We start from the raw sequence: 136072 nt of genomic DNA, 5'->3' as shown, positions 1-136072 counted from the left end.
TTATTAATTCTTAAAGCTAGATTCCATTGGACATTTAAGGGATCTTATACTTCTCTTTTAGTACTATTATAATATTCCCATTAATCTAACCACTAATTTAATTTTAATAAGTATTTAAACCCCTTAAGGGCTTTTATATACTAGTATTATACCTTCTTTCTAATAAATAACAAGGTAGGTTCTGTGTTCTCCTTTAATTAAGATAGCCATTCTTTAACTATTAAGGAAGGGTTAAGCAGTAGCTTCTTCTAAATTAATTCTATAGATATAATCTAGGTGTGGATCTATTAAAGGTGCTCTTCTTATTTTAGGATATACTTTATATCTTAGTTATAGTATTATCTACTGTTCTTATACGCTCTCTGTTAATTCGTCGAGAGCTATATATAAGGTTACAGTGCCTGGACATTAGTTTCCCGACATTTGCAAATTTACACCAAAACTCACCCTTTTTACCTTTAATTTTCTCTACCACTACCTTACAATAAATTATAAAATTTGATTTATATATAAATAAATACTGCCTTTATAATAAATTAAAATAATTTATAAAAAAACTTAAGAAATTAAAAAGTTATACAAGCTAAAAGTTGAAAGATTTTGATTTTCTCCAGTTCCGCTAAGAAATTTCTTAGCGAGAGGGTAAATTTTATTAAAACTTAAACTTCTAGCTTAAATAACTTTTTAATTTCTTAAGTTTTTTTAAAACTAATTAAAAATAATTTTAAAGATAGTGTTTATTTATATATAAATTAAATTTTATAATTTATTGTAAGGTAGTAGTAGAGAAAATTAAAGGTAAAAAGGGTGAGTTTTGGTGTAAATTTGCAAATGTCGGGAAACTAATGTCCAGGCACTGTACATTCTTATTAAAGTCTATAACTTCTGGATAGGCTGGTTCTTATAGTAGACCTTATTAAGGTACTGCATTGTCTGGGTTAATATAGGCCTAAATTCGCTGATCCACGAGGGCTCGGAGTTGCCATAGCCATTGTTCCCAGTCTTCTGGCTTATTAAGGATAATTATAGTCAACGAACTCGTCGGTAGGGTCATCTAACTAATAGGCAGATGGGAATTGAGATGGAATTCGTCGTCAGGATCGTCCTTGTCATCAGGATCGTCCTATGACAATTGAGGTGGAATCTCGTGGAATCTCGTGTCAGAATCGTCCTGTGACTATTGAGGTAGGAGTTCTGTCAGAGTCTGCGTCCTTTGACGATGAGGTGTCAGAGTCTAACGATGAGGTAGAATTTCTTTAAATGATTGAGTAATAGCTGAATAGCTTCTTGAGTCGGTGGACCGGGCTTATAACTGTCAGATAGTTTATATAGAGCTGTTCATTGATGAAATGGGTTGATTGATTGATTGATCTTTACTTAATCGTTGATCGTTTTTGGACCTGGGGCCCTCGGGCTCTAAGCTAAGATGGAGAGATTTACAGTGCACGTGACTCGTGCACGTGACCCACGCCTTAGAGAATACAGATTATCTGATAATAAGGCCGTAGCTAAGCTAAAATATAAGGCCGCAATCTCTAAGATAAAGGGAGTTTAATTACGCGTATAGACGATCTTAGAACAACTTAGCGAGATAAAAAGGTTATTAGTATTATTTATATCTATATAGATCTAGTAAGGGAAGACAGGTATCTGGATAGGGCCTATAGAGTCCATATATCTGCCTTTAAACGGCCCCGTACTTATACTTATATCTATATATATACCTAGGTCCGTTTTTAAATCCGCTAACGGCTAAGTTCCGTCTTTAGATAAACCCTCTCCTGTATATCTAACCCCTAAAAAGATACTAAGGGGTCCTCTAAAGAGGCCCGTATCTACTATAGATAATTAACTATCTACTACTATAGAGCTTACTTAGCTATCTCCTATAATGTCCACTATAACCCTACCGCTGTTATTAGCGACTTAGTTAATTAAGGTATGAGCATAGTAAGAAGGACGCATGCAAGCCTATATAATTGGATTATCTATAAATAAGAATCTAAAGCTAGAGAAAGAAAAGGAGAAGAAGAGCAGCGTTAGTTAAAGTAGGGTTTTTTTTATACAGTCCTCTAGTTACGTAATTATAAAGTTCTACTAAGTTCTACCGTTTTCTGCTAGTGCCGTAATATTACCCCCCTCCCCCCCTAGTAAAGCCTGCCCTTAGGCTTTATATATCCATATTATACCTATAGGGCGTTTTTATCTTTATATTCTTCTAGTAGCTTTTGTCTTCGCTATACTAGCACTTTATCTACTTATTTAGGTACTTTAAAGGTCCTAGTTTATTAAGGTAACAGCTATAGAATTCTTAAAGCTTATAGGGACTGCTAATAAAGTTCTATATAGGGTGTTAAGTAGGATCTAAATTATAGCCTTTCTAACTAACGCGGTACTTTAGCGTTCTCTTTACTAGTTTATAGGCTAGTATTTCTTTAATTTTCTATTTATTGTTGCTATTGACTTAAATCGATAGGGGAGGTTTGTTCTTTTATCTAGGTAATAGGTCGTTTGCGGCTTTCTATAGCTTATCTAGTAAGAAAATAGGGTAAACCTTAATTAAATCTAGGAGCTTTACTTTATATAAGTTACCTATTTTCTTAAGAACTTTATACGGTCCTGCTATCTAATAGTCTAGTTTACGGCTAGGCCGTTCCGTCTTCTAGTTCTTTATTATAACCTAGACTATATTACCTATAGTAAAGTTAGGCTCTCGCCTATACTTATTCACCTACTATTATATTAATTTTTAGGCTCTTTCTAGATTTATATAGGCTACTATTTAGGCTTCTTCTAAGCGCTTTGCGTACTACTAGGCTTTTTTATAAGATAGTTTTTCGCGTACAGTCTGGGTTTATTTTTGCCTTTTTTAGTTAAAGCTTATATGGGGTAAGTAGCCTATTTTTAGTTAGATAAGGGCAAATCTAGTAGAGTTATAGGGTAGGGTTTTTTGGATATAGTTTATTAGGGGTAGTAGTTTAGCCTAGTTATTCTAGAAGTAGTTAATAAAGGGCCGGAGTCTCTAGTCTAAGTATTAATTTATAATCTCCGTCTAACTGTCTATCTAGGGGTAATATACCGTAGAAAGCCTTAGTCTAATGCCTAAGATTTAGGTAAACTTATTTTAGAAGGCCGATATAAACTACAGCCCACGATAAGATATAATAGTATTTAGTAGTCCGTAAATTTAGTAGACGTAGTAGATATATAGTTAGGCTGCCTCTTTAGCATTAATATTTTTATAATAGGGAATTAAAAACGGGCGCTTACTAAAGTGGTTAACTAAAATTATAACTATATTATATCCGTTACGGTCTATAGATAGCTTATAGAAGTCTATAGAGATATACTGCTATAAGCAGTCAGGTATTAGGAGGGGTTTTAATAATCCTAGGATCTTATTTTATAGAATTATAAACCTTTAATAGTCGTTACAGTTTTATATATAATGGTTAATATCTATAACTATTCTGGGCTAGTAGTATTTGTAACAAAGCCTTATAGTAGAAACTACGGTGGACTTGTTAATAGGCTAGGTATATAGGTAAAGAACAAATAGTCAACAACGTAAACATAACTGGTGGAGTAGTTGCCCAACAAATTAACTCCAATTATATTCTGAGAATTACTATAAGGAAGGAACTATCTAGGTAGGGACTATAGTCTTTTAAATACACATCCGTACTCCTAAGAAATCCTTCTTATACGTAAGGTACGTGTTATACGTATTATACGTATATTCCGTTCGTATACCGCGTACTCTACGTACAATATTATATAACTCGCTTACTATTCCTTATTATATAGTTCTACGGGTTTTATTCTAGACTATACCTATATTAACTAACTAGCTTCTTCCAACTCCTCTCCTAGTAGTTATAATATTATACTTAAAGCGTCCGTAACACTATCTCCCTCCTTTTTATCTTCGTCCTTAAAGATACCTAGCATCTCTAGGTTGTTTACTAGAGGTATAATATCCGTCTAATTAATCTAGTTAATATCTTTACTTATTATACCTAAAGCATCTTCTTTCTTATAAGCACAACGTCGCGCCCAGACTATTACTGCGATACTATCTCTTAGTAAAATAATGCCATCTCTATATTCTTGTTATGCGAAAGAGGGGTTAGTCTATATTACGCTAGCGAGTCCTTTGTCCTAGTAACCCTCTTTATATTTAAAGTGCACTAAGTCTAACGTTTAATTATCCTGCGATATTCGTTCTGTTTCTAACGCTAAGTATACGCGTCCTATTACTTTTAATAGTCTTTAAGTTCCCTAAGTAATTTATTATAGGGTCTTATATTTAATCTACTGCTATAAAACTTAATAATAATAATTTATTGCTTAATGTCCGATTCGGATCCCTATTAGGCCCACGCGGACTACTCCTTATTTACATATAGGGAGAAAACTCTATTTAAGAAAAATAAGAAAACCCCGTAATCCATCTCCCCGCCTTTTGGGACTCGCCTACTTAGTGCCTATAAGTTGCCTATAGTGCTCTACTACCTTACTATTTAACCTCCTTAGGAACTACTACTGCCGTAATAAGCCTACGGACGCGCTAGTATTATAAACTTTTACTCTACTACTATAGAGTTACTAGGGGGCACCTGCTGCTTGCCCCCTTACCTTTTATTACCATTTCCCTTATAACCCGGAACTAATTTAGTATATTTTAACTAATAAGCCACTAGGTAACCGCCTTAAGGCCTTTTTATATTAAGAGTAGTATATTATAGTTCTCTATACTAGCTATTAAGAGCATTATTTCTTAATTAGTGCGTAGGGGGCATAGCAGTATTACGTGTTTTAGTATTTGTCTTAGCTAGCCATATTTACATCTTAGGCTACCTACTAGAATACCTACCCAGTAAAGCCAATCTTTTAGTCCTATTATTCCTATTCTTAAGAGTATTGCTATTATATTTTCTGCCTTTATTAGGCCTTCTTAGAGCCCTTAGGTATTTACCCCCTATGGCGTTAACTATACTATAGCTTAGGTTCGTCTTGCCTAAGTCAGCCTCTATACCTTTAACTCCTATTTACCTCTCTAGCGTTAGTCTAACCAGTATTATATTACGGTAGATGGTTTCCTAGCATTCTTATATATTCTACTTTAGCTTCTTTCTCTATCTTACTATTGTCTTTACTAACCTCTTATACATTTCCCTTCCTCCTCTATATAGGCCTAGGCCCTAAAGCAACACTATTTTTCTTCTACTTTCTTTACCTATTTCTCTAATATCTCTTCCCTACTTTAGGGTTGTTGGTTTATTCTCCTATAGGGCACCCTAGGGTCCCTCTATAGTTTACTTAGGCGTGTCTTAATATACTTTATAACATTAGAGTTGCGTTTATTTTACGTTTTTTATATTGCAGCGGCTTTAATATATAACTATAGGGGGGGAATATTAAATTCCTTCTTAAGCAGTGCTATGGCCGTTTGCTTATNCCCGCCTATAATACTCTAGAGGTAGGCTATTTAGACCTTTTAAAGTAGTTTAAGGAGTAATTTTAGGGGGCCTTTTTTAGTTTCTCTAATGGCCCAAATACTAGATTTATATGTTATAGTTAGCTAGACGACTACTATATATAGTAGGCGTAACCTCTAGAAGTATGGACCCCATATAGAATTAACAATCCTAGATAAAGCGATAAACTGTGCTTAGCCTTTATAGGCCGCTTACACCACATATACGCTCCACTAGAGCTTACTATCTACCTATACTCCTAGTACCCTTAGGCCCTAAACTAGTTAACCCCTAAAGCCTTAAATGCGAATTATATACTAAAGATCTGCAGATTAGTTGCGTTTTCTTATAAAATAGATTAGCTAGTATTTCTCTAGTAAGAATTAGACTCTATAACGTCTTACCTATTCTATATAAGTGTTATAGGCTTTCTCTAGTATTCTACAATTCTCTACGGCTGTTGGCCCGTATATAATTAGGTTTATATTATCAATAAAGCCTATCCCCTAGGTCGCCCCTTCCTTAAAGGAGTTAAGTAGGTTACTTATAAAGAAGAGGAAGAGTATAGGCAAGAGGGGTAATTCTTATAGTATTCCTGTTACAACTGTAATAGGGGGGCTCTAGTATCCGCTAAAGACTAGTAATATTTCTTTCTGGCCTATAAACCCTTAGATAAATTATATAATCCATTTTAGGAAGCCCTTTGCCCTAAGGATATATAGAAGATACTCGTGGGGTATATTATTATAGGCACCACTAATATCTAGGCTAAGTATTAATACTATAAAGTCCTTTCGCATCGCCTATATAGATTTAATAGTAGTAGCGAGTAGCGTAAGTACTAATAGTGTTAAGCGGTTCTTTCTTGCCCCTATTTAGCTTTATAGTAGTAGGGTATATTCCTCTGCCGTATCTACTATACGTTCTACTATTACCCTTTCTAAGATCTTACTAAGGGTGTTTTCTAAGGCAATAGGGCGGTAGCTTCCTAGAATTAAGTAATCTACTTTACCTTCTTTTTATAGGACAACCGTTATTATAGATCTTCTAAGTTACGGGTAGTAGCCTATAGTAAAGTATGCTTTAGCTATATCTACAAGCTAAGGTGCTATAAGTGGCCTATAGGTTTTTAGGGCCTTATTTAGAATCCTATCTAGTCCTAATACTATATTATTTAAAAGGCAGCTAATAGTTCTAGCCATTTCCTCTATTGTTATGTCGCTGTTAACCTATAGGCGAGTCACTAGTATTTCACCCGTAATATTACTAAGGTCTGCTAGAGCTAGTTAGGGGAAAAACCTTTCTATAAAGATCTTTGCCTTCTTATTATTATTATTTATAGCCTATAATTCTCCTGCTCTTTATAGGGGTAGTAGGTATAAATCTTCTACTAGGCGCCCTACCTTTTTCTTTACCTATTTTACTATAACCTAAAGGCCCTTATTATAGGGGAGGCTCGGGTTAAAAGTATACTCGTTTATAAACCGTCTCCAGTTATTCCTTACTTCTTTTTTTAGGGTATTCTTTAGCTAGTTTCTTATATCTTTATATCATCTCTTATCTTTAGGGTTATGGCTACTTATATATTTCCTTCTTACTTATTATTAGCTGGTAACTAGAACTGCGTATTATATAGACCATGTGTATTACGCGTAGGGGCCCAGTTTTAAAATTGGGTAGTACTCTTTTAGCCTATTTTTAATTACTGCCTAAATCCTTTCTAGTCTTTAGTTAATTTCCTTAGGGGTAGCTAATAAGCCTCGCTTGTTTAGTATTAGGTAGATTTCTTTTAGGTCTTAAAGTTATTATTTAACTACATTAAGGAAACTATCTATCTTAAGCTTCCTTATTGCGTATCTTTTTCTATTTAGTTACGCTTTAGTATCTAGGTTTAGCTATATCTAGATAAGGATATAGTCTAGGGTAAGTGCCTATTCTTTTTTAGGGTTATACCTTTTAAGTCTCTAATATAGGCCTTCATCTATAAATATAAGGTTAATTATACTTCTAGCAATGCCTTATTGCTATATAATTACTCCTAGGGGGGTAGCTAGCTTAAGGCCCCAGATATCTATAGCTCTTAGTAGGCACTCTAACTATTAATCTGCAGTAATATAGATACCCCCTTACCGCGGGTAGTAGAGGTTTATATCTCCTAATAGGATAAACTCTATACCTTTAGTTTCTAGTAAGCTTATTACCAATATAATATTCTCTATTTATAGGACCCCTTTAACCCTAGGGTTATACATATTAATAATTTATACCAGTCCCCTATATATTTAGATTATTATAACTATAATATCTAGGTTAACTGCCTACTATAACTATAAGGATAGGCTAATAGCCTTNCTAATTATAAAGNANANNNNTNTNGCTGCTTTTNGTTTATATAGGAGCTNNAATCCTTAGGGGCAGTATATTAATTATATAAAGGTATTATAATACGGCTCTTATATAGTAAGGATATAGTATTTCTCTAGGTCTAGACTATCTAGTAGGGGCCTTATAAGGTAGTGGTTTATATTGCCGCAGTTATACTATATAATAAATAGATAGCGGACCCCCAGCAAGGGTCCTTTAACTCTCCTTTATTCCTTACTTCTTCTATTTCTACTTTCTCTAGAATATTTAGAGCTTTTATCTCTTATATCTATACCCTAGTTACTACTTATTTTATATAGAGCTTTCTATTCCCGTGTTTTATGTTCCTATTAGCGCTTTTATATTTAAATCTATTATTATTACTAGTTCTTTCCCTATTCTTACTAGTTGGCTATATACCCTTTATAGGTTAGCTATAAATATTATATTTGCCGCATTAAGTCTAATTCTTAATTATCCTAGTCTTAAGCCTACTATTACTGTCTATAGGGGTCTTCCTACGGGGCGTTCTCTTCCTTATATCCCTAATTAGTCTAGTAATATTACGCGGCGTCGCTTCTAGCCTATTAAGGCTTAGGATAGCTAGCCTAGCCCTCTAGTATTAAAGGTAGGAAACGCTAAAAAGGCACCTATATCCCCCTAGCTTATCGCCTATTATTTCCATTTATATAACCTAGTGTATAGTTATTCCCGTAGCTATTAAGCCCTTACCTTCCGTCTTCTATATTTAATACAGTCTTCTCTCTCCCACGCCTTATATATACTTTAGTAGCAATTCATATATTTTATTTAGTCTTAATTTAAATAATATCTTATATCGTAGGGGCCTACATAGTGGCCGCAGCACACCTGTGCTATATATATAGATTAGGTATATCCCTATTATATATAGCAATAGTATTATTTTAGGCGTAGTCTATAGTTATAGAGCCTTATATTATATATAAGGCTATTTATAATTATTCCTTTTTAGATAAGGAGTTTTTGCATTCCTAGTGTATATATACTAACAATAAGGGAGCTATGCGTTTGTCTAGCGTCTCCCTAGCAAGTCTCCAGCGACCCTTATATTCTCTTATTATTTTCGTTATATACTTAGTTTACATTTTTCTATTAAAGCTATTAGATTTAGGTGATTTCAAGTCCTAGTATAAGGCGTTCCGTTTATCTTACTATTTCCTATATAATTGCTATATTATCCGCCTAATATCCCTTTTCTACCCTAAGGCTTATAGGAACTACTAGGACTTTAACTAAATAATCCTTACGGAGTACTTTTATGCCAATACGTTCTCCTAGCCTATCCCCTACCCTTATAGCTCGTTCCTTTACCTATTAGTCCTTTAAGGTAACTTTAATATCTCCGCTCTTAAGGTGTTAGACTATAATAGCATTATAAACCTCTTTGCGTATCTTTATAAGGACTTCTATTTCTAATTATCCCCTAAGCCCCTCTACTTATTCTATATTTAGTTATATTATAATTATATACCCAGTTATTAACTTAAGGGGGGTAAGTTCCCTATACTATAAAAGCGCAGTTATGGCGGCCTAGGTACGGTTCGCCGGTAAGGGAGAGTTATACTTATTTTTAATTTTGCTTAGCCGTTGGAGGATTTAATTAAGGGTTTACTAGAGGGGCGCCTAAGGTTCACTAGACTAGCGGAGCCATTCTACTAGCTGTATTAGTTCGTTATAGCTAATAGTTACTTCCCTATAATTCTAGATACTAGACGCGTCTAATAGGCTTTATATTTTATTAGATGCCTTCTTAATAGAGGTATTTCCGCTTTATAGTGTGGTATTCGCCCGTCTTTGTTATAGAGGGCCATTACTAGGCGTAGTTCTAGCGGTCGCGCGCGAGTGCGAGCCACCGTCGTTTGATGTATGCCTCCTCTGCGATGCATATATCTTAGGGGGATTCTCTAGGTGTTTTTCAGGGTTCTTTTGGTTAGTTTTGGTCTTTTTGGGCCGGGTGCAGCAAGAGCTCCTTTTCTAAGTAGTTTATTAAACTAGAAGATTATAAAACTTAATAGTAAACTATCTTAGGCTTTAGCTAAGCTAGAATATTCTCGTAACGCTAAGCAGAGGGCTTTTAAAGCCCGTATTACTGCGTCCGCTCGTTTACTTCGTCTTAAAAAAGTTTATAAAAAGGTGCGTTCTAAGGAGTAGAAACTAGTAGAATAAAATTTATAAGAACTTAGCGATAAAAGGACGGATTCTCTTCTAATAGAAAAGGAAATAACTCTAAGTAGTTCGGCAATCGTTCTTCCTAGGTCCCCTTTAGGTGGTTCGTTTTTTGGTAATCCTTCTTTATTAATACTACCTAACCTTTTTTCTTCTAATACTCCTATACCTTTCCTATAGCGTTCTTTAAATTTCCTAGTAGCTCCTAGGTAGTCTTATTATAGCCTATCTACTTTACTTTATACTATATTTTGTTGTCTATGTCCTTATAACTAACGATCTTTAAAACTTACTATTTATCTTCTTCTTATCCTCTATACATGTCTACTTTATAGACTAGTAGCTTAACATTTCTATATACTGGCTCTAGTATTGCGATATACTATATAGGGTAGATCTTTATTTTAGCTGGTAAGTTCAACTTAAATATAACTAGTAAAATCCTCTTTATAATTTTAAAAGGTCCTAGTCTAACATAATCTAACTTCTTACTTAGTCGTTAGCTTTTAAAATTTTTGTATAGTAGCTATACTTTATCTCCCTCCTTAAGATCTAGTTCCTTAGATCTCTTAGCGTTATAGTACTTTTTTATTCTCTATTATACCACCTTTACTATTTCCATAAGGTTTGTATAAAGATTTATTAATATCTCCATTCTTTACTTAGCTGTGCTACTTATCTTCTTTAATTAACGTAGTAATAATAATATTCTTAGCTCGTACCTATAATTTACCTTAAATAGTAATATTCCCATTCTTTTTTAGGGTGTTATATTATATATAAACTATATAACTGGTAACAATAATACCCAATTATTCTGTGCATAATTAATATAGTGTTTTAGATACTGTTTTAGTGTCTAATTTAATCTTTCTGTTTAACTATCTGTCTGTAGGTAATATACGCCAGAAGTTACTACTTAAACTCCTTATTCTACTAAGAATACCTCCTAAAATACTGCTATAAATCTTAGATCTCTATCCGATATAATCTTTATTAGTGCTCTATATCTTATAAACACTTCTTTAACATAAATTTTAGCGACATCTTCCGCTAATATTTCCTTTATACATGGTATAAAGTATCCCTACTTTATTAGCTTGTCCACTATTACTAAAATTACATTATAATCTTATCTGGTAATAGGATCTCTTAATTTTAGCAACTTTATAATAAAGTCCTATAATATAACCTCCTATAGTCTTCCTAGTATTTTAACTAGTTATAGCCCTCTATATAGCTTATATCTTACTAGTTTATTTTTTTAGTAATCTAGATATTTCTTTATAACTTACCTTATTAGTCCTTAGATTCTATTAATAATATACTCTTCTTAAAGTCTTAATACTAAGCCCGTAGCTCTATTATATCCTTAAGTTAGTCCCTTATAAAATAACTTAACAAATTCTTTTACAATATTTCTTAGCACGTACATTACTTCTCGGTTTTCGTACTACTCTAAGTCTAGATCCTCTGCCTATATATCTTAGATCTTCTATAACTATATACTCTCTAGTATCTTATAGGTCTGGCTAATTTCTCTTATTACTACAATTTTTGGATAATTGTATTTGATTAATCTGTCTATATCTTTTTATAGTAAAGCCCCTAATGGCTTCTTATCGTTTTGTAGTTCAGCCTTCCTACTTAGAGCATCTACTCGTGCATTATCTATACCCTTAATATACTAAATCTCGAAATAGTATTCTATAAGCATTTCTGCCTATTTAACCTGTCTTTAATTAAGTTCTTTTATTATTAGGAACCCTATTAGGTTCTTATAATCCATTTTAACTATAAATAGTTTCTCTATACTTTGTAAGAATGCTCTTTATTTCTAAAGTGCTGCGACTATACCTAACAACTCTTTATTATAGATGTTATAGTTTAGTTCTAGTAGTGTCATCTTTTAACTATAGTATGCCACTAGGTGCCATCCATCTTTATATTTCTATAGGAAGCATACCCCTAGTATAAAGTCTAATACATCCGTTTCAACTACTATTTCTAGCTTTAGTTAGTAGATTTTAAGGACTGGGTCTTAAGTAAACAACTCCTTAACCTCCTTAAACAGTTTCTTATATTTTTCTCCCCATATCTAAGGTTCTTCTTTCTTTATTAACCTTATAAATGGCTTAATGTCCTTTAACCATTAAGCTATAAACCTTCTACAGTAATTGCAGAACCCTAAAAATAATCTTAATTACGTAACGTTCTCTAGTTCTTACTAATTCACTATAGCCTCGATCTTTTTTAGATCTATACTAAGTTAGCCTAGTTCGATAATAAATCTAACGAAATCTGTCTTTTTAGTAAAGAATTTGTATTTCTTAATTGCTACTAGCATCTATTCTTCTTATAGTCTCTTTAAGACCTATTTAATATATTCTCCGTGTTCTTCCTTATTTATTAAGTAGATAATAATATTATTAAGGTATACTATAACAAATTTATCTAAGTGTTCTCTTAATATATTGTTAATACGTTTCTAAAATATTGCTAGTGCGTTTATAAGCCTAAACTATATTACTAATAGCTTGTACAGTCCTTCCTTTAACCTAAAGGCTGCCTTCTATTTATCGCCTTCCTTAATTTTAATTTAATGGTACGCCTATCTTAGATCTATCTTCGTAAAGATTTACGCATTGCCTATCCTATCCTGGATTTCGCTAATTAAGGGTAAAGAATACCCATCCTTCCTAGTAATACTATTTAACTATCTATAGTCGATATATAACCTAAGTTTTCTGTTTTTCTTTGGTATAAATAGTACTAGATATCCTACTAATAATTATGATAGTCGGATATATCCCTTTTGTAGATTTTCCTGGATAAACTCTTTTAAAGCTCTTAATTCTTCTTTAGTCAGTTTATAGATTAGAAAGAACTTTAGACTTATTCCTAGTTCTAATTCTATCTTATAGTCCTATACTATATACTCTAACAGTTTTTCACTTTCTAGTAACCATAACTTTTTACTATACTTGTGGTATCTCTTTGGTACATAACTTAAGCCTTACTTAGTCTTTTTATATATCGCTCCGACTTAGTACTATACTATTTTAGTAGCTATACGTTTCTTATATTATTAAGTATCTCTAATATTAACTTAACCTGTAATCCAATTAATCTTTAGATTATATTTCTATAACTAAGGCATTCCTAATACTGCCTTATTATTCCCTAACGGTAATATATCGAAAGATATCTCGATTTATCTCCCTTTAATAGTTATTTAAATAGGTCCTATTTTAAGATTAATAATGCCTCCTCTATAGGCTATTGGATCTCCTAAAATTGTAACTAATAAATAAGAGTGCTCTTTTTGTCTGTGCGGTAGCCCTATCCTTTTTACTGCTACTAGTAAGATATGGTTCCTCATTACTCTACTATCTATTAATACTTTAAACTGTTAATCTTGCTATTTAACTTATAAATTTAGGTATTATCCTTAAATTCCTTTAAGGGTCTAAGGCTTTACTACTAGCTCCCTCTGGTTCTATAGGCCTCTACTTTTCCTAACTATTAGCTGCTAGATCCTTATATACTTAACTTATTCTTTAGCTAATGCTTTATTCGCTTTTTGTCCTCTATATACTATAGACACGTATTTTCTAGGCATTCCTACTACTATTGTCCGTCTAAGTATTTTTCCGTAAGGAATCTTCCTAGTTAAAGTATTAGGTTCCCTTAACTCTATACTTTTACTAGATACTAGCCGTGTATATACTTAGCATTCCTATACTATCGCTTATTTAGCGCCTAATATATCCTTATAGGGTATTTCCGGTTTTTCTCTTTTGGATTTTTGTGCATCTTATATATATTGTCTATATATACAATCCATAATAGCGTATAGTGTACTAGGTGCTTTAGGTTAACTCTTAGCTCGTCTTTGTCCTTAAGTTTAAACCTTTATCGTGTTAATCTAAACGTTGCGACTTTATTTACAGGTACTAAAATACGTCTTTCGCTTCTCTAGTCCTCTAATTGTTGCTCTAGATCTTTCGCTGTTATAATTAAGGCTCCCTTAATATAATTTATTACTTTTTCCGTAATTAGGTAGTCTTGGATAACTCTCTCGTTTAACTACATATAGAAATCTTCCTATTTATTATTATGTCGCTATCTATACTACTTTTAGTATAGCTATTAGAGTATATACAGCTTATCCGTAAGGAAGTATCTTTTTATTACTGCGTTATAACAGCCCTTTATATGCCGTTCCTTAAACCTAGTTAAAATCCCTAGATTCTCTTCGTTTTCTAGTTTAGTAAGCTACTTAGCTCTTAGCGTGCCTACTTTCGGTTTATTAGTGATTCTTTATACTAGTACTCTGTCTCGTGTACAACCTTATATACTAAATCTTATATCTAGTTTTTATTCTTACTATACGAGGATTCTTACTCTAAACTCATCTATAGTTTCTCGTTGTTTACGTCTAGTAATTAAATCCTTAAAGTCTTCTTACTTCTTAATTATAGTATCGACTTTTTAATCTTTAGTTTAAATACTATGTTTTACTAGTAAGTCTTTTAAGTTTATATGTCTGTCTCTTAGTCTAACCGTTATTTTTATTATAGATTCTCTAATCTATAGCAAAGCCTCTTACTTCCTATTTATGGGTGTCCCTATTTATACTCCAAATTCTTAGTTCCTTAGATTCTTTAATCCTAAGCTTACTTCTTTCTTAAGCTATACTCTAGCCTTAGTTTAACTAGGCTTTACTAGTATTTTTATCTCATTTTAAGAGTTTTAAATCTTACTTATCTTGTTTTAAGAATCTTGTGCCTTTAGGAAACTTCGTCCTAAGCTTATTTATATATTACTAAACTAAGCTATTGCTCTGCTTTATCGGTTATTATCTATTGTAGGTCCTTAAGCGTACCTTATCTTGTTTTAAAAATCTTAGTTATCTCTTATCTCGTCTTAAGAATCTTAAGCCTTTAGCCTTTTACCTTTATTAAGTAGTAAGCTAGCACTAGCAGTCGTCTACTTACTTAATCGCTTTTAGATATTACTCCTTCCGTCTTATAAAGCGATAGATACCGTATCCAACGGTGTTATAATGCCCGTTACTAAACCTTACTCTATAGCGGTTTTAGTCTCTGCTTCTATTACGTTATTAAGGTTTAGATACCCCTAGTTAGTTCCTTTTTTTCCTTATTACTGTTAATTAATAAGTACTCTAACTTTATTATTATTGTTGCTAATCTTTGTCCGTATATTGCTATAATATCTTAATCTAGCTTATAGAGTTAATCTTATTCTTTATCTAACTCTTTAGTTCCCTTAAATCCTCTTAACTCTAGCTCTTATAGCTAATAGCTTACACTATACTTAACGTCTTTATAAATTTAGTATACGTTGTTGTAACAAAACGCAAAACTTCTAATTAAATACTCTTTTGTTCCTTATAGTACACTATCGTCCCTCTATACGTATGTGTTTTCTACTAGTCTAGTTCCCTTAACCGTATAGTATCTCTAACTATCTTTGCAGTTTCTAGCGAAATAACCCTATTTTCCGTAATTTATATAAGCTCCGTTTTTAAACCATTTGTTCTACTATAGAGTCCGCTTAAATATCTTTTTCTACTAAGATCCTTAGTTTAGCCTATGCTCCTTAGTCCTATAATTACTTAATCCTTAACTTCTAGGTTTCTATAGTTGCTTCTATCTTTTAGATTCTTTAGTACCGCTTAGGTCTATTAGCTCTAATCCACCATTCTATAGTTTTTAACTCTATATTGGTTGTTGCGTGCTCTACTCCTTATACAACTATAGGACTCTATCTTAGCCTTTCTTAGCTAGTTCCCTCTGGTAGATTCTATTATCGATCTTAATTACTTAGTTAATTAGATCTCTTAGGGTTTCCGTATCTTTTATTAGGATAATTGCGTCTTAGACTTTCGCTTTAAGTTCTTATTTATACTATACTATCAGCGCCTTATCGTTCCATTTAACCTATATAGTAAGTATTTAAAACTATATCGTGTACTTAATTGCTAAACTCCTCTATATTAAGTTCTATAACTTTCTTTCCGCTATAGTTGTTGCTTCTAAATCTCCAAATATCTGTGTTAATCGTTCTGTAAATCCTCCCTAACTAGAGAATATAAATCGCACTTCCTAATTAGTGGTAGCCATGCCGTTTACTTATATCTCCGTAAGATATGGCTCGAACTACTTAAGTGCTCGTCCTATTAGGAACAATTCTGCGTACGCTACTTAATCCATTAATATTAGTAGCTTTGCTACTTCCTGCGTAACCTTAAAATACATCTATGTTAGGAATTCTTTTAGTTTTAACTTCTTACCTAAGAATTTTTTAATTAATAGTAGCTTAATCTTTACTGCTCTAACCGCATTAAGTCTATCCTTAAGTATCTTATTATTGTTATTTAATTAATTAACTATTTCCTGTAACTGTCTAACCGTAACTGGCTGTAAATTAGTGTCTTGTATACTTGTATCTCCACTTACTCCTAAAGTAGTTACTGCCGTTAACGGCATTATAGTCGCTGCTTTTAGTAGCATGTTATTTAACTCTCTTTTATTAATACCGTAACTAGGTAGTGATTGTGTAACGAAACCTTATAGTAGAAACTACGGTGGACTTATTAATAGGCTAGGTATATAGGTAAAGAATAAATAGTTAATAACGTAAATATAACTGGTGGAGTGGTTGCCTAATATATTAACTCTAATTGTATTCTAAGAATTACTATAAGGAAGAAACTATCTAGGTAGGGACTGTAGTCCTTTAAATACACATCCGTACTCCTAAGAAATCCTTCTTATATGTAAGGTATGTGTTATATGTGTTATACGTATGTTCCGTTTGTACACCGCGTACTCTGCGTACAACATTATATGACTTGCTTACTATTCCTCGTTATATAGTTCTATGGGTTCCATCCTAGACCGTGCCTGTATTAACTAACTAGCTTCTTCTGACTCCTCTCCTAGTAGTCGTAACATCGTACTTAAAGCGTCCGTAACAGTATTGGTTACTAATAATCTTATAGGTTTTATTCTTTTTAGGGTAAGTTATAGAGACCTACATCGGGAAAATATTCGCAGGCTGGGTTTTAAGCAGTGTGGCCAACAGGCAGCGTCGCTGGCAGCGTCGCTGGCAGCTAGCTGCTTATATAAGCAGTCAGTCAGCGTATATAGTTATAACAGTCAGTCAGCGGTAAGACTGCAGCGAGCTGACAGCTCGCTGCATAGGTGGTAAGAAAGGATGGTGTTTTAAAGCTTTTAGTAGAGGTTAAAGATCTAAGGGTCTTCGGCTAAAATTCGGGCGGGAAACCCCTGGGATATTTATATAAAATAGTATAGTTTTCTCCAAATTCCCTGTCGCGTATATACACGCGTTTATATTAACCTTTTTATTATTCTTTCTCATTAAGTTCACAATCTACGCGTTAATTAAGCTCTTTAGTATCCCATAGGCGTCGCGGATCTACTACTTCTACTCCCCTTATAATTAAAAACACGCCCAAATTAAATAAGCAGAATAACTCTACATCACAAGATCCTCCATTAATTGGCTAGAACTATAGCTATATCTTTCCTATTAACTGGGATAATCTTTACCTAGGTAAGTACGGCAAGCTTACTAGTAAATACGGATACTAAATTATTAATAAGCGGTCCCTTTTAAAGAACTCCATTATATTAATAATATAGAAGTATAGAGCAGATCTGTTCTGGGACGGGCTAAAGGGTAGAAAGAGACTCTGGTTATATAAAATCTGCTATTTAGCTTAAAGACCAGCTATATTACTTACAATTAACGGTATAGATTATATTGTTAGCCATTTAAAATCGAAATATAGTCTTATTCTTAATTATAATAGCTATAGTAGTACTCTATAAGCACTATCCAAACTAAACGCTTAAGTCTCTCCTATATCCGGCAGTAGCAAACGCCAGCCGTTTTGGGCAGCTGGCTATATATAAGCCTATATTAATTGGACAATCCTATAGGATATTATATTTCAGTAAGCTATAAGTACTTATACCCACGCATTGCTTATATTTGACCGTCCTTAGATATAAGAGTGTCTTATACGTTTATATATATCACTAAGTAACTAGATAAAATCTGCTTTTAAGCGCCAACGCCTTAATATTAAAGACCTCCTCCTTACCTTATAAAGTAAAATCTATATTAGCTGTAATATCTGGACGTTAATAAATGAAATATTACTACTTAGTGTAGTAGCTTACTTAGTTAATAAAGATAGTAAGTTACAATTAATTCTTATAGGACTTCTATAGATATAAGGATCGCATATAGCTAAGAATGTGGTAATAGCTTTAGCAACAGTTATTTAGAAGTATTAATTTAAATATAAGCTTGGCTGTCTAATAGCTAATAACGCCACTAATAATAATAAGCTCTACGAATATCTCTTATAAAGCCTTATAGTGGCAAAAAGGGAACAACTCTAGTATGTTGGCTATATTATAAACCTTATTATTAAGGCCTTACTATATAGTAAAGGTATTGGCAAGCTTAAACGCTTGCTAATTAGTGCTAGCGATTAAGCTAAATTTAACCTTATGCGGTAGAAAGGTGTCGTTGGAAAAGTTTATAATATTATTAAATATATTATACAATTTATGGCTCACCGCTAAAACTTTACTAAGAATTAAGCTAAGGCTTATATGGAGGATAAGCTCTTTAATTAAGCCGAACTTATACTTATTAAAGACGGTGGCGTTTAGTGGAATTTTACCTACTTTATACTTTAATAGGCGCTACTTCTTAAGAAAGTGATTAATAAATATCTACTAACTTAGAGGAAGCCTACTAATAATAGCTACAACCTTACGCAAGACTTTCTTACTAAAGAAGATTAGGCGGAAGTTAAGCAGCTTATTAAAATCCTAAAGCCTTTTATATTAGCTACTAAACGCATAAAAGGTAATGCTAATAGCTATGGCGTTAAGGGCTTATATGGAGCTTTATAGGAGTTAATTATAAACATAAAGCTTCTTTACTAGATCCTTATATAAACTTAGCAGAATCTTAAGAATATAGATAACTGCTTCTTTAAATCTAGCGTTAATATAGCTCTGCAGAAGCTTAATAAGTATTTCGATAAAATAAAAGCTGAGAGCCCGTACTACTTTATTGCAGTTATCCTTTATCCCTCTCTTAAACGCGCCTACTTTCGCGATAAGTAGAAACGGTGGCTATAGTAGTAGAAGCACGCTAAGAGGTGTATAAAAATAGTATTTGATGACTATATTAATAAGTAAGTAGGTAAGGAAGATAAGGAGGTAGTTAAACTATAACGTAGGAAGGTTCCTTATATATCTAGCGACGATTTAGGCGATAAATATTTATAATCTCTACTAGTTAATAAGAACCTTACTTTCTTACGCTCGCAAAAGTAAATTAAGCTTACTACTAAACTTAATCGCTACTATAACGCAGGCCTTAAGCTAATTAAGATCCGTAATAAAAACGGTAGTAAGGTAAGCAATATTATTCCAGATCCTCTTAACTGGTAGCTTACTACTAGTTAAATCCTTTATCTAACTCTTACTAAGATTACTTTAGATCTATTTTCTATACTAGTAATAAGCTCTATATATAAGCGAGCTTTTAGCTAAGCTAAGAAGATTATTTCTAATAAGCGCAATAGGCTCTTAGCCGATATAGTTAAAGTAAACTAATATTAAAAATAGTGGCTACTTAAAGGCCTTTTACCAAGCAGCTTAATTAACTGTATTAACTCTAACAGAGCCTTAGCTACGCCCTAGTTAACAAGTTTAAAAACCAATCTTACTAGCTATAGGTTAGATATAGTGGTAGAAACACTAGATAAGAGAGGTACGTTTACTAGAGCTCTCTACCTAATAGAATCTAACTTTAAAATAGAGCTTATAGAGCCTACTTAACCACCTAACCCAAGTCCCTACTATGTCACGGAGTGAGTATAAGCGGCGATAATATGTAGCAAAGTAGATACTATTAAGCTATATACATGAACTGTGTGATAAGGTCAAGACGTTGCGTAAGGAGAGAAGGCAGGGAAACGGGAAGAAAGGGTATATATCGTTAGCTTGGTTGCTTGGTCAACACGTGCACGGAGCAGAATAGGATTCAGGTGGTGGTCCTGGCAGAACTTGGCAGGATTCGGTGGAACTTGGCGGAATATGGCAGAATATGGCAGATTGCCGTCAGATTGCCGCAAATTGCCGTCTCGTGGTCAGTCTCTAGTTGCTGAGTCGGTGGAAACAGGTGGACGTGTATAAGGTGTCACGGGGGTGTCCCGTGACATACTACTAACGTCACTACGAACTTCTTTAAAGCCTACGCGGCGTGGCGATATCTAAATACTATACAAGGTTAATTAAGGTAGATTTAATATTAGGCAATATCAATATTTATACATACAGAAGTGCTGTTAAAAATCTAAATTTTAGCTCTATAACTCCATTAAATCTATACAAATTACCCGATTTGGATAAGCGCGCTATCAGCGGTGCAGTCAGCGTACACATTTACCCAGCGAGCGGACAGCGAGCGGTTCAATTGGTACAGTCAGTCAGCGAAGCTCGCTGGACGCTGACTGTTGGCCACACTGGTTTCAAGTCGACTTTGTTAAGCGCGTTTCGCGTAATTGACATGCAGTTGACCAACTTGACACATTCAAAAGTCAAATGACACGCAGTTGACCAACTTGACATATTTAAAAGTCAAATAACACGCAATTGACCTGCAATTGACCTGCAATTAACCAACTTGACATATTTAAAAGTTAAATAACACGCAGTTAACCAACTTATATATTCCTTATATACAATTAAGGTAATATAATAGATTATTTTTAAGTTATATGCTCAAGAGGCTCTACACGAAGCTCTACACGAAGCTCTGCGACAGAGGCTCTGCACGAGGCTCTGCACGAGGCTCTGCACGAGGCTCTGCACGAAGCTCTGCACGAAGCTCTGCGACAGAGGCTCTGCACGAAGCTCTGCGACAGAGGCTCTGCACGAAGCTCTGCGTACAGATGCTCTGCACGAGGCTCTGCACGAAGCTCTACACGAAGCTCTACACGAAGCTCTACGTACAGAGGCTCTGCACGAGGCTCTGCACGAAGCTCTGCGTACAGAGGCTCTGCACGAGGCTCTGCACGAAGCTCTACACGAAGCTCTACACGAAGCTCTACGTACAGAGGCTCTGCACGAGGCTCTGCGCGAAGCTCTGCGTACGGAGGCTCTACACGAAGCTCTACATCGGGTCCCGCACGTGCCTCTGCCAAGTTACCCCCTTTGCAGCACCCTTATTTTTACCCTTCCTTACATCCTCCCTACCTTAGGAGGCACTGGAACGGCAGCCAGCAGAGGACCGTCGCCAGAACCAGACAACCGTCGCCAGACCAGATGACCGTCGCCAGAACCACGACCGTCGCCAGAACTAGACGACCGTCGCCAGAACCAGACGACCGTCGCCAGAAACTAGACGACCGTCGCCAGAACCACGACCGTCGCCAGAACTAGACGAACGTCGCCAGACCAGATGACCGTCGCAGAACCAGATGACCGTCGCCAGAACCAGACGACCGTTGCCAGAACTAGACGACCGTCGCCAGAACCAGATGACCGTCGCCAGAACCAGATGACCGTCGCTAGAACCAGATGACCGTCGCCAGAACTAGATGACCGTCGCCAGAACCAGACGACCGTCGCCAGAACTAGCAGACGACCGTTACTAGAACCAGACGACGACCGTTTGAACAACCAGCCAGCGAACACCACGAACGATTCAATCGATTAATTGAATTATCAGAGCCTATTACCGAATCGAATCGAATTAAGCCTCCTAGGGAGGCACCCTAGATGACCACTGTTCAAATGTACAGCAGGCGAACGGCTATGGAGAACGATTCGAATCAATCAGAGCCTTTGATCGGGCCGACTCTCCCCAAATTGAATTAGACACTATAAGGCAGATGCAGACAGGTAGGCGATGTAGACAGGTAGACAATGCAGATAGGTAGACGATGCAGATAGGTAGGCGATGCAGACAGGTAGGCGATGCAGACAGGGTGGTGATGCAGACAGGTAGGGTGATGTAGATAGGTAGACGATGCAGACCGGTAGACGATGCAGACAGGTAGGCGATGCAGACAGGTAGATGATGCAGATAGGTAGGCGATGCAGACAGGTAGGTGATGCAGACAGGTAGGTGATGTAGACAGGTAGACGATGCAGACAGGTAGACAATGCAGACAGGTAGGCGATGCAGACAGGTAGGTAATGCAGACAGGTAGGTGATGCAGATAGGTAGGTGATGTAGACAGGTAGACGATGCAGACAGGTAGCAGATGTGGGCGTAGTAGATTATATAAAGAAGTGTATACAATTTATCTTGATAGCTTTATAAACGGCTTTAAAGTAGCCTTTATTATCTAAAATTATAAGTTATATAGGTTGCGCAGGTTGCGCAGGTTACGCAGGCTATGCGCAGGCTGCGCGCAGGCTGCGTGTCAAATGAACTCGACATAGGCTGGTTTGTCAAGTTGGTCAATGCCCTCAATGGCCCGCCAACGACGCCAACTTCTAGCAGCTGAGGTCATTTACAAGGGACAATATTTTGCCGATGTAGGTATATACTTCGGCAATAAGCTAAGTCCGTAAGTTCTATTCCTTTACTACTACTAGCCGTTCCTAGTGCTTAAGTAGTCCGTTTTTAAGGGACTATAGGCTAGTATTATCCTTTGCCTTTTTACAATACTCCTATAGAGAAGGGGCCGTACAGTTTACCTATAGCAGTTTATTAATAAGGTTAAGTTCTATAGAATTAATAGGATATATCTTAGCGCTTAAAGGGTCCGTATTTAGTTCTGCCTATATTTAAAGGTTAAGGTATTTTAGTTATAATAGCGTCTAAGTCTATAATAATATCTTTATAGCTGCCTAGTTATCTAGGTCCTATTTACGCCTTATAAGAGCATCCGCATAGTTAGTAGTACTTAATCTATATATAATTAGGAAGTTAAATTGGGATAAGACTTTCGCCTAGTATACCTACTAGGCTATAAGGGCCTTTGTTATTATAAAATATTCTAAGGCCTTATAATCGAAAACTACTTAAATAGGCTTAAGGGCTCCTTCTAACTGTGTTTGTGTTACGGAAGTAGGCATAAGCTGGAATATAATATACTAAACGGGGTAGTAATTAAAGAAGGCTACGTACACGTAACTATGCGTGGTTAATATAAAGACATTTAGATAAGGAAACAGAACAGGTTAGGTTAACGTGGTTAAGGGAATAGGGGTAGTCGTAAGACGTGCGTAGGTGTTACGGGACGAACGTGCGTGGGTGACTCCTGTGATAGTACCTCCCTCTTACTTCCGAGCTCCTGCGAGGCGTTATTATATCATATATACAAAAAAACCCATTACGGGAAAAAAAATTATTAGCCCTTCTTCGCCCTTCTACGTCCTCCGCTATATAGGCTCCTCTAGTTCGGTCCTTTTATGTTTAATTATTAGGCTACTAACTTATTAGGCCTAAAGCATAGCCTAGCTTTTATTACCAGCTATACTCCTATTCTTGCCGCTTAGAGATGCATTGTTAAAGCTTATATAGTCCCTTTCTCGCTTCTAGTAGCTCTACGGTCTTCCTTTATATATCTATATATGGTCCCTCCTTACTAGGTCTTATCCTAAGGCTAATAGGGCCCTCCCTTCCCCCCCCTCTTTCCCCCCCTCTATAGGGAGTGTGTCGTATAGTGTGTATAGGGGTAGGTAGGTGGGTAAATAGATTCTAGTAATACGGTATAGTCGGTACGGTATAGTGTAGTATCTTAGTAGGTTCTTGTTGGTGCGGTGTAGTATTTATAGTACGGTATGGTGTTATGGTCGTGGTAGGTTCTTATTAGTGATAGTATAGTGCTAGCGCAGGTTCTGTAGGCATATCGGCACGGGATCTTATTAGATTTAGGTAGTAGCATAATACTAGTAACGTGTTTAGGTTCCGTAGGCGAATCGATATAGAGCTTATTAGTTTGGGTTCGTATGCATATTGGCGCGAGGTCTTGTTAATAGGTTTAGGTGGCAGTATAATATAAGCGATAGGGTCGGTCTAGAGAGCTATGCTCTATCTAGTAGGGATACCTAGGGAGCGAGGCTCTACCTAGTCGTATTTAGGTTAGGTCGTAGGCTTATCGACGTAATAGGTTATTGGGTTCGTTTTATAGGCGTAGCGGCGCGAGGTCTTGTTAGTTTGTAGGCGTATTAATATAAGGCTTATTAGTTTGGTAGTAGTACGGTGCTAGTAATAGGGTTAAACGGCTTAGGATAATCTAGGTATTAGATGCGGATGGCTTTAGCGGTAGTAGTATAATGCTAGTAATAGGTTTAGGCGGCTTAGGATAATCCGAGTATTAGGTATAGAAAGCTTTAGCTATAGGTCTGGATAGTAGCAGTATAGTACTAGCGCAGGGGTTGTTTTATAGGCCGAATGAAGCAGGTCTGGAGATCCCGTTGGAGATCATGTCAGCTTTAGGTGGCATTCTGAATGCAACGGAATTTGGGGGAGGATATATCCTAAAAGGGCGATCTACAATGTTTGTACCTATCGAGCGGCTAGGAGACTCCGTGCAATGGCATTTCCTGAAGAAAGATCAAGGGAGGATTAGCTATAAAGATGTTCGAACACTTTGTCCAGCCCGCCTCATGCTGGCAGAATTTGGAGAAACAGCCTTACATTCAACTAGAGCATTTCTCGGGTGGTATAGCGCAACCATTAACCATCTCGGTATGTTACTACTCCTGTTGGTACCTCTGGAGAGATATCCACCTCATTATATCGTCTCAAGGAGGAATTTTCTGTCAAATAGGCTAATGGCATGCAGCGACAGAGTCATTCGACTTCACAACATTATTACCCCCATCCAAAATCACACCACTTTCAAAAAAGGTACTAAAGCTAACAGGAGGTTCTGTTGGTTTCACGAAAATCGTCACTGCAAGTGCCCGCTTCTCCATAGGCCGCAAGGATGGCACCTACCATGCTCAGCATTCCGATTTCTATGAAGATCTGCTTGACGATGCTCGTCAGACCCATGTTATTCTTCAAGATATGACACAACGCCGCGCGTGGCATACTGATGGCCAAAGGTTCATTCTCCACGCAATCCTCAACCGTCACTCATTGAAACCGTATCGTGTGGATTGCAAACTTGTCAAATTTGATAGTGCAGTCTGCGATCAACCGGATTCTGTCTTTGACAGCATGGTCCAAAATCACGATCTCATTTTGCGTCGAGACCAGCACCTCGATAAGGAGGATGTTCAAGTAAAGCTATTTCGGGATGAAGTCCGGGAGCTTTATCAGATGCTTGAAGGTTTACAGGCCGAAACAGAAAACGTCTCCGAGGCGGGCATTGAGCTTAAGCTGAGCTGGGAGCAACAGGTTCAAGGTTGGAATTATATGGAATTCCTACAACGTAAGCCTCGAATGAAAGTTCACGAAACTGGGCTTAAGAAAACCTGTGGACAGTGGCCGGCTTTTGCGCGCGACAATGGTGCGGTCGTATTCTTTGCAGACAACTTCAACGACGTCATCCAACCAGCAACGTCCGCTTCGTTATGCAACAAATTCAAGAATGTTCCGCGGGATAAGGATTACCTCACTATCCAGACGTCCACCTTGTGCGAACTCCTTCACGAGAGCCACTCCCTACCAGGCCAGGCTTTGGTCACTGCCACAGGACTTCAGTGGCACAGCTCAGCCCACCTTTTCGAACCATGTCCGAAATCGGGCATTCGCCCCACGAGGCAAGTTTCCTGTAGATGTGATCGAATACAACAGTTCTCGTCCCGACGCAGAAACGCCAAGATCGAGCTTCCTAATCCACTTCCAAAATATGGCGCAGCGATATTTGGGCGAGGGTCTGCACATACGGCCAGTGAATCCGGTCAGTTTCAATCGCCCTCAAAACGCCCGGTATCGGCAAGTGGACCAGGTATGCAAGACTTGAGTGTCCCTGTCTTGGAAACATCCTATCTTGGAAACATCCTATCTTGGAAACATCCTATCTTGGGACGGAGGTAGAAGCCTCTTCCTACCCAGAGCATTTGGATCCTGTGGACCTTGCGCCATCTCCTAGCGACACGTATGCGTGTACAGCCTTTTGTCATGATGTAGACATGGCAGATGCAGGATACAATATCTCTCTATCGGCTGGACAAGGTTATTTCCAGGAATCGCAAATTGAAACGGAAGCTTCCAGCCTTTTTACTCGAGGAACTTCACAATCTTCTCGAACTAACGTCACAGGATTTACCGACGAGAAGTTTAATCCCTTTTCGAGCGAGAGTAGCTACTCAAATCACGCCGACAGGAATCAGGGTAGAATAGCAGTGGATTCATCATACGACCATTTAGGAGATCTACCAAACCGCAACGAGGACTTCGTTTTTCAACCCAATGGCCTAAGGAATGATTATATCAACCCTGATTCCCACCCTCCCGGTCTCGTCACGTTCAACCAAGCTTGGAACCCAGCTGTTACTGAGGCAATGATTGGCTCAGGTCCTCAGATCCAGCACCAGGAGTTTCTCCAAATGCCTGCCGCGCGACAGGCTTTTAATTCCTTTGGAGGGAAATATGAGGCGCTTAACCAGAACCCAATCCCAGCCGAGACTCTTGCAGACGCTTCTTCGAAAAAGACCCTCCGGCGAAAAAGAGCCTTTTTAAGGATATCGTCGTAAGCGTTTGTAAATGTCATGGAAAGCGATGAGAACCCCCGTGTACGCGTTTAATCCCAGCTTCGACTCCCATTTTCGAATCCGACTCCGAGAACTGAGCACCGAGGTTTGTCTCGTTAGGCCGATTCTTCTCGACATCTGAGGTGGGCCACGAGAGCGGTGGTGACATGGGTGTGTAAAGGGCGAGTCGCTGGATCATAATTAGCAAGGCGCTGGTGCTTAAAAGAGAAGAAATCACAGAAGAAGCTGGTATGGCTTTCCGTAGAGTGTAAAAATGTGTTCACAGGATCCTTTGTTATTGAAGTGTCGTTGGGAGGTTATTCAGTTAACTATAGATGTAGAACGGCTGGGTCTCAGTTGTTGGGTTGTGTCGAACGGACTCGTGTATTTTTATTAATCTATGAAATAAAAGAGACTATATATACAAGTTGCAGGTGCAGGCAACAGGAACAGGTACTAGTCAACTGAGACAATCCGTCTCAGGTCGACAGGTTGCGCTTTCACTGCTACAGAGGACGAGATTACCAAAACAGAATTGCGTGCCTGAGCCCCCAATTTGACAACTTGACACGGTTTTTCTTGTCCTACTGTTGATTTAAACCCCTGAATCGCATATTCGTATTCCACTGCTAAGGCTGGCCAAGTGTATTATTAGATGGAATGTGTCTACGGAGGACGGTGCAAAAATGGGTTTCTCTTTCCTTTTTGGGACCAGCCGATACCCCCCATAAGGTCGCTAAGTTGTGGGGCTCTACCGCCTGAGCAACAAGATTTAGGCGGTCTATGTCCCTAAGACCTGCCAAAGGCCCCAAAGAGGCCTAAAACTTCAGCAACCTTATGAGCACCTTATAGGGGGAAAATCGCTAGTCCCAAAAAGGAAGGAGAAATACATTTTTGGCTCCGTCCTTCGTACTCGGTTATGTTGCCATTGACCAAAATCCTAGGAGTGAAGTTTGTTCGACCACTGTCTCTGCGATAACGCCTCGTTGGCGGTGGTTTCGCTTAAAAAACGAGGGGAAATAGACTAGTGACTCCTCCACCGCACGGAATTCATGCCGAGTCGGCTCTGTAAGATTTCGGTGGAAGACGGGAGCACTAGGGGGCGAGTCCGGGCTCTGGAGAGAGTATGAGGAGGTTCTTCAACTAAATGATGATGTTCTGTCTTCATGATTCAGCGTCTCTCTAGATGTGTGAATGGACCATACATAAGAGCGGAATGAAAGACGGCATAGAATGGCTGACAGCACCGGTGTGCTTTTGTTGGGATGAGTAGAGTCCTATTATCTGCTAAGCACACATATTGTATGCATGGCTTTAGACACAATCTCTTAGGGCCCTTGTAGAGAGAAAAAGTAAGGGTGCATCTCGCTAAATTTGTGGAGACGTATGTACATGTAGTGTTACTGTTGCTTTTGCACGAGTGAGACGCGAGACTCGGAAATTGAGGACCTACGTAAGGAATACTACAATAGTCAAAGGAAATAGCTTTGAAGATCTTTAGGAGTCTCTTTAGGGGTCAGGTTTGAAAATGGTATGAATGTTAAAGTTGCTAGTGAAGTTGTGAGAACCTCAAAATATGTGGTCATCGGGCATATTGCCGTATTGGGGCTTAAGGTCTTTATGGTCTTCCGGAGCTGCGGCAGCAGCCGAGTGGACCCAGGCGGGGATTCCCACATACTGCATGAGAAACCAGTTCAGAGTAGGTCGATTCCGGGCGGGAGAAAGTGAAATTGGAGTATGTGCCATGATATCGCTGACTGCCAACCCAGAAATGACTCGGTAGGTGGGCTGTTTCTAAAAGCGAGCTAACCGAGAAAAAAAATATTGACGGGTTGTCGGTTTCCCAGCATCCAGCGTGTTGGGATGGGCGCTGCCTAATGGAAATCAGCAGCACACCGGTTAGGTTCGTAGAAAGGCAATGGAGCATCTAATGTAGTAGGTTACGCAAAAAGACTAGCGTTCAACCTTGATTCGCTGTTAGCTGGAGGTCGGAAGCACGAAGACTTCCTGCACGCCTGGCCCTTGGGATAATAGCCTTAACGGCCAAGTAATATTACAACGCAGACCTAACGCAAGGATACACTCTAAAACATGAGTCGCGTGCGGTGAAGTGATAGTCTAACGTAGCGTAAGGCGTATAACGTGCCTATGAGGTTGCATCGGTAGATGAATGCTAAGCAATGATTTGCATTTGGCCTGCTTCACTGTCGGGCTGAGGCTGTCTTGTTAAGCCCTGAGTGGAGCACGGCAGTGGGCCATGGTGGTGGATAGTGTAGGCAGTAGAGGTGTTAGCGATGCTGCCGGGCTAGTCGTGTTGGAGGCATGGTGGTGGATAGTGTAGGCAGTAGAGGTGTTAGCGATGCTGCCGGGCTAGTCGTGTTGGAGGCATGGTGGTGGATAGTGTAGGCAGTAGAGGTGTTAGCGATGCTGCCGGGCTAGTCGTGTTGGAGGTGTAAACAAGACGGCAGTAAGCGCGGCGGGATCGTGGGGAGGCCGAGACGGGAGAGAAGCTGCAAGGCGATGAGTGGGTGAAATTAAGTTTGGATGTGCTTTAGCTGCGGGCTCTTAGAGGAACAAAATCGACGATGAGGGGGGAGAGTGGGACTCTCGCGGCGAGATAAGCGTCCGACGCACGGGCAGCTTCGATGTGTTGTTTGCTGATTGAAGCGGAAGAGAGAGTCCAAACTGAGACTGAGACTTGCGCCGGCGAGAGGACGCGGGCAATATTAGAAATCAGAAGCATGCTGTTATTGCAGGGCCATTCACTGTTGATCATCGTTCGATGTTAACCAATTCCCACAACAAGTGGACGAATTGGGGGGAGGGGAGTAGGTGCAGTAGGAGAGAAAGGAGTGAGATCCCGACAAGAAGGTTAGCCACGACGACCAACTCCAAGGGTATGGGCCACGGGTTCTACACACGAAGCTGTCGCACGAACGAAGACTGTCACTGCAAAGCTTAACCAGGCGGTTGGCGTGGCCGAAGCCAAAAGTTTAGAGTGACCCACCACCCATCGTATCGGGACGGCCCTTCAACCCCAGCCCGCGCCAATGGTTCGCGCTAAAACAAAGTGGTTTTCTAGCATTTGCTGCATTGGTCGCTTGGCCGCGTTGGCCGCGTTGGCCGCATCGGCCGCATCCCCACTGCACCCCCATGGCACCACCACCCTCTAAGCCTTCACAAAAGTAAAACAATTTCGGGGAAAGACCCAGAAACCGCAGCTGGCGGCCCGAGTTGCCGCGCTTTGGCCAATTGGGGCGCCGCTGCTAGGAACTTCTAGGGGCCGCAAAAAAGCAATCCAGCAGCTGGCTTTCAGCCCTGGTAGGAGATAAATTGCGCCTTCGGTAGCCGGAGCGCCAGACTCCCCCCCAGAATTACTAAGACAGGCCAGAGGAAATGGTAGCGCCCCTTCCACATGGCATGCCGGCACCACTTTCAGCCTCGCAGTAGGGCCACACACCGGTCCCGCAACGCCTGCCCAATCCGCACAACCGCGCTCTGCTCTACCGGCTGGGGATTGTGGTAGTCTTGCCTAGCGACCAGTGCTCCGTTACGGCTTCAAAACCCCACTGAATGATGCTCGTGGTTGCAGCCGACGTCGCAGCATCCTCCGTGTGTATCTGGGTGATCGTTCCACGGAATCCGCCCCCTAAGAGCGTCCTTGATCCTTGATCCCTCCCTTTTCCCACAGCCAAGCCAAGGGAATTGATAGGGTTGCCGTCGAGGATATCCACAAAACACGATGCGGGATGTCCCTAGTTTGATCGGTGTGCCATGAATCAGGTGTACAAGCTAGTTGGAATGGATCGTCCGCTCAATCGGGTAGAAAGAAGCCAAACCTGGGTGTAGTCATCCTGCTTCATTCTACCTCTCCCGCATTAGAACGGGGCGTTGATGTGGGTGTTCGGCTTGAATAAATTCGATAGCCCCAAACTTTGTCCCCAATATTCATGTCTGGAGATGCGGTGAACGTATGGATTAGCAACGTTTTAACTGGTATATGCCGCTCATTAAATGGTGATCGCAGTCTTCTGGGGACGAACTATGTAAGACATCCCTGTAACCCACGTGGCAGCACCAAGATGGCGTTATTAAACACTCGTGATAGGAGAAGCACGGTTGGTATCCGTAGTTGCATGTGTGCGCAGCAAATGAGTGCTGCACCGCAGAGGGGGAGAGTGGAAGGCTGAATCTGAATGGTGCGACAACCGACAAGAGCTTCTCCATATGCGCATCCATGCAGCCATGCAGCCACACAGCCTGGTTCGTCTGTAGACAGTTCATCGGTGCGGTCTTATGTTGGGAGGTGAGGAGCGATGAGTAGCCCAGGCTGTCAATATAAGAATGACCACTACGGATAGCGCCCCCAGAGCGAGAAGCAAGACTCTGTCCTTAGAAACTCACCATATTGTTAGACGCTGCATAAGCCTATACCATACACCCTCTTGTGTCTCACGTCGCCCTTCCACATCTCGCCCTCGCTTACCCGTTTTGGCTCGCCGCCTTCAATATCCATCTCGCCCTTCATACGTGTACAGGTAATCTCGCCCTCTTCATCTAGAGGGTGAACAGATCTAGCACACCGTTGGTTCATTCATTTGAATCAAGTTAAGCTCGTAAATATAACAAGGTTCTGATCGCCCTAAAAATCCTTCTGATGGCCTCCACAGCTATACCTCCAAGAGGCCACCCACCACTACTTAAGAGAACCCAGAGTCGCTATAATACAGGGGTAACTCCATTCAGACCCGCGCAGGACACAACTCCGAAAGGCAAGCCCATGAGTGTATTTCTCCTGCACTTAGCTGTTGCTGCTATAATTCTAGTCCTACCTATAACATACTCAGTCCGAATACTTGCCTATTGGAGGACTTAGAAAGAGCTCTCCTGTGTGTGTATGTGATAGGTTCCACTGTAAGAGCAATTGCATATGGCCTGTGAGTATATATATTTTTTCTGCTGAGGTTATATCTACACCGGCATGGACAGTAAAGGCAATCGTATTTGTGCTATTTCGCTGACGGTTATGCGTGGCTAGTTGCCCTCCAAGGAATAGTCTGGCCTACATCATTTGTTCGACGACACGGCACATACAAAATCTTATCGCTACTAGGACACGTATCTCCAGGTAACCTTGGGGAACTGCGTTGAACAACTACAGACTTGTGGAAATGTTTCTCACGGAACAAACCCCAGACCAGTCAACGTCCGATCAATCCGAAGAGGCGTGGATAGTGGACACGGTTCTGATGAAATATAATAGACCTGTGATTGGAGAAGGCTCCGCTGGAGCATCTTCACTGTTGTCGGAAGAGAACCTAGGATGGCATAATGCGACGCACAGGAAGGTAAGGAAAATGGTCCAAATCCAGTGTGTTCGATTTGGACTGACGTAGTGCCCACCAGACGGATGAGTTTTACGCTCAAACACTGATCTGCGAAGAAAGTGCTCGAGCTCACGAGGTACAAATGTATGAGGATCGCTACGGCAAAGAAACAGACGCTCTCGCGAGAACTGCGCCAATGCCGGTTCCAGACAACAATGTGGCGACAAGCTCGAAAAATGACCTGAAGTTGTATCGTGGCCCACGGCCATCCTCGGAAACTCCGATGAGACGTTTTGTCACACTGGGTCCAACGCAAGACACTCATCCATGGCTAGCAAAAGATACGATGGAGCACCTCGGCATCGGCCAAGGAGATTTGGAGACTGTTAGTATAAGAAGATTCGCAGCAGAATTTATTGCTGCTGACGATGTGTCGGGGGAGGGTGTGGACGAGGGAAGCCTGTTCTCTTCATCACCAACGCTTTCAGCACCGATAACACACTGCAATAAGAGACGGACAGAGTCGCAGGAGCCGCAAGAGTCCAGAGGATAACGAGGATTATAAAACGGCAGTCGGAGGGTCGAGTAGCGAAGGGCGCGAAAAGACGGCATGGGTAATTCGACCTTGCGGGGATCTAAAAGTTCGGGCTTTGGGAGGACGGGTTAGGTTTCGGGAGGGCGGGCGCAATAAGTTATTGGAAGCGGAAATGAATTGAATATAAAGGGGAAATTCCAATAGACTCACAATCGTCAACTATTTATTGTTTCACACACGCACGCGCTCACGCCACACCAGGTGCTGACCAAAGCTGAGCTCCAGAGACGGCGTGGGGCGCCACAAAACACACGGCGAATCCGTGGGGATATGCATTAAGCATGATGACCAACATGTGAGCTGACTGTGCGGCGCAAGTAGCTGTGGCTGTCTGAGAAGCAATAGCTGACTTTTGGATGCCATCATCTATCGTGATGGACACTGCAAGACTACGTTGGATATATGGTGAAGAGTGCTGCCTTGCTGCTCTTCAAGCGGCGACTCTGACTGCAGAACTGTAGAGCTTGGGGGGAGATTTAGCGTGGGAGGAGAGGCGGCAATGCCTCACGGGGGGTTTTGACGGGCGTGATCCAGTCGACGCCTTGCGCGCATCGAGTCTTCTCATGGAGGTGAGTGGAGGTGAGGCTGACCTGGAAAGGGATAGCAATATCTGCACGTTGACGCCATTTTGCGTGGGTCAGCGGATGGGCAAGTTCGCCAATCCGAGCAACTGCCGTCCGAGAAAGCGAAAAAAAAAGCTGGGGACTGCAAAAACTCCATGGCGGACTGCGACCGCAGATTCTGCAGCAATAGCAAAGAGTTTTTTTCGTTGGAAGCTGCAATCGCAACTCGGCTTGAGCAATTGGAGGCCGCAGCTGCAGAGATTTCCATCGTGCTGCTGGCAAATAAGTCCGGGAAGCCCGGTGTCCGGGGGAGGGATTGTCGCTCTAACAGCGCGGACAGGCCCGCTGGCGGAAGGGCAAGACAATGGAGGGAGGGCCAACTGGTCCCTGAGCGAGACCGATCGACCACCGGAGCTCGGCGTCGATAGTACCCAAGGCAAGGCCATTCCCAATTTCACCACTTCTCCCTTCTAGAAGAGTCATTGCAGGTGACCACCGCGACCACAGCAACCAAGGTGGCTTCGCCCTCGTTGGTAGTTGGTAGTCTCAGCTTACCACTGCCGGTGGGTCGACGTTGCTTCACCGCCTACTACAAGCACTTTGACGCTGTGTTCGGGGCGAGGTGACACTTCCAGTCACAGCTGCTCTTCTAGTATTCGCTTGACTCGTCTGCTCCATTACTTCTCCATCCACCTGGCATCGTGAACCAGCATTGTTGATTACCCTATCGTTTGACAGACTTCCGCTCCCTAAAAGCAGCTTTCTGGATATCTCGTCGTGTGACCTCACAATCCTTTCAACATCCCATCACATCCCGCTTTGTCACCCCCACATAACTCCGATAAATCCTCAAATCTGCAGACTCTCCATTCCTCCACGATTTCTCCACATCCCATTACTTCTTGCATTCTCTACGGAGTTGAAAACAACCCTGCATAGCATCGACGCTATAGGATGACCTCGCAAGCCTTCAAGCCACGCCGTACCGCGACAATCGATCTCGATCCCTTATCCGCGCCGCACATCTACTATGGCGAGTCCCACAAGAAGAATGCTCGTGTCCGCACATACTCTACTGTCAGTCTTTGCATCTACATACCAATTAGCCTTGAAATACTAATGTGGGCGCATGTATAGATTATAGAATCCCAAGGTCGTAATGCTACCACAGATGGGCTCAAGCAACCAGCACGGAGAATCAGCCATGGTCAGCAACTCAATCGGCCCGTTTTAGTGTAGTTACGCTGACATTGGATGGAAAATAGATGAGCAGTCCATTCAGCCCCGTAAATTCCTAGTTCACGTCGAATCTACCCTAAAGACCCTGCTCTCTCGGGAGGATACGGACAATAACATGCAGATTACTATTGAGGATGAAGGACCAAAGGTACGTCTGCGCATGTGATAGTGCATGGATATTCCGCTGAAAGTATCTCAGGTTCTCTCTATCGGCACCGAGAAATCGGGTGGATTCAACAAGTTCGATGTTCGCGGCACTTATATGCTTTCCAACCTGCTGCAAGAACTTACCTTGGCTAAAGACTTCGGCCGTAAAACCATTATTCTTGATGAAGCACGTCTAAACGAGAATCCGGTCAACCGCCTTTCCCGCCTGATTAAGGATTCCTTCTGGAACGGGCTTACTCGCCGTATCGATGGCTCAAACATTGCAAAAGTGGGCAGAGACCCAAAGGACTGGACCGATGACCCACGCCCTCGCATATATGTTCCAAGGGGAGCTCCAGAACAACATGCATACTACACCCGGATTGCAAAGGAGCACCCTGATATGCGTTTGGATGTGCAGTGGCTTCAAGAGGATTGCTCGGATGACGCATATGTAAGGGACTTGAACGCGGCACCTGGCCTTCTTGCCATCGCCATGGAAGAATATGAGGACCTTGAGACTGGTGAAAAGGACTTGCGAGGTCTACCATTCGTCGTGCCTGGTGGAAGATTCAATGAGCTCTACGGCTGGGATAGCTATATGGAGTCACTTGGCTTGCTTATTAATGATCGTGTTGACCTTGTTAAATCGATGGTTCAGCATTTCTGCTTCTGCATTAAGCATTACGGAAAGATTCTGAACGCTAATCGATCGTATTACTTGTGCCGCTCTCAGCCTCCGTTCCTTACGGATATGGCACTTCGAGTGTATGAACGCATCAAGCATGAACCCGGTGCACTGGACTTCCTCCGCGAGGCCATCCTCGCTGCGATTAAGGAGTACTACAGCGTCTGGATGCACGTCCCTCGACTTGATCCTGTCACCGGACTTTCACGCTACCGCCCCGGTGGCCTCGGAGTTCCTCCTGAGACTGAGGCCTCCCACTTCGAGCATTTATTGGAACCGTACGCAAAGAAACACAACATGTCCTTCAATGAATTTGTTGAGGCATACAATCACCAAAAGGTAGACGAACCGGAGCTGGATGAATATTTCTTGCATGATCGGGCTGTAAGAGAGTCTGGCCACGACACTTCCTATCGTCTCGAAAAAGTTGCTGCTAATCTCGCAACCGTGGATCTCAATGCCCTGTTGTATAAATATGAGACCGATATTGCACGAACGATCCGTGGACATTTTGGCGATAAATTGCCTATTCCGGCTGAGTTTTGTGCCAAAGAAATGACCGCTGGCTATGTGGAGACCTCAGCCAGCTGGGATCGACGTGCCAAGAAGAGGCGCTTGGCGGTTGATAAGTACTTGTGGAACGAAGAGAAAGGAATGTATTTCGACTATGATACTGTAAAGAAGGAGCAAGCTACCTACGAGAGCGCCACGACCTTCTGGCCAATGTGGTCTGGCCTTGCTACTCCCCGCCAAGCGGCGGTACTGGTCTCAACGGCCCTTCCTAAGTTTGAAGTATTCGGAGGTCTTGTATCAGGAACGGAGGAATCTCGAGGTGCAGTAGGCATCGATCGCCCCAATCGTCAATGGGATTATCCGTTCGGCTGGGCCCCTCAGCAAATGCTTGCTTGGGTCGGACTTCAACGCTACGGATACGAGCCTGAGGCCCAACGTCTAGCATACAAATGGCTTTACATGGTGACGAAAGCATTTGTTGATTTCAACGGCGTTGTAGTCGAAAAGTACGACGTCACCCGTCCTATCGATCCTCACAAGGTCGAAGCGGAGTACGGCAACCAGGGCAGTGATTTCAAGGGTGTGCCACGTGAAGGGTAGGTTCACATTATTTCACAACGATGCTCTATTACTGACTTGATTATAGCTTCGGCTGGGTCAATGCTAGCTACATTTACGGTCTTCAGCTAGTCAATGCACACATGAAGCGCGCGCTAGGCGCATGCACCACCTACGACACTTTCGTCAAGGCCACAGAAGCTCTTGGCTTTTAGTGACAGCTAAAGACACAAGAGCGGCTTGACGATATTACGGCCATTGCGACACCGTAGGTGATGAACAACTACGATGACGAGTTATAGACTTGCTAGAGCGGGTGCATTATCAAAGTCATGATTATGGTGTCTGTTTCGGTCTGGCGGCTGGCTAAAGGAATTTTTGGGCGTTCGGGCCATGGCAAACGGATTGATTTTCTCGTTATGGGTTTCTGCGGTCATCATCTTCTTTTCTCAGACGTGTGGGCTTAAGAGCAAAATGTTGCATCTTAGCGTCGACCACATATAATATGGCGTGGTTTCGGCGAATCAAGGTCCCATCTGTATATTAGATTGGTGGCTGAAATGGACGAGTCGCTGGCACGGGGCTGCGGGGAAAGAATTCCTAAGCACGATAAGTAGATATTTCCATTCATAAGATGAATTAACAGTCGGCCCAACCTTGACTACAACAAGACATGGTCTATTAATATATGTAATCCATTTGGGCAGCGCAAGCACCGTGTCGTGTAGAGAATTCTAGAAGGCAATAGTGGGCCTAAAGGGTTTGGCTGGACCTTGCAGCGCTGGAATTAGTCACCTAGTCCCGGCAAAACCGACACTGCCCCAACTGATCGACTCATCGCAGTACAAATATCAGCCTCACTCGTCCATCCTCCGGTCTTCTCTTCTCACACTACACCACGCACCCTCCCCTAGATCCCACATAAAAATCACTCAAACACTTGACTAATTCCCTCAACTAATTCCCTCAACTAATATCGAACACCATCCACTTCTACTTTCGACCCTAGAAGATAGCGACAATGTCCGAAGATTGGGACACAGTAACCAAGATCGGTAGCCGCACTCGTGGCTCAGGCTCAGGCCCCCGCGAAACCGTTGTGAGAGGCAAGAGTGCGCTGAACGCGGCACAGAGGAGTGGCACGGTCATCGCAACCGAGAAGAAGTTTCAAGCAGGGAATGCGGTTAGTTGCCACCTTCCACTCAACTGATTCCGTCAATCGATCCCATCCTGATTGCAGCCATCTCCTCGACCCGAATGTGAAATGGCTGCATGAGCTGGGTCGGTGGAAGGGGGGGTAGAAGCGGAGCCATGAGTGGCGTAGTCTCAGGCACCGGAGATAGGATTTCGAAACTGATGCTGACCGAACCATTCACCAGGCCACAAAACCTGCTGTCGAAGGACAGCACCTCACAAAAGTCGACCGATCCGACGAGATTATCAAGCCTAAAACCGTAGGCACCCGCGTTGGCGACGCCATTAAGAAAGCCCGTGGCGAAGCGAAGAACGACAAGGGTACCACCATGACCCAGAAGGATTTGGCCACCAAGTGCAATACCACGCCGACGATAATCGCAGACTTTGAGCGGGGTACCGCCGCGCCGGACCAGAAGCTGCTGGGCACAATGGAGAGGGTCCTCAATGTGGTACTGAGGGGGGATAAGATTGGAGATGTCAAGTTCCCGAAGAAGAAGACATGAGGAACTATTGATGGAAAGGGCATGTTGATAGCGGAAGCAGACTCTGGCTTTTAGCGGGCGTTTCGGCACGATAGATGAGTAGCGAATGAACGAGAATGAGACAGGGTTCTCTCTTCTGCCTATTTGTGCTGCTTGCATAGACTGCTTTGGTTAAATTAATTCTTATGGGATGATGACTTTTTCATGATGTTTTGGTCGCTGCTGTTTTTGTGTGTAAAGTTGTGAATTGAAGTAATGCTTATATCGCTATGTCCGCTCCGTATATCCCATGGTATGAACAACACCCCTTCTTGAGTGACAGTTCTTCGTGTATACGTCTTCGAAGGCAGTATCTTTCTCAATTTTCTAGCTAGACTAATTGAGGATGGTTCAACAAAATGCTTGTGACCTTGTCGACGCCTCATATCCTATTATAACCCTACGTGATGCACACAGCCGTACGGCAACACATAACTACCTGGATAATGCGGATGAAGCGGATGAAGGGGAAAGCCACCAAGAGGAAATTGGCAGGCGTCGAAGTTTTCCGCAGGGAGGACTGTGATATTGATTGAACTGTCGGCTGTGCGAATAAAAATAGCGTTTGAACCTTTGTAGCATCGAGATCGTTTTGATCTTGTAACCCAAACTATCAGGGAATGAGCGGCAAGGAAGTGTCAGCTATCGCAATTGGCCGTCTGTAGCCTTATACCGAATGAAACCACATCCTCCCCCACTTAGACCACTTTTCCTTGGGACAGGACTGCAGACCGTGGGCCCAGCTACCAGGCGTGGTCAACCGAGCCAAAAATTACGGCACTGCACGTAGATCGTAAATTTGGCTCAGCCTCATATACCCGAATAAAGCCACAAGGCGGACAGTTTCTACGGCGAGCCATTATCCAATGAGGACAGTCTGAGGCGCGAACGCCACTAGAATCCAATGTCGCTCAACCCCGACTTGTGCCACCATCAATTACCGCCCGACATTCCTTCCGCGCTCCTGTTGGTGTGATACAGGACCTGCATGACTCGATTTCGGACCGCTGCAGTCATGCGAGCAATGGATCGCGGACGGCAAGACGGGCATACGCGTGTTAATGCCGTCTTTTGTCTTTGGTATCCAGGTACCGCTTTTCTTTTATTCGACTGCAAGTCTCCTCTTCTCTTTCTAGGACCTCCATTCTATGTGGTTGTCTTTCTACTCTTTAACCTTCATTACGCCCGGTCTTTTGTCAAATCGTGAGATCATTTCTCCCTGCCTTCTTCTACTCTTTCTTTCCAAATTTATACCTTGATAAGCCGGGATAGGCAGGCCTCGGGACGGTCCCTGCTACCATTCAAGGCAGAATTTACACCCCAGATCAGTCGCATCAGGCCCAGCCCCGGAGAGTTTCAAAACCATCGACCACTCTCTGCGCCTCGTTTTGTAGCCGTTTCATCCCCTAGGATCCAATCCAAAGCGCCCTTGCGCCACGGGAACAGCCTTCTTTACATTGAAGACAGTTCACTTGTAATTCTTGGCATGAACCCTTGCGAGCCGTCCATCGAGGTATGTGCCCCACACCCCACCCTACCATCCTTCTACCTGATATGATATCACAATCTTCCTAGGCACGCCTTCGTTGCCATAACATTGAGTCTAGGCTTCTATTGCTGGTTGTCCCGAGGCCCAATTCTCGCCTCGTGGCTGAAGGGTCATGGGATTGCGGACTTGTCTCTGACCACTTCGAGCATTTCGCCTCCCACCATAACGGTTTTTGTCTACCTGCCTCCAACATCAGGATCACTTGAAGTCACTGCCTCACAATTCAAGGGCCGGGGTACGCGATGGAGGGGATCATGGCACAGTGAAAGGATTGCACCACGCCGTGAGAGTGGATATAAGACCAGGTATACCAATGCCTTTTTGACAGCAGATTGCAACCTACTCCCCATCTACAATCAGCTCCTGCCTTGACTATCCGGCACAGTATCGGCCACTTACGCAAATTTTCACCTTCCAGACATCTGTCAACAAGTGTTAAAAGGTCACGAATACCCCAGCGGTACTCGATGCCTCCACTATTCCTCTCCCAGTCCCCAGGATCTCGGCACCACCCCACCACAGCTTTTCTACTTGTTCTAACCTTGCTACTTGTCAACATCACTTTTGCTGCTTCTTTGCAAAACTCGTTCGACGTTGCTGAGGCCCTGCGTGCCCGTCAAGACGCCTGCAAGTCCCTGAACAACTGCCCAAGCGTCGAGAAGAAGTCCGTTGAACGTCTTAACGAATTACCATGGCAAGCCACCCCGGCAGCGGGTGCGAGACGGGCAGCTCGCGGCAGACGGACACGCCAAAACTTGAGAAACGATTGAGCACTGTGGACAATCTCGTTGACGAGATTGTCGTCGCTGGCATTGAGAGTGCTTTGAGAGGTGAGTAGTTTATCTGTTTGACTCTAGAACAAACAGCCGCTCGGTATTTCTATAATTCTTTGACGTTCATCAATGCATCCAAGATATACCTCAGTTTCATTTTATTCCTTCATTGCTATCTCTACAGTACCACCTCTCGTACCACATCGCCATCGTCATCGCTATCCTTTATCTCATCCTCAAACCCCAGAAGACTCAGCTAATCTTCCTCTCCCAGAAACGTCCCTAGACTCCCCGGTTCATGCCCAACCCCCACGAACCCACCCACGAACCCCCTACATCCACCCTATCCCCGTAAACCACATGCCGCTCCCAACAATCGAGACCCTCCTCTCCTACACCTCCCTCCCGCAAGGCCACTACGAGTCCCTCGTCAACGGCACCTCGCGCGTTGCCACATCCACATGCTCGTCCGCATCCACACCTACGCGCTCCCGCACCGACTCCGCCTCGTCCATCTCCTCCGACGGGAGCGAGGAGAAGTGGTACGACTCTGTCGAAGGCGGGGAGGAGAGCGCGGCGTGGGGTGAACCGGAGGGGGCGCGGGAGCTGCAGGGCGCGGTGGTGTATGGGGCTGCGGGTGTGGCGGTGAGCCCGCGGGCGATGCGGCGGGAGAGGCGCGAGGTGATGTTTTGTGGCGGCAGGGAGCTGGGGCGGATCGAGGAGACGGAGGAGGAGCATCGGTGGTTGAAGTTGTTGTAGGAGTGCGGCTTTCACTTGTTGTCGTCTTCTTTTTCTTTTTTTTTTTTCCTCGAATATAGTTAGAGGCTTCTCCTCTGGTTCTTTTCTATTTCTTGGGTTTGGACTCTCGTTTTGTTGGTACCGTGCGATCGTGCGATCGTTTTTTCGTTTGGGTTTGCAGTGCTGTTATTGCGCTCTGTTGGCTTTATTCGGTGGAGTTTGTAATACAACTAGACGGAGTCTTCTTTGCACGCTCGCTACTTCCTTTTTGTTTTATTTCCTATCGCTTTCTTTTCTTCAATACCTTTTCGGTATTTCTCCTCCCTTCCATTCCATTGTTCATACTGCCGTTATTGTCGCCGCTAAGCCGGAGAAGGAGTTTAAATCCTAGAAGCAAAAAAATATTCTCACTTATCATCAATGCTCCGTACATTTTCCGCCTGTGCCCATTCCCATAATAACGAGATTCTAGAAGTCGTCAGTGGAAGCTTAGACTGCGCTTATCCAGCCAGCAGTAAGGCGGGAGCAAACGCCCGCTGCCAAGCCTCGGCTTCATCGGGAAGAGTTTACCAATCCTGATTAACAGTAACATCGTCCGCTTGGACTACCCAGTTTCTCCGCATTTCTCCACATTTCCCCACGTTCCTTATAGCGTGCTGACAGGAGCCTAGTGAGGCTACCGTGGAGCGTAAGCTGACTATTAATGGGCCGGGTTGGTGATATTGAGAGATGCCGATGTGGCAGTTCTCGTCCATGGAAAAAATGAGGTGGCGCGTTCTGAAGATCGGAGTATTGCTCCTGCTTAGAGGGCATGGCATTCAATCGCTGCTGGAGCGGGGGATGGCCTAGAGAGGGTAGGTGAAATAGTTCAGCGGGTGTATTTTTAGATATTTATAACACCTATCTTACAAGCCTTATTTGCTATGCACAGAGGTGGGCTTTCCGAATCTATCTAAACTTATGAGCTGTGGCCGTGAAGTTTTATCTCATGTGCGGAAGGGCTGCTAAGATGCCAAGCTCCTCCAAAAGTACGTACTTCATAATGACAACTGAATCACTCTTTGCGGTCCCTCGCCGCCATAATTCAAAATTCTCTTGTCACTTGCTAGGGGTTTTTAATCTCTATAAATCTCCTTTTGGAGCCTTTGGAAGATTCCTGCTTTTAGTTTTCTCCATATCTAAAATTCTAGGATTTTGATTTTTGTAAACTTCCTTCATCCTGCGTAAGAGCCTATCAAAGTATGCTGCTTCCTGAGAAGGAAATAATCACCCCTGACACCCTTTTCGCCTATTCTAAATTTCAAGCTTCTGTTCTGCTGCTCTAAGTCGGATTTTAATTTCCGCGAGTTCCCCTGTACATTATCTTTCAATCATGTCCATGTTTAGAGGTTTCGGTTTTGGTTTTTATGAAGCCCATTCTATCAAGGAATTAAAACACCCCTCACGCTCTCTTCAGCTCAAAATATTTGAGAGTTCTATTGATTCATTTATGGGGTTCTTCTTACATTCTTAGAGCCTTCTTCTGCGGCATTTAAGGTCATTTAGCGTGGGATGTCTGACCCTACCTTACCGATGCCGAGCCAGCTGTTGCAAGTTTGAGAGAGCAACCACTCCCCCAACATATCGGCTTGAGACATGTTCATTCGATATTGCGGCTCGAACACAGAAGGGTCATATAAATACCAAAGATCAATTTTGAGTGTATATCTTCTGGTACGTCTGCTCGGCAAGTGACACGTAATCACACTACTGCAGCAAGGCCATGAATTGCTGACCAACTTGTATCACTGTTCGCCTATTGCCCAACTACCACCGAGAACCCCGAGCTGCCGCTACTACTCGTTGGCCTGTCCTCCTTCGCTACGTTTTCAGCCTCCAGATCTTTCTTGCTCGGGATAACTCGCTCACACCAAGCGCACCAACTCCTCACCTTCCCGAGGACCTCTCGCTCCAGGAACTGCACCACCCTCTCATGCTCATCCTCATGCTCCCGCACCACCGCACCCACGCAAACTCTCTTCTTGGCCTTCTTCTTCACCACCCCGCCCACGCCCTCAATCTCCTGCATCAGATAGCTCGTACCCTTCCAACTCCGTCCCGTCCCCTCCGCCTCGACCTTGGCAGCTTCCTCTTGCAGCGTGACCAGCGACGCCGCGTCGCAGTCGATTTCCTGCTCCACGGTCTTGGCAGCCAGACACGCCGCGCCGCGGCCGCACTCGACGCCCTCGTTGCCCTCGCCGATGCCCGTGCCCAGGCCGCCGAGGTAGTGCGAGTAGCGCGTGCGCCAGGTCCAGCCGCGCAGATAGGTCGTGTCGGCGGAGCGGAGCGACTGGCCGCAGGGCTGGCAGAGCCAGATCATGGTGGTGCAGGCGCAGGGGGAGCGCTGGAAGGCGGGGGCGGTGAAAGCGGGTGGGGAGGAGGGGGCGGGGAGGAGGGGAGAGGATGGGGGAGAGGCCGGCGGGCTGCTGCTGCTGGAGCGGGGCCGGCGGGGCGCGGTGAGCTGGGCCAGCGGGGCGCGCGTGCAGGTGCGGCAGAGGCGGCGGTGGCGGCCGTTGAGCACGGGGGCCGGGGGTGGTTTGAGTGTGCAGTTCTGCGGGGAGAGAGCAGTTAGCTTAGGAAGAGGGGTGCGGAGGGGGGGAAGGGGGGAAGGGTGCGGCTACTTACCCGGCACACAACTGTTCCGCAGCGTTGGCATTCTCCGACCATGTCGCGGGCACATTTGCCTATCCTCCCGCTCGTCATGCGGCCTATTGGGGAGCTGGGTCCGCTGCTGGCCCACGCCTGGTGCGATACGCGCACGCGCTCGGCCAGCTTGGCGCCCGGCGTGGCATCTTCGTTGACGCAGCGGAGGCTCTGGTTGACAAGCTGTTTGCGGTACTGGAGCAGATTAGCGCGGAACTGCCTGCAGGTCCTGGAGAGGTCGTGCAGGGAGTTCAGATCGAGCAGGCTGGCCAGCTGAGAGACTATGCTGTGGTTCAAGTCTTGTCAGCGCTTATCAACAGTGGGCGAATGTTCGAGAGTGAGAAGGGCTCACGGATAACAGCTCAATGCGGCTGAAAATCCATTGATGTTGGGATTCGGTCTCTCGTCGTCGACTGGAGTACGCTCTGGTGCATTGTGCTTAGGGTTCGTCAATGAGTGCCGCAGCTGGTGCTTGAGGCCAACGAAGCCGTTGAGCGCGCCGGGATCGGCGTGCGGGTCGTGAACCTCCTCGTCCAAATCAACTATCACCACCATGATGGGGAAATGAATGCAATACTAGTTTCATTGAAGCTGCCGAAGCGTGTAGAGACTTTCTTTGGTACTTGTGTTGTGGTGTGGGTGACGATGATAAACTTGGTGGCGCTGTAGTTGCTTGTCTTGGCGGCAAGCTCTTTCACTTCCTTAACTCCCCGCTCTCCAACATTCGCCCCACCTATTCATCAAACCATCCCAATTCCTTATTCAGAAATAATGGGAGAGCCGCAAGGGTTTTTAGCCTACATCTAGATAGGTACCGAGGTCTTGTGAAACTAGGTACCTAGGTATCATTCCGCAACTTGGAAATGAAGATATATTCTCGGAACGCTTTTGCTGCATTATCGTAACCATTTCAGCTAATCCTTCCACTAATAATAACGCCATATAAAGAAACACGGCATTTGAATTACCCATATCTGACTATTGGACTCTGGTCACTTTCCAAGTTGCCATCCCTTTGCCCCGCAAAAGCGGCTTGTCCTTCAGCACCCACTTGTTTTCCAGAGATCCCAGAGAAGATATTACGCGCGCTTGACTGCCACTCCCCCTTAAGTTTCTTAAAGCTCTGCTCAGGTACCGTCATAACAATTTCTTGGACTTCCTCCGTTGACAATTTTGATGGACCACCGGAGAATAAACCCAAAGGCCATCTTGACTTCTCTGCTTTCTGTGGCTTTTCCAGTTTATTACCCCCCTCGGGTTTCGCGCCCTGGCTAGCGATGTCTGCCTGTTGCGTTGAAGAGTTTTCGAGTTGTTCGTTATCAGTGATCTCGTCGTCTTTTGAAGCAGGCCGAGGGAAAAGCCCATTGAGGATTACTTCTGCCTTTTCGATGACTTTGCTATCACTGTATCTCTTGCCGTCATCGCCACCATACTTAATAAGAGCCGGGTGTCTGCACTCGAGGACTTGCAGCGTAGCCTCCTGGTACCGCCAGCGCTCCCTCTCACTAAGTTCATGCATTGTGGAAATCTCCATCCAGGACTGGTCAAATTTGTGTCCATGGGGCCATTTAAAGACATAATTGGCCCGACATGTACGCAGGCGGACAAACATCGATACGGCTTTCCCCACACAAACATCCACTTTCTTGCAGAAATTGTTCAGCTTCGCGTTCGCCCTGCCCATACCTCCTAGGGAAGGATCCCGAAAAAGAATGGCAGGGTTCTTAGGCTGGTCACCGTTAGCGATGACAAGATCGCCCAGAAACTTGTCGCAGACTGTTTTTGTAATTCGGGTTCTGACCTCAGTCTCGTTAACAGGCGGGAGTTGCTTGTTCATAAGACTAAGGAGGCGCACAGTGTCGGAGCGCCATCGGTAAAACGACTTGGTCAGTACAGCCGCGTCGACTTGATATTGTCAGCAACCCGAGTATAAATAAGAATAGTAGTGCAGGACTAGAGAAGTACCTACGTTTTGCAGCTTCTGCGTCTCGAGTTTTCTTTTGTTTTTGCCCTTGCTCGGCTTTAGCTTGCTTTGACGTTATTAAGGATTCAATTTCGTTCTCGAGCAGGTCAAATGCGTCACCAACGTCCTGTTGCTGGCCTGAGCGGACTGTGACCATAGACGCTGTTAGGCCAGTGTAGAACTCAGACTGTACTTGGCCGAGTAACAGGTGAAGAAACTTTGCAGGCAGCCGAGTGTTGATGAGATCAAGTCGATCTGCCTCCGTTGAGCCGTAACTCAGGCTTGCTAAGATGTGCTCTTTCTGCGGGCCGCTCTCTTCGTGCAGACGGTAACTCAAGATATTGGTAACTTCGCTGATAGAGCTGAGCAGAGTTCTGTACTCATTGAGAAGACTGTCTTCTGTAATGCTGATTTCCTCGCTCTCGCTCCCGAGTTCGAATACCAGGGCTGCCATATCGCTAATCTCTTTCTTTGCGTTTTCTTCGGCCTGGGTGCGCAGATTCCATTGGTGGATATAGCTGGCCTCATGACGTTTTGCCGCGTTAGCTTGCGCTATATAGCTATCCCGCCATTTTCTAAGTTCTCCTTGAAGAACGTTTCTCTGCGCTTCGGCTGTCTCTGAACGTGCCTGTTCTTGACTGAGCAAAGAATTCAATCGTTCCTTCTCTCTCTCCAAATTCTTTATCCTTTCTTCTTTTCTCCTGTCATAACTTTCTCGTGGATCTGAATGAATACCAGGCTACACCCCAATTAATATCATTTACTATGAGATCTACAAAAGCTCATACCATTTGAAAGTTTGCGTTTTGAGGTCGCAATACGAGGCTTCCTTTGGGAATGTTATACTTCTTATCATCAATCCCAGTCACCTGTACGAAGTCACCGCTTTTTTCTATCTCATTTGGTCTTCAGACCGTTAATAATAATACATTAAATTGTAATCTAGAAATATGTATACGCACAGCTCGCCAATGAAGGCTTGGTCTGCTGGAATTGTGAAACAAGTTCCTGCTGGAACTCCGAATACCAGTATCTCATTTGAGGGAGGTTTGGTAGACGTGGCTTGCCTAGGAAGGTTTATAAGCCTGGCACTTCCCGGAGCATACTCGGCTATTACTGAATTGCTAAGAAGCCACACTAACCCATTCACTCTTGTAGGCTCCAGCTTAGGTGGTTTAAACTGCCGCTGTGACAGTCTGTCTTTGTTAAAGAGACTCATCGTAAAGTGGAGGAAAAGGATATCTTCCAGGAAGGCGAGTGCGCTCTAGTCTTTCTAATAACTCAGCCTTCATTCTAATGAGAAGCAGAAAGGACTAGATATGTATACATTTCGAGGCCCTGCCGCCAGGCATCAATTTGTTCCAATAAGGTAAGGCTATGCTTATTATATCTCACGAGGCCGACCACAGCCTCGTAAATTTGTTGCCCATGCAGAAATCCTAGAGGATCTTAGAGTTGCGAATATATAGATTTACCAATTAACCGAGAGGAGGTTCTGCATGAGGTACATATTCTTATTCCCGAAGAAAGTTTACTTTCAGCCTTGTCCTTGTTGCCTCGAATACGGCCCAAAGAGTGGGGTAAAGCACCCGAGCGCTTCTGAATGAAATATCTACGTTTTATTTTTAATCGGTATTGTTATTTGTCCAACAAATAGTCCAGATGCTCTCCACGCTGATGGCCTAGCAGTGTTAATCGTAGGGTTCGCATGAATGTCAAAAACGCTATCCCTTGTAATCTCGAACCAATCGCGTCTTCTTTATTTCTGGCGTGACTGCCTTGTGGATTGCCTCGTAATAACTGAGGTCGATGTCATTGGCTGGGCGGAACTTCGGAGGATCTGCCATGCAACCTACTTCACAAACGTACATGTCCTGATAGTTCGATGTCTTAACATCCCAACTAATGATCGTACATTCTTCATCGAGGCATCCATCAGCTTTCGTTATGCATGTTGACCGGCCAGCGTGGCTTTTCAAGCAAAGCCTGCGGCCTATGCGCGCAGTCTAATTCCCTCGACAGGAGCAGACCCATGAACACAGAAGTAATGACAGGCTTACAGTAAGGCGCTCTCGACTCCTTACTCAAATAAATAACTTAATCAAGTTTAGGTTGTACAGAGAAGGCGTATGGGCACATGAGACTCATGAAACATGCCGCTCTCAGCAGCAGGCAAGGCGTTTCCGTCCTAAGGATTGATGTTAGCCTAGTAATAGATATCCAGCGGCTCTATTTTAATGAGATCAAGCCATTGACTTTCAGCCTTCCATTATCAAGTCCTTTGACTATATGAGTCAATCCAAAAATTTTGCTGGGCTATAAATTATATCTAAAATGAGCAGACGACTCACCATCGGAGTTGATTTCGGTACTACGTACTCTGGAGTAGCATATAACCATCTTGGAGATGTAGGGAATACGATTGGTATTACAAAAGACTACTCTACTAATTCCAATGATTAGGATTCCAAAGAGCCATTAATTATCACGGACTGGGGCGCGGGACCAACTTCTGACAAGGTTCCAACGTTAGTAATACCCACCAGCAATGTTATAATTCTCCTATCTAAACTGAATGCAACAATTAGAGTTCTACGTTACAATGTTTCTGATCACCTCGGTGGTCTAGCCGGTGTCAAATGGGGATATCAAGTCAAGCATCATGAGCGTAGACAGGAATGGTTCAAGCTGTAGGGCCACTATAATGTTTCTCAAAATCTCTGAGACTAAAGATAAAACTCAAATCTACAGTGCCTTAGACCCTATGGTGTATAAAGCCAACGACTGCGTTGACCTTTCTCAAAGCTATGCCAGCGAGCTGGCAGAGCCCCCAGACTATAGCCGAAGCGCCCAGACGCTCGTCACGGACTATCTCACAGCCCTCAGAAAGCAAGTCATGAAGGCTCTTGCAGAGAAGTTTGGCAATGCGGCTATGAAGACGGCAAACATCGAGTGGGTGATCACAACGCCCGCAGTCTGGTCTCTGAGAGCAAAAGATGACACACTCAAATGTGCCGAGAAAGCAGGTATGGGAAAAGGCCAGGCAATAAAACTAGTTTCGGAGCCGGAAGCTGCAGCTGCGTATGCTATTAAAATGATGCAGCCAGTTTCATTGCAGCCTGGGAACAATATTGTTGTGTGTGATGCGGGAGGCGGGACGGTGGATTTGATCACGTACAGGATTACAAGTATCGCACCTTTAGAGGTTGAAGAGAGTGCCGTCTCGAGCGGTGGCAAGTGTGGTGGTGTCTTTGTGAATAGGATATTTCAGAAGATGGTCGAAGACCGTCTAGGGAAGAATTCTGGTCTTACTGATATTGGGAAGCATCAGGTAAGTGTATTTGCCCATCAGTCCAAGGCTGACCAGCCCCCACTTGTTGCCAATTGACTGATAGATGTGTAGCTTCTGAACCATTTTGAGACATATGTAAGATTTTCTATCACATCAAAACCATTAATTCTCCAAACCCTCATCCACCGCTTTACATAACACTCATTTGTCGGTTCTCTACTGACCACATTCTCATTCTGCTACAGATGAAGCGAGAATTTGAAGACACTGGTGATCCAAGTAACGAACATTACGTTCCTGGTGAGCGAAAACGCAACTTTACAACACTAAAGTGATTTACTGATCACGACGCAGCTCCTGGAGCTAGGGCAAGTGCTAAGGCCAGGGTTCAAGGCAACAGCATGCTCATTACAGAACAAGATATGAAGGAAGCTTTCGACCCGGTAATAGATGAAGTTATCAAACTTGTAAAACACCAAATTGAAAGTGTTCAAGGCGCAGCTGGCGCCAACAAAGTCAGTGCTGTGCTTCTGGTCGGCGGGTTTGGGGAAAGTCGATATCTGAAGAAGCGGCTCGAGGACGCGATTCAACCGATAAGCCTTATTTGTCCCCCTAATGGGTTTGTGATACCCTTGACTCATTATTAGTCTCACGAATGTTGAAGCTGATGAGCTTGGTTTATAGTTGGAGTGCTATAGCTCGTGGGGCGGTAATCAAGGGAATTGCAAGCCATCAAAGTGCGCCTGGCTGGCGGGTTAACTCCAGAAAGTCAGACGTTCATCTCGGCACTGTAGTATATAGGGATTTTGTTGATGGCAAACACGATCGAAGCAGAAGGTGAGCCTCTTCTTCTGGGTACGTTATATTATGCTCTGGCTAATTTGGCCTGTTTTTAGGTACTGGGATGATCTCGAAGGCTGCTGGAAGTGTAGAGACCTTATGTCGTGGTTCATAAACAGGGTGAGACTCCTAAAATGGTTGCCTCTATAAGCTTACTAATGCACCGCACGATAGGGCGAAGATCTCAGTGAGACAAAGTCTAAATCTTTCAGCTTTTACCGCAATATTGAAGTTGGGGAAAAGTTCAAATTTACTGAAGAAGTAAGAATGGGTTCCACTACTGAATTGAATCTTGAGAAGCTGACGTTGGAACTAAATAGCTACAATCATCCTTTGAAGACTCGACTGATGGTCCTGAGTACTATGATATTGGAGGTTTGTATACCTGAATTTCCTTATTTGCTAGGCTTCACACTCTAACTGACCGCTCTCCTTCAAAGTTTGCCGCAAACAAGTTAGCTTTAAAGTTGACATGTCGAAAGTCCCCAAGGATAGATTCGTTAAGAAAAGAGGCGCTAACGGGAATGATTACTACCGCATTGATTACGAGATTCTGGCGAGATTCGAGTCAGCCTCTGTGGAGTACAAATGCCAATTTCAAGGCAGTATTTATGGTTCGGTCAAAGCTACATATGCCCAGTAGCGTGTTGAATTTGCGACTCAGAGGTGAATTTGGATTTTGCCATTTGGTAGCGCTGCCAATACTTTGCGTAATCTCGTCTTTCAAGCTTCCCCTTGAATTTCAAATTGTTGTGATCGAGATGCTTTGCCTTCTAAGAGCTAGTGGAGAGATATAGTCCTACTAATGGAGTATTGTTCTGTAGAAATCCTCGTGAAGCTTAATAACTATCCCATGTATTGCCAAGAAGGGAGTCTACCCGAGTGGCCATTTTGTAAGACCCCGCTATGCTATGTGAGTCGTGGATGAGCGCCTGAAGTACTTCACAGCTTGATGTATAGAAGGCCTTTATATTTCCTAGATCTCAAGCCATTCAAGAAGACAAGAATAGGCCGCCAATCCCGAGTTTAGTCTTCTCGCGGCATTGAGGATAACTGCCGGCGGCAATTTATTCTCATTTACTCTCATGTAGCTATATAAGCGGCAATGATAGCGGCGCTCACTTTTCTCCCGAATAATAACCTTCTTCGTCTTTTCAATATCCAAGTCTAGGATGAAGTTGGTTTCATTTAGAGGCACAAGCTCTTTAGCTAGTTCTGATTAACCTAAAGTGCCACGTAGCAGTATGGCCAAAATTTGAACTGCATCTTTTCCCCGTTGGGGTGCTGTATAGGATCAAGAGAATCTTGGTCGTAAACAAGCATGAGAATACCTGGTGTATAACTTGCTCTGTGATTTTTCTCAACAACTTCTGCATCAACTACAGAAGTTAGGCCGGTAACGAAGAAAAGTTAGAACAGAGGGTTTTATTGATTGGCTGCAGATGCCCATAGAAATAATATGGGAAAACATAATGAAACATGGAGCGATTTTGCTGATGATTATGCAGTGAGGAAGTTGAGGTAAAATATCGGAATTGAAATCCACCACGCCGGATGCCAAGAGCCAAGGATCTCCGCTATCTCCGAAGGCTATAGGTAATTCATAGCACCGACAGAAAAAGCATGGTTTCATGGGAACATGCGCTTCTAGCGCAGTCTAATTTGAGAAAATTCTATCATCATGGCTACTGAAGCTCCCGAAGTCACAATCCTCCTTCTGGGCGATGCAGAAGTTGGTAAGTCGACCTTTCTCTCGTAGGTTCCCATCTCTATACTCAACCCCTTCCCGTCTTGCTAACTTTCAATTGCAAAGTGCCTTAACTGACTATTTCATCAGGAGACTTACCCTAGGAGTCCGCCCTCGTGAAGAGCAGCTCCCACCGTATGACCTCCCGGTTCTTCACGATGGCGACCAGCCGTTTACCTTCCATATCACAATGTACAACCGACCTTACCGTTTCTACATTTATGATACCGCGTCGCCCACGAATTACACTCTACTTAAGCCGTCCTTTATCGTTCTTTGTTTCGATATAACCCGACGTTCTACCCTATACTCGCTGAGATCGCGCTGGAGGCACATGGTCGAGACTCACTTCAATTATGACGAGCAGCTCCCAGTGATGATGGTGGGACTGAAGAGGGACCTAAGAAAAGAATGGACGGAGCAGGAGAAACAAGCGCGTAGACTAGGCGAAAGCGTCATGCCGCAAGAGGCATTGGGTGTTGCGCAAGAGATGCGGTGCGACCGGTACGCTGAGTGCAGTGCAGTAACCGGTGAATTGTGCCGTGAGGTACTTGAGGACATTGCCAAAACTGCTGCGAAGACGACCACTGAGAAAGGAGGAAGAAGCGACCCTGGCTGTACAATCATGTAGGTAGGTGAGGGATCAGACGTCTCCAAATGGACGTTTCACTCTGGGAACCGACTTTGACATCAAAAACTCCTTTTGCTTTGGCACCATCTTCAGTATAGGGCGCATGACTTAGGATGGTTTATAAATGATCCAAGCTTAGCTCAGCAAGGATTCTAAGAATATCCAATTCAAAGCTGCAGCGCTTCTGATCTAATACTTCATCACACATGTTGCAGCAGGATGAGTTCTTGCAGGTTTTATTCATGGGTGCTAAAACGCTATCAATTGCAAGCTTAAGAGGCGCTTTAGTACACTTTCTTTAGGGTGGGGGCCGTATCAGTATCATACTCCAAGTGATCTTAACCGAAATCACTCAGTTCAAAAGCCTATTTATGGACACCATTGATGTGGGAGACTTATCGGTTGAGCTATTTGAGCTATCCACCTTCTCACCCTCCTGTCTACTTCGTGGCAGCTGGCCCAGAAAATCAAACACCTCCTGTGCAGCTTTCTTCTCCGTCTCTCTTTGCCCATTTGTGTCTCCATTTCCATACTCTTAACGTGTTTGAAAGCACTTTATGAGACACTGTTGGTGTTGAACGGCAGTGCGGAGCCAGAGACTATGCTCAAGCTGAACTGTGCCGATACCACTTCTCCTTGCCCCCCAAGAATTGACGATGAGACGCTGAAACTCTAAATCGGCCCCGGGTCCAATTTCTCCTGTACGTGTATCGAGCTAGGGGAGCACACTAATATTGAAGTAGCAGAAATATAAAGAGTCTAGGAAACGTTGAATTGTTGGCCAGGCGAAATTTAGAGAAAACGCTATCACGTCACCGCCATTTGGGAGAATTGTCAGAAAGTGTATGACAATATTTGCGGAGCTGGGAATACCCCGTTGAAGAAATCCAAGGATGGTCAAGACATTTTTGACGGGGCTGGGAAGTTTGGCGGCAGCAGCTAAGTCGTCAGAGCTGCGAGCCCAGTTTATGAGCGGGCTGTAGGTTTTGTCTGGATCAAAAGATTTGCAGATGAAGAAGTGATCGTCGTGGATTGGCTGGAGTGGGTTTTGGGGGGTCTGACAGAAATTGGTGGAGGTGGCATGAGCGCGCGTGCTGTGCGCAGAGTCAATGGTCCAACAGGGCTCGTCTGGGTGATTTTAGGCGTTCTTGGGGGTAATACAGGTTCATCATTTGGCCCCGTGGGCCGATGGTCTCCTAACGAGTGTGGTTCTGCAGTTCCAGCATTGCTGGGTATCATATTGAATAGTAGCGTAGAAATTCGGCGATAGCTGATATAAGAATCCGATGTCCCTTGGAAAATGAGTGGTGGCTTTGGGAGCGAATAAGCTGTCCATATTAACGCTGAGAGCATCACGTCCGCCTCAACATCGTATGTACTTTCCGGATGATATACAAAGTCCGACTAAAAGGAGAAGGAACTGAGATACCAGCCTTAGCCTTTCCCATGGCCGGAGTATAGCTATTCGGCGAGGCACACCACCGCTTGTTGCATTCAAAAGGGGTCAAAATAGTAGCAGAGACGTTTCATGCTGGTGAGGTTGACACAGGCGCGCGAAAACTTGGCGGTCAACCTTTGCATTACTTAAGTTTTTTCGCTGGCGGATCTGCCTCCTTCACTTTCACTCAATGACCCTCCTCGACGCATAATGTGCCATTCTTAGGACCTCCCTGCAGCACTCTTATTCCCGGCTGCTGAATTTACTATGCTGGCGGAAGTTCGGCAGCCTCGGGCCTCTCTTCTCCCGCGCCATCATGTGTCGATCGCGCGTCAGCTGTTCGCTCAATAATCCTAAGAAAGAGTAAGCCCATGCTAGCCGGGGTGCGTTGTGGTGAGCCTCCAGGGTTAACCAACGAAAAACAAGTCATTGTCAGCGGCGCGGAGCCTTTTTTGACGTAAATCCGAACCATGTAACCACAACCTTCCAGTAACGTGGATATGGGTAGTAGATCAGTTACAACTTGGGATGCTTACATGCGCGGATATGCGTAAAGTTTAGAGCTACGCTCGCCATCGTCTCTGTTGTTCTCAAGCTATTTGCTTCACATTGATGATTTACATCAAAACTGCATAACATTCGCGCTCCGAGGCACCCTTTCTTAGGCACGTCAGGTCTACGGTATTGACGGTGTCTTCTCCATTTGCCTCTCCATAACTCCAATGCCTTTTGAGGCCTCTGGGAACAAATCGGGGCTATGTCTATAGTTGTAGTAAGCTCAGAGATAGGTTTGAGATTAGTTTGGATGTCATTCAATACTCAGAAGTTCCACAAACCTTCCTTTCTGTCGCAGTAATCGTCAGTCATCTTTGCCACAGACTCCATCCTGGATTCCCAATGTATAATCTATCTCTTGTAAGGCGATTCTCGATGGGCCTGTGTCTGTCATCGTCGTCAATTGCCTATGACGTTGACCTCAAGGAGCAGAGGAATGTTGAGGTTATTCGTATATGGAAGTAATACTACGCGATATGGCTCCATGCACCATTTAAATCCAGCGGGAACCCAGCAGTTTTGAGATATCTTCCACAAACCTCAGTAACCCTATCTTTGGACACACAAAGCCATATATTCACCATGCTCAAAGTCTTCTCATTGGCCCTTGCGGCCCTCCCGGCATTGGCAGCTGCTGGATATTCCAACACATCGAGATGTATTGCTTCCATGGATGGAAAACTTCCATATTATACGCCTGAGGGATTCAATTTCAGCGGCCAGATTCGCAGGTATTACGTAGCTGCGGAGGTTGACACCTGGGATTATACTCCGACAGGTACGCTACCAGTTCTGAAGTCTTCATGGCGCTTCTCGTCAATGTCATATAAACTCGCTAACTTCAATGTTTTTTTTAAAACTAGGTTGGGACAACTGGCTAGGAGTTCCAATGGATGAGTCGTTTCGCGCCCAGACGTGGGGGTATATCCCGACTAATCAAAGCATCGGCACCATATATGACAAAGCCCTATATCGTGGGTATACTGGTCCAGACTTCCAGACTCGAACAGAGCAGGCACCATGGCAAGGCTATATGGGTCCTACTCTTCGGGCGGAAGTCGGTGACATGATTGAGGTAGATTCTAACACCTTCAAGCTTGTTATATATACTCATGCGACGTACAGATATTATTTATGAACAAGATGGATACATTCTACGCCAGCGTCCATTCCATGGGGCTCTTTTATACCAAGGAAAGTGAGGGAAGTATATATTATAACGGCACTGGCACGATGCCCTCACCAGGAGATGCTGTGGCACCTGGAGAATGCTTTACGTACAAGTGGTAAGTTGCAGAACCAGATCATTTCAACGTAGAAAGTCGTCAATACTCACAGTCTATTCGAGGCTTGTACCACCCCCAGACATTCCAAATCCTGGGTATGTCAGTAAACTATACTCTTACCATTCCTACGTAAGCATGNATCAAGATCAGGATGCTGGCCTCAGCGGGCCAGTCATTATCTACGAGCCTGGCAAGATGAACTCAACCATGGCCTCTAACCGTGAATTCATCGTCTTTTACGGAGACAACCAAGAATCGAACTCCTTTCTCGCACTACATAACGTCGAGAAATATCTTCCGGGTGTGAAAGTCGCGAATGAGTCATCCACCTACCCTGAACCTGGGCCCGGAAATCATTCTATCTGGTATCCCCAATTGACCAACACGCCGCAAACCAACGTGACTACTGATATAGCCGCAAACTTCTTCCCTGTAAGCGCCCAAATCAAGTGCATCACTGCAAAATTTTGAACTTTTTCTCACAATTGCTAGATAAACGGCTACATCTTCGCAAACAATCCTCCCTTCGAAATGTGCGTTAATGACGCTGCCATCTGGTACCTCTGGGATATGGGCTTTGACACACACGTAGCCCATTGGCACGGCAATAACGTCTACAACAATGGTCTCAACACAGCTGTCGTACCGCTCAATCCAGGGCAGGTGGTCACCGTAAGCATGACGGCGCTGAATCCGGGGCAGTGGCAGCTTATTTGCCATTTCAATACTCATTTGAGTAAGGGCATGGAGGCAAACTACATCATTTATCAAAATAACTGTCCATTACCGCCTTTGGCAGCGTGATGCGAACAAACATGGGAGTGAGCAGGGAACCAGAGGTCCAGGTGAAGGGGAAGGATCGATGAGTATATTGGGGAGCCGCGAGAAGCTGATTCATGTTTATCTTTTAGAGGGCTAGATTTTTTTACTAATTTGAGAAGTGATCATGTCGTGGAGTCTTATTCTAGTTCAAAACTCAAGTTCGTCATTTCGGTATCGTGATGTCGGCCTGGTGTCGATCACTAACCTGTATTAATAGAAGCCTTCGGCCCCACTACCACCTACCACCTCACAGAGCGAGTGAATACATTCATTTGGTCACCCTTACTTTCTAGGGAGGGCTTCGCCCTCTCACACTAGTTTTATAAAACAAGACTTAATTTTAGCAGCTGTGGAAGCGTTTTGTACAACAAGTGCATGCATGCAGGTGGCTCGCTTATTTTTTGCAACACTTTTAAAAAAGGTAGGACTGTGTCACCTCGCTGTGCCCACATGCAGCTAAAAGCTTCCAGCTGAATCTCGGCGCTGTCGGGTCTCCAAGGTCGTGCCGGGATTGATAATTTTCCTAACCGCATCGTATTTGCTGGCATTTGAAAATTTGTGAAGCTCATTAAATTGGGTAGAAGACACTGTAGTCATCAATTGGAAACGATTAGGTCTCAAAGGCCTCACACCATCTCAAGTTTTTGGCTCACGCACGCGGCCTCGATTTTACGTGGATTAGCGCCGGCTGGCCACTAGCTGTTTGCCTCTTGCTTGTTCGGACTTCGGGCATGGGGTCTCATGAATCTAGGCTGGAAAATATCCTCTCCCCCCGGTAGCGTTCTACCGTCTGGTGATCCGTGCACCGGAAAAATAATAATTGGGTATCTCAACTTGATCCGATTGGTTCTATTGGCTTTGCTATTGTCACTAACCATAAGACGGTGCGGGTCTCCACATCATAATGCAGGACAAAGACTACGCTCCATTCTTAGCAGATCAACATCAAAAATCAGAATCCTCTCCCATAAACCTAGAACATGGCCACATTCATCATCCGCGATGCTCGCGTCTTCACCGGCGAGGAGACCTTTGAGAAAGGATTTGTGTATGTTTCAGACGGCAAGATAAAAGCAGCGGGAAGCGTCGACAACATCCCCAGTGTTTCTGATATTCAAGTCATCTCAAAGCCGGGCCATACTCTTTTGCCTGGGCTCATTGACGCTCACATCCATGCCGACAAGGGTGACCCCCTTGCCCTCCGCCAGTCCTTCCGCTTTGGCGTCACAACCGTCTGTGACATGCACAATGAGGCCGCCAACGTACGTGCTATGAGGGCCCTAACCAAAGAGCCCGACACATCCGACTATAAAACTGCTGGAATTTCGGCGACTATCGAGAATGGCTGGCCCATTCCTGTAATCACTGCACACGATAAGAGCCCTGAGACGCTGGCCGAGATCGCAACTTGGCCGAAGTTGACGAACAAGCAAAACGTAGAGGAGTACTTGGATGCCACTAAAAAGGAAAATAACCCGGATTATATCAAGCTGATGCATGAGTCGGGGAAATCCATGGGAGCACAATTTACTTATCCAACTGAGGAGCTTCAGAGAACAATCGTTGATGCGGCGCACGCCCGGGGTTACCTAACCGTTGCGCATGCAACGTCGCTCGAGGATACGATTACAGTGCTGAAGGCTGGCGTGGATGGATTGACTCATACGTTATATGATCAGCCACCCACGCCGGAGTTGATTGAAGCGTACAAGAAGAATAATGCATGGCTAAATCCTACGCTCACAGCCATGGGCAGCTTAACGAAAGAGGGACAGTCACTCCAAGAGAAATACGCACATGATCCACGAGGCAATGGTTTGATCGGCGAGGCAGAGAGGGAGAGGAAGTGTCAGTGCATGGCGTTTACCACACCAACGTCAAAAGTAGAGTATGCGTACGAGAGTGTGCGCCAGTTAAGGAAGGCAGGGATTGACATTATATGGTGAGTTGCGGAAACTTAGTCACCTCCAAAATCTTTAGGATTCTTGCTGACACGTGGGCCGTATAGTGGAAGTGACTCAGCAGGTCCGGCGCTCGGGACCGCTTGGGGGCTTACGATCCATCAGGAACTTTATCTACTCGTCACTCAGGGTGNCATGACGCCAGAAGAAGCGCTCCGTTCTGCAACAAGTGTTACAGCACGCAGATTCAGGTTCTCAGATAGAGGAAGGTTGGCTGAAGGGCTGAAGGCAGATTTGCTCTTAGTAGAAGGCAACCCATTAGCGGATATTGACGCAACACTGAATGTGAGAGGTGTGTGGCGTGATGGAGCATTGTGTAGCGTGTATGAAGGAAAGCTGTAGGAACTCGGGAAAGGCACAGAAGTGCGATACCATGNTCTCGCCCCACGCAGCACTTTGAAGGACTCATGTCTTATAGAGAATACGACGATGAATCATGCGCAAATATTGTCTTCAAATTTTTAATTATCCCTTGCATAAGGTGACATGCGGATGTAGCCCGTGCGCATCAAACAAGAACATCAACTTCCTCAACACCAGCAGCAACTAGATAGCTTTATCAATCAAATAAACAACTAATATGGTCAGAAATCGTGCAACTAACGATGAGAATTTTGTCCCGCCTACTCAATACCCTAAACTGTCGCGTCGTTTGAAGAAAAAACCACTACCTGGGCCTAAACCAAAACCACCGCCTTACTTCGAACCTCCGTAATGAAAACACCTATGGCACCCCAAAGCTTCCACACCACATCGATTCCGGCGATCCTTAACAAATATTTAAGCTGTTTCGGACTGATAAGCTGCTGGATTAGCTTAGGGAGTATATTTGAAGCTTTATGTGAACCTCAGGTGTACAGCTGTTTAATTGGTTAAGCTCGGGCCGCCCTTCTACGGATATTCTATCTCGTAATCTTTTCATTCCCACCCATAGCCTCAGATCCTGATCTCCCCATTAGATTTTCGGTGACTAGTAGAACCATCGCTTTCACATCCATTAAATCCGGGACTCGGGTACCCCTCGACCCTCCTCCAGCTTTGTTCAGGAAAACCTGCCGGGTCTACTTAGCCTCATCTACATGACTTATCAACTTCCAACTGATCCATCCATTTTTAGCAGTGACCCTTTAGGTATTTGCGATGATGAGTGCTCCAGTCAGACTCTTGTCCTACACCAACTGATTAATAACGCTTTGGACGACCTCTCCGTCAATCTCTTGTTGCTGCCGACTCTGATTGAGGACATAGCGTATACTGTGCACGGCAATGGAAGATTGGATACCTCGCATCTACGTCATTTTCTCTATACTGACAAATCGGACGAAACTGCAGACGCAGCCCGAAACCTTCTAACAGCCGCCCTCTCACTGCTTCAACTGTTCCCAGCGAACACGATAACCTTCCTACCTTCCTCATCTGCGACAGCATCCTGTGCCACTTATACAGGCTCTCAAATAAACTCCCTCCTTGCACATCAATTCCTCGGAACATTGCACCAACCATCAGGAAATAATTGGGGCCCACCCTGCTTTACACCGTGGTTCGCTGCTGATCCACCACACACAAGCTGTCAATGGATACATTCGCACTTTGTTGCATCATTTTGCCAACGGAGGCTATGAGAAGTCTGATTCGTTTACTTTCCTCACACAACAAGCTGACTTGATGCCCGATCCATCCCGGTGTGACAGTATCCCCAAGATAAGCCTATCTGTAGTTTACGAAGAGTCTGAACCTTCCAGCGCGCCGAATGATCCCTCCCCTTTTGTCTTAGTCGCGTCCCACGCGCAGCCTGGCCCAGGTCCAACAGCCACCCATGAAGAGCGCCTACAAGCTGCGTCACCTGCATTGAGTACCTCAGCTATTTTCACACCCTTGATACCTCCCGACTATGCAGTCGTCACTTCCGCATTCCCGGTCCACGCCTCTTGGAAAGGCCACAACCGCACTGCACGCCTAGACCAGCTATACCCACCAGACGCTCGGCCTCTCCGCCACTACATTCTCGCCGATGCGCTACCATTGGACGAAGTAGAAGAAGAAAGCTCCGGGGCTCTCAAGGATTTACAACCGGGCCATATTGAGCGTGAGATACGGAAGCTATATGCCGCCTTCCAGGGTGCAGTCGTGATGCAGGGAGAGGTTGAAGGGCTGTCAGATGCTCCATGTGTGATTGAGGCCGCAGCGTGGGCTGTCAAGCATTTGGTGGGAACGTTATTGCTAAAGCGGTCTACATGATGATTGCGGCTGGGCTCACTAGTGTGGAGGTGCGCCTTACTCTTCTGGAGAATCTTGCTCAAGAGGCCGATGCCATCAAGCGAATTCTCACACATAATTGCACGGTTTCAAGACTTTGGAGTATTGTTACTAGTCCCAAGGTCCGCGTATGTAAGAGTACTGCCGAGCTAAGAGACTTTATAGTATTATCTTAGAAGTATCTCTAGTACCTAGACATGCCTGGGCAATACCTAGGTAGGTATAGCCTAGTGGCTCCTGCACCACTAACCGTATTCGAGTGCGGATTTTCAGACAGAAGATTCGTTGCGGACTCTTGCATGGCACAACATTCTGTCACATTGGATTGAAAATGCCTGTTGATTACGCACGGCCTTTCTATAGATTAGTACCGAAGCACGAATCGTTTAGTCATTGTCAGCTAGTTTGCCTCGTTATGCTTCACGAATGGCCCCAAGTCCTTCAGCAGAGCTTAAAGAAATTCGCAGGAGTTTCTTAAATGATCGAAGGCTTCTTGAAGGAACCCATAAAGCTCATACCCAAGTCCCGTTCTGAAGCCTTTCATGAGCTTATCCAAAATGCGTATGTGGTGGTAAGGACTACGCGGATCACGCCTCGACACGATTTCAATACAGTGGATTGCAAAATCGGCTTCCCCTCCAGCACGCAGCGGAGATTTTGCACCCTGCCACCGGCGGATCTCCTTGCAGCCGCCTTACTTGAGCGTTGAACAATGGTGCTAGACGGTACCCGTGGCTCGTATACGAACAAGCTACGGCATCGCCGATATAAAATATATGTACACCCTCTTGTTAACTCCGGCAGTTAGCGCAGCCACGTCTGTACGGCCTTTTGATAGGGGAAGTTTTAGTATTTTTGCTGTTTAAGGGAAAGTTAGTAAAATACGCTAACTACCGGCGCGTCCAAGTGCTATATACGGCCTAGTCCTCCTATTAACCATTTTCTCCTATAGCATATCTTGACAACCCTATGGCCGGAGCTACTAGCGCAGTTTCAACCGCGAGTAGCGTGTGCATTATTAAGTTTCTAAAATGTTATAGAAGTAACAGCAACGCCTAGAATATTCTATAATTATAGACTACTCCCTAGCCCTCTATAAAATAGAGATATAAAAATAAATATATGTAACGTGTCCCGCCTTTACGTCGCCACATCGGCCAAAAAGACAGCAGTACTCGCGAATCTATCGCGACTGTGGCGGGATCTAATATATGTACTCTTACAATATATAATCCTATTACTGCTGCGTCTTTAAAAGGCCTTAAGCCGCGTGGAGTTTAGTGCTGAACTCTCCCCCTTACGCGTTGTCGCCAGCCCCTTATTAAGCAGCAGCTTGATTATCGCCTCGTGCCCATTCCCACCACCCATGATAGTATCCGTCCCGAAGTATCCTTTGAGCCGACGTCGACCTTGCCTGTCTCGAGCAGCAGCTTGACTACCGCTTCGTGCCCGTTCTCTGCCGCCCTCCATAGCGGCGTCTGTCTGCTATTATCCTTCGGGTCGATGTCGACCTTGCCTGTCTCGAGCAGCAGCTTAACTACCGCCTCGTGCCCGTTCCCTGCCGCCAATGATAGCGGCGTCCGTCCACTGGTATCCTTAGAGCCGACGTCGACCCTGCCTGTCTCGAGCAGCAGCTTGGCTATCGTCTCGTGCCCGGTTCCTGCCGCCGATGATAGCGGCGTCCGTCCCCTAGTATCCTTAGAGTCGACGTCGACCTTGCCTGTCTTGAGCAGCAGCTTGACTATCGCCTCGTGCCCGTTCCCTGCCGCTAATAATAGCGGCGTCCGTCCCCAGGCACCCTTCAAGTCGACGTCGACCCTGCCTGTCTCGAGCAGCAGCTTGACTACCGCTTCGTGCCCGTTCTCTACCGCCCTCCATAGCGGCGTCAGTCCCCTAGTATCCTTCGAGTCGACGTCGACCTTGCCTGTCTCGAGCAGCAGCTTAACTACCGCCTCGTGCCCGTTCCCTGCCACCAATGATAGCGGCGTCCGTCCACTAGTACCCTTCGAGTCGACGTCGGCCTTGCCTGTCTCGAGCAGCAGCTTAACTATCGCCTCGTGCCCGTTCTCTGCCGCTAATAATAGCAGCATCCGTCCCCAGGCACTCTTCAAGCCGGCGTCGACCTTGCTTGTCTCGAGCAGCAGCTTGACTACCGCCTCGTGCCCGTTCCCTGCCGCCCTCCATAGTGGCGTCGCTCCCCTAGTATCCTTCGAGTCGACGTCGACCTTGCCTGTCTCGAGCAGCAGCTTAACTATCGCCTCGTGCCCGTTCTCTGCCGCCCTCCATAGCGGCGTCTGTCCACTAGTATCCTTTGAGCCGACATCGACCTTGCCTGTCTCAAGCAGCAGCTTGACCATCGCCTTGTGCCCGTTCCCTGCCGCCAATGATAGCGGCGTCCGTCCCTTAGTATCCTTTGAGCCGACGTCAACCTTGCCTGTCTCGAGCAGCAGCTTAACTATTGCCTCGTGCCCGTTCTCTGCCGCCAATGATAGCGGCGTCTGTCCACTAGTATCCTTCAAGTCGACGTTGACCTTGCCCGTCTCGAGCAGCAGCTTAACTATCGCCTCGTGCCTATTCCCTACCGCCAATGATAGCGGCGTCCGTCCCCTAGTATCCTCAAAGCTGACGTCGACCTTGCCTGTCTCAAGCAGCAGCTTAACTACTGCCCCGTGCCCGTTCTCTGCCGCCAATGATAGCGGCATCTGTCCACTAGTATCCTTTGAGCCGACGTCGACCTTACCCGTCTCGAGCAGTAGCTTGACCATCGCCTCGTGCCCGTTCCCTGCCGCCCATGATAGCGGCGTTTGTCCGTAAATATTATCCTTTGAGCCGACGTTGACCTTACCTGTCTTAAGCAGCTGCTTAACTACCGCCTCGTGCCCGTTCTCTGCCGCCAATAATAGCGGCGTCCGTCCCCTAGTATCCTTTGAATTGACGTTAGCCTCGCCTACCTCAAGCAGTAGCTTAACTATCGCCTCGTGCCCATTCTCTGCCGCCAATAATAGCGGCGTCTGTCCCCTAGTATTCTTTAAGCCGACGTCGACCTCGTCTGTCTCAAGCAGCAGCTTAACTACCGCCTCGTGCCCGTTCTCTGCCGCCCATAATAGCGGCGTCTGCCCCCAAGTATTCTTCGAGTTAATATCGACCTTGCCTGTTTCGAGCAGCAGCTTAACTACCGCCTCATGCCCGTTCTCTGCCCCCCATAATAGCGGCGTCTGTTCCCCAGTACCCTTCGAGTCGACGTCGACCTTGCCTGTCTCGAGTAGCAGCTTGACTACCGCCTCGTGCCCGTTCTCTGCCGCCCATAATAGCAGCGTCTGTCCTCTAGTATCCTTTGAGTTAGCATCGACTTTACCCGAATCGAGCAGAAGCTTGACGACGATCTTGTTCCCGTTCTGGAGGGCCCAAATTAGGGGTATCCAATCATCTTCAGCTGCCGGATTTGTGTTCAGTACATTCCTTTCAAATAGTCTAAGCAGTAGATCGCGTATAACTGGCTCCTGCGCTGATACGTAGAATATGTGCTGTAGCCAATATGATTTTGCATAAGAATAAAAGTGGAATTTGTTAATCGAGCGAGAACTGAGACTCTTGCTTATTTCTGCAAGAGTTCTGCTAATGTCATGCTCAGGGCATTTCCTAGACTTTAAAAGCTTCAATGCAAGATTTCGAATAGTACTTGAAGAGTCAAGGGTTGAATGAATGATTCCGGACGGCACTAATCCAGTCATCATTTGCGGAGCCACTAGAGTGGATAGCTGGGTTTCGAAGACGCCGTAACTAAGGTAGGTAACGATGATATCTGCCATCTTCCTCTGTGCGCTGTTCAGAGTAAACGATATATTAGTGGAGGCCGCAAAACCATTCAGGAGGAATTGCTTGACGCTGTGGTGCACCAGTCGCACCGTCAATTCCTCTTCATCGACGGTAAGAAGACACCCGCAGCAACTTAATGTCGAATACACATCATTCAGGAGCCTTGCTGGGTCCCAGACAGCATCTCTAGGAACTACGCTGAGGGCTTCTCGGAGCTCTTCTATTGTTAAAGGACGGTGAGCTATAGTAACAAGCTCAAGTATCGGCCTTTGATAAGGCTTTCCTGGCCCTTCCGATCTCTGTAAGATACGAGAAAACGTTTCAGGTAGATCCTTAGGAAGGTCAGCCAGAGCATCCCGAATAGCAGCATCTGTTCTCATAGCGCACAAAGACTCGATTTGAAGAGCTACCCAGAGGAACATTCCTTGAGATCCTTTCAGAAGAGTATCCCGTATTTCCAGAATAAGGTTCGGATTTCCTATTACTAACTTTTGGGACCCAATACAGCTCTCTAACTCTGCATCAATGAATACCTTAATATCGGGATTTTCATCTGGAATTGAAGTGATCCTAACGGCAGTGAATTTTTCTGAGCTTAGTATGAAGGTATTATCGGGCTCCGTCCTGTGTGAAACACATAGGGAAAGCGTAAATAATTCCTGGAGCTCCCCAAGATGTTGGATTAAAACCTTTTTCTTAGTAGAATCACATTCATCCAACCCGTCAAGGATAAAGTACGCCCTATAATTAGGCGGGAGGGCGCGTTGGAATAAAGAGAGTAATGTTTCGAAATCTAGGGCTGAAGTAGTCTTGTCAAGCAATTCCGCCACCATTGCGAGATTTGGAATTGGGCGCAGCAATTGTCGTGCTAGGGAGCCAATGACTGTCTGCGCTTTTAAGCTCTCGGGAATGTCGTGCCTGCAAAAGAAATAGGCAACTGCAATATCCTTGCCCTGAACATGGAGATGTATGTCATCGACAATATTGGCGAGTAAAACAGATTTCCCTGATCCTAACTTGCCTGTATACATAAGCGTACAGGAATCTGATCGGCCTTTCCACTCCTGGTATTCGGCGGCCTGACTGAATAGAGTTGCGTTTCCAACCTTTCGAATTTGTTTCCACGTCGTCTCATAATCGTACTTGGAGCAAAAGTCGAGGACTCGTAGATTTGTGGCCAGCTCTTGCTGGAGCGATACGGATTTAGAAAGCTTACTCGAAAGAGCTCTGAATCGGGAGTTCTCTTGGGCCTCTTCCTCAATCTTCTTGGCCATTAATAGGCTTACCTCCTCCTTGATCGAATTCGCCCAGAAATCGAGCTCCGATTGAAATGCCTTTATATCCAAGTCGCTTAGAGTAGATGTAACTTGCCAAAAGGTCGACTTCTGTGTAAACTTCAATAACTGATGGCAAAGACGAACTATAACAATAAAATATTCAGAGAGGTGTGATTGTAAATTCTTGGATCGGGGATAGAGTAAGGCCATTATTTGGTAACGTGGTGCTGAGCGACCGACGTTCATGAAGAGACTCGACAACTTCTCGAGATAGGACGTAAAGTTTACGAGTAACTATAAAGGCATTAGTAGAGAAAACAGCCAATAAGGTTAAGACACTAACGAGTAATGACATGCGTAACAGCGACCAGACGCCACATGCAATTATGTTCTGGGAGCCGCCTACTATAATATCCCCAAGAGCAGCGAACTGCTGGACTGCCTGTAGGAAATTCGTCAAACGAGGTCCAAAACAACGGCCGCCGACCTTTCCAGACGCCCGGCGGTCAATCTCAGCTGTGAGTCGCATGACATCGCCGGAATCTGGAGGGGTATAGAGCGATTGGGACCTATAGGTACAGAAGGTAGTTTTCTGCTCGCTCGAGAGGTCCGCTTCAAACTGGGAAACAGCTTGAGCTAGGCGAATTTCGGACTTCAACCGCGAAGCATTTGCTAGCATAACAGACATGAAGGTAACGTCCTGAAAGGCTAGGAATGGCAGAGCGCATTAAAACCTCATGCGAGAGCTTCCCTAAGAGAATTGAGAGGGAGGATGAAGACAGGGTCGGGGCTGATGGGAGCTGTTGCCTGGAATGCTACTCAGCAGGCGCGGATTACTTCGCGCACTAGATCTACTACTAAAAGGAGCTGAAATCTGGGTACCTTATATCACTGATAAGTCATGAAAGAAGGCCGATTCGGCCCACTATTACGGGCAGAACGATCGGGTGAGGAAAGTTGAAGGTAGCTGGGGTGTTGCGGACTGAAGTGGAGTGTGGCCGCGCATCTTAGCTCGAGCCCGCTAGGGCTGAGCTGTGCGCTTGACCTAGTTCGGTAAGGCGATTGCCAAGAGAGGCGGGGCAAAATCCCAGCTGCGCGGGAAGCTACAAGGGGGCAACCTGAGCGGGCCACTCGCCCTCCCTGCAAGTTCTGGTGGCATTATAGCCGTGCACTTACTATTTTCCCAGGATATTACTATAATGTCATCAAAACTTGTAGGGAGGGCGAGTGACCCGCTCAGGTTGCCCCCTTGTACACCATCCTGTATTTCCTTGGTTGAGCATGGTGTTAGGTAATGGATATATAGTTCTCATAGTTGGCTTCTGAACTGGAGCATGCATGTTGATGGCAGGAAGTATTTAGTTAGCGCTCTGTAACGGCCCATACCCTAGATGGTGCATGGCCATAATAGAATATACATACATACATACATACGTACACCATCCTGGCGCATCCGGTTGAAAGCGTGTGTTGATCGCGCTAACCAAAATGCGTACATTTGTACCCAAATGTGGGTAGAAATACGTTTAAATGGCCGTGCTTATTACCTCAAAAGGTATAGATTCTGCCGTTTGATCACCGAGATCGACACGCGCTTTCAATCGGAGTTGACAAGATGGTGTAGATTTGCAAGCAGCTGTTGATGCTGGACGTGTGCTAGGATCTTCGCGGGGGGTTTCCGAACTCCTTGCATCTCCTTCCCCACCTTCATCGCGCCTGAAAAAGAATATTTACATTTCTACTGTTGCTGTTAGCAAATTCGTATTAATCCAGCGAGCCCCAGTCGACCGTCTTATTTGTGCAAGTATAGCATTGCGCGGGAGTCTTAGCAATACCAACACGCTTGTGCGGGCAATTCACGTACACCATACACCCTCCTGTCAACTCCGGTGGTTAGCGCAGCCACGGCCTTTTTATAGGGGAAGTTTTGGTATTTTTGCTGTTTAAGGGAAAGTTAATAAAACACGCTAACCACCGGACGCGCCTGGGCTGTAGACTCATCACTACGTAGAAGCATAGCCGTCGACAATATTCTCCTATTCGGCTCGGTAATGTGAATTCGAGTGTTCCATTGATTATTCCTTCGAAAAGCGTATATTGCATGTGCATGCAAATGTACAGTACATGATTGGACAGCTCCATTCCCCTTCAGCAATGGCTGCGTTCCGGACACTCATCGTTGGGGCTGGACTGGGCGGGTTAATGGCTGCATGTTCAATTAGGCTCGAATCAAATCACGCTGTCATTGTTCTTGAGACCGCGGCTCGGCTACAAGAGGTATGATCGATATCTAGCCGTCTGATAGCTATTCTTAATTACTACACAATAACTGACATAATTTTAGGTAGGGGCTGGAATTCAACTAACCCCCAACGCCACGAAGCTACTGCTCAGGCTCGGTCTTGCGGAATCTTTAGCTTCCAAAGTCGCGGAACCGGTATCCTTCACCTTTCATCGTTACTCCAATGGCGGAGTTCTTGGTCATCGCGCGAACTACGGCGCGGAGATGAAAGAAAAGTTCGGTGGCCCGTTTTGGGACACGCACCGCGCAGACTTGCAAATGGCACTGTATGAAAAAGCGCAAGAGCTGGGTGTCGAATTCCAGTTCGGTGCAAGAGTCACAGCATACGATTTTAGTAAGCCTACAGCCACTTTGGCAACAGGTGAAACTCTTGAGGGTGATCTTATCGTGGCTGCAGATGGTAAGTACCTGTCAAAACCCCAAAATATTTCCAATTTCATAAACTCGAGACCTTTAATATCTCCAAGGCCTCTGGTCCCTCGCCCGGGAGACTTTCCTTGACCACCCTGATCCGCCACTTCCAACTGGTGACCTGGCGTACCGTATCGTGCTCAAACACGCTGGAATAACCGACCCGGACTTGAAACGATTTATTGAGAAACCGTCAATACATATTTGGTCAGGGCCGCACACTCACGTTATTTATTATAACATCCGTGGAGGTACGATGAGTAATATGGTACTTCTTGCGCCCGACAACCTTCCTCCGGAAGTCGCCAGAGCACCCGGTGATATCGACGAGATGCGCGCTATCTTTAAGGATTGGGATCCTATGTGAGCAAACTTCGGGTTCGCTGAGAGAGAAATTACCAACTTACTCGATGTTAGTCTCAAAAGATTCCTCGATATGGTCTCGTCGGTGGATAAGTGGCGTCTTATGCATCGTGTGTAACAAGCTCTTCACCCTATTTTTCGCTGTCAACTTTTCTATACATACACTCACGTTGCAAAACCCACAAAGTTAATGCTTCCCAGATGACGAAATGACTTCTTGGACAAATGATCAAAGCACCATGGTACTTCTCGGCGATGCCTGCCACCCCATGCTTCCGTACCTAGCCCAGGGTGCCAACTCTGCCATTGAAGACGGCGTTGTTCTTGGTCGGCTTCTCGCCGCAGTGAGGACACGGGAAGAGTTACCGGGTGCGCTACGAAAATACGAGAAGCTTCGGAAACCGAGGAGTTCTTTCATGCACAATTATGCAGAAAATCAGGTTTGTAGTCGTCCTGAGGACTGTCCGGTGCTGGGCTTATCGTTGCTAGCGGCATGTCAACCACCTTCCGGATGGCGAAGAGCAACAGAAGCGGGATGAGATTTTGGAGAAGGAATTCGACGAACCTGGAGAGGACTACCCGTACTACTGGTAGGTAGAAGACAAGGGGCTCTTGTCTGCTAATGCTAATGTTAATAGGTTGAATCCCCAGATGCAGGAAGTTATTTTTGGCTATGACGCGTACGCAGAGGTTCGGACATTCTTAATGAAATTAGCTAATTGCACTTTGGCTAATCTTAATAGGTGGATAAGGTTTTGTAACTTAGTAGCATGCCTCAGATACCACTATTGTAAGGGGCGGTTTTTCGAATACCTCTTCATTAGACCCAGCTGAAGTAGCATGTATGTGGAGGTTGTATAAGATTCAGAGAATTATTCCATTCTACTGTACTTGATTCCGATGATGAAAGTATTACTATGCTGTAGAATATATTGCGCTTGAGTCTAAATGTGAGCGTGTCCAAAATTTACACAATGTACCCCTAAGACCTATTCCATCAATCACATTGGTAACTCTTTTCCGTTCACTCCTTGTATGGTGCTTTGACTTTCCGACCGCTTCGTGAAACCTTAGGTGCAAGGGCCTCCACGACCTGCGACCTTTGGGTCTTATGCTTCGCAACCTCTTGAGCTGGTTTCTTCTTTCCCTTGGCTTTTCCACCTAGCTTTATCACTGACTTGGTGGTTTTAATAAGGAGAACTTCTGCTGCGTCCTTTGTAAAACTGAGGGGTTGAATTCGGACATTTTGGGAGCATCTTGCACAAGCTTGACCGTGCTGGTCGTAATAGCTTCGAGTGCTTTACCCGAAGTGCTATCCTCTACTTTCATTGGTTGCTTGGTCTCCACCTCCGGTTCTTGGATGGCCGTGTACTGGCTGAATTCTTGTAGTTCGGTTTCGGCATATGATTCCAATTCTTCGTTTGCTGCTTTCAATGGCTTCGAAGACTTCGGCTGCTAGATCCGAGATTCTCCTAGTTTCCGGGCTGAAGTCCTCTCCTTTATTCTCAGTCCTAGTGATTTTCGTCGAGGAACGCCTATCTTCTTCTTCCGAGTCAGAAGTGATCTCTTGCCGGCTCCGTTTCTCCCGTGACCGAGCTTTATGGGGAGCTTTAGGTGGTTTAACTTTAGCAAAGGCCATGACGGTAGGGGCTCAGTCTGGAAATTCTCCATGATAGCATTTTGGATGTCAGGATTGAGCTCTTCATAACCATTAAGAGTTTCGTTCTCAGCGCAAGTTTTTAGTATGTAGAGTTCTGCAGGTGAGACGCAAGCACTAAGTATGTGCCCGCGGTATAGAGAAGTTATGGTGTTAAAATACGGAAAGCCGAGTGGATTATTAGACTTGGTGCAGTGGAGATTCGCATCAAGTGTCATGGAAGAGAATAAATATCACGTACCAATACGTGCACCGCCAAGTTGGATGACCATCGTAATTCTAACTTTCCCACCTGCAGCTGACCCTTGTCAATCTTGATACCGCTAGTTTTGCAACTCTTGTGTTGACCAGCGTGACCTGTCGATGCCAATTCTATCCTGAATTCGTCCCCGTCAGCCCCTCCGTCCTCTCGTATTTCCTACCTCTCCGACCTCGAATGCAAGACGTACTTGCTCCTGGCTAACCATATCGAGGCCTGTGTATCCTGGAGCGGGTTCAGGATTGCCTTTGGCGATCCCTTTGAATGTGGCTAGTTAAGGTAATATGATACAACCCTAGGGATGGTACATTAATGATAGCAGAGATTAGTTGAGATGAGAACGAGTATTACTTACCAATGCTTCCATAATCAAATCATCTTGGGCTCTGATGGGAAAAATGTATCCCTTAACCGGTTGATTTGGGTCCTACGGTTATCGATAAGGGACCAGCCAATCGGAGAACCCGGATCAATGCAAAGTGCCCAGTCAAATCCAGTAGCGAATTCTCTAAGGACCCAACGGGTTAAGGGATAACTCCAGCTAATATAGGTCATGCAAGGTAAGCTCATCGGAGATTATTATAGCCCTTTGATCTCGAGTCCGTGGAGATTAAAGGGTGCGTTCAGTTGCAATTCCAGAATCAATCTGGAGGCTCCAGAATATAGCCGATCTGAAGCTCAAATCTGATTCTGATGCAATCGTTCGGTGCAGCCATGTGCATGACCAGCTTCCACCCCCTTTCCGCAGGTTTCGAATTGTGCACATTCAACTTCGCCTGGTTGCCACCAGCTGTACATGGCAATCGTAGCGAACGCCTGTGCTTGGCTGTAAGAATTTCAGCTGTTCGCGATCGGTCTTCCATAGTGTCATGATCTTTGTCAAATATCGTGAGGTTTCCACGAAATTGGATGCGCGAATTAAGTTGATCGTTCGGTGAGGCTCCAGATGAGGCTCTCAGAATTTGACGTCGCACAATGAGTGGTTAGTTTTGGTGAGCGATCCGAGCGATCACCTCTGCTACCACCTCTATCGCGACTTTAGTATATCTCCTACACCTCCAGATCCTCAGTCGGCGCCCTCCACTCAATCGACGTTTTTTACGCACAAAAAGTTAAGATTATGACATCATAGAGGGCATGCAGTTGCGATGGCAGTATCGCGATCGGGGTGGGTAGAGTCGCCATATCACCGAAAGTCATCAATCGGGCGCGTATGCGAGACCTCCTTTTCAATCTGACGCCAACAACCTCGTTTAACTACTGCATACGGTTTAACTTGCAAATTTGACGCGGTTGCCATCAGATCACAGCCATGTGCATGACTAGCTTCCACCCCCTTCTGGTTAACGGATTCAACTGAGCCATGGTAGTAGACGCCACTAATTGCAAACTAGTCAACACTAAAAAGTGCACAGATTCTGATCTGGAGGCGATTTGCAACCGAACGGCCCTAAATCCTCCAGCATCGAATATTTCCTTATTGCTTACAAGTTCGGTTTCACCTATAGAACCCATGGAATTAAGTGATGGCCTAACTACACTTATTTAAATATATCCCTTGTGGCTATGTTTTGCTACTATTTCGATACGTCTAGTGACCTTTGTTCTTTCATCCACTGAACCGTCAACATGCTTTTAATTGCGTCTTTATTCTCATTACTGGGGCTTGCGCTTGCTGCAAGCCGTACCTCTGCGCCGTCCCGTGCTCTCGTTGTTAGCAAGTCGGCCACTAGTGGACAGTATTCCTCTATCCAAGCCGCTGTTGACGCTCTCAGCACCACCAGCACGACCGCTCAAGCAATCTTCATTAATCCAGGAACCTACACTGAACAAGTGTATATTCCAGCTCGCAAGGCTGCCCTTACAATCTATGGCTACACTACTGATACTTCCTCCTACTCGTCTAATCAAGTAACTATTACTTACGGGCTAAGTGCGCTCAGCGTGAGCAGTAATGACAAAACCGCTACTGTTCGTGCTTGGTCCGCCAACTTCAAGATGTATAACATCAACGTGGTATGTCTACTCCACGCCTAGATCAATCACGCAAGCATATACACAATGTACTAACAATTCCCGAGGTTAATTCATACGGCAAAGGCTCCCAAGCTCTTGCTATCAGTGCGTCTGCCACCAATCAAGGCTACTACGGCTGCAAATTCTTCGGCTACCAAGATACGGTCCTATCGGAAACCGGTTACCAAGTCTTCGCGAAGAGCCTTATTCAAGGAGCCACGGACTTCATCTTCGGCCAGCACGCTTCTACTTGGTTTGACCAATGCGACATTCGCGTCGTCACCGCCTCGTTGGGCTATATCACTGCCAATGGACGGAGCTCTTCGTCTGACACCTCTTAGTACGTGCCAGCCTTACCGCTTCACCCTCCTCAACCCGTTATCTAACCATTGCCAACATCTTGACTTACTTTGAATATCAAACAGCTACGTCATAAATAATTCCACCGTTGCCGCCGCCTCCGGCAATACCGTGAAAGCGGGCGCCTTCTACCTCGGACGCCCATGGTCCCAGTACGCGCGCGTCGTGTTCCAAGAAACATCCCTTAGCGCAGTCATCAACAGCGTCGGCTGGCGCATCTGGAGTACTAGCGAGCCGAACACCAGTGACGTGCTGTTCGGCGAGTATGACAATACGGGCCCGGGCGCGTCGGGGACTAGGGCCAGCTTTGCGACTAAGCTGAGCAGTCCGGTTGCGATCACGAAGATTCTGGGAAATGGTTATGCGAGCGCCACCTACGTTGATACTAGTTATTTGTCCTGAGAGTTAGTGGAGCTGCGGATGGTGTTGAAAAAGAACGAAGGGATTGAAGAATTAAAACTCTGGACGAAGACGGGAAATTTTGGTGAAGAGTAGTGGGGACGTTGTTGCTTTCCCTGTTCATATTCTTTCGTGTACATACTCTTCACGTACATATTCTTCTTGTCCCGCAGGAAACTGTGTATGCTTTTATGCGTAATGCTCTGATAGCTTGTGAACTCACTGCAACAGGCATTCTCCCTATCAGCAAGCCATAATTAATGAGGAGTTATCGCATTTGTGCCTCTGCCCGTGCGTAAATTGCAGACCGAGCCTTACAAACCTTCTAAAGTAGTATTGGAACTCATAACCAAATTTAGCAAATATACACGAATAATGTAGAGCTAAGTATATTCGTATGTAATATACTCTGGCGTGGCCGTGGGCTTATCTATATTCACTCCGATCTCTATAAGAATACTGAGCCGAGAAGGAGTTAGCTTGTTGCGTTTTTTAATGTGGCTGCTGTGGCTTAACTTCAGCAGACGTCAAAGGAGGTAGATAGAGCAGGGAGAGAAGTATGTAAAGTTTAGTAAGGAGATATTTCAATTGACTCCATGCCGGGCGAATTTGGAATCTTCTTGCGTATTACATAATCTCGCATAGATAATCCAACGCCACCGCACTGCCGCGGCTGTGCTCTCCAAACAAGCTTCCTCGTTTCGAATGCTTAGACGGTGGAGCCAGTACCAAGGCTTTTCGCCACGAAGACACGGAAAGCTTTCCTGGACTGCTGGCCATAAATTGAGTGGAGACAAAGCCGAACTCGCGGTGTATGTGTCTTCAGGCTACTGTTAGGGCCGAGGGAAAGACCTTATCAACTTCACAATGTTTTCTTAAAGAGTTCATAGTTAATAGGAAGCCAATTGGTCTATATGTTGGACACGACGCTAGATACAAGCTACGTGGAGCGATGGCATTTCACGAAGCCCAAGGAACTGCAAAAAATAGCATTGCAGCAATCGTGAAGTTGGTTTTTGTCAGCTAGCGCGCTGGTAAAGGTGAAACTCATGATACTTTCTCCGTCGATGTGCATGATGTTGAAACCATAGTTACGTCAAACGCAGGTGCAGGCCCGCGGCAATCGTTTCATCGCTTGCATAGGCCACGACGCCTTTCAAAACACGTTTTGTGTAAAATACTACAATAGGTAGTTTCTTGTTTAATCATTTTTATTGCTCAACTTATCGGTGAGGGTGATTATACACCTTTAGAAATGACCACTCAAGTCGTATTCGGATCATGAACACATCGCTGTGTAACTTGGCCATCGATGCTCGGTTGGATCTACACCGAAAGGCCAGATTTCTGAAAGTGTTGCTAACTGTAAGAATGATTTATAGAGCAGTAGTTGAGCCATTGGGGAGGATAATGTTTGATGTATTGTCCCAAAACGGCAATTTGAGACATCATTCGGCTGGGGTGGCTGTTGGCGCTAAGCAGGGGCAGGCGATGTATGCAGCCTCAAAGCTTCGAGGCTTCCCGTCTCCAGCTGAGTCTGCCTTTGTGGATGTATAAAGTCACAATGGGGCCAACCTGCATGACAAGGCTCAACCTTCCCTAAACGACTCATCTCCACCTTTGTAGGGCACCAGAAATCCAGCATTCAAAAAATGTCCCGCTCCTCCCACAGTCTTCGAGTCACCGCCCACATCCCCGATTTTCTATCGACCGCCGACGTAATCGCGGCACTTCACAACCACGACCACTGTCTTACGCTTCAGGCGCTTACGCAGGGCTACAAAGAAATACCCACGAGCAACGATGCTACCTCCGACCCTTATTTCTCACCAGAGCATATAGGGAAGATCAAAACCTATGAAGTTACAGAAGGCATAGTCATCATCCCCGGCATCGGAGAGTGGGGCAAGAAGTACATAACGTTTCCCGTGTACTTCCAAGATACCCCATCAGGACTCAAAACACGCGCGGACGCAGCAGGTGGTGTAGTCTTGCATGCCGAATACCTAGTTCTCCCAGGCGGTGCAGACGCTGAGGTAGACGGAGAAGGAGAAGGCGTAGGCGACGCGGAATGGGTGCTTGTGGAGGACGTTATTGTAGAGTGTTCATGGTGGTTGATGCCATTCGTTAGGAAGGCTATGGAGACGGCGCATAAGGAGATTGTTCGGAAGGTGGTGGAAAAGGTGGCATATCAGCATCGCGCAAGAATTTAAGACTGGAAGCGATTTTTTTTGGCCATGGATATGGCAGTTTCTTGTATAATTGTTCTGGGGGGTATAGCAGGTTGGCAAATGGCGCATTGGATTTGGTGTTGAACTCCCGTCACTGCAGAGTGATAATTTGGGAGCACGGAGTAGAGGTTGAGCGTACAAGCGTTTGTTAAATTATGGAGGCATCGAATCATGAACGGAGACTTTACTCGTTTAAAAAGGCCGAAGTAGTTATTGTGATGTTCCCCGGCGTTATTAAGCCTCTAAATCTTTGAGCATCCATTCTACTTCTTAGTCAAACTTGTCGTTTACGGCCACCTGAAGCAGGCCCTTTGAATGTTTCAGCTGTGGAGATAGCCCGCATTACATGTGATTTTAGAACTTTCTGTATCTTGGAATAGCCAGTTGTCATACGCGAAAGAAGCACCCAATGGGATAAGCAAACTCTATTGGGTTGATATACAGGGGTCCTGCTACAGTTAAAGTTAACAGTCGTGCCCGTATTGATTTATTTGTAGATAAGACTTTCTTTTTCTTAGCCCGAGGCTAAGACCTCGGGGCTGTGGTTGTTCAACTTTCACGCGTGACCGTTACAACTAAAAAGACAGGACCAACGAATGAAATGAACGAATAGGGATACCCTGAGGAGGAAAGGATCATTTTAGCCTAGCGCTTTAAGGTCAACGGCGTGGCCTTCTCTAAGCCTGTTAAGGAGAAGCAACCGGGATAAATATAGTCTTCCATCGCATCAAAGTATAATGGTGACAGTATACCCCAGTCATAGCCTGGCCAACAATTAGAACATGGATGCTGATGTTGAATTTGGATTAACCTCTACACCCTCCTGCGCCAAAAATATATACAAGCCAACGTCCCAAACTCCAGATAAGAACCTTCTACCGCCTGTTCTTCACACTAAATGGACTCTGCTCCGCGGCATGATATCCATCAAACGAGATCAAACTCGTCGCATACAACGCCATGAACCTCACAACAGTATCCATGAGTCCTGAGCCACCAAAACCACCAAAACCCTGTGACCAAGCCGCGCCACTGCCCCTAGCGGTAGCAGCAGGGCTTCCGGCAGATCCAAGCACATAACCTTTTGAACCGAATGCCACGTTGGACTTCGCAGGGCCTTTTGTGGCGTCGGAGGCTGCTTTGAGGACGGCGCTACGGAGAGCGGAGGGGTTGGCGCCACGGATAGTGTCGATTACCGAGCCGTTTTTGAAGATGAGGAAGGTCGGCATGCTGTATAAATTCTGTTAGCTAAACCATGTCCTGTTAAGGCCCCCTGCTCTCGTTTGCGCAAAAGCGCACGGCATGGGGCTAGGAGTTTCCTTCAACATACGCTGAAACCGAGTATTTCCTCGCGATATCCGCTTGCCCGTCAACATCTACTTTACAGAACTGTAAACGGCCGGGCTTTGCCTCGGCTGTGGCGAGCTGTTGGAAGACCGGTGCAATGGCCTTACATGGCCCACACCAGTCGGCGTAGAAGTCGACGATTAGGTAGGCTGACGAGCCGAGAAGGGTGTTGAAGTGGGTGGAGGAGGTTACGTGGGCGATTGTGGACATACTGATAATTCGCGACGGATCGGTGAAGGCGGGGTTGGTGGTGTAGAGTGAAGAAGCTTGCGAGTTGACCAGCTTGCTTGAAGTTCCATGAGATGCGCAAGGACCTCATGAGTCAGCTCCGGGTATTTATCGCTGCGGCTTGACTCGGATTTCTATGCACTTCGCAGAAAACAAAAGAAACCGAAATTTAAGAGTGTCAATTTCATTTGTAAGGACGCTCCTTGAGAACCTGACTTTATACTACTTTTAGGCTTCTAAATTCTTTTTTTGGGTAAAGCCTTCGTTCCTTAGTCAAGAAGCTCACAGGAACAGCCTACTCTAAACATCCTCCCATTGATCGTTGCTTACAGCACTAACGCTGCATTTCTAATTGAACGCTGGTCGACTGGTTCCATGAGCTCTAGAAGCTTCAACAGCTCAACATCCCCCTCCATATTCAGCGCTCCCACTCTAGTCTGAATCTCTCCCATAGCAGCTGACAAGTGGCCGTGGTTAATGTCCAGATTTCCATTATCATTTAGTGATTCTACTTCAGTCTCAGATTGCATTATAAATTTGCCGAAGTTGTGGTTGCTGATGTCCAGATGTCCAGACTTATAGCCGCTGCTGTAAGGTGGTTTAGCCTGGGTACGGTCGTTATAACTGCCGCTCCCAGCTTTTTCAAGTATCTTCTCTGCCAAGCCGGGTATTGCATCTAGGTAGGGTCGTCATCAACTCTTGGAATTAAATCGTACGAACATGTAGTACATCAGCTGGAGCGGCATTTGAGAGGTGAGGCAAATTCGTAGCCTCTTTGTCCATCGCAGTATTCTCTATAGCAATCAATATCCCAGTTGCGAGGCTGGCAATGAACGCCAAATGCTTGACTCGGTGATCTCTACTGTAACAGCTGCAGTCGAACTTTCCTTCTGGGCCAGCGCGATGGTCAGCCATTTCAGTAGACAGCCATCGGAAACGAATGGCTTCGGTTGCCTCTTGTAATGCGACGGTATCTTGCCCTATTATTCCACTGTGGATTAAGTTGCACATGACATCACAGTAGTCCTTGATATCACCTCGAAGTCTTGGAAGTCGCAAGGCATATTCAGCATCAAAGTTGACTGGGTTGACTCGCGCTAGGGTCGAGAGGGGCAAGGATGTCGATTTAATTCCTCTGAGAGCACGCTGAAATTTGAGCAAGGTGTCTGAGGGAAGTGTTCGAAAACCGTCTGCTGACAAGGCGCGGACGGTTGCAATTAGTTGAAGTCGGGTGACGAGCTTGGGCGTGCGATTGGGAAGTGGTGCTAAATTAATTGTGCCAGCGGGGAACACTTGTAAGCGTCGGGTCGGTTTATTTGGTTGGTAGATTTAACAAGTTCATGATGAATGGACCGTTTGGTTGGGAGCAAATTCACTTTATCTTCGACAAACAGAACTAATTCTCGAATTCCATGGCCAATTTCGCTGCTCTAATGCCGCGTGTCAGCATGGGATTGCAGACGAAGAAGGATCACGGCAATAAAGACAGCACATTTTGATGGAAAAGAGCAATATTCTCGCGATCAGAAAACCTCAAATAGAGACCAGAGGATCAATCATAGACCTAATACTTCTCTAGCAGTCTTAAAAAGTATTCCTTCTTTCCTTCTGATATCCATGAAATCTCAAACGCGTTTCTCTGTAATGTCAGCAGCTCTTCTTTTGAAATATTAGCGCCATTCACCATCTTCATCAAGTTTTCGTTCACATATCCTCTAAAGTACGCCGGGTCGTCAGAGCTGATAGTGACCTTTACCCCTGACCTCAACAGTTGTAGGATCTCTTTGCCCTTGAAGTCCCTCGTAACCACTGAATTGCTTACGGGACAGCAGGTTAATCCCAAGCCTTTCTCTTTCACCATCTGGACCAATCTTTCATCCTCAACGATGTTGGTGCCGTGGTCGATGCGATCGACACCAATGTCTTCAAGTGCTTGCCGAATATGCTCGATACTATTCTTCTGGTCGATATCACAGTGGCAAGTCACCAACCACCCTTCCTGCTTGGCTCTTGCAAAGACATCCGAGAACTTCGAAGGTGGGTTGTCACGCTCATCAGAGTCAAGCCCAACCCCAACTATCCAGTCTTTATGCGGCAGAGCTTCTATGAGAGTGTCCATGGCAGATTGAGCGTCCATGTCTCGCAAGAAGCACATGATCAGGCTGGCGCTTACGCCCAACTCTCGTTCTGCCCTGACAATAGCCTCCCTCAGCCCAGTCACTACAGAAGAGAAAGACACTCCTCGTGAAGTATGAGCCTGCGGGTCGAAAAACATCTCAGTGTGGACGACGTTTTGTGAGTGTGCTTTGGTCAGGTAAGCATAGGCGAGGTCAAAGAAATCTTGAGACGTAAGCAGCACCGCCATGTTTGGATAATATACAGCCAGGAACGATGTAAGGTCATGAAATGAGTATCCATTAGAAGTATCGGCAAGAGAGGCGATGGAGCTTGGTATTGGGACATTGTTGCGTATTGCAAGCTGTTGGGCAAGCGCAGGCTCGATGGTGCCCTCGATGTGCACATGAAGCTCGGCTTTAGGCATTGTGGCGATATACTCCTCCATTGCGTGCATTTTGTCAGCCAGGTTGTCTTCTAGCAAGCTTTGCAATTTAAAGAGGCTTGGAGAATCTTCGGTGCGTAGGGACATGCACCGTCTTAGCGCATCCAGTTGAAAGCACGTGTCGATCTTGGCAGAATTTTTATACAAATGTACGCATTTTGGTTAGCGTGATCAACACGCACTTTCAACCGTGCGCGAGAATACGAGAAACGGTGCGCAAGGAACCTCCAATTTTTTGTTAGCGAGGCTTCTCATATCCACCACTTTAATTTGACGCCACCGCCAGCCAAAGCCATCCTGGAATCTTTGCCGCCCCTGCACTATCACCACCAAACACCCCTAAAATGCTGCCGTGCCGCCCAGAGCGTGCCTAGCGCATCGCCTCTGCGACTTCACAAGCCGGATGCGCTTCCCCCTGTCTATTGCCATGNGCAATTCATGCACAAAATATCGAACGTTTGTCTCTTTGGCTCAAATTTGCCCGGGATACACGTCTCCCGTCTACCGCGTCCGTCATCTCAGCCTCGCTGTCAGGGTCCAAAATTGTTCCGTTTGGCTTAACTCGATCCCCGGCTTGTTCACGAACTATTGAATGTATGCTAGGGCCCCATGTTTAAAATTAATTTGCTCTTTTTGTGGTTCTTCCGATCCCTTCTCTGTTTTTTGTGGCTTTAGCCAAAGATATGGTACACTCCTACCCTCGTAAAACCCACGCGGAAAGACAGTGGAGCTTCCAAGGGCTTGGGGAGTCCTTCAATTGCCTTGACTTCCCTCTTCTCTCCTAGCACAAGAGCCGCTGGCGAAGACGATGGCTACGTAAATGGGCGCTGGAGTGCGAACTTAATTTTCCTGAAGTTTCCTCCATCTTTCGCTCTCTGTCGCCGTGTATCTTTCAAGCGCCACGCTGCTTCATTCGTTGTATGTTGTTACTTTAGTCTATAGAGATGATTCGACCCTCTTTGTGGATCCTCGCGTGGATCGCTTCAGTGGTGCAGTATGCAACTGCGGTGCCGACTTGGCCTTCGTCAATTGATGAGCTGGAGGATATTATGTTTCTCAATACCGGCTATCGTTCACGCGGATTTGCCGTCGCCGTGACTCCATGCTCCTTCTCCGCCCAAGGAAATGGACGCATTGCCGCCGCAGAGTGGATCCGAACAGCCTTTCATGATATGGCTACAGGAAGTGTTTTCACAGGGATAGGTGGTTTGGACGCGTCCCTCGTTTTTGAGACTAATGGTGGCGAGAATATTGGCGCAGCATTCAACACGACCCTTACAACATTCGCGCCGTTTTTATCGAGCCGGGCGTCAATGGCAGATATCATCGCGATGGGTGTTTATACTGCGGTGCGCTCTTGTGGAGGACCTGTAGTACCAGTCAGGACTGGAAGAATCGATGCAACTGCTGCAGGCCCCGAAGGTGTTCCACTCCCCCAGAATCCCACAGGAACGTTCATAAATCAGTTTGCTCGAGTTGGCTTCAACACAACCGAAATGATTGCTGTCACTGCATGTGGACATACCTTAGGGGGAGTGCATGCTGCCGATTTCCCGCAGATCGTCGCGGCCGGAACCGTAGCAAATGATTTCCAGCATTTTGATTCGACAACTATTTTTGATGAGAAGGTCGCTTCAGAATTTGTCTCCGGAACTACCACGAATCCTCTGGTTGTTGGTCCTTCCGTAGGGAATGGGCGAAATTCTGACGGGCGAGTCTTCGCAGCGGATGGAAATGTTACAATAAAGGCGATGGCGAACCCATCAACGTTCGCTAGCACTTGCCGGACGGTGCTGCAGAAGCTGATAGATGTCGTCCCGAGCGGCACAGCCCTAACCGATTCGATTACCCCTTATGAGGTTAAGCCATATGCAGTCCAGCTAACATTGCTGGATGGGGGAGCAACTATCTCATTCACGGGCGACATTCGCGTGAGAACCACTGTCCGTCCGGCCAGTCAGATCGCCAATGTGCAACTAGTGTATAAAGACCGCAGCGGTGGTACTTCCTGTGGCAGCTGTATTATTAACACTTCCTACAAAGGGGCTGCTGCAGGTTTCGATGACAGCTTCACGGTACGTTCATTCAAAAAAACCACCTCTGTGTTCTAAGTAAACTATAACGTGTTTCTTTGTTGATGAGCTCCTAGTTTTATGGATTCTCCGCCCAGGTCCCAGCCAACACTTCGATCTCGTCCTTCAACGTGCTTCTTACGCTTACCGGTGGCACTACGGAGCTACACGATAATAATGCCGCCGGATTCGCTGTTCAGGACACTATCATGCTTCAAACACCTCAGAGCTGCTTAGGCCTTACAACGAATGCGAACGGACAACAGAGTTTAACTGTAGTAGCTGCGGTGAGCGCTTATCTCCGGTCCTGATATTGAGAAGTCCTAGCTTTTATAGCATAAACATCTCGATAATGCCGCTAACTCAACCCTAGGTCCGGAATACAGTATCGTCCTCGGTGAGCCTGTCTCTTACCCTGAAGGTTCCTAGGAGTAATGGGATTGTTGTTCCGGCATTGTCAACAGTATCAGCTGCCATGGCCTCTCAATCGGCTGTGGGCTCCTACACTCTCTACGCAGCAACCTACGCATTAAATGCGTCTCAGAGCCAGACCGCTTTACTTGGCGTTTCTGCAGGTGGTGCAGCAGACAATTACAAGAACATTAGTGCTTTACCTTCTACATGCGCTACTCTAAGCCCAACTGCACCATCTTCAACACCATCCTCCTCGGCTTTCGCCTATCAAGGGTGCTATACCGACTCTTCTGCTCAAAGAGCATTCACAGGCGCTGTCTACTATGACAGTGCCTTGACTGTGGAGAAGTGCTCCACTGACTGCAGCAAATTCCAGTTTTTCGGGGCTGAATATGGCGGCGAGTGCTATTGCGGTAATACTCAAGATCCTAGTAGTGCCTTAGCTGGAGAGTCAGACTGCAACATGGCTTGCTCAGGAAATAGTGCAGAGTTTTGCGGCGCTGCCAATCGCCTGAGCGTTTATAAAAACCCTTTATACACCCAGGTCATCAATCCTAATATCACCGGGTACAGTTACGAAGGTTGCTTCAATGACTCAACGGCTAGCCGAGCCCTAGCTGGTAGCTCGACTGCTAGTGATTCTATGACGGTGGAAAGTTGTGCCTCGTTTTGTAACGGAGCATCATACTTTGGTGTTGAATATGGACGAGAATGCTATTGTGGCGCGTCTATTGGATCCACCAGTACATTACAGACAGCTACGCACTGCTCTTATACGTGTGGTGGCAACAGCAGTGAATACTGCGGCGCTGGCAATCGCATCAATATTTATAAGATATCTACTTCAACAAATGTTGTAAGCTCCAGCTCCTCTTCCAGCAGCAGTAGCAGTATCACCAGCTCTACCCTGGTCACGCCGACGACTACAGCTACGCCGACTCCCTCATCCAGCTCGACGACCTTGTCGAGCGCGACCAGCTCCTCTCCTCCTGGCCCAACACTGTCTGGTTATGACTACCAAGGGTGTTACACAGACTCTGTTAGCGCCCGTGTCCTCAGCAGCAAAGCCGAATCAACCGGAAGCATGACCTGGCAGGTCTGCGCAACCTTCTGCTCCAGCTACAATTACTTCGGCGTTGAATACGGCTCCGAATGCTACTGCGGCGACGACTTCACGAATCCTACAACCGCCGCACCAGCCTCAGATTGCTCCTTCGCCTGCTCAGGCAATTCCAGCGAAGTCTGCGGCGCAGGCAACCGCATGAACCTCTTCAAGAGCAGCACGCAGCACACCGGGCCGTCAAACCCCACAATCGCGGGATACGCGTATGCGGGCTGCCACACGGACTCAGTCGGGGCGCGCGTGCTGGATGCGACGCATCTTTTTGATAACTCCATGACGGTGGAGGAGTGTGCGACATTTTGTGTTGGGTATACATACTTTGGTACTGAGTATGGCACGGAATGCTATTGTGGCAATTCGTTTGCGAATCCTACAAGTGCGGCTGCGGAGAGCGATTGCAACTTTCTCTGTCCTGGGAATTCGAATGAATTCTGCGGGGCTGGGAATAGGCTGACGATGTACTCTAAGAGCTAGGGTTGAACAGAAAAACAATGTTAGACGGTCTTAGCCTGGAGGGTGGTTTAATGGGGCTGTACTAGCTTTTACACTCGCAAAGATGTGTTTTCTGGCGAGCGAAATGATCGCGAAGAATTAAGCAGATGCACAACCTTTAGGGGTGTACTGGGAAGGTTTCCAAAAGCAAAAGGCAAACTCTAGGCAATATTGGATAATTTCTGTGGATAGCCTGCTGATTGTTGAAGGATAAATTATTAATATTTAATACATATATAGATAATACCAAATATTCAACGTATCTCACCTCAAAATTGAAAATAGTAAATTTGCGTCAATTGACTTAGTGAATGTCTTCATAGATCAAAATCATGGATTGATTTAACTACATTGGATGCGGAAATCACCCGGAGTTTTGTCATCCCTTTATTTTAACAATCTCCTTTCGTCCCATCTATTCCTACAGCATTTATCCCCCAAAAGTGCAAACCCTTTATTCTCGTGGGCATATTTATCTGCTTCATTATCATTTTACCTAAAGGCGCTATACCGCTCTAGCCACCGTAGAATTCTACGCTTCTTGGGGTGAAAGCAAATGATCTTTTCGTGAAGTTGATGACTGAGACTTGATCTTTGGCTTGGCGATGCCGTCGTTGACAATGGCCAGATCTCGCGTCACATGAACGGGTGAGTTGTGAGTTGATGACAAAGAGGTTCACGACAGGCAATCCAGACACAGAGAAGGAAACCTCAAATCTCATATAATTCTTCCGTGACGTAATCATCACCATGTCATTCTGTCGATCGGTAGTCCGTGCACCAATTATAAGGTAAGATTGAGGACTCTGTCTATTCAAACTATGAAGGAAAAAGACTATATATACATGAGGTAGTACCCCCCACAGGGGTCCCTAGAGAATCGGTAAAACTAGATTGAAACCAGGTCGAGACAAATCTAAAGCTGATGTTTGACAGTACCCGTCACGGTCAACACACCCCCCCAGCTTTAAGCTGTCCTATAGGTCAAAGCTATATTATAAGTCTTGGCATAGTGTTAAGTTAAATTTACCTTTATTAATTTAGATCCTCTCCTTAATATTAACTAGGTTTAATTAATAAACGAATGTCTTATACTTCTGCCTTAGTAGAGCTTTAGTTAGTCCGTCTGCTACCATTACTACAGTAGGCGTCTAATTAATCTTAATTTAATCGTCACGTACCTCTTAACGTAACTAGTAGTGGTGTATATTGACATGTTGGAGCTTCATAGATAGCTCTGGTCCGTCTTTTATAAGCAGTCAAATCGTCTATAGATTATCGCAGTTAATTATCTGCCTATTATCTAAGGTCAATTTAATTTCTTTAAAGAAGCAACTCCACCAGATTAATTCCATACCTATATATAATAGAGCTATAAGCTCTACCTTAGTACTTAACTTTATTACTAACGTCTGCTTAGTAAAGCGCCAGTTAATTAGTCCCCCAAATAGGGTAAATAGATATCCTTCCGTACTACGTCTACTTATTAAGTTATCTCTAAACGCTGCGTTACTTACTCCCGTGAAGACTTAACTCCCTACACTATGTCTTAAGTATTTAATCGCAAGAGTCCTTATCTAATAGAGGTAGGCGATCGCTTAATAAGCTACGGCGTCGTAAAGGGGTAAGGGATTTTGTAGAAATTCTAATAGCTTACTTAAAGCTTAAGCTATATTAGGTCTCGTAATATAAATCGCGTAGAGGAGTAATCTAATTATCCTTTAGTAGACATAGGTGTCTTAATTTAAAGCTTCCTCTAGGTTTAGTAGGAGCCTATTAATACTTATAGGTGTACTAACTAAGCGCGTATTAGTTAAATAAAAGTTATTAGCGATCTTCTTAATATAGGAGTCTTAATAGAGCCACAGCTTTCTCTAACTCCTATCTCTTAAGACTTAAATTTCTAGGAACTAGGACAGTTTACCTAGGTCCTTTATCTCGTATTTCTTTATAAGCGCAGTCTTAAAGCTCAGAAGCTCTAACTAGTTCCCCTTAATGCTTACGGCACAGATATTATCCACATAAAAAAATATAATCAGCCAATTATTATAGTAGAGACACAGCTCTCCGCTAATAGGCTTTAACCCTAATTTAGTCAGTTCTTAACTTAAGTCATTATACTAGAGACATAGCAATTATTAAAGTCCGTAGAAAGCTCTATATAGTAGTAAACATTTACCCTTAATAGTAAATCCATCTGGATACTTAATATAAACCATTTTATTAATTAAGCTGTTCGCGAACGTATTAACAGCGTCGCCCTACTAAACATCTAAATTAAATGCTGCGATAACTGCTATAAGAGCCCTAAAGACCTTAGCTGCCAGAGTCGCCGCATAGGTGTCCTTATATATTAACTCTTATAGATCGCCTCTCACATAAAGTTATACCTTAAACTTTATTAGATATCCGTTAGTATCCATTTTATAAGTAAATCTCTAGGTAGTAGGCACTGTTTTAACTAATAGAGTCTTATCTACAACCTTGAATATTCTATAACCCTCTAGGTTAGTATACTCTTTTATAGCAGTAGTAAGGAAATCTTCCCTATATTAGTGTCTTATAAGCTCCTTCCAGTTCTTAGGCGGAGGTAGTAGCTTATCGCGATATATTTTCCTATAATATTTTAGGCCTATATAAAAGGCTGCCTAAAGCGCTTTAAAGCTATCTACTTCCTTAAGGTAAGTTAAATAAGCCATATATCATTTAGGTAGCCTCCTTAATTATTTACCTTTTATAATATTATCTTCCTTAACGGCTGCGCCGTCTTTATCCTTTAAGTTATCCTCTATAGGTACGTATTTATAATGCAGTCGTTAACGGGTAAAGGGAGCTAAGGAGCTTAAGGATTCTTTAATAGGAATTAACTAAGGTTCTGGCGTCTCGTCTAGGGTAGAAAGGGTAGGTAGGAAATTATCCTTTAAGGTTTATAAGCTTGCTACGTTATTATCTTAATCGGTTACTTAGTCTTAATTTCTACTAAAATCTACCTATTAATTTCTACCGTTTTCTACTTAAATCTTATCTAAAGTCTTATTATCCTTATTTAACGTTTTATCAAGCTCTTCCTAAAGCGTCCTATTAATATATGATATATTAATTACCTCCAAAATTTAATTAGCGCGTTTTTGGAGCAGATTCGCGAGATTTAGCTAACCGTTATTATAGAGCAACTGCTTATTAAATATTACGTCTCTTATTTAAATTACCTTCTTTTTACTAGGTATATAGACCCTAAAGATATTTGTTAACTAGTACCTAACTAGGTATCCAATGTAAGCTCTTAGCTTAAGCTTTTAAGTATATAAGAGGTTATATTTAAGCAGGTAAGCTCTATAGCCGTATACATATAAATAAGCTATATTTAGCTTTAATGGCGAGAGCCCTAGTGCTAACTAAAGCTTCTTAAAAGGTATTATCTAGCTAAGCTAGGCGTTTAGTGTCTAATTAATTAAATACGCTATAGCTCTGATAATCTCTAGCTAGAGCTCTTTTGGTAATTAAGCTTTAATTTATATATAACAAGACTTAATAATAATCACCCCCCTAAAACGTTTAGTAGAACTATTTTAAAACTTTATATATAGAGCCGATTACTCTACTATAATTCCTTCTTAGTTCGTCTAACTATAGAAGTCGCCACTAAGGGAGGTCTCGCTATTAACTCAGATGACTATAATCTTCTAATTATATTAACGCTTTACCCTATTTAAATATTATATAATTGCTTACGTTAACGATAACTTTTAGGCAAAGGTCTCCACCTCATTCATTCGTAGAAATTCGTTATAGAAATGTATTGTCCATTTGTGACCATTATACGCCACAATCTCCTAGAATAAGTCGATATGCACTTAGTAGAAGGGCCTCGTTGCCTTATTAGTAGGTGCTTTTCTTAATATAATTTCATAAGCCTTGCTAACAGCATAGGATTTATATTCAATTGTCGCTAGTCCTTAAAGCTTCGCACTACCTACCTCCTAAGGTAGATGCTTAATCGCGTCGGGTCCTATATAACCTAGTCTCTTATACCAGAGTGTTACGGACGCTTTAAGTACGATGTTATAACTACTTGGAGAAGAGACGGAAGAAGCTAGTTGGTTAATTTAGGCACGGTTTAGGATGGAGCCGATAGAACTATGTGACGAGGAATGGTAACTAAGGTCATATAATGTGCTATGTATTAAACAAGAGGAACGAAAGGAACTTACGTACCTTATATATAAGACGTATATTACGTACAAGAAGGATTTTATAGGAGTACGGTTGTATATTTAAGGACCCTTAATCCCTACCTAGATAGTTCCTTCCTTATAGTAATTCTTAGAATATAATTAGAGTTAATCTATTAGGCAACCACTCCACCAGTTATTATTACGTTGTTGACTTTTATATTTGCATTTTCTATACACCTAGCCTAATAATAAGCCCATTGTAGTTCTTACTATAAGGTTCCGTTATATAATCACTATCTAGTTATAGTATTAATATAAGAAGTCGAACAACATGCTACCAAAAATAGCCACTATAACGCCATCGACGGCAGCAACTACTTTAAGGACAGGAGGTGACACTAGTATAGTAGATACTAACTTATAGCAACCTGTAACGGTCGGATAGCTATAGGAAATAGTTAACTAGCTAATAGCTAATAATATAGTGTTAGAAGAAAGACTTAACGGGATAGGAGCAGCAAAGATTAAGCTACTATTAATTAAGAGATTTATAGGAAAAAGGTTAAAGCTTAAAGGATTTCTTACGTAAATATACTTTAAGGTCTTACAGGAGGGAGTAAAGTTACCTATACCCGTGGATCGGATAGCCTATATAGGACTATTCTTATTAGGGAAAGCACTTAAGTAGTTTAAATCTTACCTTACGGAGATATAGGCAAACGGAATGACGACCACTAACTAAGACGTGCGATTTATATTCTTAAGTTAGAAAGGATTCGCAGAACGACTAACGCAGATATTTAGAGACCTGGAAGAAACAATTATAGTAGAAAGAAAACTCCAGAACCTTATATAATAAACTTTAGCAATTAAGTATATAATATAGTTCTAGATACTAGTAATATAAATAGAGTAGAATAATAGGGCGCTTATAGCATAGTATAAACAGGGACTTAAGGCTAAAGTCTAAAATATAATTATCCTAATAGAAGATGCGAACACCCTAAGGGAACTAATAGATTAGGTAATTAAGATTAATAATTGGATCTACCAAAGGGAACAGGCTAAGAGAGGCCAGAATAGAGTTCTATAGTCGTATAAGGCGCAGAGTACGCAACAACAAAAGCTAAGTTAAAAACTATAGTATGGCGCAGAGCCAATAGACCTAAGTAGCACTAAAAAAACCTATAAGAGAGAAAGTAAACTATAGAAACCTAGAGGATAAGGATTAAGTAATTAAAGGTCNAANGAGNAGAGGCNNAATTAGGGATCTTANCAGNANAAGACATTTAGGCGGACTCTATAGCAAGAGAAATAGTTTAAAAAAGGAGCTTATATAAATTGCGGAAAACAGGGTTATTACGTCAGAGACTATAAAAGTAGGCAGAGTTACTATATAGTAAAAGGTATAAGACTAGTAGACGATATATATATATAAAGGGATAATAATATACTACGAGGAATAAAAGAATGTTCAATTAAAAGTTTTGCGTTTTGTTATAATAACGCATACTAAATTTATAAGGACGCTAAGTATAGCGTAAGCTATTAGCTATAAGAGCTAGCACCTATAGGATATAGAGGAACCAACGAACTAGTTCGCAGATCGGACATTAAGGACGATAAATTCGACCTAGGTAAAATATTCTATAACGATAAGGCAACAAGGGCCGCTTACTAGGAGTAAGCAGACCTCAGAGATATCATACTAAAGGTAGAGGATAATTCTATTACAGAATAAGGAACATTAGTAGGGATTAAAACCCCACTAGATATAATGTCTATCACTTTATAAAACGTAAGAGAAGTAGGACAGCAAACTACTTTGGCACTTAATAAAGGCAAAAGGCCAAAGGCTTAAGATTTTTATAGCGAGATAAAAGATAACTAAGATTCTTAAGACAAGATAAGGCAAGCTTAAGGACCTATAATAGACAATAACTAATAAAGCAGAGCAGCAGCTTAGTTTAAAAACATATAAATAAGCTCAGGACGGAAGTTCCTATAGGCATAGGATTCTCAAGACAAGATAAGTGAGATTTAAGACTCTTAAGACAAGATAAGAACACCAAGTAAGCCTAGTTAGACTAAGGCTAGAGCTAAGCTTAAGTCAGAAGCAAGCTCGGGATTAAAGAGCCTAAGGGGTTAAGAATTTGGGGTATAAATCAAGATACCCACAGATAAAAAGCAAGGAGCTTCTTTATAGATTAGAGAATCTACAGCATAAACAGTAATTAGACTAGGAGACGAATATATAAACCTAGAGGATTTACTAGTTAAATAAAGCGTTTAGACTAAAGATCAAAAAGTTAATACTAGAATTAAGAAGTAAGACAACTTTAAGGATTAGAGCGCAAGGCACAAACTAAAAGAAACTATAAAAGAATTCAGACAAAGAATTATTGCATAGCAAGAACAGAAACTAGACAAGAGATCTAGCATATTAAGACGTATAAAGGACAGAGTACTAGTATAAAGAATCACTAATAAACCGAGAGCAGGCATACTAAGAGCTAAGTGGCTTATTAAACTGGAAGATAAAGAGGATCTAGGAATTCTAACTAGGTTCAAGGAATAACACATAAAGGGCTGTCACGATGCAGTAATAAGAAGATACTTCCTTACGGATAAACTATATACACTCTAGTAGCTATACTAAAAGTGGTATAGGTAAAGGCACAATAATAAGTAGGAAGATTTCTATATATAGTTAGATGAAAAAGTTATCTAGGACTACCCAATTATAGAGAAGGCCATAATATATATTAAAGGAGCCTTAATTATAATGTCAAAGGATCTAAAGGAATGTTTAGAGGACTAGAGAAGCAAAAGACGTATCTTAGTACCTATAAATAAAGTTATAACGTTTAAATCAGCATAATAAAGGTTTAAACTTAGGAATAAAGACGAGCTAAAAGTTAACCTAAAGCACCTAGTACACTACACGTTATTATAGATTGCGTGCGTAGACGATATATATAAAATGCATAAGAATCTAAAGGAAAAAAATTAGAAATACCCTATAAGGATATACTAGATAATGGATAAGTAATAATATAGGAATACTAAATATATATATAGATGGCATCCAGCAGAGGTCCAAAAGGAAGGAAGTTTAGTACTTTAACTAGGAAAATTCCTTATAAAAGAATACTTAGACGGACAACAGTAGTAGGAATGCCCAGAAAATATATATTTATAGTATATTAAAGATAAAAAGCGAACTAGGTATTAGCTAAAAAACAAGCTAAGTATACTAGAATTAAGTAGCTAATAGTTAGGAAAAGTAGAGGCCCACGGGACTAAAGGGAGCCAGTAGTAGAGCCTTAGACCCTTAAAGGAATTTAAGAACAACACCTAAATTTACAGATTAATTAGTAAGATCAGCAGTTTAAAGCGCTAATAGATAGTAGAGTAACGCGAAACTATATCTTACTAGCAGTAGTTAAGAGAATGGGACTACCTTATAGATAAAAGGAGCAACCCTACTTATTAGTTACAATTTCAGGAGATCCAATAACCTATAGAGGAGGGATTATTAATCTTAAAATAGAACCTATTTAGATAACTATTAAAGGAAGATAAATTAAGATATCTTTTAATATCCTACTATTGGGATAGGACGAGGCAGTATTAAGCATACCTTAGTTACAGGAATACAATCTAAGGATCAATTGGATTACAGGTCAGGTTAATATTAGAGATACTTAACGCCGCAAGATGCGATAATAAGCTAAGTTGGTATAGTACTAAGTAGGAGCAACCTATAAAGAAACAGAAAAAGGACTAAGTTATATACCAAAGAGATACCACAAGTATGGTAAGAAACTATAGTCACTAGAAAGTAAAAAGCTATTAGAATATATAGCATAGGACTATAAAATAGAATTAAAACTAGGAATAAGTCTAAGGTTCTTTCCAATCTATAAGCTTACTAAAGAAGAAGGTAGAGCATTAAAAGAGTTTATCTAAGAGAACTTATAAAAAGGATATATTAGACTATCGCAGTCATCAGCAGGATATCCAGTACTATTTATACTAAAGAAAAATGGCAAACTAAGGCTGTATATTAACTATAGATAGTTAAATAGCATTACCAAAAAGAATAGGTATCCTTTACCCTTAATTAGCGAAATCTAAGATAGGATAGGTAATGCGTAAATCTTTATAAAGATAAATCTAAGATGGGCGTACCATTAGATTAGGATTAAGGAAGGCAACAAATAAAAGGCAGCCTTTAGGTTAAAGGAAGGACTATATAAACCATTAATTATACAATTTAGACTTATAAACGCACTAACAACATTCTAGAAGCGTATTAACAATATATTAGGAGAACACTTAGATGAATTTATTATAGTATATCTTAACAATATTATTATCTACTTAATAACTAAGGAAGAATATAGGGAATACGTTAAATAGGTCTTAAAGAGACTATAAGAAGAACAGATACTAGTAGCAATTAAGAAATACAAGTTCTTTACTAGGAAGACCAATTTTATTAGATTTATTATTAAACTAGGCCAACTTAGTATAGATTTAAAGAAGATCAAGGCTATAGTAAATTGGTAGGAACTAGAGAACGTTATATAGTTAAGATTATTCCTAGGGTTTTATAATTACTGCAGAAGGTTTATAGCGTAGTGGTTAAAGGATATTAAGCTATTTACGAGGTTAATAAAGAAAGAAGAACTATAGGTATAGGGAAAGGAGTAAAGAGAACTCTTTAAAAAAGTTAAAAAGTTGTTTACCTAGGAGCCAGTTCTTAAGATCTATTAATTAGAACTAGAGACGGTTATAGAGACAGATATATTAGACTATATACTAGGGGCGTGCTTTATATAAAGGTATTAAGATAGATGGCACCTAGTAGTATACTATAGTTAAAAGATAACACTACCAGAGTTAAACTATAATATCTATAACAAGGAGTTATTAGGTATAGTTACAGCATTAAAGAAATAGAGAGTATTCTTATAAGGTATAGAGAAACTATTTATAGTTAAAATAGATTATAAGAACCTAATAGGATTCCTAATAATAAAGAAACTTAACTAAAAATAGGTTAGATGGGCAGAGATGCTTGCGGAATACCATTTTAAGATTTAGTATACTAAAGGTACAGACAATACGCGGGCAGATGCTCTAAGCCGTAAAGCTAAACTATAAAATAAGGAGAAGCCATTAGGGGCTTTATTGCGAAAAGATATAGACAGATTAATTAGATATAATTATCCGAAAATTATAGCAACTTAAGAAGATAATAAACTAGAGAAAGTCTATAAAACACTAAAAAGCTTTTAGGCACAAAGAATTCTAAAAGTATAGCTAGAAGATCTATAGATAGATATATACGAAAATCAAAAAGCGAAGTATATCCTAAGAAGTATAGTAGAGTAGTTTATAGAAGACTTCTATAAGGGACTAACTTAAGGACATAATAGAGCTACGGGCTTAGTGTTAAGACTTTAGGAGGAGTATATTATTAACGGAATCTAAAGAATAGCTAGAAAAGTTATAAAGGAATATCTAAATTACTAAAGGAATAAATTAACAAGACATAAGCCGTATGGAGGGCTACAACCTATTAAAACACTAGAAAGACTATAGGAGGTTATATTATAGGACTTTATTATTAAGTTACTAAAATTAAGAGATCCTATTACTGGATAAGATTATAATACGATCTTAGTGATAATAGACAAGCTTATAAAGTAGGGATACTTCATAGCCTATATAGAAGAAATATCAGCGGAAGATATCGCTAGAATCTATATTAAAGAAGTGTTTATAAAATATAAAGCACTAAATAAAATTATATTGGATAGAGATCTAAGATTCATAGCAGCATTTTAGGAAGTATTTTTAGCAGAGCAAGGAGTTTAAGCAGTAACTTCCACTATATACTATCTACAGACAGACGGTTAAACGAAAAGATTAAATTAGACGCTAGAGTAGTATCTAAGGCATTATATCAATTATACACAAAATAATTAGGTATTACTATTACTAGTTATACAGTTTGCATATAATATAACACCTTAAGAAGGAATAGGCACATTACTATTTAGGGCAAATTACGGATATAAGCTAAAAATATCATTATCACTACGGTAAGTAAAGAAAATAAATAGTATAGCTAAAGAAAGAATAAAGATATTAATAAATCTTTATATAGACCTTATAGAATCAGTAAAGAAAGTATAAGAAAGAATAAAAAGGTACTATAATACTAAGAGATCTAAGGGACTAGATCTTAAGGAGGGAGATAAAGTATGGCTACTATACAAAAATTTTAAAAGTCAATAACTAAGTAAGAAGTTAAACTATGTTAAACTAGGACCTTTCAAAATTACGTAAAAGATTTCACCGGTTACGTTTAAGTTAAACCTACTAGCCAAAATAAAGATCTACCCTATATAGTATATCGCAATACTAGAGCCAGTATATAGGAATGTTAAGCTACCAGTCTATAAAGCAGATATGTATAGAGGACAAGAAGAAGACAAATAGTAAGTATTAAAGATTATTAATTATAAGGATATTAACAACAAAATATAGTATAAGGTTAAGTAGATAGGCTACACTAAGACTACCTAGAAACTACTAGAGAATTTAAAAAACGCTATAGGAAAGGTATAGAAGTATTAAAAGAGATTAGATTAGGTAGCATTAATAAAGAAAAATTACTAAAAAATAAGTCACCTAAGGGGGACCTAAGAAGAGCAGTTGCCGAGCTACTTAGATCTATTTCCTTCTCTATTAAAGGAGAATCCGTTCTTTTATCGCCTAGTTTCTATAAACCTTATTCTATAAGTTTCTACTCCTTAGAATAAACCTTTTTATAAACCTTTTTAAGACAAAGTAGATAAGCAGACGCCGTAATTTAAGTATCTAAAGCCTTCTATTCCGCGTTATAGGAACGTTCTAACTTAGTAAGGGCTTATAATAGTTCACTATCTAGCCGCGCAGCAGTAGATTAAATATAAAACCCTAAGACAAATTAATTAGGGAACTAGACGACTATTAAGAGTAATAAGTCGCGTATATTTAGCATTAGAAGTAGAGTAAACATTATAGGATAAATAAATATTCGCTTTAGTACACTTTAAGTAAAAAGACGGTTATTATAAAGATAGGTTTACTAATATAATATAAACTAACCCCTCTTTTAAACAATAAGAACACGGAGACGGCATAATCTTACTAAGAGATAATATTGCAGCAATAGTATAAGCACAACGTTAGGCGTATAAAGAAGAAATTACTTTAGGCATAATAAGCAATAATATTAACTAAATTAATTAGACGGATATTATACCTCTAGTAAACGACTTAAAGATATTTTAAAATTTTAAAAACAAAAATAAAGAGAAGGGAGATGGTATTATAGACGCTTTAAGTATAATATTATAACTACTTAGAGAAGAAACTGTCGGTATACTCACTTTATCAACGTGCACAAATATCACTTATAGTGGTACGTATGCGGTGTTAAAGTTAGTAGTTAATTTATTTTTAGAAGAAAGGGGTTGCTCTAAGGTCAGACAGTTAGTCTCGCTTCGTAGTCTCGTAACTACATTACGTGATTAACGTTCCGACACTGGAGCAACTCTAAAAAGAAGGCTAATCTATACTTCAAAGTCAAGTCTACTTCTAGGCTATTCGTAGTATATACGCAATAGCGACTTTCTGCCAAATTCTGCCATATTACCAAATTCTGCCAAATTCTGACATGTTACCGAATTCTGCCGAATTCTGCCATAATACCAAATTCTGCCAAATTCTGCTAAATTCTGCCGAACCTAACTTCTACCAACCAATTAGGATTTTCCATCCCTGGGATAGAAAATCGCTATTAGCTCGCTTAGTACTAGCGCCAATACTAAACTAAAGTCAAATCCGTTCGCTTAACCCACCCTACAGCCTATAATTCGACTCAATTTATATTAATAAGCTATAATAGTGCCGTATAGGGCTTACCCTTTATTATAGCGTCCGTAGGGTTAGTATCTCTATTAATCTACTTAACTTTAGTAATCTATCTTCGTTTATAAGCTTAGCGAAGGCATATTATATCAATTATTAAGCGTTTCTTTTACGTAGTTCCTAGTTAGATAAGACAGTTATATAAAGACTTTAAATTAATATAGAGAACAAGTGGTAAGTTAACCTATAAGACCTTATCTAGCGTAGATTTAATTATAGCGCCTATATTAAAACTATACGCTATACCGTATAACTCTAAGGCTAATACACTCCTAGTAACTCTTTTGCACTTAACTAAAGACTAGTAAACAATATTTACCTTATTTAAGGCGTCTGCTAGTATAAGTACGTAGCCAATTTACGAAGATAAGTCCTTATTATTAGTAAAGGAAGCGTTTATAAATACTAGGAGTTATAAGGTATTAATATCTAGCTTAATAAACTTTAGGCCTCTATTTACGTTCTTAATCTACTAGCTTAATTACTTATTAAGACTCTTTATATCATCTTTAACTAGGTTAATTACCTAGGTAGTAAAGGATAGGTTAAATAAGGCCTTTAGCTAACAAACTAAGGCAATATAGGCTCCTCTAGCGCATTAAGCAATATACTAGTCCTTTAGCGTAAATAGGCCATGCGTAACTCCTCTAGAGCTAGTACTATCTACTAGCATAGTATTAACCACACTAAGGTTCTTACACTGGCGCTTTTACGTTAGTGTAATACTCCCGTCTTATATTAATTAAATAAATCCTCTGTTAAACTTAATTAGTATATTAGCGGTTAATTACTCTCACTTCTTAGCCATAAATTTGGCCTTATATAGTTCGCTTTATTCAGCCTCTATAAAGGTATTATCTATAAGGAACAGTGTATTGTCAGTCTATAGGCCGACAATTCTAAAAGGCTTATCACTATAGAGCAAGTAAGGGTTATACGTGGACTAGTCCATTTATAGCTAATTAACGTAGTATAAATAGTAGGTCTTAAACTAGTGGTTTCCAGCTTTAGATACTCTATAAAGTGGCTTCATAACCTTTAAAATGGAGTCTATATCAATTCCCAATTATTTATTTAGCTCGTGTGGTGGTTATACATAGAACTCGCGGTTTAGGTTCATAGTAGACTGGACATAGGCTTATAAGATATCTCGGAGGTAAAGTCATATCTATAGTAACATAGCAGCAATACAGAGAATCAGCCGCTGGCTAACCCGTTAAATTATTAGTAACTAAGTAAGGACTAGCTCTTTCTCTAAATCATTATAGGCCTATATAATAAGTCGTAATTTCTTAAAGGCTCTATTAGTTCCCTTATTCTTAATCTTATCAACAAACCGTAAGTTAAAGAGTCTAACCCCCTTTAGTATATCGCGTAGCTTAATAATCTTAAAGATGCCTTTCTCGAGTAGGCCTATAACCTCCTTTTATCGTAAAGCGCTGAATTAGGTGTTATCATCGTTCTATAAGTAGATAGCGATATTAGCAATATCTGCAATATTACCCGTAAAAGCACCTATATCTATTATAGCGTCTATAATAGCCGTATCTGCGATAGCCGTAAGTAATAGATATTTATGGGGGCGACCTCTGCCTCGCTTTAGCGGTAGCTATAATTCGGCTTTAGGTAACGATTAAGGTTTAGCTAGTAAAGGTACTAGTTTAGCTAATTTAACAGGCTCTTATGGTTTAACTAGGTCTTATAGGTCTAGTAGGTAAGATTTTACAACCGTAGAGCAGAAGGTCGTAGGCCTATTTAATAGCTTTACGGTATAGGTCTTACTGTTAACAGTAAGTAGCGTATATAGCCCATCCCAATAACCACTCTAGCTAGTATTGCCTTCTCTCTAGACTAAGATAGGCAAACTAGGTAGGAGGCCATAAATAGCATCAGTTCGTGGTCCGTTTCGCATATTAAGAGCGTTAGCAATCTATCGTTCAGCTTATAGCTTCTAGATTTCCACTATTGCTTTCTTAATAGCCGCAGCTCGCTATATAACTAAAGGTAATAGCGCGTCCAATTTAACCATTTAGGGGTAGGCTCTAAAGACTAGGAGTGTAGGAACTAGGCCTTCTAGGCCAGCCGTGTTATTAATAGCTTTAAAGGCCATTTATAGGGCCATCTCCTTGCTAATTTCAGGGATTTCAGTCATAATAATTTGGTAGGCTCGTTATAGCGGACCGTAGTAGCGCTCTACCATTCCAATAGAATTATATAATTCGACTAGAACTAACTTTATGGTTACTCCTATAGTAGCAGCGTAGTGCTTAAACTCCTTACTAACAAAGTTCTTCCCGGCGTCTGTAGTAATTAGGTTTAATAGTCCTAAGTAGCTATTAATCTAGCATATCCGTAGAATGTCCTAAGTATACTTAGCGCTAATATCTTATAGCTATCTACCAGCTTAAAATCAAGTTGCTTTATCAACTACGTATAGTAGGGGGGAGCCGCTAATATATATAATGTCGACGATAATATTATAATTAAAATTGACGTCGTCTTATAGGGTAAAGCGAAATCTACCTAGAGATCTGCTATACTTCTAGCAATAGTAGCAGAGTCTAGTTAGCTCTTTAATAGCGGATCTATTAGTGTTATAGCCATAGCCAGCCTTATTAAGAAGCTTTTGCAGTCTATTAACTAATAGGTAACTAAATTAACGGTATAGACGTCGTAGTTCTACGTTAGTTAAGTAGCAAGGGTTTATATTAAAAGACTTAACTAAATAAGACTATAAGGAGAAGCTCTATAAGAGAAATAGGTGGCCAAATTGTCTAACTACTGGCACCCTTTTAGTGCGAGTAATAATAACGTCCTTTAGGTTATCGTATTTAATATAGAGTCTATCTATATCTGCTAAGTAAAGTAGGAAGGGAGTATCTGCTTTAATGATATGGAATTATACCTTACCTATAGGGCTGTTAACGTCTATAGTTTTAATAAATATAGAGGCTCCGATTCCGAATTAGATAGTTACTTAGCCCTTAGTTAATATATTAAGACTTATAGACTTATCTACGGCCTATAGAGCTTAGAATTAACTATAGCCAGCTATAGACTTGCGCGAAGCACCCGTATCAATTATAATTCCTATAAAGACCGTTAAGGTATATCGTGACGCTGTAGCTGTAGCTGTACTATAGGTAAATAGGTTAGTCTCTATATAAGGTTCCGTGGTGGACTCTATAGTAAGTTCTAAAGCCGTAAGTAGGTATATATAAGCCTTATTAGCTAGTTCTACGCTTATAGAGGTTGCTTTCTCTATAGTAAGTATTCCAAAGGTAGTAATATAGGTAGAACTATTATTAGGTTCTCCGGCATCACTTTTAGAGTCGTTAGCGTCATATATATAGGCTTTAAAGTCTAAATTATCCTCTTTATCTCTTTCACAGACGGCAACGTATTGTTTAAAGTGGTTATTAAAGTTGCCCTTATTGCGGCCCTTAATATCAATAAAACGTCTCTTATAGTCGTCTCTAAACCAATTACGCTCCTCCTCTATATATTTCTATAAACGGCAGTCCTCCTTCTTATAGACATAGCACTTAGCCTTTAGTCTACTGTTGGTTCTATAGGGGCGATTACTACTATAGCGATTAGTGTTTCGGTCTTAATTCTGGTCATTTTAGTAATAGCGTCAATCTATAAAGAAGGCTTAATAAGACGATCTCATTAAGGCCTATAGGGGGTGTTCTTTTTCCCACGCAATAATGGAGGATTATAGCTTGCTAATTAACTAAAAGAGGTCTTCTAAAGGGTTAGAGACAGCAATACGGTATGCTAGTACTCCCTAGCAAGTAGTAACCAGCTTATTTATAAGAATGTGGTTTATACAGAAGTCTAAGTATAGTCTGTGGCGTTGCTTTAGTAGCTTATCTATAAGTAGTTAGAAGTTCTAATAGATTAACTTATTAGGGTTCTTATCTATAACTCCTTAAAGGGTTATACTATTCCACTCTATAAGATTCTTGTGGTAGTATTCTAGCCCTTTAAAGAACTATTATATATGGTTATAGGCTTCAGTAAAAGGTCTTAACTTAAGGTTGCTGTTATAGTAGTGGTCCTAAGTAAGCCCTTTTAGCATACTAGGGAATGCCACTATATAGCCTTCTAGTAGTAAGCTAGATCTCTTACAGATATTATAGAAGATAGTTAGCTTAAAGTTAAAGCTATTATTAACTCTATTGTACTTTTAGTCGTCTATATAGATCTTTATAATTATAGCCACCTCCTTACTATATCCAGATCCTTACTTAGGTCCTTACTCTACACTAGGCACAGCTAGTTTGGGTAGTATATGTGTATATAGCTGCTGCGGTTGCTATAGCTACTATAGTTACTGCTCTCTTAGCCATAGTAGTTAGTTAATAAGAGCGTGGATTTAGTTATAATTAGAGGATTAAGGACCAGGAGGGGTAGCAAGGTTAATAGGGGTAGCGATTAGAGTAGCTAGCGGTGCAGCAATCGGAGTAGATCTAGGGGGGGTAGTAGGGGTAGCAGGGGCAGCAACCGGGGTAGCTAGCGGTGCTGCGATTGGGGTAGCTGGCGGTGCAGCAACTAAAGTAACTAGTAGTACAGCGGCTGGAATAGCTAGTGGAGTTAGTAGAGTACCTAGTGGTAGGGCTAAAGGTATAGCAAGCTTATCTAAGGTCGAATTAAGTCAGTCTTATAGAGTTATTATAATCATTAGCTTTACCTCTACAAGGGCCGCAATAAGCTCCTCGTCCGTCCATTTATAAAACTCTTCTTTATAGGCGACGTCCGTCAGCACCTTGCCAAGGGTATACCTCTTATCTTACTTAATAACGTATACTCCTCTCTTAACTAGGTAGTTACGGATTCCCACTTTAGTTTCAAATTGTACTTATTTAAAGAGCTCTAGTATAAAGTCCTTAAAATCTTCCTAAAACACTATCCACAGTAAATAGTCTATAAGGTTGGATCGTGTATATAAGTGCATCTTAGTCTCTACATACTCCGCTAAATTGTCGTCTATAGCCGTCTCTAGGTCAATTCTATGGCCGTATTTAGCGATTCTCTTCTTCCAATCAATTTCTATATTATCGTGTCTTTGTATATAAGGGTAGTCGTCATTTAGAAGTTAAGGTTGAGGTCAAGGTTAAGGTCGGGGGTGTAAAGGTAAGGGTATAAGGGTATATACGTGTCCCCTTAACAAATCTACAGTTTTTAAAGACTAAAGACTAAAGACGATTCTTAGCAAAGATACGGTCCTCTAGGCGATCTTACGCGTTAGCAGTTAAGTTAATACGTAGTCTTAAGCTTTAAGGTCCTCTAGGTAATCTAATACATTAACAGTTAAGTTAATACATGGTCTCAAGCTTTAAGGGGTAACGTAGCTCTCTCTAAATAAAGATACAATTCTTTAAGCAATCTTACACGTCAGCAAGCTAATACGTAGTCTCAAGCTTTAAGGGTAACGTAGCTTTCTCCTTCAACTAAAATAGGGCGATAGCTCTGCAATCTAACGCGTTAGCAGTTAAGCTAATGCGTGGTTTTAAGCTTTACTATTGCGTATTTCCTAATCTATACGTCTACTAATTAGTGTCGGTATACTCGCTTTATCAACGTACACGAATATCACTTATAGTGGTACGTATGCGGTGTTGAAGTTAGTAGTTGATTTATTTTTGGAAGAAAGGGGTTGCTCCAAGGTCAGACAGCTAGTCTTACTTCGTATTAACTCAGCATGCTCAGACCAAGAAACCGATAAATATCCGCAAGCTAACCTATTCAATCAATCGATCTGTTTCTTAGTCTAAGCCACTTTAGCAAGCTTTTAGAAGCCGAGCCGCTTTATTTATATAAGGCAAATCATCAACTTTAACAAAATTAATGTAAGTAACCGCCACATCTATTATCCTGTCAATACCTGCATTAGAGTCACCTTTATCAGCTCTCTAATCAATGGATTTTCCAGAACCAACTGCCGGCCATGGGTGCATCTAAAAGGCATAGAAGAAACCCCTATTTCATCTAGTAGGAACCAGTCTTCTCAAGCTTTTAATCGAACGGTAGATATCTAGGACATCTGCATTATATACTAGTGCATCTAATACAACTAGAATTCAAATTCAAGACATTAGGCGCACGTATTTAACATACAAATGGTCTTTATTAATATCCATAAGCGTTACGTGGTAGTTTTACACCACTTCTTTAGTAATAGCAGCATCGTAGCCGTGACAGATTAACTAGCTATAAATAGTATTATAATAGGCAGAAGGAGAAGAAGCAGGCCCAACAGCGACCTCGGCAGCAGCCTCTATAGTAACCTCTGTAACAGCCTCCACAGTAGCCTCCGTAACAGCCTTCACAACAGCCTCCACAACAGCCTCCGCAATAGCCTCCGCAATAGCCTCCGCAACAGCCTCCGCAGCAATCTCCACAGCAATCTCCGCAGCAATCTCCGTAGCGGTCTCCGCAGTCTCCGCAGTAGCCTCCGTACTATTGCTCCAGTTATAACCAGCCACACCAACCCTTCTAACTTAGCCGGTTTAAAACTTGCGAGATCTGCTATATAACTAATAAAAAAGCTCTACACTAAAGGTCTAAGCGGACGCAGTTATATAACTAATAACGGCTAGGACGGTTGCTAGTAGCCTAGATAGTAGTGGCCAAAGCAGCTANAGTAGGGGACGGTATNGCAGCAGTAGCAGTAATNGCAGTAGTGGCAGCAGTAGGGCAGNAGTAGGGCAGCAGTAGGGCAGTAGTAGGGTAGTAGCAGGTTAGTAGTAGGGCAGTAGCAGGGCAGTAAAAATTAAGGGCTGTAAGTTCTTGGAAAATTTAGCAGAATTCTCGTATTATATACTTTGGCAAACCATATCACGGCTATTTTGAAATTAATATCAAGAACAGGAAGGTAGGGAGACTTTTTATATAGACCATTTAATTCGCCAGAGCTTAATATATAATTAATGGATTTTTTAAGCTGCCTAAACTCGTTATAATAATAAAAAGTGAATATCCGTAATATTAGCAATATAGATTTAGCGACGTGCTTTATAAATGTCTGCTAAAGTGTCTTAGACCACACAGGGACAGATGGCCTAAACTGGTTTAGTGCCATCGGGCCGGATTTATCTGGCGTCCCATGTGGTCTAAGCATGCTAAGACAATACTTCGTAGTCTCATAACTACGTCACGTGATTAACGTTCCGACAGAAACAGAAGAAGCTAGTTAGTTAATTTAGGCATAGTCTAAAATAGAGCCGNTANAACNATATAATAANGAATANTAANTAAGGTTATATAATATNCTATATATTAAANNAGAGGAATAAAAGAAACTTATATACCTTATATATAAGACGTATATTACATATAAGAAGGATTTTATAGGAGTACGGTTATATATTTAAGGACCCTTAGTCCCTACCTAGATAGTTCCTTTCTTATAGTAATTCTTAGAATATAATTAGAGTTAATCTGTTAGGCAACTACTCCACCAGTTATTATTACATTGTTAACTTTTATACTTACATTTCCTATACACCTAGCCCAATAACGAGCCCATCATAGTTCTTGCTACAAGGTTCCGTTACACAGAGCCTTTCTACTACTTCTTAATTAGGAAGGGGGTTTCGTAATTAGATTACAAATAAGGCTTTTAGCTTATTATATTTAAGCGTATTTTAGTTATAATGTCGCCCGTAATAGGCAAATGTCTTATAATTGTCTTTATAATATAGTAGGTTCTTTTCATTATCCCACTATATATTCTTATTGCTAAACCTATCTAGATAGGCTAAATTTGTATAGAACGCTAGTATATATACTACATTAGCTAGTAAGATCCTCTTAGGGCTTATTAGCGTCTAGATCGTAACTACTACTATCCCTATACCCTTAACTAGATCTAGGCCTATTCCGGCGTATACAAAGTCATTACTTAGTTAGAGCTCGTTAATAAATCTTAATTAATTATTAATAACGTGTATTATAGTTCCGTTATTAAGAATAACGCTATTATATAGCTTATAGTTAAAACCTATATTATAGGCGCCTACTTAGTATACAGCAAAGATACTATAGTTATCTTCCTTTTAACTTCCGTCTAGGTTTTATATAGCTTTTTTTTGTAAAGCTTTCTTGCCTAAAGCCTCCTTCCTTATCTTCTTAATCTTTAACTTAGTCTAATTTAATACGCTTATAATCCTTTCCTTAACTTTTATAGCCGTGGCTTTATTAGATTTCCAATCCTTTAATTAAACCGATTTATTAATATAAGGATAATCCGGAAACCAGTAAACATCTCTATAGTAGCACATTAGGGTATCTTTCTTCTTTAACGTCCTAAATAGTATAGTAGGGACCTTATCCTTAGAAGCCTTATTCTTAGGAGTCTTATCTTTATAAAATCCGTTAATTAACTCGCCCTAAAAGCCCACTGCATTAGCGCTAAGTTAATCCCTTCTCTTTTAGGCAGTCTCTATTTATCAATAGTTCCGATATATTTTAACTAGTTAATCTATAAATATCATCTAGTCACTAGCCTAGTTATATTTATTAAATTTAACCCTCCACATTAAAGCCTAGTTTAGTAATGCTAGCTCTATAGCCAGCAGAAAGTCTCTAATCACTTAGTCGCCGTTTACGTCTAGCAATTTAATCTTTTTATAGTCGTTATATATCTTCTCCTACTACTATAGCCAGGCCTTAAAGTTCTAGTTCTTTAGGCCCTTTTTAACCTTAGTATATTGAGTGGATAGGTATAGCTTATATACTATATCAGTAGGGGCAACCCTCTCCTTAAGAGCTACTAGGGTATTATATACTAAGTCAATACCTAGTATATAGGTGTTAAGGTTCCTAGCCACTACACTAATAATATAGCTTTATAGGGAGGTTAAAGCTGCCTTCTACTTCTTATATTCCTTCTTTACTATTTTATACCTCTTATAAAGAATTTAAAGCTCGTCCTTTTTATTCTCAGAGAGAGCTACATATAAGGTCGTTCCTGTCTTTACATCTTAAGGCCTAGAAAAGACTAGTTTAAGTAAATAGGGCAACTAATCCTGTTTAGTTAAGGGGTTAACATATTTCTATACGTCTCCTATTTAAGCTTAAAGCCTAATAAGGTTAATCTATTTATCCCAATTGGCTTAGTTCGATAATATCACCGTTGTAGTAATAGCTTAGGTAGCTTAAGAAGTCATATTAAAAGGTACTTATAAGGACAAATAAAGTATTTAATAAGGGATAGGGTCAATTAAATTAATAGGTGCAATATGGCAAGTCACCCGGGCTCATAACTATCAATTAGTAGTCCGTGCACCAATTATAAGGTAAGATTAAGGACTCTATCTATTCAAACTATGAAGGAAAAAGACTATATATACATGAGGTAGTACCCCCCACAGGGGTCCCTAGAGAATCGGTGAAACTAGATTGAAACCAGGTCGAGACAAATCTGAAGCTGATGTCTGACAGTACCCGTCACGGTCGACACATTCTCTAGTCAACGCAACGACTCTTGAAGATTGTTGCATTTTGAATGTTTGCGGGGTAGCGTGCATTAGCGACGGGTCGGCTCGTCTTGACCCAAACCAACCTTCGCTCTCCAGCCGCCAGCTCACTTCAGTCTCACCCTTCAAACAAAGAGACACCAATGGGCACACTCCTACTGCTCCTACCTCCTTGAGTCTCTACGCTCTCCAGATCGATTGCAATGGCCTCGCCACTAGTCGCAGCTTCTTCTCCACGAATCCTGGATCCTCACAAGAAAGGCCACTTTAACCTTCTGCTGAGCGAAAGGTTCACGAAGCCTGGAAGTAGTCGTAGCACTTTCAATAGCGTTAAATGTACACAATTATCACTCTACCAGTTCACAACTTTTACTGATACCCTTATCATCACAGTCAACCACAAACCCCAACAAACCAGCCAGAGCCGGACTGCAACCCTTACCCCATCCGCCGATCACCAATATACCCTCACTCTCTCTGACAGAGACAAAGACACTGGCGATACAGGCACATACACCTTCCGCGGCCAACGGACCCGCCCAAAGAAGTCCTACGTCCTTATCTTCGACCCGGCGAAACAGACCTGCACCCTAGAACCTCTCTCCGCATCGTACACTTTCAACCTCAAATCGACACCATCCAAGTCTTCGTCCACCAAACTTGCACACCAGTATCCACAAATTCAGCCTCCAAAGGGCAGAGACTACCCAGATGGGTCCACTGACCTTTTTGATGAAGACGGGAGAAGCGCAGCTGGCGGGTCTGACTCGGAACCAGACGTGGATAACCCCTATGACTTCCGCCATTTCCTCTCACAGTCTCGGAGAGATGCATCATCTGGGCCTTCATCGCCCGATATGGGGACAGGAAGCGCTATAAACACGCCGCGTTCTGAAATTGGGCGCTCGACGCCGCTGGTGCAGGCTCGCAAACCAACTGCAAGCACAAACACAAGCGCAGCCAAACTACCTCAGAAACCACGCCCCGCAGCAGCAAAAGCCACAGCTCAACCACTAAACCAGCGAAAGAGAAAATCCCCACCACCAGCTTCAGCAGCCGCGGTGAAGAAATCAAACCCCACACCCTCCGTCCGCATCGACCGCCGCGCTTCTACCCGTACTTCGGACCCTTCTTTAACTGCCAGCAAAGCCGCAGCTACTACATCCGCCTCCAAATCCACGAAGCAACCCAAATCCTCAGAGCTAGTCCACTCCTCCGACTCCGAAGCAGAATCCGACCCCGACGACGCGGCCCTCACAATCGAGTTCCCCGACGCCCACCCCCCGCGCGGACAAGGCCGTCGCGGCGGCGCCTTGGCCTCCCTCGGTCTGGGCCAGAACCTCGGGTTAGGCGGATACCTGAAGTCCCCCTCCAACGGCCCAATCAGTCTGCAGAGCGCCGCCAATTCCGTGAGCGGGAGCCCCGACTCGCGCGCTATCACGCCCGCACAGCTCCACCAGCAGAACCCGAGCCAGAACCGCGGGAAAGATGCTGACGAGGATGACGGCGTCATCGATTTTGGGGATTTTGGCGGTGATGCGGGCGGTGATGCGGGCTCGGAGTCCGATGTTGATGAAGTTGACGCCGTTGACGCTGGATACGACGAGGATGATGATGACGAAGTCGATCTAGATGTCGAGCCTATGGAGCTCGGGCCCCCGGCTACGCAGCAGCAGCCGACAAGGGCGCAGAGGGTGAGCGTTAGTGGGTTGGGTGTTAGTGGAGTAGATGATGGGGACGATGACATGGATGCGGATTTCGAGGCTGAGATGTTGCAGGGGCTGGTTAGTCAGGAGGAGGAAGAGAGGCGGGCGAAAGCCTTCGGAGTGCAAGCTATGGCAGGTGGGGATAGTGAGAGTGAGAGCGAAGAGGAGTAGGGTGTTGTGTTTGATGAAATGAGCAAGTATACGCAATGATGTGTTTTCGGAAATGTTACTGGAAAATGGAGTTGAAACGATTTTCATGGGGTTGAAGGATTGGCAAAATAGACTGGTTTTGGAAGTTTTTTGAGCTATCGCTAACGAGTTTGTAAGTTATTTACAATAGCAAAAGCATGATATCGCGCGCACAAGGCCAACGGAGTAGTGAGGACGAAGATGGATTTAATTTAAGGAATGGGCAACGATTAAGTACATCCCGTCGACAGCACAGGGCTTTCCCTCGACAGTGTCAGTAAAACGAACAGGGCCGAGTATCTTTCCCTCATAAGTGCCGTACGATGTGTTCCCGTAACAACTCCATCTTTTCAACATTGATTTTTGCAACTTGTGACAGGTATTGTTTCGATTTTTCCTAGCTCTTGACAAAGATACTGCTACCTAGCAAAGCCCGACTACCACTGACTGTTTCCTGGATCAGCTGGTGCCGTAGCACCCCAACCCTCGTTGCCAGTCCCAGCGGCGCCACTGGCAGCCCAATCACCACCATCAGCATCCCAGCTGGCACCAGGAGCAGCAGCACCAGTACCCGAGGCAGCAGCGAAAGCGCCAGCGGTGGCGCCAGAGACTTCCCATTCCTGGAAGCCGCCTTCAGCGGCAGCAGCGCCGGCCTCGTCTGCACCGGGCACCTTAGCCTCCTCAACACCGGCGGAGTCCTTGTTCTCCTCGGCTTCGGGGTCGCGGTAGAAGTACAGATCGGTCATGACGTCCCACTCAGTCTCGCGGGAGGCGAGGGTACCACGGAGGCGGAGGACCTCACGCGCCAACATCCACCAGATGAGGCCTATAGCATGACGACCCTTGTTGTTTGTAGGAATGGCAACATCGACGTACTCGGTGGGGGAGTCGGTGTCGCAGAGGGCGATGACAGGGATGTTGACGTAGGAAGCCTCCTTGATAGCTTGGGCATCGGTGCGGGGATCGGTGACGATGATCAAGCGCGGCTCCTTGAAAGAGCGGGTGATGTAGTTGGTGAAGTTACCGGGGGTGAAGCGACCTGCGATAGCGACGGAACCGGTGTGAGCGGCGAACTTGAGGACGGCACGCTGGCCGTAGGGACGGGCGGAGATAACGCAAATATCAGCTGGGTTATCGATAGCCACAATGATACGGGCAGCGAGAACGACTTTCTCCCTGAGCAAATCTGTTAGTGGGGTCCTTTGGGTGGATGTGGAGATGTTCGGGAAGCAATGTATGCGCTGAAAGAGACAGGCGCTCAATAAATACAGTGAAAGGATGTATAGAATTACTAACCAGGTTTTGCCAATGTTGATCACATTGATTCCATCAGGGCGAGTCTTCCATAAATACTGCTCCATGATTACTAACCAGGTTTTGCCAATGTTGATCACATTGATTCCATCAGGGCGAGTCTTCCATAAATACTGCTCCATGATTACTAACCAGGTTTTGCCAATGTTGATCACATTGATTCCATCAGGGCGAGTCTTCCATAAATACTGCTCCATGTGCACCTGCATGTTCTTAGAGCCAAGGTGACATTGAGCTGCAAGCAGCATCTCGATATCCTGGTTGGTGGCATTGAATGCCGCGGGGAGATTTGCCGGAGCCATCTTGAAGGGTTATTGTCAAGAAGGTTGGAAGATGGCTGTACGAAATCAAATGAATGGATATCAAGAATGTCACCAAACAAAAGTTCGCGATAATTTGATGTGGGATGGGGCTCGCCTATGTTCTCGGATTAACTGGCTGTTTTAGGACTAGATGAGTCTTCGGAGAAACTTGTTTTGGCTCCGCGTTAAGAATTCCTCGAGACATCAAATAACCCAATACCAACGATGCCGCCTCGAATACCTAATCCGACCTGCCTTCGGGTGTCAAAGGGTATATTTACGATCAATTGATGTTTGCCCAACTCAGCTGATGTGTCCTGCAGTTGCAGGCCCACCTAACACCTTCTCCCTGACCATACGATCGTTCACGGCCACCGCATCTCCCCAGGCGCAGAAGCAGAAGCGTAAATACCAGGACCCATATGTCCTAGCTCAAGCGCGAGCTCGAAAGGCAGCCAATCTATCTCGACAGGAAATTCTCCGCAAAGAACGTACTGAAACGCTCGGCGATCCAGTAAAAGGTATCACCACCCCCTTCGTTGAATCTTTCGACACGGGTCTCCCTCCAAAACCGGAGCCGACATCCAAAACTAAATCCTCCACACCTAAGCCCGAAGAGAAACCGCATCTAAACTATTTCCTCAACCCGTCGGAAATCGAGAGAGCCATTGTGCGCTCCGAACAACTTGCCGTGCCCGCTACCAAAAAACCCTCAACCAGAAAACGAGTAAATGATCAATTCGGCGTCCTTACATCAATCCAAGGAACGGATCCCACTGAGGATCTGGAAGCCGTCTTGGTCGCGAACCATACTAGGGCGGCAACCGCTATCCAACGCATCACAAGTCTAGAAAATGGCTCGTCGAAGGACCGACTTCACGTCAACATACAGCGCTGCATTGAGATGTTCGGGCGTCACAACACGGATCCAATTCTCCCTCCGAAACCGTCCGCGAAGCTAACACCTGGTGCCGACCCGGCTCCAACAAGCAATCCAGCGGCAATAAAGCGCGGAGGCCCTGATACAGGTTCAAGTGAAGTGCAGATCGCGATCCTGACGGCGAAAATAAGGACACTGGCCGAGTTCTTACAAACAAGAGGCAAGAAGGATAAGGTCAATAAGCGGAATCTAAGATTGCTTGTACACAGGCGGCAGAAACTTTTGCAATATCTAAGGCGGAAGGAGAGAGGTGGCCCGAGGTGGCAGCACTGCATTGAAACATTGGGGTTGGCTGAGGGAACATGGAAGGGAGAGATCAGTCTATAACGGGCACAGCGGCATATTCGGTATTGGAAGGAGTAACGTCTATGTTGTATGGATTTTATTTGGAAAATTTGTGTATATCTAGTATGTACAAACATGTTCACTGGTAGTTATACGTTACTCTGCGCTAGTACGACGATACCAACGGGTTGTGAACTCCATAACAGGGTAGAGTCCTCTAGCCTCCTCCCGTGCAGCTTGTGCACGAGAGGCCCCTTCTGCCCCTGATAGAACACCCCCTTTAGCTATATACGTGCGCTTCTTTGCTCTCTTCCTTTTCTGGCGCTGATTTTCGAATTAAAGCTTCTTATTTTCGCTTGTAAGCAGTACAGTGCTTAACATTGCCATTTCGCACCCCTTAATAAGCTGGCTAAGGGCTTGTTCTATTGGACTTGGTAGGCTATGCGTACGCCGCTTAAGATAGCGCTTTAGCAAGACTGTCTGCTTCTGTAGCTCAGCAATATTGTAAGGTGTTTTGGCTGCCTAAGATATATTTAATGGCGGACGGCGTTGGGGTAATGGTGTCTAATATTCGGCATGTAGCTGCGATAGCACGCGATTGGGGTTATATGGAACAAGGCTAGTAGCTGCGAATTCTGCCCGTATATTGTTTTTATACAGCGCTGTTTACCTAGCCTGCCTATACAGCGGTAGAAATTTATGTTTATTAACGTGATTGATACTGCGGCCTATAAGCTGTTTAACGCTGCGTCCGTAGGCCTGCTTTAGCGCCAAGAAACAGCCTATATTAAGCGGCTGCAGCAGATGTAATGAATGCGCTGGTATGCAGACAATAATAATCTTATAATCTAGGCAGAACTAGTTAAATTTGGGGTTAATATGGCTGCTGTGGCCGTCTAGTACAAGCAGCCGATGCGTGCTAATAGTGCGATCCTTTGTATACTTATGGAATAGATTTAGCCAGGTTAGACTAAATCTTATTTATTATCTAGCTATTATCGCTAATGCCGATTAACTAGTTATATGGAATAATAATATCCTTATATTAAGCAGCTTAATATATTACTACTTTAAAGATAACTAGCGGTGGAATTGCACCCCCTAACGCATTAATATACTTGTCGAACTGGATCGGAGTTCCTTACTACCATCTTACTACTGGCTTCAAGTCTAGAACCCTATGTCTCAATACCCCGCTACTTACCTCGTATGTCTCATCGAATGTCTCATCGAATGTCTAAATACCTGTTTCCATTACCGAATGACGACGTAGTCGTCATTCTATTTGCAACCTATTTGTCACCTATCTGGTGTATATATAGAGGCTCTAGAGCCCTCTTTAATAGACAGAGTTCTCATTCCTGATCGTCCGTTCAACAATACTTAATAATTATAAACCATTTTTAATTACCTGGCTGTACCGTCCTAGGCTAGCTAGCACGGTCGGTTCCGGTAATAACTCTTATAGTTATAATAACGCCTATCTAGACGCCTATCTTATTAAAATTCTAGGTATCTTTATTAAGAATCCTATATTATATTTTTACGTCTTAAACGCTTTTAAACCAGCCTTAAATAAGCATAGGATCCTCGCATTTAGCACGCTAATAGTTGTACTTGCGATTCTATTTAGATTATAGGTTGTCGTGGCGCTTAATAAAGTCGTATACCCATCGCTCGCCAACTAGTTATAATCCACGCTAGGTAGCTAGAAGGCTAGCCATCTACCGTACAGTAGAATTCCTAGGTGGTATACCGCATTGATCCATTGACAGAATCCTCTGCTTAAGAGTCTCTTCTTATGCTGGTGTAAGGCGGCGATTTGGCGCGATAGAACCGCGTTATAGTAATGCCGGCGATGCGGCGCCTAGCTGTTGTTTGGGGCACATCGTACATTATTATAGCAGGTTAGAGGGCTTCAAATTGGCCTTGTTTATAGGCATTGATAGCTAGAATAAGTCTGCCCTCTCGAAAAAGGGGGTTTTCCTGTTGTGGGGTGGCCATTGAGGTTGTAGTTGTATCGCGTCGCGTGTTTCACGATTTTGAGGGGTGGCCACATGTTCGCAATGGCCACATGCCCGCAGACTACGTTATACCGAATTCTCACGGACCGGCACAATCCTCCTTTGTCTTCTACATTACTACTCTCTTCTAGACCAATTTCATTGTAAGTTTACCCCTATTCTTCAGCAATAGAGATACTAAACACTGAAGCGCTTATCAATGACTTCAAATCTTACTAAGCGGGCTATGTCTATAGCACTTGGAACCGAGAAAGTCAGCGGATTCGAATGCATAAACTATGTCCAGCGAGGCCTAGCAGCTGGCTATCGCATGATCGACACCGCTCAAGTGTACCGAAATGAAGAGGAAATTGGGAAAGCGGTCCGAAAGTCTTCAATTCCCCGCGAAAACATATTTGTAATAAACAAGATCTCCAGTGGTTTCAAGAAGAACCCAAGCAGCCCAAAGGAAGCGTCTGACTCTGCGCGAGCCTCTATTGACAGGCTGGGATTATCTTATGTGGACCTCTTCCTCATTCATCAACCTGGCAATGATGAAGATGATACGGCAGCAGATGCTCGGCGTGTAACCTGGCAAGCCCTGGAGGATCTGGTTGAGGAAGGAATAGTTAAAAGCATTGGTGTTAGCAACTACACAGCAGAGCACATCCTGGAGCTGCGACAATTTGCAAAGATTTATCCCCCAAGAGTCAATCAATTGGAGGTATTTACTTGGAATTTTACAAAGAAACTAAAGGCTAACTGATATTTGAAGCTCCATCCATGGTGCCAGCAGCGCAAACTTGAAAGCTTTTGCAGAGATCAAGGGATTTGGATTCAAGCCTATAGTGCGATTGCTCGGAACAGCCACTCATCGCATGCCGAACTTTGTGCACTGGCAAACAAATACAACAAATCAACCGCCCAGATACTCATTCGGTACAGCCTTCAGAAAGTATGGACACCTATCGTGAAATCAACCAGCCTCGCTCATCTCCACGCTAATTCGCAAGTGGACGACTTTACCATCTCTAAAGATGACATGAAGTTGTTGGATTCGTGGGATAAGAAGATGGAAGGATCTATATGTATGTACTTGAAGAAAACTTTAGTGGCGAAAATTAACGGACCATTAGTTCCATGGTTAATAAACACAACCGAAGAGTGAAGTCGATCAATTAGACTGAAACTTTGTCCATCCCGTCAATCTCCCGCTCACGTAAAGCTCAAGACAGTTTTACTGTAGCAGGGCGGTTGCAATTGCATGCTGAAGTACCAAAGCGCACTCGCCCAATGATTTCTTCGTTCTCTACGATAATTCCCATTCCACCAGGAACAGAGTACTGGTATGCCAATCCCGGAATGAGATAGAGTTGGGCTTGAGTTGTGGGTTTCTGCCACGAGGTAGCTCTGAATGCGGATGTCTTATCACAGCTTGGACAAGAAACAGAAATCAGTGTACACTCTGATGGATCACACAGTCGACCGTACAATTGGAGGCGGCTGACGTTCGCAAATGATCCGAAATTTGATATTAGTGGTGGGGTTGATAGTGCAAGCAATGAGATGATGGCATCACACAATGATTTGAACTCGGCGACATCATCTCTGCTGATCGCCTCGCTGTATCGCTCGAGAAGATTCCCAAGCGTCGTGTTAATAGTCCCTGACGGAGGGACTTCATATCGCAAGGCTGGAAATTGGTAGTCATTGCTAGTACTCTCTGTCCAGAAGAATTGGGATGGATAAATGCATTCCAGACTTTTGGCAAATCCCGCCGCGGATCCACCAGCCAGCTTGACAAGGTGTGGAAGAACCTCCGAAAAACTAGTGTACTTGTCTTCTGCTCGCACTTCCAACGAGAATGTGTCTGTTAATCTCCCAACCAGTTCCAACTCCAGATATATAGCATGATCTTGAAGCCGCGGCACCACACGAGCCGGTTGTGTCTGAACTCCCAAGCCCCACATGTTTGCTGTCATTGCAGTGTGGCCTTTGAGCCACCGGGCCTTTTCATATTTCGGCTCGTTGGAAGGACGTAGCAACAGTGGACTGAAATCATTCCTTTCCAACCGTCTCTCTGAAAGCCAAAGACAGGCGTCTTGCGGAACTGGGGGCAGCGATGTTGGATATTCGGGAACTTCAAGGAGTTCGGATGCGCCGATGAATTTATCGCGAAATGAGCGACATCCTTGATCAGATATCATGTCGAAGACGTATCCAAGGCACTTGTTCTTTTGTCTTTCTTTGACAAAGAGAGGCAGGTCCTCGATCCATTTCAGCGCTGATCCCGAGGATTGTGGGTAACTGGTGCTGTTTAGATCGATTATCTGCTTCACGAACGAAGAGAATTTGCTCGGCATGATCTCGTACTTGCTGCTCATAATATACGCTTCTCCGGCCCGGTCAAATTCAACGACTGGCCACATACGGCTGAACCAATGTGCATTGAAGAAGCGCTGTAAGTTGGATACATGCTCGATGAGGGTTTTAGGGGTGGACGTCTTCATTACTTCAACAGGTGGCTGAAGTCCCAAATGTATTATTGCACAACCGCTTTCCTTGAAGATATCGAAAATTTGGGGTAGGATAGGCGTTCCTCGAAATTTATCCTGCCACTGAGGGATGCTGATATAGTCATGCCAGAGGTGCACGTCAGGCCCGAAGCGCTGGATGACTGCTAGCAGTGTCCGAATGGGAACCTCATAGCATGCTTTAGCAGCGCCGGGATTGGAGACACGAAGCGCATAAGCTTCCGCGATGGGCTGGTCCCATGCGTGGGAAACGGGAAAGTATTTGACATTGTTGGATTTCAAACACTTTAGGTGGTTGTTTGTGACGGTGAATTGAGGGAGGTCTCTCGTCAAAGGCTTGGTTCCGTGGAAGTCTCCGTTCAAACTCAAAAGCCTTACGGGAGGTGCTACAGCTAGGTCAAATTCTTCGTTGCAGATGGAACAAGGTGTATCGAAGCCAGTTGTCCAGCATGCTTGCAAGAATTTATCTGGCTGGTATTCCACCTTCCGGTCTCCCAGATAGATCGTAAATGTGGCGTGAGAATTATGGATCTCAGATTCGAGTAATATTTCCTCCTCTTCCATTCCTTTCCCATGGAGATATGGTGTGTCCCATGATGGCTCGGTCATAGTGATTCGTGATTCAAAAGGTGGTCGCTTCGTTTGGTCTAAGAGGGCTGACCCATGCCCAAAGAACCGCAAGTTTTTCGGCAAGCCAGAACAGCGCAGAGGATATTTCTTTGATATTCCAAAAGCGAAGACAGACGAAAATCTTCTTTTCATCATTCTTGGCTTAAAAAATTAGTGGAGATGGAGGATGGCGAAGCATTGGGGTTGGCAGCTCACCGCATGTCGTTGGAGGCGCAGCCATGCTCTCAGCCACGCCCTCAGCCACGGTCTGAACTAGTAAAGGGTTGGGGGGCGGAGACTTCGTAACGGGATATATATAAGCGAACTGGCAATCCGGCGTCGTTTTTGACATCAACAACAATGCTTTTCCATCAATGAAATTCATGATTACCGATCAGGGACGACAACACGCCATTGACGCCAGAGCTGGGATCCAACAGTGCAGCAACCATCAGCACAAGGGTTTTTCCAATTTACCACGACATGTTTCCTGGTATCCAGAGATCGATTCCTCGCTACATCCCCAAAAGCAAGCCAAGTCTAGGAATCAATCGAATTCGTATCTTGGAAAAGGAGCGAACCATCGTGCAGCTCAGCCGCCAGAATATCCAGAGTGGTCTTGAAGAGTTTCACAGAAACGGACTTGTTATCCTAGAGAATGCTGTTGGACATGGCGCCATAGATCACGTCCGTCAAAGGATGCTCGAAGACTTTCGCAAACATCGCAATTCTCCAAATGTCCACTGGAATCAGGGCAAATGCTCTAGAAATATCTCCCAAACACCTCCATTACTTTCAGAATATCTCCATGAAGAGATATGGGCAAACCGACTTGCCGTTAATATAATGGAACACATTATTGGACCAAAACCGCAACTCTCCTTTGCCACATCTAACATCGTCCTACCGAGGACGGAAGATCGTCAAGCGGTCCATAGCGATTACTACTGTAACCACCTCAACTTTCCGGTGTTCCTTGAGGTTTGCATCTACCTTCATGATGTGGACTCTCGCAACGGCGGCACGGAATTCTGGCTGGGAACTCATGATGGCTATTCCAAAAAAGATCACAGTTCGCCAACCACTGGATGGATCAAGCGAGATATCTTCACTCCCCGAGCCGCGATATCTCCCCCAATCCAACCAGACATTCCGAAAGGCTCTCTGTGCATTCGAGATCTCCGGTGTTGGCATGCAGGAAGGGAAAATCCGACTGACGTGCCACGGATTATCTTAGGATTCATATACAGTCCCCGATGGTTTGGTTCGCACATGCGAATGAGGTTTCCATCAGAGGCTCGTAAATGCCTGGAGACGTGGGAGCATATCGATTGCTTAAACACTGCCGAATTCGTTGAGGGTAAATTCGACTATCTTGAGTTTAATCAGGACATCAATCTGACTCAAACTCCATCCGATCTGGATGCGCCATACGTGCCAAAACACGGATCTGGGAATGTTACGCCTGAGGATTATTGGACTCCCTCAACGAATGATGACTGCAGCTCTTTCAATCAGGAAGTAGTGGAAAAATAATTTTTCAAAATCCTGTATAGTTACTTGCATGATTATGAATGAACGAGTCTCTTTTACCTATTCTAGCAATTTAGTTTGGCGTTCCAAGAACATTAATGTTGGCCGATCATATTCATAGGTAACTTTCTTCTCTGCCATGTTGATCTCCAAACCTATTGGACCTTTCCGCAAGAATCGAGTTCCGCTGACTTCATCAAGTGCATCCTTAAACCACATATGAATCCTATAGGATCTTCGGAGCGTCTGGATCATCATTACCTTGATAGAGCACCACGAACGCTCATAGTAATTGTCATCAATGAGGCTTATCATAGCACTGCACTGTGCGAGGTTCAGGGGCAATGATACAATGCCAGCCGCCTTCAAACTGTCATGTTCTTGATCCACGCAAGCATAATCCTACAAAAGAGTAAGTGAAAAGAAGCATTGAGAAATTAGCTAGATAACTTACTAACCAAACGCATAGCTTTTGTTGGTCAAGGTGAGGATGAACCTCGAGGAGCTCGTTGAGCGCGCGAACCATGCGCTGATATTGAGTATTTTGGTTGTCATCCGGTGAAGCACCAGGATGTCCTGCATCGCCGGTGCCAATCCATCTACATGAAAAGAATATGATAAACTCGCCCTCGCTCAAGCCACCAGTTTTGGGAGCGATCTTCTTTGTGAAGCCATCGCCAGATTTCGGAATCCTCCCAGACTTGATAAAGTCTGAGTAGTACACGACTTTAAGGCCGTCGAATAGAAGCTTTTCCTTGTTCAGCATCCTTGAGCGCGTTGGCATATTCGTTTCGAAGCTGATCCAGATCAGAACTGTCCTGTGCTTGTAGTAGGACTGGTCGCAGTGTATCTTGGAAGAGCTGCCTGTATCCTTTCTGAATATACGCTTCGTATCGTAGTCGATCCAGTCTTTCTCCGGGTTTGAGCAGCGAACTCATATTTTTGTCACCTGTGGAATCAATTTGGGCTTGGTCCGCCTCGTGAAGGAACTTCTTCCGCAACCCTTCCTCCACCACAAGTTGAGTGGCAGTATCGCCACAATACACCGGCCAGGATCCGCACGGTAACACTTGGCAGTAACTTTACCGTCCGAATCTTCTGCCAAGTTTCATTTTGCCGGTGCAAAATTATTGGCTTGGAGTTTCTTTTTTAGACTCGTAGCTTAATTTAGTAGTCTACCCCCAGAGGTACCTCTGCGCCTCTACGCCTCTCCCTACGCCTCTACGCCCCCGCGCCTTTACGCCTTTATATATCTCCACGTCTTTACGTCTTTGCGTCTACGTCTGTCTCTACACCTCTCTACCTAACCCCCCATAAGACGTGCAAAGAAACGCACAAAGAGACGCAAGGAGACACGGGCAGGGACACGAGCAGAGCCAGGAGCAGAGGGAGGAACAAAGAGAGAAGCAAAGAGAAGGGGGCAGCCTAGATAGGAAAGTGAGTCGGTTGGGGGGGGGGTCTAGATAAATAGTGCGCAGTCGATCTACAGGGGTAAATACAGGCTTAGCTTTAACATTCCCTTTCTAGACACCCCTTCGGGCCCTTCCTACCTCTACGCCTCGCACCTTTATACCTCTGCTCGTGGCTCTACTCGTGGCTCTACTCTCTACTGCCCATGTCTCGCCCGTACCTCTCTTATAGAAAAAGGGAGACGCGTAAGGGAAAACGCGTAAAGCACAAGAAAGAGTAAAAATAGATAACGGGAACGCTAAAATAGATCCCGAGTAGTGTCTTGGCTTCTTTTACCGCCTGCTGAGCCGCCGCTGATCAAAAGATTCGGACAGTAAAGCTACTGCCAAGTGTTACTGTCCGGATCTTGGCCGGCCTCAGCCAGCCAGCCATATCCCAAGGGTCTAACCCGCCATATCCCATTTTATTAAAGATTTGTAAACTTCGACGGCATTACCTAGGGCCGAAGATACCAGGCTCTTTCGCTGTTTATTACGTTTTGCGTCGAGAATTCGCTGTGCATAAGGGCCGACCACTCTTACCCAATCTCAACCGGAATGACGCTATCATCTTCGATCGCCGTTCAGAGCTGCCAGGGCCGCAACGATATCCTGGCACCGTTTACTCGAACATCCGTTGCCAAAACGGCCGAAGTGACGGAATGTTAGTAGACAATTATATAAAGCCATGAAACATCACGGTGGTGGGCGGGGCGGATAGCTGATCTTCTGACTACTGCCGAGCATCCCCGCGAAGTTGCTCATGCTCATCAATGCGTCCGGGTACTCAGGTCCCGGCACGTTCTCGCTCAGTTCCAACGCCTGTCGGTGCATCTCCTCGGCAGCCTCGTACTTGCCTTGAACCATAAGCAGCACCGTGAGGTTGTTCATGCTTGTCAGCGTGTCCGGGTGCTTGGGGCCCAGCACCTTCTCACTCAGCTCCAGCGTCCGTCGATACATTTCCTCGGCAACCTCGTGCTTGCCTTGACCCTCGAGCACTAGTGCGAGGTTGTTCATGCTTGTCAGCGTGGACGGGTGCTCGGGGCCTAATACCTTCTCCCTTAGTTCCAGTGCCCGCCGATGCATTTCCTTGGCAGCCTCGTACTTGCCTTGACTCTCGAGCAACAGTGCGAGGTCGTTCATGCTTGCTAGCGTGTCCGGGTGTTCGCGGCCAAGCACCCTCTCCCTCAGCTCCAGCGTCAGCTGATGCGTCTCCTCGGCCTCCTCGTACTTGCCCCGACTCCTAAACACCAGTGCGAGGTTGTTCATACTCGTTAATGTGTCCGGATGCTCGGGGCCCAGCACTTTCTCACTCAGCTCCAGCTTCCGTCGATGCATCTCCTCGGCCGCCCCATACTTGCCCTGACTGTCGAGCACCTCCGCGAGGCTGTTCATGCTTGTCAGCGTGTCCGGGTGCTCGGGGCCCAGCACCTTCTCTCTCAGCTCTAGCGTCTGCCGATGCATCTCCTCGGCCTCCTCGTACTTGCCCTGACTCCTAAGCACTAGTGCGAGGTTACTCATGCCCGTCAGCGTGTCCGGGTGCTTGGGACCCAGCACCTTCTTCCTCAGCTCCAGCACCCTCCGGAGCTTCTCCTCGGCCGTCCCGTACTTGCCCTGATGCCTAAGTACCATTGCGAGGTTGTTCATACTTTTCAATGTGTCCGGATGCTCGAGGCCCAGTATATTTTCTCGTGTGGAAAGAGCACCCAAGACCCTTTCACAAGCAAGATTATACCGCCCTTGTGTTGTATCGTAGGAAGACATGTTATGAAGAAGCTTTGCACGCTGCAGCAAATTTGGGTCGGATATGAAGGTGTATCGAGTCACAGCTTGTACATGTGGAAACAATGCTTCGCATGTCACCCATGTCCCGTAATCACCAGATGGAAACGCTACTGTTAATATTTTCAGCGCCTCTTCTTGCCACTTAGCTGTTTCACCTTGAAGTCCAAGCCATCTTTGAGTCGACACCTGCACAAGTCGATGAATCTCAAAGCTTACTCCTCCCTTCTCAGAGGTGACCAAAGAGAAGGCTTGCAACATTCCAAGAGCGGTTGTGAACTCGGTTCCCCGCTCACCATCTCTAAGTAGAAGCGCCTTTGGAATTCCTTGTCGATCTAGAACAGCCATAAGAGACAATATCTCAGCTGCACGTGGCTTTTGTTTTCTGATCTGGTCAAAGGACACTTTCCATGATCGAATGACAGAATTTTGACTCTCGAAGTCTCGCCTAAGATCCGGTAGGTCCTCACTCAAGAGATCTTGTATCTCAGAATCATCTGCGCGGATAACTTTAAGATATTCTTCAATCGTAATGCTATTATGCCTGATATAGGCAGCCGCTTGAGTAATTGCGAGAGGCAGGTACCCCAGAACTTCGAGAAGTTCGCTAGATTTGGTCTTGTCCAAACTCTTTTCCTGCGCCACTTTCGACCATAATAGTTTTTCGGCTTCTAGCGCAGCCATTGGCAAAACCATGATTGCTTTCTCTCCATTTACCAGTGTTTCTCCGACCCGTTTATCCCTTGTTGTGATTAATATCGAGCCATTTGAGCTACGAGGAAGGTAATTGACTAGCGGCGCTGTCTGTTCGCTACCCGCTGATGACAGGTTTGACTTAGTTCTGAAGAAGATTTCCATATTATCGGCATTGTCCAATACTAACAACCAGGACCCATGCGTATCATCGCTGAGCCATTCTGAGACAAGTTTGAATGTGTCAACGTTTGGCTTGTCCAGGCCAAGCAGGCAGAGCTTCCTTGCAATGTCTTTGTACGCTTGATCCATCCTGGAGACAGTGCTGGCATGTATCCAAAAGACATGGCTCTCAGGATGTTGATCTCGGAATCTATAGCAGTATTCGATTGCGACCTGGGATTTCCTGTTGGGCATGTCAGTGGATGTTAACCCTAATTACCAGGCAAACTCACCCCACTCCACCAATGCCGGCCAATGTAACACGCCTTTGCACTTCGAATTGTCTGCTAATCTCTGCAATAACATCTTGTCTGCCAATGAACTTTGAGTCCCTTTCAAATGGCACCACGAAGCATACTGTCCGCGATGGAGATATTCGGTCAGCCGCAGTGAGTGTAACGGTGACTCTATTTCTTGGCACGATGCAGAGAAGCTCTTTGGCGCATGCCGCCGCTGTGGCCGCCGCATAACCTTGCCATAGATCGTTCTTGAGATAATCCGCATGGTCACAGATCCCTCGTATGACTACACAGGGGAAAGTGTCCATCAGGCCGGCTGCCTCCATCTCAAAGCAGAGCACATCGCCGCCAAGCTCTTTCTTCAATTGATCCCTGGTTGCAGTATCCTTTATCACTTGATTTCCAGATGCAATGAGACCATAATGAACGACTGGATCATTTGGGCCTCGATACTTTAGCCTTTTAGCGGGGCGCGATTTGGTTGTGCTATCATCGTCTAAACGGTGACCATCTGTTGCATGCCACGATTCAGGTTGCGTACTCTGGTACGAAAAATTTTCTCCCATATTTGGATATTTTCTTAGCATATCTCCAAGGAATTCGGAGATATTATTTTTTCCCATCATATGCTTCTTTTCCAACGCGGAGATCGCAGACAGTAATACCTGAGGTGGTTTATTCAGTGACCCAGTGCGTTCAAATTTGCCTTCGGTTGTTTTCCCCCTATCATATTGCACCACTCCCCCGAACGTCCCTCCGGGCTTGCTGACCACGACATCGCCGAGTCGAATATCTCTTTCCGCATTAGGTACTCCGCCTCCGATGCCCACCATTAGGCCAATCCTTATCGACTCAAAGCTTGACAGCATCTGCGTTGCAACCGTAGCTGCAGGGTTGGTGCCGTATACTCCAGCTGGAAGACAGGCGATAACGACGTTATGTTCACCGATATGACCAAGAGTGTACACATTATGGTCATTTGGAAGCCGCTTTCGTGGTTCCTCATGCCGATATGACCAAGAGTGTACACATTATGGTCATTTGGAAGCCGCTTTCGTGGTTCCTCATGCCGATATGACCAAGAGTGTACACATTATGGTCATTTGGAAGCCGCTTTCGTGGTTCCTCATGAATTTCATCTAGCATGGATGTTGCTGCAGCCGCCTCTAAGGGCAAGGCACAGATCCATCCCACTGTGTAGTCTTCATTCGGTAGAGAGGCTAAGGGCATAGTGTAGGAACGGTGTCGTAGTGTAGTTGTGTTGTTCTGAAGCCTTGATGCCGGAATGAGAAGGAAAGGCTTGTTCTCATAATCGCGGCGACTTCGTTGTAAGCTGTGTGCCGTTGAAACTAGCAAGGCCGCTCTCAATCATCGTTAAGCTCCTCCTCCTTCGGCAGTATCCCTTCGCACGTTGGAGTCCTACACTTGGCGCCAAGCCTAGGCCCAGCTGTACACACGGGCGCCCAATGCGCGCCTCTTATTGGCCAGGCCCTTATCGATACCGTAGGACGCAAACCAACGTGCGAAGGGATAGCGTACGATATTAAGACGAGACTGAGGGCAACTCAGTTATTAAGAGAAGCTTAAGTATGAAAGCTCCACAATGGAAACCCAGTCAGCGAAATTGTTGTGTACTGTGGGCTAGGGGTTGCAAAGGGTTAGACGGGCGTGAGTTGGCTTTTGACCTCATTCCGTTTCTCACGGTGTTGCGCGGGAACGAGTAGTCAGCCGCAGTAATACAGTGACCGATACGCACTAAGTTCGCCAAAGTCAGGTGGGACGGACCCAAATGACACAAAGTTGCTATAGGAACTGGTAACGCGCTGATGCCCTGAAATGAGCTGAGTATTGTAGTGGGAAGGGAGGAAGGAAGGGAGCAGGCGGGTGTGAAAATTCGGCCAGCGCAACAGAACGACACAAATTGCCCCGGCAATCAGCCGGAGGGCCTTGAGCACAGACTGTATTGTAAAGGACTTGCTTTAACTAAAGTCTTTGGGTATATATCTGAACCTGGAGCCGGGTCTTCAGATAGATACCTAACCTAGGTACCTAGGAATAAAACTAATGTAGAATTCCCGAAGATACAATTAATTTCGTAAACGCTCTTACCTATCCTTCCATTAGTCGCACCTCTCCCCTCAACTATCACACATAAAGATACAGATACATGTATCTATTTTGTCCCATTTCAATTCATCCATTTAACCATTGACCCAAACCCCCTCCAATCCAAACCGTTATATCATCAGATAGAAAAAAGCACCCTTAACGCCACGCTATCATAAGATATGCAAACGTCTAAGAAAGCGCCTAAACTCGTCACCAATTACCAAGCCCAAGCCCATATATCTACTCCGGAACCCGTTCCTCGGAAAAGAAAATCCAGCTCCCAGCTCCCGGCACCCCGAGCTCATCGTTAGCGAGGAAAGAAAAATTAAGCGCCACGAAACGTGGCACGGATGGAGAAAAGCCCGGCAGCCTGGCTTGCGCGGGGAGAAGCAAAAATAGACAAGAAGGGAAGACATACAAACCGCCCGCCTGCATCATGAGCGCGGCGTGCGGCAATCGCTCTACGGATTTTTACCCTTGACTTCGAACGTAATGTCGTACTTAAGCTCGTCCTCTCATCTCCTTACATCCACCAGAAGAACGTAAGCATCACGGTCACCAGTCCCACGCTCATCCCCTTCACTTCTTTGCCCATGCTCGCCGCACCCGTCTTCGTTGGCGTTGCCGCTGCTCCAGTCCCACCGGCTGCCGTGCCCTTGGTGATAGAGCTCTGAATCGCCGCATCAAACGTTTGGCCCAACGAAGGGAGTACGACACCGCCATTAACCTCCCACACACCACTCGTATACGCAGGGCACGGCGGCGGGGTAAGCGTCGGCGTGTAGTCACTCTCCTTGACACCGGACGGGGTGAGCGTCTTCCACTGGCTGCTGAGATACGTGAAGTCCGGCGAGATAGGCGTCGGGGTTCCGGAGCGCGTGTATCCGTCTGGTGGGGCGTCAGAGACCGTGGGGTCGACCTTCTTGCCGTAGGAGACCAAGCCATAGTCGTTAGACTCCTCGATCCACTCGTAGATGATCGCGCCGGACCAGTAGGGCGTCATCTTGTCGCCGAAGATGGCGGCTTGGTCCCCGAAGGTGCGCGGACGCGGCTTGATGCAGCCGGTTTCGGAGAGGAAGATCGGGATGTTGTAGGTGGTGACATTGGCGGTGAGCTCTGAGTAGCCGGAGATTGTGTATGAGGAGGCGGTGCCGCACCATTCGTAGGCATTGAGCGAGAAGAAATCGAGAGATTCGCTGCTGTTGGTGCCGCAGGCGAGGTAGTTTTGGAGCATGGGCCGGAGACTGGAGATGTCGGCTGGGGGAGGGTTAGCATAAAAAGAAAAGGTAAGAGGGATGTGAGACAGAAGCTTACCGGCAGAGTAGCCAACCGGGATATTACGGTAGTTTTTAGAGTTGCGATAAGCTTTGACATCTCGGGCTGCTGCTTTAACGTATGGGGCTGCGACAGAGCCGTCACCTGTGGAATATATGATTAGATATGAGGATTCTCTCCGATGTGCATTCATTGGCTGGGACTTACCAGTAGTGAGGACTTCGTTTCCTACGAAGAAGCCGGCGGTGTTATTATACTTCTGGAATTCATCCATGACCTGCTCAAAGGCAGACAATTGAGTTTCGTTCCAGTGGGGAGCATCCTATCCATGCCAATCGCGTCAGTATGCCTTTACCGACTTGCACTTTCGTTGGATCGTCCATACCTGCTCAATCTGTGTAGTGAAAGTGTCCAGATCCACAAACAAGTATATCCCAGCATCAGCAAATGTAGACATGCAGTCCGTGTGGTTCTGAGCGCCGTCGACATGGTAGACGCGTATCGTGTTGGCACCGAGCTTCTGCATCAGGGCAGCATCGAGCTTACATTGGGTGTTGTCGATAAGAGGGTCATCTGGGAGGAGTTGATAGGCAATTCCTGCAGACCAACGGTATTAGAGGGAACAACTGGGTTTGAAAGGAGTGCGAACCTTTGATGAAGAATTGGTCACCATCGCTAGTGAAGAATTTGGAGCCCTTGACCGAAATTGTTGGAATGGCACCAACGGTAGCCAGGCCTGCAAGCAAGCAGGAGAGAATAGCAGAACGCATGGTGAATATCCAGCGTAAGCTATCAATTATGGAGCGTTACGTCGAGACCAGCTAGAGAGATGGCAGAGCGGGAGCGTGGGAGGTAGATGGGCGAGAAGCTCACAGTCAGTGAAGCAATGTGACAAACAATTGTAGCGACGGAGTTGAACGAGCGACTCTGCAAGCTGGGATACAGCTCCTGCCTCGAAAGGATCGAGGATGGAGGATCAACTGTCAATTGAAGCGAGGGAGAGTAAGAGCTCAAGGCAGTAACGAGGGAAGAGGAGAGGGAAAAAGGACCAATTTTCAGTGTTGAGGAAGTTGGTCAACCACGCGTCCTCAGCTTGGAAAGTTGCGCCATGAATAGCTGGCCCGAAGTAGCCAAAAGAGTTCCATAGTGGCTGCATCCAACCAAGTGTTGCGGCAAATATCAAGAAAATGCACCCACACCCATGCATACACCATGCACACACCATGCACCGAACCGGCCTAGCTTCCGTCAGAGACTGCGACCATGACTGCCGCTATGACTGCGATAAGGACACGCCACTGGACCAACGCTCATTACCCCGGTCCATTGGCCAATCCGCCGAAACAAGCCTTTGGAAGAACTTCCGCTAAGGCTTTCCGTGGCTGCTTGAAACGTCCATGGCAGGATCAACGGCCACACTCTGAAACCACTCTCCATCGGCATTTGGTTCTGCGGCATGTCTTTCATTCATCTCCAACGGCCGTCATCCTTAGGAGACTTTTGATTACGGCGAAGGATGATGGCTTCTCACAGTCGTTGGCAAGACCCTTTGCTCCTTAAATTGAGCCCAAATGAAATCGGAGTAGGGTGCCATTCCCGATCTGGACAGCGATTACCTTCACTGGATGACTGACAGCTCCGACCTGCATTGACAGCGACCAGCATAGTGTGCCACCACCGACCCGTGTGTCTTTTGTTATGCTACAACGTGCGGCCGATGTTTGATGCTGCGAACAGAAAAAAGAGTTCGCAGGCTGAAAAGCTTCGTCGGCGAACTGCGCGCGGGCAATAGCGGGGGCGCTCCGGCAAGATTCCCCCCACCCCGATCGAGGCTCTGACCCAATCCTGCTACTGTACTCTTAGTGGGCCTAATCCCATCTCGCACATTCCTGCTTAGGAGATTGTCGCTATGTGTCAGCCTCCCATCTGTACTCGTCTTTTGCAAATTTGTGTGAGAATTCTACGACAAAGATAACGCTACGAACTAGACCCATCTGTATGCTGTTTTAAGTAGGTTACACGGGTTCCCTGCCGCGTCAACGGTAAGCTATCGCCAGATGCAGCGTCACGCATCTCGGATGTGGCCTTGTGCATAAATGACTGGACCACACCGTCTGTTATTCCATTTCTCTTTCCCCCTAGAATGTATTCGCCCATGTTCTTGATTCCCAACTCCCCTTTATCTGACATATATGACTTCCTGTAAATTGATTTTTGTCACGTGGGGATGCAGGTGTATGGTGGTGTGAGGACTCCATAAGGAATATATACAAGGCGAAGCAACCACGTGATCTCAGGAAGCTCCTGTGGATGTCCACGTACCCCCCCCTTACCAACAATTTTCACACAATCCGAATGGAGCGTGACAGCACGAGATCTCTTAACTGATGTGAGCAACAAAACTCACCGTCCTTTAATTTCTGCTCCTCTCCTTTCGTTATTTGATGCTCACTTCATTTCTGCAAGTATTCTACCTTTCCGTTGACCACTATGTTGTCGCTCGAAGCTGTGCTCTTTGAAGCGCGATCCATTTTTCACAGGGAGCGTACCAGATGAGCTCTTGAAGGGCTCCACAACGTAATTTGCAAATAAATTTGTATAACTTTCTCGACTAAGGGTCTTCAATACCGCAAGCCATGCCAAGAGATATAGAAAATCTCTAGGAGGTTTAGGAAATTTTAAAATGCTAGAATCCTTTGGATCCAAAGATAATTAAAGAAGAATCTATGTTAAACGATAAATCAAAGGCTTAAAATTTACTTGAGTAAATTATAGCTAAATTTTATTAATTATAAGGCGCCCCTAAGCTAAGCTAAATCAGGGTAATCAGAGAGAGCTAAGTCGCCTTATAAGTTAAGAACTCTATTATAAGATCTATCTCTATATTTTATAAATGACTTTATAATTACAGAGCTATAGTAAAGCAATACTAGAGGCAATTTTAAGCTTAATATAACCCTGGTAACCTATACATATTACTTTTAAAGTACTACCTTATTCTAAAATAAGTCGATTAATCCGAATTAAAGCCGATTAAAGCGATACACGACTCATTCTAGAACAAGGTCGACTCGTTCCGGAATGAGGTAAAAAGGTCCCAGAATATCGCGCGTACCGGTATCAGTCGGAACAAGGGTTCTCTAAACCTTTGTATTCCCTTTATAAGTAGATTGAAGGCCTGACCGGCTTCCACTGCATCGTGGAAGGTAGAAATAGCTTGCCACCTCTAAATCAACATCAACATCACCCCCCATATAAAATCGTGAGGCACCTCTTCTTCCACCTATTACAAGTCCTTATTCTATTCGTCACTCTACCTCGCCTATGCCGATTGCCCCAAAATGGACACCACTGTAGTGAATGCTACGGCAGATGGACAGGCCGGTGATGCAGAAAAATGTGCGACTGTTGATATTCCTCACGCCAACAGTGTTGATCATGCTTTTGAAGGCTACCTGTCTGGCGCCAAAGTCGGCCTGGGCAAGAAGCAATTTTGGATCGTGCTCCTCGGGTAAAACGCTCCTCGCTACTATTGAATCATCTAACCTTTCTGGAGGCTCAATATTGGCATGCTTCTTGTTGCGCTTGACTTCAACATTATCGCTACCGCTTTGCCCACCATCTCATCCGAATTTCAAGAGTATAGGCAATCAGCATGGCTTGGGACCGGTTTCCTTGTCTCTTTTGCTCTGGCACTGCCTATCTACTCTAAATTGGGCGCTATCTTCGGCAACGGTGCTATGTTCAATGTTGGAACCGTCATATTCATACTTGGGAGTGGCCTCTGCGGCGGTTCCGAAAGTATGAATATGCTGATCGTGTCACGTGTCATACAAGGAATTGGTGGAAGTGGCATCTATGGTCTAGTTAACGTGAGGAAGGAATCATTGCTCTTATTTACGTGGCATTTTGACTAACCATACAACAGGTTATTGTCACTGACCTTGTGCCTTTGAAAGACGTGGGGAAGTATCTCTCTACCACCAGTCTGATTTGGGTATTGGCCGATGTCGCTGGACCTCTTCTTGGAGGCGCCTTTTCTCAGTAATTATGTTCTATCTCCACCTGATTTGAATCCCCTAACCTTTGCTTCAGATATGTCACCTGGCGATGGTGCTTCTATATCAACCTCTGTATCTCGCCTATTAGTTTAATTATAAGCATCTTTGCCTTGAAGCTGCCTATGCTGCCACGGAGCATGTTGAAGGAAAAGTTTCTGCAGCTTGACTATATCGGCATTCTTGTGCTAGCCGGTGGCACTGTTTGCATCTTGCTAGGTGTCTCGTGGGGCGGCAATGCCTTTGCTTGGAGTGACAGCCACGTAGCTGGCTGCCTTGTCGGGGGTTTCGTCCTACTCGGGCTTTTTATTCTTATCGAGCACCGCGTAAAAGACCCGGTCATCGATCCATCGCTGTTTCGCAACCACACTGTCCTTGCTATCACGGCTGCGGAATTTTTTTACGGCGCTAACCTCATCGGTCTCATGTATTATGTCCCGCAGTTCTTCCAGCTTGTATTTGACGACACGGCCACCCTATCTGGCGTCGGCCTTTTGCCCATGATGATCGGCCTGGGTATTGGAAACCCCATTGCCGCCTTTATCACATCAAAGTACGAAGTCAGCCTTACCAACGCCCAGGTTGGCGCTGCTTTGCAAGTGCTTGCAAGTGGCCTTATGGCACGTTGGAATGCCCACACCAGCCGTGCTGAAGCTATTGTTCTCCTCGTTATTCTCGGCATGGGTCAGGGTGCAGCTATGTCCGGACTGCTGCTCACCGCGCAAGTAGCCACAACGCCGGATCTCGTCGGCATCGTAACAGGACTTGCCATCTTCGCGCAGGCGGTTGGAGATATTTCCGGAGTCGCACTCTTCGCTGCAGTCTACATCAACAAGTTGCGTTCATCCCTATCAGGCCTGGCACTCTCATCCGCACAGATCGAAGAGATTCTGCAAGACGTGCAGTCAATCAGGCATTCCTATTCACCCGAATCACGAACCCAAATCGTAAACGCATATGCGATCAGTATGCGCAACGGCTGGTGGTTAATGTTTGCGTGTGCGGGTGCGCTGCTGCTTCTAACCTTTTTAGCGAAGCAACATAAATTTCAAACTGGATTATCGACGTAGAAAGGCGGCCAAACCGTCAGCCACGAATCTCATGCTAGCTCAATCTGAGGACTAGCTAGCGCGGCCAGACATTATGGAACAGCGTCTGTGGGCTGCGGTTCTGTGAAGTTGGTTACGGGATTTCTTACTACCGATCAGCGAACAGTTCCGTACCAGTCTTTTCCCGACTCACCAGCTGTATTGGAAGCATCAGTGCGATACGCTTTGAATGGTGTTCTACTAGATGGCGCCTCCGGTGCGTCTCCAGAAGTACTTCTTGAAGCGAATCTAATCCAGAGGATGCGATAAGCACTTGACACGCGTAATGGATTCCCGAAGGATTTTCAAGTATTTTGCATCACTAGTATGGATGACCTAGGATAGCACTTGCCTGAGTTGCGTATCCCGTGGTATTCAAACCGTGCCGTGGGTGAAACTCTGACGGAGTGCTTAAAGCTGCCTGAGGATTAGAGCTTCGCAACGCAATCCAGAACCCAGGGCAGATACAGGGAATCCAAATGACATTCCTGAGACATACGTCTCTAACCCCGAGGTAGACGGTAACTTTGCCCTTGTCGACGGCTTTCCCAGGGCCGTGGATGTAGCACCACTCTGTGCAGCTTTGTTCGATCCCGGGACTAATTTTCTCGAGACCGGCATGCTATGCCCACCTACAGTTTCGCTCTATGAGCATGACCTCATTCGTAAGACTCTCCCGCACAAATCCTTGCTCTTGGTTTTCGGGCAGGCATATTCCACCTCGAGGCTCGTGTGACGAACTCATCCGTGCAATATACACCTGTTCCAGAACTCAACCTCGGCCAGCGTCCTACTTCCCATACTCCACATCCAAGCACACACCCAAGCACATTTCTCGTCGAGGTCAATGCGCGTGCGCCTGGAACTGCTGCCATCTGGCCTACGCTCCTCGCTAGCGGCATTGATTATTCCGCGCTTCATTTACTATTAGCCCTCCCTCCCTCGTGTCTGTCAAGCGTGAAACGTCTGCAAGTATTTTCCACCCATTTGCCGTAGCGTTAAGAAGTAGCATCCACTAAATCTCGTATTCATTCCTGTCATTCATGCAAGTGCTGGATCCGCGCGAAAGACACAGGCGCACTCGCATTTGCAGTCTACTTTGGGTGTTAGCTAAGGGGAGAAGCGAGGCGATAAAGCTAGGAGAGGAGATTAGAAAGGAAGTACCCGTTATAATTGAATAGGAAATGGTTGAGAATAGTGCTGGCAATAATTAGTTAGTTAGTTACGATTATGTTGTATTATATAGGAACATAACCAACCTAATCATAATCGCACCTGCTGATTATGTTACGTAGATATAACTATATAATCAACTGCGGAAATAGCGGAAATAAAAAGAGGGAGAGGTAGAGCTTTAAGGGGGAGCTCTGGAAAAGCTCTGAGGCACGGGCCTCCACGTGATGTTATCTACACGTGATGTATCACGTGTAGATAACTCACTTGCCTAAAGGACGTAATCAATACAACTACATAACCAAATTAGAATCACTTTCTTTGATTATATAATAATCGGAATCATGGGGCTGATTATGGTTATATAGTTATTGCCATCACTGGTTGAGAATTCGGAGTTTAGAACCAGCAGAGAATTGTTTTCTCCCTTCAACTGAGCGGGGCCGCCAAACCCTCATCTTGGCACGTGCGCAAAGCCTTGCCGATAACTCCACAACTGCACTTCTACAGATTCACCGCACGGTTGACCAAATCAATCATACACACCCATATCGCCTACCATCTACTTTCTCGTCGCAGTCTAGCCGTGAATAACACCCGGAAAGTAACTTTAGGGATTATTGTAGCTTTCGCCGTACCCATTACGCTTCTTTAGAACCTTCCATATGTTCGCTGGTCATTATAGCCTTTCAAAGTGAGCCCCTAATACCACCATGAATATTTTGACGCCCTTACTAAATCTTCTCCATAGATACTCGTCATTACCCTCCACGAATTCGGACACATCATAACTGCATGCTATACTGGCGGACGTGCTAAGTCTACCCTAATCTACACGAGGGCGGAGTTACACATACAGGGAGGTATTAGTGCTATTACCTCCCAGCTGGCTATCTAGGCTACTGCTCAGTTCCGTGTCAAGTTCGCACATGTTCAGAAGGATTACGTAGTCCTCATTCACGCTGCAGCTGGAGGTATGGCAGGCCTTGATCAATGTCTGCAAGCGCATTGGTGCCCCTATCATTGCAGCCGTAGGCACACCGGAAGAGAAAGGGTTTCTTATATAAACATTTGGCATCCCAGGGAGCAAGATCTTCCCCTCCCGAGATCCTTCATTTGAGCATGGTATTATGAGACTGACAGGAGGTAAAGGCGTTGGTGTTGTAGTGTTGACCGGACAATTCAAAATGAGAACTCTGTCGATTCATGCTGGCTCTAGAAGCTCTTTGTATACATAAGGTAGGTGCAGGCAGCAAAGGGGGGTGGTAGGCAACAGAAGCAGGGTAAGCAAATCCGATCCTGGTCGACATGTAGTGAACTCAGTGGCGGGCGAATTGCTCAAGAGGATCTGGAATTGCATAGTGTCTTTCGGCAAGTTCATCGAACTCAGAAAAGCGGGCATCGCCGACAACTCTCGGTTGGAAATGAAGATGTTTAGCAAAAACGTCACCTTCCCAGCTTTCGACTATGGGCGATTGGTCTCCCATGAATCCCGCGGTTATTAGATATTCTTCCTAGATATCTTGGATACCCGGAAGCCTTAATGGAAACTTCGCGAAGGATAGTTCAGCATATTGCATTAAGTATTCGCGAATCCAAGAAGACAAGCACTAATCTCATCAGCAAAACGATTACATAGAGGTTGATTACTCAGACTCTTGGAGAGACTTTAAGGACGGCAACTCATATTCACTGCGCTTAAGGACTTAGATTACTCTAGCGGTTTTTTTTTTCTTGAATATAAAACCAAGATCCTATAAAACTGAAACCCAAAGTTTGCGATATTGAGAGCCATGCTTGAAAAGAATATCCCGTACAAGACTTGACACATCCATCTCCTTAGTTAGGCGCAAAATTCAAATGCTGGGTAGCAATAGTCTGAAAAACTTATCCAAAATTAGGTGCTGGGGAGCACATTTAGGCCAACGGCCGTATCGTGCCTATTAACCTATTGTATTACTTCACTTTAACGTGAAGCCTTCAACTCGGAGCTGAATAATGCAGTATGTTCAACTTTGAAATACGTTTAATTTCTAAGCATCGGCGTTGGTACTTATAGTATCTAGTGCTTACGTGCTGTGCATTCATCGCCAAGCTATGCAACACTCGCGATATCAGTCCAAAGCGAGAAGGGCGCATACACCTGGTCATTTATTTGAGAACAAAGTTAGATTATCGCTATATAATCAGACAGTAATAGGAAATGATTGTGTCATGAAGTTTCAGCTGCGGAATTCGTTCTTCGAGGCCAGCATATCTACGATTTACTCTAAGGCAATCATGATAGCTAGCTGTTCTGGTGTTGAGCGGCCGAGATCCGGCAAGCCACGCTTGCCTCAAATAGGAATGTTGCGGGGCTTGCCTTACGTAGTGCAAACCGAGGCCTCCTTGATTTGAGAATACCCGTGAAGTTTGCGGGAGACAATCTATATAGGCGGCGAAACTGTCCGTCTCCTTGTCTATTCCTTAATCCATATTTCCCCTGCCTTCTTAAAGCTTCGCGTCGCCATTGAAAGCTTCGGAAGCTCCTCCTTACCCCTTGACAAGCTTCATCGAATTCAAAGCTTAAAAGCTCCACATTGAAAGACTTTCTCATCATGGCTGAAATCCCCCCTTTAGAGTACACAAAGCTTGAGAGTATTCCTGCTATTGCCAATGGGGTCCGTCAAGCTTTCCTTTCGCATAAGAGCAGGCCGCTTGAGTACAGAGTCCAGCAGTTGAGGAAGCTATATTGGGGGTAAGCCCTCCTTTACCCTATACTCACAACCCTCCCAATTCTAACTCCACTCCACGTTGCGCAGCTTGAAAGATAACCAGGCCCTTATCCTTGAAGCCTGCAAGCGCGACCTAGGTAAATCCAACTTCGAAACCTACCTCACAGAAGTCGGATGGTGCTTGAACGACATCGTTTTCATGAGCAACAACCTGGCCAAATTCGCGCAAGACGAGTCGCCACTGGATATGGCATTCACGAACAAGCTCTTTGGACCTAAGATTAGGAAGGATCCATTGGGAACAGTTTTGATCATTGGGTATATTTTTCCTTGCCTGGGTGATTCCACTACAGCCTCAAATCCCATTTTGTGGTCTATAGTTCAAGCGGAAGTACGGAGAAAATAAATGCTAACACAATTGCATTGCCTCTAGAGCCTATAACTTCCCCATCCAACTCTCCCTCGGCCCCTTCATCGGCGCCATCTCCGCCGGCTGCACCGCGATCCTTAAGCCTTCTGAATCCGCCCCCGCCGCCGCGGCCGTGATGCAGAAAATTATCGCCGAGTCACTCGACCCCTCCGCATATACAGTCGTGCAGGGCGCGGTCCCCGAAACCACCGCTCTGCTGGATCAGAAGTGGGACAAGATATTCTACACCGGTTCGGCAACCGTCGGAACGATTATCGCGAAGAAGGCAGCGGAGACGCTGACGCCCGTGACGCTGGAACTAGGTGGCAAGAATCCGGCGATTATTACGAAGCATGCGGATGCGAGGCTCGCGGCGAGGAGATTGCTGTGGGCCAAAGTGCTGAATGCGGGACAGGTGTGTGTGTCACAGAACTATGTTCTGGTCGACAAGGAGATCCTGCCGGCATTCTTGAAAGAGCTGAAGGTTGCGCTGAGCGAGTTCTTCCCCGAAGGTGCACAGAAATCACCAGATTACGGACGTATTGTAAACGCAAGACAGTTCCAGCGGCTGAAGAAGATGCTGGATGAAAGTTCCGGCAAGATCCTGTTGGGCGGAACAATGGATGAGAAGGATTTGTTTTTGGAGCCCACAGTCGTGCAGGTGGATAGTCCGACGGACAGTCTCGTAGCTGAGGAGAGTTTTGGCCCACTAATTCCCGTGTTACCGGTGAGCAATTTGGACGAGGCTATTAAGATCGCGAATGAGGTGCAGGATACGCCCTTAGGTATCTATCCATTCGGGAATAAGCAAGAGACTGAGAAAGGTGCGTGTAATCGGCTTCTCTGTGCCGAACGCCCTGCAGAAATCACTCCGTTCCTTCCCCGTCCCTTCCCGTTCTCAGCCTTATCGCTCAGCCTTGTCGTCCACCCCTTTCACGTGACATAATAGTCAATTCTAACCACCCTCGTAGTTCTCTCGCAGACCCGCAGTGGTGGAGCCTCCATAAATGATGGCTTTTTTCACGCCTCCATCCCAACAATGCCCTTTGGTGGTGTAGGGTCGTCCGGTCAGGGTGCTTACCGCGGCCGAGCCTCTTTCGACGTATTCACTCACCGACGCTCCATTACCACCACACCGGCCTGGATCGAAGGGATGCTCGACATACGCTACCCCCCGTATACGCCAGCTAAGCAGAAGAAGTTTGCAGGCATGAATGAGATAAAGCCAAACTTTGATCGGAACGGAAAGGAGATCGGTTGGACCTGGTCGATTTTGGGACTAGGGGCTGGAAGCAAAGGTAAGGGGGTTGGCAGGTGGTTAGCCGTACTGCTTGGTGAGTCTTGTGCTGAATATTCTGGTTTTTCAGGGTAGGCGATACTGATTATCCTCATAGTCGCCATAAGCGTACGGATGTATTTGCAGAGGAGGTCTAATCTTTGAGAGTAGTAAGGGATGACGAGGGAAATAATTGGTCCATAGGACTTCTTAAGAATTTTTGTCGTAAACGAGTAGCTATACCCCCACTCTTTTTTGGCTGAAAAGGCTGGATGGGTAAATCGGACGATTGAATTGTATTATGTTAATCGGTGCTGGAATATCAGTGGATTCCAAGGGTCTTCAATACGGCGTCTTCGAAACAGTTCAGATAATCGACAGATAGTGCGAGCGTCATAGTCTTTCGACATCTATAGGAAGGAAGCGGGAGCTTCTTCCAATTCACCAAGACGAAGCATCTCTTGTGAAATTTCACCGTCTGAGCCACGGATCCGGAGTTGCACGAAAAATCTGG

General features: G+C 44.3%; 34 protein-coding genes across 34 annotated transcripts; 21 read left to right on the top strand and 13 right to left on the bottom strand.

Annotated features, from left to right (window-relative positions):
• Positions 1–24663: 24663 nt before the first annotated feature.
• Positions 24664–27229, top strand: K441DRAFT_732393 (uncharacterized protein). Its single transcript, XM_067654244.1, has 3 exons — positions 24664–24842; positions 25014–26052; positions 26160–27229. Exons 1-3 carry the CDS (start codon positions 24732–24734, stop codon positions 26798–26800), a joined length of 1791 nt encoding a protein of 596 aa, XP_067500001.1. The 5' UTR covers positions 24664–24731; the 3' UTR covers positions 26801–27229.
• A 4739-nt stretch (positions 27230–31968) lies between these two features.
• On the top strand, positions 31969–32868 carry K441DRAFT_699158 (uncharacterized protein; the record flags this gene model as incomplete). Its single annotated transcript, XM_067653131.1, has 2 exons — positions 31969–32145; positions 32204–32868. The coding sequence occupies 2 exons, from the start codon at positions 31969–31971 to the stop codon at positions 32675–32677; spliced, it is 651 nt and encodes a 216-aa protein (XP_067500000.1). The 3' UTR covers positions 32678–32868.
• Positions 32869–33764: 896 nt separating this feature from the next.
• On the top strand, positions 33765–37128 carry K441DRAFT_666208 (glycoside hydrolase family 37 protein). Its single transcript, XM_067649628.1, has 5 exons — positions 33765–34359; positions 34420–34489; positions 34548–34669; positions 34721–36465; positions 36516–37128. The coding sequence occupies exons 1-5, from the start codon at positions 34237–34239 to the stop codon at positions 36640–36642; spliced, it is 2187 nt and encodes a 728-aa protein (XP_067499999.1). The 5' UTR covers positions 33765–34236; the 3' UTR covers positions 36643–37128.
• A 295-nt stretch (positions 37129–37423) lies between these two features.
• On the top strand, positions 37424–38272 carry K441DRAFT_666207 (multi protein-bridging factor 1). The gene is made up of 2 exons (XM_067649627.1): positions 37424–37610; positions 37807–38272. The coding sequence occupies exons 1-2, from the start codon at positions 37449–37451 to the stop codon at positions 38125–38127; spliced, it is 483 nt and encodes a 160-aa protein (XP_067499998.1). The 5' UTR covers positions 37424–37448; the 3' UTR covers positions 38128–38272.
• A 2113-nt stretch (positions 38273–40385) lies between these two features.
• Positions 40386–41226, top strand: K441DRAFT_680381 (uncharacterized protein; the record flags this gene model as incomplete). The annotated part of the gene is made up of 2 exons (XM_067651363.1): positions 40386–40524; positions 40742–41226. 2 exons carry the CDS (start codon positions 40386–40388, stop codon positions 41224–41226), a joined length of 624 nt encoding a protein of 207 aa, XP_067499997.1.
• A 1774-nt stretch (positions 41227–43000) lies between these two features.
• Positions 43001–44442, bottom strand: K441DRAFT_579270 (uncharacterized protein; the record flags this gene model as incomplete). The annotated part of the gene is made up of 3 exons (XM_067644328.1): positions 43001–43795; positions 43870–44173; positions 44240–44442. 3 exons carry the CDS (start codon positions 44440–44442, stop codon positions 43001–43003), a joined length of 1302 nt encoding a protein of 433 aa, XP_067499996.1.
• A 114-nt stretch (positions 44443–44556) lies between these two features.
• K441DRAFT_242446 (uncharacterized protein) lies at positions 44557–47047 on the bottom strand. The gene is made up of 4 exons (XM_067640722.1): positions 46968–47047; positions 46639–46917; positions 45857–46589; positions 44557–45792 (listed from the first exon to the last, which is right to left on the bottom strand). The coding sequence occupies exons 2-4, from the start codon at positions 46639–46641 to the stop codon at positions 44852–44854; spliced, it is 1677 nt and encodes a 558-aa protein (XP_067499995.1). The 5' UTR covers positions 46642–46917; positions 46968–47047; the 3' UTR covers positions 44557–44851.
• Positions 47048–47756: 709 nt separating this feature from the next.
• On the top strand, positions 47757–50845 carry K441DRAFT_643296 (actin-like ATPase domain-containing protein). Its single transcript, XM_067646715.1, has 13 exons — positions 47757–47911; positions 47962–48259; positions 48314–48378; positions 48439–48540; positions 48602–49181; positions 49254–49277; positions 49388–49442; positions 49497–49761; positions 49827–49979; positions 50039–50102; positions 50157–50243; positions 50303–50357; positions 50423–50845. Exons 2-13 carry the CDS (start codon positions 48185–48187, stop codon positions 50623–50625), a joined length of 1728 nt encoding a protein of 575 aa, XP_067499994.1. The 5' UTR covers positions 47757–47911; positions 47962–48184; the 3' UTR covers positions 50626–50845.
• Positions 50846–51663: 818 nt separating this feature from the next.
• On the top strand, positions 51664–52360 carry K441DRAFT_579361 (P-loop containing nucleoside triphosphate hydrolase protein; the record flags this gene model as incomplete). Its single annotated transcript, XM_067644333.1, has 2 exons — positions 51664–51737; positions 51820–52360. 2 exons carry the CDS (start codon positions 51664–51666, stop codon positions 52358–52360), a joined length of 615 nt encoding a protein of 204 aa, XP_067499993.1.
• Positions 52361–54603: 2243 nt separating this feature from the next.
• K441DRAFT_242318 (Cupredoxin) lies at positions 54604–56583 on the top strand. Its single transcript, XM_067640721.1, has 5 exons — positions 54604–55131; positions 55217–55428; positions 55479–55639; positions 55702–56071; positions 56132–56583. Exons 1-5 carry the CDS (start codon positions 54936–54938, stop codon positions 56441–56443), a joined length of 1251 nt encoding a protein of 416 aa, XP_067499992.1. The 5' UTR covers positions 54604–54935; the 3' UTR covers positions 56444–56583.
• Positions 56584–57156: 573 nt separating this feature from the next.
• On the top strand, positions 57157–59152 carry K441DRAFT_666194 (uncharacterized protein). Its single transcript, XM_067649626.1, has 2 exons — positions 57157–58403; positions 58470–59152. The coding sequence occupies exons 1-2, from the start codon at positions 57442–57444 to the stop codon at positions 58762–58764; spliced, it is 1257 nt and encodes a 418-aa protein (XP_067499991.1). The 5' UTR covers positions 57157–57441; the 3' UTR covers positions 58765–59152.
• A 349-nt stretch (positions 59153–59501) lies between these two features.
• Positions 59502–61154, top strand: K441DRAFT_707760 (uncharacterized protein; the record flags this gene model as incomplete). The annotated part of the gene is made up of 3 exons (XM_067653739.1): positions 59502–59991; positions 60038–60589; positions 60622–61154. The coding sequence occupies 3 exons, from the start codon at positions 59502–59504 to the stop codon at positions 60852–60854; spliced, it is 1275 nt and encodes a 424-aa protein (XP_067499990.1). The 3' UTR covers positions 60855–61154.
• Positions 61155–62918: 1764 nt separating this feature from the next.
• K441DRAFT_467234 (ankyrin) lies at positions 62919–63248 on the bottom strand (the record flags this gene model as incomplete). Its single annotated transcript, XM_067641827.1, has 1 exon — positions 62919–63248. A coding segment is annotated over one exon (330 nt), but the record flags the coding sequence as incomplete, so codon positions are not given.
• A 180-nt stretch (positions 63249–63428) lies between these two features.
• Positions 63429–63629, bottom strand: K441DRAFT_519556 (ankyrin; the record flags this gene model as incomplete). The annotated part of the gene is made up of 1 exon (XM_067642134.1): positions 63429–63629. A coding segment is annotated over one exon (201 nt), but the record flags the coding sequence as incomplete, so codon positions are not given.
• Positions 63630–63722: 93 nt separating this feature from the next.
• On the bottom strand, positions 63723–66677 carry K441DRAFT_643266 (uncharacterized protein; the record flags this gene model as incomplete). The annotated part of the gene is made up of 3 exons (XM_067646714.1): positions 66654–66677; positions 66115–66578; positions 63723–66065 (listed from the first exon to the last, which is right to left on the bottom strand). Coding segments are annotated over exons 2-3 (2688 nt in total), but the record flags the coding sequence as incomplete, so codon positions are not given.
• Positions 66678–67475: 798 nt separating this feature from the next.
• K441DRAFT_699146 (FAD/NAD(P)-binding domain-containing protein) lies at positions 67476–69763 on the top strand. Its single transcript, XM_067653130.1, has 8 exons — positions 67476–68048; positions 68116–68473; positions 68541–68847; positions 68902–68957; positions 69049–69287; positions 69337–69437; positions 69486–69537; positions 69591–69763. Exons 1-8 carry the CDS (start codon positions 67896–67898, stop codon positions 69606–69608), a joined length of 1284 nt encoding a protein of 427 aa, XP_067499986.1. The 5' UTR covers positions 67476–67895; the 3' UTR covers positions 69609–69763.
• K441DRAFT_666190 (uncharacterized protein) lies at positions 69764–70573 on the bottom strand. Its single transcript, XM_067649625.1, has one exon. The coding sequence runs from the start codon at positions 70484–70486 to the stop codon at positions 70160–70162; it is 327 nt and encodes a 108-aa protein (XP_067499985.1). The 5' UTR covers positions 70487–70573; the 3' UTR covers positions 69764–70159.
• Positions 70574–72392: 1819 nt separating this feature from the next.
• Positions 72393–73752, top strand: K441DRAFT_699144 (carbohydrate esterase family 8 protein; the record flags this gene model as incomplete). The annotated part of the gene is made up of 3 exons (XM_067653129.1): positions 72393–72779; positions 72845–73119; positions 73205–73752. The coding sequence occupies 3 exons, from the start codon at positions 72393–72395 to the stop codon at positions 73539–73541; spliced, it is 999 nt and encodes a 332-aa protein (XP_067499984.1). The 3' UTR covers positions 73542–73752.
• Positions 73753–75077: 1325 nt separating this feature from the next.
• On the top strand, positions 75078–76079 carry K441DRAFT_666187 (uncharacterized protein). Its single transcript, XM_067649624.1, has one exon. The coding sequence runs from the start codon at positions 75191–75193 to the stop codon at positions 75749–75751; it is 561 nt and encodes a 186-aa protein (XP_067499983.1). The 5' UTR covers positions 75078–75190; the 3' UTR covers positions 75752–76079.
• A 480-nt stretch (positions 76080–76559) lies between these two features.
• Positions 76560–77501, bottom strand: K441DRAFT_617893 (thioredoxin-domain-containing protein). Its single transcript, XM_067645819.1, has 2 exons — positions 77100–77501; positions 76560–76999 (listed from the first exon to the last, which is right to left on the bottom strand). The coding sequence occupies exons 1-2, from the start codon at positions 77324–77326 to the stop codon at positions 76645–76647; spliced, it is 582 nt and encodes a 193-aa protein (XP_067499982.1). The 5' UTR covers positions 77327–77501; the 3' UTR covers positions 76560–76644.
• Positions 77502–78550: 1049 nt separating this feature from the next.
• K441DRAFT_666184 (adenosine deaminase) lies at positions 78551–80012 on the bottom strand. Its single transcript, XM_067649623.1, has one exon. It carries the CDS (start codon positions 79914–79916, stop codon positions 78909–78911), a length of 1008 nt encoding a protein of 335 aa, XP_067499981.1. The 5' UTR covers positions 79917–80012; the 3' UTR covers positions 78551–78908.
• A 660-nt stretch (positions 80013–80672) lies between these two features.
• On the top strand, positions 80673–82222 carry K441DRAFT_242184 (heme peroxidase). The gene has a single exon (XM_067640720.1). It carries the CDS (start codon positions 80849–80851, stop codon positions 82013–82015), a length of 1167 nt encoding a protein of 388 aa, XP_067499980.1. The 5' UTR covers positions 80673–80848; the 3' UTR covers positions 82016–82222.
• A 127-nt stretch (positions 82223–82349) lies between these two features.
• On the top strand, positions 82350–83990 carry K441DRAFT_666182 (WSC-domain-containing protein; the record flags this gene model as incomplete). Its single annotated transcript, XM_067649622.1, has 1 exon — positions 82350–83990. The coding sequence occupies exon 1, from the start codon at positions 82452–82454 to the stop codon at positions 83985–83987; it is 1536 nt and encodes a 511-aa protein (XP_067499979.1). The 5' UTR covers positions 82350–82451.
• A 21870-nt stretch (positions 83991–105860) lies between these two features.
• On the top strand, positions 105861–107534 carry K441DRAFT_579138 (uncharacterized protein; the record flags this gene model as incomplete). The annotated part of the gene is made up of 2 exons (XM_067644320.1): positions 105861–105993; positions 106051–107534. 2 exons carry the CDS (start codon positions 105861–105863, stop codon positions 107532–107534), a joined length of 1617 nt encoding a protein of 538 aa, XP_067499978.1.
• Positions 107535–107989: 455 nt separating this feature from the next.
• Positions 107990–109168, bottom strand: K441DRAFT_689470 (ribosomal protein S2; the record flags this gene model as incomplete). The annotated part of the gene is made up of 2 exons (XM_067652301.1): positions 107990–108728; positions 108999–109168. 2 exons carry the CDS (start codon positions 109166–109168, stop codon positions 107990–107992), a joined length of 909 nt encoding a protein of 302 aa, XP_067499977.1.
• A 219-nt stretch (positions 109169–109387) lies between these two features.
• On the top strand, positions 109388–110716 carry K441DRAFT_699136 (uncharacterized protein). The gene is made up of 2 exons (XM_067653128.1): positions 109388–109439; positions 109492–110716. Exons 1-2 carry the CDS (start codon positions 109394–109396, stop codon positions 110433–110435), a joined length of 990 nt encoding a protein of 329 aa, XP_067499976.1. The 5' UTR covers positions 109388–109393; the 3' UTR covers positions 110436–110716.
• Positions 110717–112251: 1535 nt separating this feature from the next.
• Positions 112252–113564, top strand: K441DRAFT_689468 (Aldo/keto reductase; the record flags this gene model as incomplete). Its single annotated transcript, XM_067652300.1, has 4 exons — positions 112252–112269; positions 112549–112560; positions 112638–113120; positions 113172–113564. 4 exons carry the CDS (start codon positions 112252–112254, stop codon positions 113562–113564), a joined length of 906 nt encoding a protein of 301 aa, XP_067499975.1.
• Positions 113565–113594: 30 nt separating this feature from the next.
• K441DRAFT_666175 (uncharacterized protein) lies at positions 113595–115721 on the bottom strand. The gene has a single exon (XM_067649621.1). The coding sequence runs from the start codon at positions 115537–115539 to the stop codon at positions 113623–113625; it is 1917 nt and encodes a 638-aa protein (XP_067499974.1). The 5' UTR covers positions 115540–115721; the 3' UTR covers positions 113595–113622.
• Positions 115722–115901: 180 nt separating this feature from the next.
• K441DRAFT_666174 (uncharacterized protein) lies at positions 115902–117338 on the top strand. The gene is made up of 2 exons (XM_067649620.1): positions 115902–117193; positions 117274–117338. Exon 1 carries the CDS (start codon positions 116023–116025, stop codon positions 117073–117075), a length of 1053 nt encoding a protein of 350 aa, XP_067499973.1. The 5' UTR covers positions 115902–116022; the 3' UTR covers positions 117076–117193; positions 117274–117338.
• On the bottom strand, positions 117133–117838 carry K441DRAFT_579115 (uncharacterized protein; the record flags this gene model as incomplete). Its single annotated transcript, XM_067644319.1, has 2 exons — positions 117133–117474; positions 117527–117838. The coding sequence occupies 2 exons, from the start codon at positions 117836–117838 to the stop codon at positions 117133–117135; spliced, it is 654 nt and encodes a 217-aa protein (XP_067499972.1).
• Positions 117839–119216: 1378 nt separating this feature from the next.
• Positions 119217–121764, bottom strand: K441DRAFT_579322 (TPR-like protein; the record flags this gene model as incomplete). Its single annotated transcript, XM_067644331.1, has 2 exons — positions 119217–121401; positions 121451–121764. 2 exons carry the CDS (start codon positions 121762–121764, stop codon positions 119217–119219), a joined length of 2499 nt encoding a protein of 832 aa, XP_067499971.1.
• Positions 121765–124088: 2324 nt separating this feature from the next.
• On the bottom strand, positions 124089–125610 carry K441DRAFT_579234 (glycoside hydrolase family 72 protein; the record flags this gene model as incomplete). Its single annotated transcript, XM_067644326.1, has 5 exons — positions 124089–124822; positions 124880–124984; positions 125048–125162; positions 125226–125437; positions 125490–125610. 5 exons carry the CDS (start codon positions 125608–125610, stop codon positions 124089–124091), a joined length of 1287 nt encoding a protein of 428 aa, XP_067499970.1.
• A 2571-nt stretch (positions 125611–128181) lies between these two features.
• Positions 128182–129968, top strand: K441DRAFT_689464 (putative efflux pump antibiotic resistance protein; the record flags this gene model as incomplete). The annotated part of the gene is made up of 4 exons (XM_067652299.1): positions 128182–128351; positions 128397–128712; positions 128769–128884; positions 128936–129968. 4 exons carry the CDS (start codon positions 128182–128184, stop codon positions 129966–129968), a joined length of 1635 nt encoding a protein of 544 aa, XP_067499969.1.
• Positions 129969–133756: 3788 nt separating this feature from the next.
• K441DRAFT_689463 (aldehyde dehydrogenase) lies at positions 133757–135723 on the top strand (the record flags this gene model as incomplete). Its single annotated transcript, XM_067652298.1, has 5 exons — positions 133757–133896; positions 133961–134191; positions 134307–135106; positions 135254–135580; positions 135677–135723. 5 exons carry the CDS (start codon positions 133757–133759, stop codon positions 135721–135723), a joined length of 1545 nt encoding a protein of 514 aa, XP_067499968.1.
• Positions 135724–136072: the final 349 nt, after the last annotated feature.

Source organism: Cenococcum geophilum, assembly GCF_001692895.1.
Source record: "Cenococcum geophilum 1.58 unplaced genomic scaffold K441scaffold_47, whole genome shotgun sequence".
NCBI lineage: Eukaryota > Fungi > Ascomycota > Dothideomycetes > Gloniales > Gloniaceae > Cenococcum > Cenococcum geophilum.
The sequence above is the reverse complement of the archived record's forward strand: the minus strand, read 5'-3'. Positions and strand labels throughout refer to the sequence as shown.

What these genes read in the sequence shown, in the direction of transcription:
- K441DRAFT_242184 (XM_067640720.1), top strand. Translation starts at nt 80,849, where the DNA reads ATGATTCGACCCTCTTTGTGGATCCTCGCGTGGATCGCTTCAGTGGTG.
- K441DRAFT_666208 (XM_067649628.1), top strand. Translation starts at nt 34,237, where the DNA reads ATGACCTCGCAAGCCTTCAAGCCACGCCGTACCGCGACAATCGATCTC. An exon ending in GTGTCCGCACATACTCTACT is followed by an intron (nt 34,360 to 34,419) that starts GTCAGTCTTTGC and finishes GCGCATGTATAG; the next exon opens with ATTATAGAATCCCAAGGTCG. An exon ending in AAGGGTGTGCCACGTGAAGG is followed by an intron (nt 36,466 to 36,515) that starts GTAGGTTCACAT and finishes ACTTGATTATAG; the next exon opens with CTTCGGCTGGGTCAATGCTA.
- K441DRAFT_643296 (XM_067646715.1), top strand. Translation starts at nt 48,185, where the DNA reads ATGAGCAGACGACTCACCATCGGAGTTGATTTCGGTACTACGTACTCT. An exon ending in TAACGAACATTACGTTCCTG is followed by an intron (nt 49,443 to 49,496) that starts GTGAGCGAAAAC and finishes ATCACGACGCAG; the next exon opens with CTCCTGGAGCTAGGGCAAGT. An exon ending in TGAGTACTATGATATTGGAG is followed by an intron (nt 50,358 to 50,422) that starts GTTTGTATACCT and finishes TCTCCTTCAAAG; the next exon opens with TTTGCCGCAAACAAGTTAGC.
- K441DRAFT_666190 (XM_067649625.1), bottom strand. Translation starts at nt 70,486, where the DNA reads ATGGCCTTTGCTAAAGTTAAACCACCTAAAGCTCCCCATAAAGCTCGG.
- K441DRAFT_666174 (XM_067649620.1), top strand. Translation starts at nt 116,023, where the DNA reads ATGTTTCCTGGTATCCAGAGATCGATTCCTCGCTACATCCCCAAAAGC.
- K441DRAFT_699146 (XM_067653130.1), top strand. Translation starts at nt 67,896, where the DNA reads ATGATTGGACAGCTCCATTCCCCTTCAGCAATGGCTGCGTTCCGGACA. An exon ending in TCTTATCGTGGCTGCAGATG is followed by an intron (nt 68,474 to 68,540) that starts GTAAGTACCTGT and finishes AATATCTCCAAG; the next exon opens with GCCTCTGGTCCCTCGCCCGG. An exon ending in GAGGACTACCCGTACTACTG is followed by an intron (nt 69,438 to 69,485) that starts GTAGGTAGAAGA and finishes TAATGTTAATAG; the next exon opens with GTTGAATCCCCAGATGCAGG.
- K441DRAFT_732393 (XM_067654244.1), top strand. Translation starts at nt 24,732, where the DNA reads ATGTTCGAACACTTTGTCCAGCCCGCCTCATGCTGGCAGAATTTGGAG. An exon ending in CGCAACCATTAACCATCTCG is followed by an intron (nt 24,843 to 25,013) that starts GTATGTTACTAC and finishes AAGGTACTAAAG; the next exon opens with CTAACAGGAGGTTCTGTTGG. An exon ending in GGTATCGGCAAGTGGACCAG is followed by an intron (nt 26,053 to 26,159) that starts GTATGCAAGACT and finishes CTTCCTACCCAG; the next exon opens with AGCATTTGGATCCTGTGGAC.
- K441DRAFT_242446 (XM_067640722.1), bottom strand. An exon ending in AGACGCAGAAGCTGCAAAAC is followed by an intron (nt 45,793 to 45,856) that starts GTAGGTACTTCT and finishes GACAATATCAAG; the next exon opens with TCGACGCGGCTGTACTGACC.
- K441DRAFT_666184 (XM_067649623.1), bottom strand. Translation starts at nt 79,916, where the DNA reads ATGCACGCAATGGAGGAGTATATCGCCACAATGCCTAAAGCCGAGCTT.
- K441DRAFT_617893 (XM_067645819.1), bottom strand. Translation starts at nt 77,326, where the DNA reads ATGTCCACAATCGCCCACGTAACCTCCTCCACCCACTTCAACACCCTT. An exon ending in AGGAAATACTCGGTTTCAGC is followed by an intron (nt 77,000 to 77,099) that starts GTATGTTGAAGG and finishes GAATTTATACAG; the next exon opens with CATGCCGACCTTCCTCATCT.
- K441DRAFT_666175 (XM_067649621.1), bottom strand. Translation starts at nt 115,539, where the DNA reads ATGACCGAGCCATCATGGGACACACCATATCTCCATGGGAAAGGAATG.
- K441DRAFT_699136 (XM_067653128.1), top strand. Translation starts at nt 109,394, where the DNA reads ATGCCGCCTCGAATACCTAATCCGACCTGCCTTCGGGTGTCAAAGG. An exon ending in CTGCCTTCGGGTGTCAAAGG is followed by an intron (nt 109,440 to 109,491) that starts GTATATTTACGA and finishes TGTGTCCTGCAG; the next exon opens with TTGCAGGCCCACCTAACACC.
- K441DRAFT_666187 (XM_067649624.1), top strand. Translation starts at nt 75,191, where the DNA reads ATGTCCCGCTCCTCCCACAGTCTTCGAGTCACCGCCCACATCCCCGAT.
- K441DRAFT_666207 (XM_067649627.1), top strand. Translation starts at nt 37,449, where the DNA reads ATGTCCGAAGATTGGGACACAGTAACCAAGATCGGTAGCCGCACTCGT. An exon ending in AGTTTCAAGCAGGGAATGCG is followed by an intron (nt 37,611 to 37,806) that starts GTTAGTTGCCAC and finishes ACCATTCACCAG; the next exon opens with GCCACAAAACCTGCTGTCGA.